This window comes from Neovison vison, chromosome 3 (genome assembly GCF_020171115.1).
Source record: "Neovison vison isolate M4711 chromosome 3, ASM_NN_V1, whole genome shotgun sequence".
Lineage (NCBI taxonomy): Eukaryota > Metazoa > Chordata > Mammalia > Carnivora > Mustelidae > Neogale > Neogale vison.
The window spans coordinates 77,415,502-77,524,900 of NC_058093.1; the positions used below are offsets into that span (position 1 = coordinate 77,415,502).

The 109,399-nt window shown below is 37.5% G+C and overlaps 1 long non-coding RNA gene across 3 annotated transcripts; it reads right to left on the reverse strand.

Annotated features, from left to right (window-relative positions):
* Nucleotides 1-10,167: 10,167 nt before the first annotated feature.
* LOC122901855 lies at nucleotides 10,168-69,116 on the reverse strand. 3 transcript variants are annotated; one of them, XR_006383691.1, is made up of 3 exons: nucleotides 69,021-69,116; nucleotides 65,371-65,522; nucleotides 10,168-10,440 (listed from the first exon to the last, which is right to left on the reverse strand). It is a non-coding gene; the product is annotated as an uncharacterized LOC122901855 (long non-coding RNA). The 3 variants fall into 3 exon arrangements; XR_006383693.1 differs by lacking the exon at nucleotides 10,168-10,440 and adding an exon at nucleotides 50,715-50,734; XR_006383692.1 differs by lacking the exon at nucleotides 10,168-10,440 and adding an exon at nucleotides 50,723-50,756.
* Nucleotides 69,117-109,399: the final 40,283 nt, after the last annotated feature.

A 109,399-nucleotide genomic window follows, 5' to 3' on the forward strand; every position in this document is an offset into this window, starting at 1 on the left:
AGAATTTAGCATCTCATATTAGAATGGAAGCAACCATAAGAGAGAATCTATACAAAAAAACTGAGACCCAAAAAAGCAAAATTACTTATCAGATAGCTCTCAGCTAGACGGTAGCAAAGGAAAACTGCATACAAGCCTTTTGGAGTTCATCCCATTATACAGCTTCCCAAAGACCTCTTAAACCTTCCTTTTTGTATACTCAAAAGAGTACTTTTAATCCCCCAAACCTACAATAAGTGTGTGCTGAGATTGATTTTTTTTATATCAGAGAGGTAACATAATAGAATGTTATAGTGATTTAAGTTTGCATTAACGTCCATCTCAATACAAACATATAGTGAAGTTTTGGTTTATGATTTAAAGATATGAAAATTGTGCTCCCTTGGTTTTAAGGGGCTTCAGTGATGACTTTAATGCTTTTATAGAGTGAAATTTTTCCCTTTTCAAATACAGAAAAGGAGACAATACATCCTTCTATAAGAATTAATGGCTAAAAATTTGTCCTGTAGTTTCAGATTTATTATCCCTAATAAAATTTCTAAAAAGTGCTTTGGTTGTTGGTGCAGTTATGAAAAATTCTTTGCTCTGGTTATTTAGCATGTTTTAGCCAATAAAAGCTTACAAGTCCTACATTTCTTTCCTTGCTTAAGGTGTTTTTAATAATGGTTTTAACATTTTAAAGTAACTTAAATAATTAAAAATAATTAAAACAATGTATGAAGATGATATGAAAATGGTAGAAAGACAAAATCCAGAATCTGTGCAGCAAAATGGAGGCTCATGATACACAGAGACAGGTACCCAGCTGCCAGTCCATGAAAGCTTATGTGTAATGGTCTGATCACTTATCTGCTTAATTTCCTGCCAGCCAGACATGATCACATCAATTTCCTTTACAAGCAACTATTACACAATTACCATTTTGAAGGAAAGCAAAGCCATTTTACTCTAAACACACGAAGATCCTGAGTTCACTGAATCCTGCTGTGGGGAAGGAAGAATATCACTGACCGTGTTTGGAGAAGTTTAATTTTGAAGAGTTTGGAGCACCCCATGTTGTGAAAGGTATCTCACAAACACCTCAAAAATGTCAGAAATTAAAACACGTTTTTGTTTTGTTTTGGTATTTTATGGAGAGAAATGTTGCCAAGGGAAGAGAATTCAGTAATTTTTTTTTTTTTTTAAATCCCCAAAGAGAAAGAACGTCTTCATAGCTCTACTGCTTTCCTCAGCCAGGGATATAACAATTATATGTTTATTCACTCATTCTTCTTTTAACAATTCTTTGCTTTTCTTGCTCATTTTGCTCCATCTCTAAAGAAATTATTGCTTACATTTGCTTGGATCTGAACATTACATAAATGGATTCACGGTTTCTCTTCCGCGATTTGCTTCCTTCACTCAGCATTATGTTTCTAGGTTCATTCATGCTGACCCGTGAAGTGTGGGTCTTCCCTTTGCATTGTGGTATAATTTTCCCTTGCATAACTCCGGTAGAATTCACTTTCCACTCTATGAGGAATGCATGTTTAAGTTGCTTTCAGCATTTTGTTTTTGTGGACAAAACTTCTATAGAGCATTCTTACACATATTTCCAGATGTACATGTGCAATGGTTTTTCTAGGTTATAAGAATGAAATTGCTGGGTCAGAAGGTATTTTTTCCAAAGTAGTAACAATTACCAACCCTCAAGCAAATGTGTAAGAGCTCTGCTTCTCCAACCTTATCAAAACTTGATATTTTCCAATTTTCAAAAATTTGGCCAAAGAGTTAAAAAAAGTGGGTATTTCCTTGTGGTTTTAATTTGCATGTCTTTGATTTCTAACAAAGTTACCCATTTTTTTGCCCAGTTTCCTATTACATTATTCATCTTTTTCTATTGATTGTAGATTTTCTTTAAACAGTCTAGATTCTATTCCTCTGTGGCTTATGTGTTTATAAATATTTTCTGCTGCTTTGTGACTTGTATTTTTCCTTTTTTAAATGGAATACATTATGAATATTTGCTGTTAATTTTAATGTAGTCAGAATTATCAATCAGATACTTTGTAACTTGTATTTTTTCTGTCATCCTTAGGAAATTTTTCCTTAACTGGAACTTTAAAATAAATTCTATTTTTTTTTAATTCTAAAGTTTTCACTTTCACTTTTAAGTAATTAATCCTTTGGAACTGATTTTTTTTTTAAGATTTTATTTATTTATTTGACAGAGAGAGTGAGAGAATAGACGCAGGGTGAGCAGCAGAAGGAGAGAGAAAAGCAGGCTCCCTGCTCAGCAGGGGGCCTGATGTGGGACTTGATCCCAGGACCCTGGGATTATGACCTGACCCAAAGACAGACACTTCACTGACAGAGCCACCCAGGTGCCCCTGGAATTGATTTTTAAGTATGATGAAAGAAAGGGATCAATTTTTAAATCTCTACGGAGACCTCTAACTAATTGTTCCACTTTGTTCTAGAACTTTATATCTTTTTGATATTATAAGGAAAGATATTATAGGGTTAGAATCCAAAAGAAATATTATAGCGTTAGATATGATATTATAGGGTTAGAAACCAAAAGAAATCTGATTTATAGGAATTCAGCTCTTTCAATGCTAGGGAAATTTTGGAATAAGAGAAGCTGGGTAAAGGAAATAAAATGTCTTTATTGAATCCTTTCCCCACTTACCTGTATTGCCAACTTGTTCATAAATCAGCTGTCTTTATATGTATCAGTCTGTTTCTGGGTATTCTAAAATCTTGTACCCATTTACATTAAAAAAATATATCGACCACTAATTGTATAATATGTAGTGTTCTATACTCTGATGACACAGCAGTGAACAGCAGTAAGAAATCCCTGATTTTGTGTAGTTTATATTACAGTGGGGAGACAGAAGAGAAAGGGATACACAGTAAAATATATAGTATGTCAAAAGGTTCTAGGTTGTGATGGATAACTCTTTACTGAAAAAGGGAAATCAGAAGAGTGGTGGGGTGGGGAGAGAAGACCTTGTGATTTCATGTAAGAGTCCTCACTACTAAGATAGCATTTGAACAGAAACCTAAAGGAGGTGAGGTAGAGGAGTGAGCTCTGTTGATACCCATTATACCAATGATAGGGCATTAGCTGTTGACCTATTTGTCCATTCTTGCGTGAACCTTACGTTGTCTCAATTTCTGTGGCTTTATAAGAAATCTTAATGCTTACCCTGAGTCTTCTGTCTGTGACTGTCTCTGGCACTGAGCTTCATCTGTTCTTGACTAGCCAATAATATGGCATTGTATGTATATACTACATTTTTTGGTCCATTCATCTGCTGATGAGCATTTGGGTTATTTCCACCTTTTGCCCATTGTAAGTAATGCTGCTATGAACATTGGTTCATGAATCTCAGTCCTTGCTTTCAGTTCTCTTGGGTATATACCTAGGAGTAGAATGCTGAGTCATATGGTAATTCTACGTTTAACTTTTTGAGGAACCACCAAACTGTTTCCCAAAGCAGCTCAACTATTTTTCATTATCACTGGCAACACAAGAAGGTTCCAATTTCTCCACATGCTCACCAACACTTGTTATTTTACATTTTTGCTGTTGATGTTGTTTGATAATTGCCTTCTAAATGGATGTGAAGTGGTATTTCACTGTGGTTTTGCTTTGCATTTCCCTAGTGACTAATGATGGTGAGCATCTTTTTTTTTTTTTTTTTTTTTTTAAAGATTTTGTTTATTTGACAGACAGAGATCACAAGTAGACAGAGAGGCAGGCAGAGAGAGAGAGGGAAGCAGGGCCCCCGCTGAGCAGAGAGCCCCATGTGGGACTCGATCCCAGGACCCCGGGATCATGACCTGAGCCGAAGGCAGCGGCCTAACCCCCTGAGCCACCCAGGCGCCCCGGTGAGCATCTTTTTTATGGGCTTATTGCTCATTAGTACATCTTGTTTGGAGAAATGGATGTTGAAGTCTTTTGCTCACTTTTTAAAAATATGGTTGATTTTTTTTGTTATTGTTATTGAACACTGGGTTCCTTATATATTTTGGATATTAATCCCTTATCAGATACATGATTTATAAATATTTTGCCTATTCTGTGGATTGTCTTTTTACTCCTGAAATAGTCTCGTTTGATGCACAGAAGTTTTTAATTTGATGAAGTCTAATTTACAAGCCATATTACTTGATATAATAAATCCAATGCCAAAAAGATTTTCTCCTGTTTTCTTCTAAGAGTTTTATTTTTTTAGTTCTAATGTTTAGATCTTTGATTCATTTTGTGTTCATTTTTGTACCTGGTGTAAGGTATAAATGGTATTTTTTTTTAAAGAAAACATTTTCTAATTCTTGATAGTATATAAGTACAAAACCAACATTTTAAAAATTTTCCCATATTACATATGGAAAGTATAAAATCATAAATATACAGCTCAACAAATTTTTACAAAGTGACCATATCTGCATAATCAACACCCTGATTAAGAAACAGGCCATTTACCAAGCATTCCAGAAGCCCCCACAACCCTGTACTCTCTCACAAACACTACTCCCTCCAAGAGTAACCAATATCCTGATTTTTTTATTTGATACATATATATATAGTGAAAGGATTCCAATATCCTCATTTCTAATATCACACATTATATTTGCTAGTTTGGAAAGTTACAAAAATGAAATCATATTATTGTTTTCTATTTTTATGTTAAAAGGAAGTATACTACTTACATACTAAACAAAAGTTTGATTTTGAAGACATTCAGTTCTTTCAAGGCCAAGCAAATCTATACGGAAGCAAAAGAAGATGGGAAAAGATTTCACGGACAGATAGATTTATGCCTGAGCCTCTCACCTTACTTTTCTTGCAATCTCCTGATGCCCCCTACGCTCTTGCTATTCTGAACTGCTAAGTCTCTCTGCTTCTGTGCCTTTCTATAGATTACTCCACCTCTGCCTGGAATGTCCTGCCCTCTTCCTCCTTCACCTAATTTAAACACATAGTCCAACTCTGGCTGCAGCCTCATCTCATTCAGGAAGCCATTCCTAGGGGAGGTGCCCATCCTTTGTGCTCTATGATCCCATTTTAGTCATTGCTCTGGTCTCTATTGTAAATGCCTGTCAATTTCTGTATCTCCCCGCCTATAAATTAGCAACTTGAGGCAACTTTATCATGGTACTGTGGACATCCAATTTATATTTGTTGGACAGATGAATTTTAAGTCTTCGACTTTTTATACATCCAGGGTCTTACTGTGATGACTGCCCATTGCCAGGTTAAGAGGTGTCTTGAAGCCTGGGGTTCCTATGTACTTAGTGCTCTTGGGAGTTGTCCTCTTTCTGTGCTGGTCTCACTGGTACCTCTGCAGTTGCCATTCTTTGTAGCATTTAGTATTTTCTACCAAATTCTGATTAAATTACCATAGACTGCCCCCACCCTGTGCCTAGAAATCTAAGGGTTAAAATAAGAAGCAATTCTTGAATTCAGAAATGAGTGCTTCTGGCAATGTCCCTGCCTGTCTGAGACTCTGAAACCTATTTCAGGTAGATGTATGAGATGGAAAGCCTGTTCCTTAATTAGGGAAACTTTTCATGAGTTATAGGTGCTCTTATATTTTATTGCTGATAAATTGAGAATGTCCCAAATTTTATTCTTGTGCATTATAGAGTGAGTATGATATGTCCTTTTTTTTTTTTAAGATTTTATTTATTTATTTGACAGAGAGACAGAGATCACAAGTAGGCAGAGAGGCAGGCAGAGAGAGAGGAAGGGAAGCAGGCTCCCTGCTGAGCAGAGAGCCCAATGCGGGGCTTGATCCCAGGACCCTGAGATCATAACCTGAGCCAAAAGCAGAGACTTTAACCCACTGAGCCACCCAGGTGCTCCTAGAGTGAGTATGATATAATAGCTTTCTTTTTCCTGCCATGTTACAGGGTAGACTTTGGAGCCTCATTCTTAGCATTTCTGCCTTATAAAGAGCATAAAAACTATACTCCTTATCCCAAAAGATGCAACTAGTTTTTTGCTTGTCTTGCCAGGCAACTAGCATAGTTTGTATAATTTTTCACCATTTCTGCCTAATCCAAAGCATCTACATGCCTTCTTTTGTCTCCTTATTACTGCTGCAATGCATTATTCCACCAGGATGTTGCAACTCTGATTTTTCTTGCTTCACTAAAGTGTGTGATTTGGTGGAACTGTATCAGCAATGACATCACCACCACATTCATTTTGGTGGTTGGCATCTTAGGTTATCAATGGAAGCATTGTGAAAAACCATGCAGGATCAAGGTCCGTTTTGTTCAGAAAGTTTGTATAGCACTTGGGTGGAGAATTCCCAAAGACCATGCTTCACAGCATGTAAAGAAGCTCAAATATTATGCTCTTAAGTTCAGGACTACTATTAAACACCCAGCCTCATTTCTCTTCAGGGGTTGGGGTTGAGAAGAAATTGACACCAAAACAAAGATAAAGGATAGAATACATTCTCTTTAATGATGTGTTACATCAGATAAAGATATCTGAGAACTAATAGTTCTCAATCTTGGCAGGCCACTGAGTTTCAAATACACCTATTGAAATGATAGGAATGAAACAGCCCTCAAAGCCTTGGTAGGTGATTTGATGCAGTGAAATGCACATGTTTCTCTTACAGATGTGCAAAGATTAAGATGAACATAAAACTTACTGAGGAGATTAGCTTCAGAAATTGACTAGGGATCATAACTCTTTAAAACTTCAGAGGTATCTTTTAGCCTAAACCTGACAAATCCATCCTTTTGTATCTTTATCAAATCTACCAGACAGGGACGCCTGGGTGGCGCAGTTGGTTGGACGACTGCCTTCGGCTCAGGGCGTGATCCTGGAGTCCCGGGATCGAGTCCCACATCAGGCTCCCAGCTCCATGGGGAGTCTGCTTCGCTCTCTGACCTTCTCCTCGCTCATGCTCTCTCTCACTGTCTCTCTCAAATAAATAAATAAAATCTTTAAAAAAAAAAAAAATCTATCAGACAATGGAATGGATTATGGATGGAAAAGGAGTTACCTAAATGTTTACGTATGGAAACTGACACAGGACCCACCTGCTCTGAAATATCTCCTTCATTACCTGCAGAGGAGGGCCTGGAACTTCCAGCCTTTGAAACTAAGATTCCTCCAAGGAACCAAAGGGTTCCTCCAAGCGGTTTCCACTAGAGCGTTAATAGAAAAAACAAGAGGGCGTCAGGTCTAGCTCTCTCATATCAAAATTTTAATAATCAGCATATCAATGTATTGGCTTTGGTTTGGGATGGTTTTAGTTTTTAGTCTAATTCATTGGCATCACTTGTCATTTTGGAAACCAGAGAAAAATACATGTAACAGAACAGTTAAGATTGAGTTCTTTCACTGCTTAGAAATTTGTTCCACTTCTCCTTGGGATAGCACTGACACTGAGAGCAGTCTTGTAGGAGAAAGAAATGCGGCACCCCAGATGCACCCATGGCACAGAGCAGGTGAGGACATTGTTGCTGGGAAGGAAATGTAGAAGGCAACGGAAATCAACACTGTAATAATTTGGAGAGAAGAATCTGAAGAGAGAGCACAATCCTTGGACTGAGCTGTGGGACCTCAGGCATAATGCTAACCTTGGCTTTTTCACTAAAATGGCTTCTATGCCCCATCAACTTTAAGGTGAAATCCTTTCTTTCTTTCTTTCTTTCTTTCTTTCTTTCTTTCTTTCTTTCTTCCTTTCTTCCTTCCTTTCTTTCTCTCTCTCTTTCTCTCTCTCTCTTTCTTTCTTTCTTCTTTCTTTTTTAGAGAGAGTGTGTATATGAGGAGGGGGAGAGGCAGAGGAAGAGGGAGAGAGAATCCTACACAGGCTTTGTGCTCAGTGAGGAGACCAACACTGGGCTGGATCTCACAACCCTGAGATCACGACCTGAGCTGAAATTAAGAGTCAGAGGGTTAACCAACTGAGACATGCAGGTGCCCCTAAGTGAACTCTCATAAGTCCCTTAGTATGCTGAAGGAGTTGTGGGAATAGTGATGTTCATCATTTTTCTGAGGAGGCTTTTTGATGACAATGCCTCAGGCATTTGGAAAACAAATGTTTTAATTTAGGATTTAAGCTTTAATCAAACTTTTGGAATATTTACCAAAATTATAGCTACTTTTAAGATAATTGTCTTTTCCTATCTCTACGTTGACTCAAAGATCTTGATCAAACTTGCAAGCCAGCTACGGAGGTGTGTTGTACTGAATTCCAATGCTGAGTTAAATTGCTAAGTCTACAAAGGGGGTTCTGGAACTCTCTGAAGCCTTAACATATCTCTGGGTGGACTGATCCTTTTGCATAGGCTTCCCAGGCAGGAAAATGTGTGAAGCCAGAAATGGGGTGTTGCCATCTGAGCTCTTTATCTTGCTTTGCCTCCTTTCTAAATATAGTCCTAATCTATTGAGCATAGCATAGCTCATGTTTCGTTTGAAGGGGTTGCTTTTTCCTGAGAGGGAGATCAGTCTTCCCCGGCCCCCAACCCCAACCCCACCCTGCCACCAGCACAAGTTATAAATCCAGTTTTTCTTGTTATACTTTGCAAATTTTATTTTAACCTTTTAAAAATGAATTTCACAGTAGTCTCAATTAAATACGTATAAGGAAAACAACACATCTAAGTCTGTGACTCCTATCTAGGTAACTCATAATCTTCCTTCTTTCAAATAAACATAGTCCCAATTTATTCTAGCTCTTCCGAGAGAAGCTACTAAATAAATCCAAGAAAGCTTAAAGTGCCTTAGCATATCCATTTTATGCGGGGTTTGTAAAGGAGCTTTCAGCACTCCTGATAGTCTTTTTGCTCTGTACTATCAAATCAACCTCCACCTAACAAAAAATCCAAAAAGCTATAGTGAATTCATTCAGGGCAGGTGTGGGTGAGCAGCCAGAAACTCAACACTTGTGGTTCAAAAATACAAGTCAAATTCAACCATTTCAAAGGGGGTAATCGCAATTAATAAATGAAAATTTCTGAAATCTAATAAACATGTATATCACTTAAAATAGCAACTAATGTTAGTAACCTGCTAAATTCCTAATTCAGCTTTTCTGTGTATCCATGACCCTTTTTGTTTAACAAAATGGGGTATGGGGAAGGACAAAGAAGTGAAAAATCAGGACCTCAGTTAACTTCCTAAATACTGACTCTGTGTTTTTCTTTAAACATCTACAGAAGGCTCTATATGCTAGATTTAAAATCGATGATCAAAAAATACAAGGCATCATGAGTTCCTCCTCCAGCCTGAACGCACATGTACATAAGAGAAAAAAGTCATCAGAGGCCACACACGAAGATGTATTTACCTGTTGGGTGTGCCAACTATGAAACTGCTGTCACCTGTGACTCCTGTAATTTAGGGGTCATGCCTTGGATTCACTACATTGCTGTACAGGTCGTTTTGCAATCATCCCTACATGACAGAATGGATACCTTTCTTAAGAGAATGGAGCCCAACAACCCAGCAGACATGACTCTCAGAGGCAGAAGATGAAGCATGTGGCATTCTGGAAGATAAGACAGGTCAGAGGACTTCTACAGAGTGATAATGATGATGACGTCAACTACACACCTCAGCCTTGATGATCTGTCCTTTCACTCTTAAAATCTGAAGTTACATTTTCACTCCATAACTCTGGGCTCACTATAGCTTACATCTCCAGAGAGATGCAGGAAATGAAAAACAGGGTTCCCTGTGTTCTCAGAGCCGATAAGGTGGCTCTGAAAAAAAGGTAACTTATCATTTGAGCCTGAGAACAGCATGGAGGTTGGTCAAAGGAGGTTAATTTAATGTCCCCTACCAGTCATAGCCCATCCAATCCCTTTTTCAGTGATTTTCATTGCCAGTTGGTAAAACCTTACAGGGGAATTTGTTGCCTAAGTTTACAATGTTATGCCTTTTTTAGTTTTATTAAGACTATTCCCTTCAGGCAGCAAGAAAGACTCACAAATTCTCCAATTCTGGGACAGAATAAACAAGCCTATTTCAATCTGTTGTTGTCCCATGTTATTTCAGAGACTTCAACAGTCTCGCCTTTAAGTTCCTATTTTTGTTCCAACCAGCCCCCTTGAAAGTCCCCTACTCCACTGAGAGTTGAATTCACCCCTCTTGGGCTCCTCTTTGGCTGGGTGTCACACCAGTGACAATTTAATCAGTCAAATCATCTCAATGCATGCAAAACATGAAGTACATATAATGCAGCTTTCTTAAAAAGCGCTACAGGTCTCGCTAGTGAGAGGAGGGTGTGGAGAGTGCAACAGGAGGGAAATGGAAAGTAAAACCTGAGAAGGAGAAGTGAAGCAGGAACCTGGAATGGAGACCGGGAACACAGACCTGGCGAGAGCGGCACGCAGGGACAGGTGTGTGGCAGAGGACGGTGCAGGACCTCAAAAACCAGGGAAGTGTGGAGACAGAGGACCAAGCTCTGTTCTTGATGGCTATGGGGGAAAGGAGAGAAAAAAAAACAAATATTTTCAGTTGTATTTCTCTCACTTGCTGAGTGTATGTTGCTTGGTAGTAATTCTGTCCTATTTTAGGGGTGTTCAGATGTATTTGTCACCCAAATATGTCTCAGAACTTCCTGGATCAAGAGGAAAACTACAGCCCTTGCTCTGAACTTCCACTGGAGTTTCAATGAGGGTGGGGGAGGATATGTATATGTGTGTGTATATGCATGAGGGATATCCAATATCCTCCAGTGATATATTTGGCGCACTGGGTCTGGACATTAATAGGTTATATTTGCTGAGCCCAACGGAGCTAGGTTCTAAGTTTCCCTCTTCACAGAGATGATCTTACCCAATCTTCAGATCCTAAGAAAGATATAGACATTTACAGACCTCCATTCCATAGGCCAGGAAACTGAGGCTTGGGAAGTGCCATAATATTTCCCAGCTGGTAAGTTCTGGAGCCAGATTCCTGTATATCGAAATGCAGACTCAATGAAAAGTATGTATTTGACTGATTTCTGTCTCTGCCCTAGTACAGTATCAAGATGTAAGTTAACAAATGTTTGACAATTTTGTAATCAAATTGGCCATCTGTTCATTGTTAGAAAGGGTTTCGGATTCTTTTTAATTACTTAGTGCCCATGTTTCCTGACACTTTAACATCTTAATAAAGCCAGTGATTTCATGACCCTTCTTAAGCAGAGTGTGCACTGTCTTTTAGAAGTCCTTGGAGAATCAAAGAAACAGTGTCATCTCTAACAAGGGCCTCTGTCTAAAAGGGCCAATTGAGATCCATACTTACAAGCCTGGTTTATTGAATCCCTCCATTAATAACATCTCTAATGTCATCATCTAAGGACAATTGAAAACTCCATTCTTCATTGTAGGACAGTCCTTTTTCTCACTCTGGTTCATGTGGCCTGACTGGGCATAGTGCTCCCATTGAATTCAAGAGAGGTTTAATGCTTAGATCATTCTGAAAAGTGCAGAGTAAGATTAAGAGCTGAACATGATTCAATAGGCAGGAAGTGTTTGAATCTGAATTGGAAAAGTCTGCCATATTCTCTCACACTCAAACCTATGCATAGCACTTACATACTGAAAAAAATCCTGTGGGTGTTTTACATCTACGATGGTAATAGTGTGTTTAATCTTTGCAAAGAAAAAAGAGAGAGGGGATTTTTAAATCCCCCAAATTTTGGCCTTAACAGAAGACTTAGATTACAGTGCCACTGAGAGGGCATTATGCTAAGTGAAGTAAGCCAGCCACAGACAACAAACACTGCATGGTATCACTACTTTGTGGAATTTCTGAAAAGTCAAACTCACCGCAACAAAGAGTAAAAACAGCCCCAGTTGCCAGGGGACTGCGGGGAGTGAAGGCAGGGGGTGGGGAAAAGAAGGAAAGATTGATAAAAGAGTAGAAACTTGCAGCTATAAGATGTATAAGTTCTGAGAATCTAATGTGAAACATAGTTACCATAGTTGATAACACGGCATCGTATAACTGAAATTCACTGAGAACTTAAATGTTCTGACACACGCAAAAAAGATAAATATGTGAGGTGACAGATGTGGTCATGAGATGGAGGATCCTTTCACAATGTTTATCACCATGTATCAGATCACCCCGATATGCACTTAACTATCTTACATTTTATTTTTTGATTAAACTGCAATAAAGCTGGGGGGAGAAAAAGCACCACCACTATGCTAAAGTTGAACCTTTTCCATCTGAACTTTTCCCTTTGGTCTGAAAACAGTATGATTTCATGGTATGGACACTGGATTGAGCAACAGCGGATCAGGGTGTTAATCCCCACAAAATAGATTGTGGTCCCAATCTATTGTGAACTTTTCTTCTCTGGACCCAATTCTGTTCATCTGCAGTACCACGGTACTCATTCATTCACTCAATCAACACAAATTTATTAAATGCTTATTATGAACCAAACCCTGGATGTTGGGATATCAAGAACTTAAGAAAGAGTCACTGCCATCCAGAAACATACAGTTTAGTCAGGGGGAGAAAACTTAAGTGATTGTAAGTCTGTAATTCTAGGTGACAAGTGTGGAGATGGAAACATATGCAATGCTCTGTAACAAAACTAGGAAAGAAATCTAGCCTAAGTGTGGGTGGGTGAGAATGTGCAAGCAAAGTGCTCCAGAGGAGATGAGTGAGAACCAACAGAAATCCTGGAAGACTGAGAACAAGTCCTCTAGATAAAGAGAGGTGGGAAGGAACAGGTGGGAAAGAAGGGATAAGGGTATTTCAGGAGGAACAATGTAAAGACTGGGAATGAGAAGGCGGTAGTATCATACAGAACTGCAAGGAGTTCAGAAAGGCTGGAACTTTGTGGGTGTGCAAGTTGTGAAGGTACGGGTTGTGTGTGCATGTGGCCTGGCAGGTGGAGGTGACAGTGGAGTGGATCAAGGGAAAGGGGGAGAGAGGAACTACAGAACAAATTAGGGACCAGTGGATGGAGAATCTTGAACATGAATATCCTGATCCAACAGCAGTGGGGAACAAGGAAAAAGTTTTAAGGAGGGGGCTGACATAATTACATAAAGAACATTCTGGAGACAGTGTGGAGAATAATTTATGGGAAGCAAACCCTTGAGCAGGTTTGATAGGAGGCTATTACACTGATCTAAGCCTGTGGGCAATAGAATCACCCAAAGGGCTTATTAAAATAGGCAATGTGGGGCTCCAGCCCCAGCGTTTCTGAATTAGAATGCACTGAGAATGTGCATTTCTGACAAGTTCCTAAGTGATGTTGATGCTGCTTGTCCAAGGACCACACTTGGAGAACCACTGCCTGAGGCAATATTCATTGCTAATTGTAAAATTCTGGGATTCTTCTTTATTAAAAACCAGTTTTTTTTTTTTTCCATGAGTATAGATTTTTGCAACACACTCATTGTATTCAAAAGCACTTTTCCTGAGATGAATACGGGCCTACTGATAAATCAAATTCATCATCTTTGTCCTAGACCATTCTTATTTGTTTCCATTTTGTTTCTTCTATTTTCTCAAGTTGAATTTTATTTGATACACCAGAGAAAAGTCCCATGGTACATCCAGTAATTTGCAACAGGATTAAAAGGCTGAAATGCCACTGCAGTTGACTAAATCCTTTGTCTATCTGAAATACAATAGACCAATTGAAGGCTATAATATTTGGGCTGAGGTTTTAGAAATGAAACCTTGTAGAAGAAAAACAGTCTTATCTGCATTACATGGTTTGAAAAACCCACTCCTCCTATTTTAAAGCCAGGGAGAGAAAAGGTTATAACTGCAAACTGCATACACACTCATAATCACAAATTCCTTTTCTTATCAAGTATCTAGGAAAAAAACCCTATACCAAAGAGAAACAATGTCTCTTCAGAAAAAAAAAAAAAAAAGGAACTCTGTTATTTCAGAACAAGGCCTGCATGTCCCTAAGTCTCAGTATAATTGAAACAAATAAGTTCTGTGTTAAATTTTTTCATCTGAAGGACAATGAGTTCGTCAAACCACGAGGCCATTTCTGCTTAATGGTGGACTATTCTTTCTGCGGAAATAATTCGGCTGCACACTGAGTCTGTTACTGTTGAAACGCATACCCATCTCATAAGAAAGATACGGTCTAAACAGCCTACAGATGATTTACCAACACCATTCTATGTGAATTCTCTTTCTTTCATCAATATAATACCTGAGATGCAATATCACTAATTCTTTTATTTCTCAGTATCAGCTGTTTTTTTTTTCCCCAGAAAGTCTCGTCTCATTATGTTTGTCCAGATTGTCCCACTTTCAGTTGATTCATATCACAGTTCCGTTGAAAATGCAAGGATGACTTTATATTACTGAAAAATGGTAATCACCTGAATCTTAATAGAAGGCTTAACGCAGCCAGAATAAGCAATGAAAGGGACTAATGATGCTGGTTCGATCAATCCAAGCATTCTCTCTTCGCTAAGTAACTCTGGTGGTGAACTCACAATTGGTTTCACTAGAAAGGATTACAGCACCCCAAGCACTAGGCCATAATTATAATTACAGGTGTGGCGCAGACTGCAGGAGCAGATGAGCTCATAAGGAACAAAGATTTGCTCTGCTGGATAGTTTATCTTCAGGAAAGAACAAAGAACAGCAGCATAAATGAGTTACCATGTAAACAAATTGAGCAATCACTAACAGACAACAGAGTGTGTGTTCCTCAGCCAACACATACACCACTCTGCTACGGTGAACCTCTCTCCCCTGCCTCCATCCATTCCCTGGTGGAGGTGAGTTTTGCTTCTCTGTACTCTCTTGACCTCCAGTTGGTGGGCACGGGCCCACTAGGAAACAGTAATGAAGCTTTGTTCCCCTCATCTTTCACCACCTGCCCCGACTCCAGTCTATTTTGTAACTCCCGCAAGAGGACAACACAGCCATGACCTTGAAAGAGAATGTTAAGGCTTCCTTCTGAATCAACTGGGAGGACAGTAAACCAAACTTTTCTTTAGGAATCGGATATTAAAGTGATAGGCGCACATTTTATTTGTCTTTACAAAGTCCTCTTTTGGTCCAACAGGAATTAAGTTGAGTTTTAGGCTAAAGGCTTTCCCTCTTGACTTCCAGATTTATATGAAAACAATTTACAGGGCTAGTAGCCAAGTCTGGACTGGCAAAGTGAATCAGAAGAGTACTGCAATTACGCAAAGGATCAAGAAGAAGAAAAAAAAAAAAGAAGAAGAAGCGCTACCACAATACCTTGTTTGCCTAATGTGGGTAAGGCAGGTTTCCCCTCTTTCCCCCTGTTTGGCTGTGCACTCAAAGATTGGTGTCTGGAGTGAAGAACAATGTTGAGGGCCCTCAGGGATTAGGGTCTCAGTATGTCCTTTCAGAAGATCATGAAGTGGATTAGAAGCTTTTTTCAGGCAAGCAAGGATTTAACCTGGTATTTATAAGCTGACATACTGGCAAGTTTGCAGGGAGAAAGACTATAAAGGAAACTGAAAGAATGACACTTTCTCATACTATGCATCAAAATAAAAAATTTGAACAATTAAAAAAATGACAGTTTCCTAAGATTCTTCTTTTCTCAACTATTATTATTGCCTATGAATCAAAATCGTAAATCAAACAACTTCAAGTCAGAAATTTGGCTTCGGACAAGTAGCTTCCTAACCTGGAGAGTGACAGCTGATAAAAGGGTGGGGTTGGGAGGTAGGGGGTGTCGTTTGTTAAAGTAATGGAAGAGCTTAAGAAAATGATGGGCGGCTCTCCCTTAGGAAGCAGGGTCTGGGGGTGGGGTGTCCGGAAAATTGGCATAGAGGTAGGCATATGAAAGTCTCTTTCCAGGTCTCCGGTGGCTAAAACTGCATCCCCTGTACTACTTCGCGGACATCGCTTTGGCAACTTGAGACTTGGAGGGCAGAGGAGAAAGTTCAGTGTGTACCGACTGTGGCTGATCAAAAGGGGAAAGCCAGCAAAGCACGGCCTTGCCATTGTAAGGAAAAGAATCACAGCATTATCCCCTCCAGCCAGAGGGACAAAGGCGAATTAGAAAGCCAGACCCCCTGAAAGCTATTAAAGCTCAGCGTCCCTGACAGGCAAGCTCCCCTCAGTAGTGACCTCTGCCGTTTCCCAGCACCAGCCGCCCGGCTTGCCGGTTCGGGCGTGCTCAGGGCGGTGCAGCAGAAGGGCCCGAGGAGGCGGGGCTCGGCCGGGAAAGCCGCCCCAGGCCGGGGCTGACGTGCGGGTCACGTGGGGGCGGCGAGCCCGGCGACCGCAGGCCACGCGCGTCGCGTCTCCGGGGAAAGCCAGACGCCAGGTTCGGTTTCCCAGCCCCCGACCGCGTGGGAGGACAGGCCTGGGACAGGCTCCGGCACTTTGAAACCTTGATCCGTCCTCGTTGTTTACTTGACTCCAAGTTTCTGTGAAGAGGAGGCGTCGTGGGGACTGCCCTGCAGGGGCGCCACCCGGGGTGCGGGGCCGAGCGGGTGCCAGGGTGGAGAGGCGCAGGGGCTGGGGGGTGGGGCCCTGCAGCGGAGCCGGCAGCCCTCGGTGTGGGTCCCCCCGGGAACGCCGGGGCCGCCGCGTGGCGCACGGAGTCTTGATGCAGGGTAGGAAGTCAGATGGGGGGCCTGGCGTTCGGGTAGGGCAGCAAATGGTTCATGAAAATACTCCGCAAGAAGTCATGCCTGAGTGGGGCTTTTGCCTGGCAGACGCTGATTGGAAATGAATGAACAGCAATGAACAGGAAGTGCTTCTGAAAGGCTTAGGACCGACGATACTGCCCAGCATAAGGGCGGCCTTTAATTTATCCGCTAGCACTAAAGGCCACAGCGAGGGCGATTTCTCGTGCTGTGTGCATTTCAAGTGCTTTGTGGACAGTGAGCCACGGAGGCCAAGGTGGGTGAGAATCGTTGTGGTTTTTCCAGAGAAGTGCGCTCTCACAAGTATGCGAGTGAGGAGAGCAGCCATTTGAGAGGCGGAGGCCTAGCATTCTCCTCGCTCTCTAGGTGAGGGCAGGCTACCTTTTAGCATCAGGGTGAAAGGAAGAGTTCATTTACAAGGCTGTTAAGGTCCGGCCCTCTTCTGGGATTCCCCTGAGGTTCAGGATTTATCTAGACCTTTCGTGAGGACTTATTTCTTAGCATTTTTAATCTTACTTTTCCTTTTGTTCTTTTACTTCCTCTTCACTGGCTTCTGCCCCCTATCCCTTCACATCCAAGGTGAGACTAAAATAACAGTTAAGGAAGTTACAAAACACAGTACAGTACTTCTAAAAAACCACATTGGTCCTCTCATCTACAATAATGAAGGAGCACTTGCTATGTGCTCATTAAACACGGCACCATAAACATAAAATGAAATCTCATCTGTTAAGTGACTTTAGTTACTGCTATGGTTAAACTGCCAAGTGTTCTCTCAATTCTTACAACTCTGAGGTCGGGTACTATTATTATCCCATTTTAGAGAGGAGGAAATGGAAGTAGGAAGAATTAAGGCCATAGATAATAAGGGGGGGGAGAAGGGAGTTAATATTTGAATCTAGCCAGATGTATGTATTTGAGTGTTATGACTTAAAGTGTTGTACCTTCCAAAGGGTTTCATAGGTTATAATTCTGTTCATTTTTTTCTCAAACTCAACCCATTTTTCATCTCTTTCCCTTAATTTAAAAAAAAAAAAGCTAAGATTTACCACAAAATATTTTAAAAACAGAGTTAGTCATAGTCTTCCAATCATAGCTAATACTACTATCAGAGCTTGTGTGAATAATTTTACGCACATAAAATGTGTCATAATTATACTATTTATATAATCATGTTGTCCAAGATACTGGATCTGCTACCTAAGGGAACAGTCTGCATCTGACACTAAACTTTCAGAGGAAGCAACAATATCACACTTGGCGAATGAGTCACAATTTAATGGGGAAGGTCAAGAATGAAAGTGTTTTTATGTTGCCTTTATAACTAATTCCTCTCCTGCTATTTCAGATGAAGCCAGGCCCACCCAGAAGAAGGAAGAAGAGAAGGCTCTTAGAAATGGGCCGTATGTTTTATGTCCATAAAGATCTATCATGACACCTTTTCAAATGGCTATTCTAGTTGATCTCTAGGTGGTTTAGCAGAGGAAAAAGACATAAATATCTGTAATCAGGAGATAAAATTAAGAACTAATAAAGTTGATAACTTGAGTTAAGTTCTATGAGAAGGCAAAAAACAGAATGTCATTATCATACTCTACAGCTTCCCCTCTACTATTCATTTCTAGGCAGCAACATAAAAAATACCTTCCTAACTGGTTTTTCAAACCAGTAGGTTTTCTTACCCCTCTAAATAGAGTGAAGTTTTTGTGCTCAAAATCAAAGTCTCTTATTTCAAACAGACAATTAGAAGGTTGGTGCAGGCATCCTATTTCTTCAAGCCATCAACAGGCCTCTTGTATTAAAAACCGCTTTTACACAAGTATTAAATAGAGTGTTGAAGGGAACAACTGAAAATCTCAGCTTTTATTCTCGCAGCTCCTTTTATGTTTCAATATGGAAGAATATAGTAATATTTCTCAAATAATACATTCTTTAAAAAGAAATCTACAGTGTTGTATCTATGCTGGTCTCTACTAATAGGCATAGGTGGTTGACAGCCAAAGGCCACCATGAGACAGACACATCCAAACAAGTGCTCAGACTTTTGCTGCTCCCTAATCCCATAGCGTCTGTCATGTTTTATTGGCTCCTCATTGGTTAGTCATTACATGGTTTGGCACCATAGTGAAATTTCACATATTTAGAAATAATAGTGTGAACAGAGACCAGAAGTTTCTTTCTTTTGTGTTATTCAGTTTGCTCTGAGTGCTAAAGAAAAGCAACAGCCATATATTCAGTCAATTACATATTCTCTCCTATACTTGTTGAATCTTTCGATATTATATAATGACTTAGATTTGAGGGCTTTGGGGTAGGAGGAGAGATGTCACTGAAATAATAGAATACGGATGGGCTAGTAGCTTGGAGAAGAGAAAGGACATGGGTGTTCACCAGAGTGGGAGCAGATAACGGATTAGAATGATTTGGCAAGTCTTTAACATGCCATAGCTATGTGTGTGTGTGTGTGTATCTGTGTGCGCGCGTGCGCGCGCATGCACATGTGCCATATGGCCTATTAATTTTTAACACATAGGCTGTAGGCCCTGGTACATTTGTATAGGCAATGCATTTAGTACAATATAGTTTCTTAATAAAAGTTAGGAATCCCGGGGCGCCTGGGTGGCTCAGTGGGTTAAAGCCTCTACCTTCAGCTCAGGTCATGATCTCACGGTTGGGCTCTCTGCTCCGCGGGGGACCTGCTTCTGCCTCTCTGCCTACTTGTGATCTCTGTCTGTCAAATAAATAAGTAAAATCTTAAAAAAAAAAAGTTAGGAATCCCAAATTCAGATTTTTTTTTTTAAATATGAAGTTGTTTTTTTCCAGGTAATCAGTTGAAGATTTATTCTTTCCTCCACTTCAAAGAAAGGACCATCAAGAAAATATTCTCACCTTCCCAAAGAAAACCTCTAAGAAGAATGGTCCTTTGTTTTCTAATTCTCTCTGACTTTAGGCAAGAGTGTATCTATTTCAATTTTATAATTTAAAAATGTTTTACTTTAACATCCACTATGTACCAAACAATGTAATTAGATTCTGGAAACCGAGAAAAATGTCTCCTGATTTCCAAAAACTTACTATTTCAGTATTGGAGAAGGTAGTTTGTTTCTAACATTCTTGATCATATGTAAAACTTAATCTTCAGTGTTATAAATGTTAGTTAAATCTTTTATCTTGGACATATTTTATAGTTTTCTAGGAAAGGGATATGTGAGGTCTGAAGAAACCAATGTTTCTGTTTCTTATTTTGTCAATATTTAGACAAATACAGTTTTTGTTTAATTACCTCTTCTTAGTTATTGTTTATTGATTTTTTTTCCCCTGGGCTATGAACAAAAACAAATGTGACTCCTTATGAAACTCAGTGTTTTAATAGCTGTGGTTTTTAACAAAGTAGCTCCAAAACTAAGCACAAGAAACTAGAGCATCCTCCCAGAATTTTGAAACAGTGAAGATTAAATCCCCAGGAATGAATGAGCTTTTGAAACCTTTAACAAGTGCCCAATATTTCATTGCACTCTTCTGGACCTCCGCTACCACTGTCAGCTATGAAAGTAGTGGCTCAGAACAGCAAGAAGATGTAGCTTCCATCTCAACTTAGTCATATTACCAGAGTTTAGGAAGCAACTCGAATGTTTTCCAGGGGGTTCACCTGGAGGTTTTTCTCAGTCACCTTGACAGCTTTGAGTAAAGAGAATTTGTTGATTTATATGTAGATTGTGATTTCCTAGAAATCCTGGTTAATTTCAGGTTATGTAGGACATCTGGACAGTAGTCGAGAGGACTTAGCGGGGGTCATGTTAGGAAGGAGGCCAGGCCAAACAGTGAAATTCCCTCTTAAACCTGGATAGTTTGGACAGGTAACGGAACTACAAGGAGGTCCCTTGGTGATATGTTGATACTCACAAGTATGCATTTCGTGTGTGTCTTCCTTGATTTAAATTCATCTTCACCACTCTGCCTAGAATCCTTAAATTTTAGAACTACTTTTCAAAAACAAAGCAGAGATCTGAGTGCTACCACTTATTTCTAGAAACCACTAGGACAGCAACACTTCCAGCCTTATGTTATAGATTCTCTTGAGAATTATACTCTTTGCATTTTGTCACTGAATTTGTTATGGAATGATTTCTGAAGCCACAGCTGAGCATTATTGAGATTTTTCAAGTTTATGGATATTTTACTTTTTCCCCAAAAGAATTTAAGGCAGCTTATAAAAATATACCCAGTAAAGATTTTCTACTTCAAGGCTATGTCCCAAAGCAGCAAAACTACATTTTATTTTCTGGGCTGATTTTGCATTGGTATTCTCTTCATGGTTAATAATCAAAAGGAGTGTGCCACCTGAAACTGGGCAGAGCTACGGGTCTAGCCAAAGTCAGTACAACACACCCAGGGGTGTTGTCACAATGCCCTGGATTTCACCACCCCTGGGTGTTCACAGAGAAGGGATGACATTCAAAGGTATGCAGCCAAACAGTAATTGTTAGATGTCATCTTCTGCTGGGAAATAAGACAATTAAATAAGCTTTCAGGCTACCACTTACAGAGACTATGGCCTCTCTCTGGATAATAATAACCCTTTAAGTGGACCAAGCCCATACTTTATGGCATGACTTTTTAGGATCCTGCAGTGTTTAGCATTTGAGATTGTAGTTTGGATATATTTCAAAGAAGCACAGCCAACTTGGCCTTACTCAGGGTCTGACCAGCCAACCAGGACCCCTTCAGAAGGTGATTTTCCAGTCTGAATTTTTCAGGGCCTTGTTATCCCCCCTTCCATTTCCTTCTCCATTATGTTGCTTGCATTCATTGCTTATTAGTGGTGCCAGCCAAAATATTGGCTGAAAAAGTCAGGAAAAGCATAATCAGTCCAAATTGAAGGCCACTAGGCATATAGATGAAAGATTTAGGGAGAAAGGAATTATGGTTTTAAATGAGTTTTTAAAATGCTTTCAGATTTTTTAAATCTATAATGTCTTTGAATCTTACCTGTGAAAGAAAATAGATCTTTCCATGTTCCTCTCGACCTCTGAGTGTGCTCCAGTGAATCCCAGTTTTTATAACCGGGAGGCAAACAGACACTTTCCCCAAGTTTTCCTAGACTACCATCACTGATTTACCCTTCTCCAAAGAAGATTTTCTCTACTTGCTTCCTTCCCATGGATTTCTCAGCTTTCCTCATGGTCACCAAATCTTACCAACTGCTAAATCCAATGGAAGCTTTCAGTCTTACCATGCTATGCCTTTGCCACATTTGATGCTGTGGCTCATTCTTTACTTCTTGAAGCTCTCCTTTTCTATAAAAGCCATCAAACTATATCCATCTAGCTGCTTGTGTCATTATGGCTATCCTCTTCCTGGCACTTCCTCTTCCACTCACACCAGTGTTGCCATAGTCCTGAGTTATGTCCTCCATATTCTGCGCTTCTCATACTAGATGTTTCGCCTGAGTCAAACTGCCCATCTGATTGAACTGATAGCTATTTGCTAATGACCCCCACATAGATATCCAGTCTCAGCTCTCAAGTTGTAGATTTCCATATCCAGTTTCCTCTTGGTCACTGTCACCTACACCGTTTACTGGCCTCTCAAACAGAATTTTTGTCTTTCCTTTTCCATTGGCCCCTTCCTTTATTCTCCTTCTTTTAGTGTCTGTACTAAAATGCCAAAAACCCAAATTAAAAATCCAGAAGTTTACTTTGCACCCCTTACCTATTAGTTGTCCAGACTGGCTAGATTGGTCTCCAAGTGCTTCTTAAATAACTTCCCTTTCTTCATTCCTACTATCATGATCTAGTTCTAGTCTTTATCATCTCTTATTTGAACCGATTCAACAGCTTTCTAATTGTTTCCTCTTCCTCTCTAATCCATTCACTACAATACAATCTGGAGGATCTATCTGATGGTTACCAGAGGGGAAGGGGTAGGGGAGGGATGGGTAAAATAGGTGATAGGGATTAAGGAGTAACTTGTAATGAGCACTGGGTGATGTATGACATTGTGGAATCACTATATTGTACACTTGAAACTAATATAATACTGTATGTTAATTATATGGGAATTAAAATAAAAACCCAATATAAAAAAATAAAATGAAAATGTGACTCTCATTGTTCTCTGCATAAATCTCTTCAACTCTTCATCACACGATACATTTAAAATCCTTCTTTTTTAAAATTCTTTTTTATTTATTTGACTGAGAGAGTCTGTGGCTATCTCCTAATCAAACTTTAAAGCTCAGATCTCATGTTATATCTGCCAAGAATTCTCCTCTGATACTTCCCAAGAAAGATTATGTACCCTTCCTTAGTGGTGCTATAATCTGATGCCCAACAAAGTTACTGCACGTTGCAATATTATAAAATAAAATTATTCATTTTTAAAATGTTTGTCTCCACCACTAAACTATAGACACTACAGACTACTTCATATTAGTGTATGTCATAGGGCTTCCATAGTACCTTGTAAATAATAGCCACTTAGCAAATGTTTTTTGGCTGCATGAAGGTCAAGTGTTGACTGAATATTGAAGTATGCCTTACCTGAGACTCTTGGATACCAATATCTTTTGATTTATCATTGCTACATCTTTATGATTTCTTCCCATGTGCTATTTAAGATTCCTTAACAATTACAGCTCTTAAAAAGAAACTTTATACTAATAGGTCTTATAGTAATTTTAAGTTTTCCTTCTCACATAGTTAGTTCTTTCAAGGTCTTTTAAGTAAACCCATGGTTTATTTAAAAAAAAAAAAAAAAGAAGGAAAAGCAAGCTCAACACATATACAGGTTCTGGTTCATGGACATGCCAAGTTTCTTCTGGGATGATAAGTTGCCAACCCCCAAAGTACTTAACTCATCATCCCCAGTGAATGAGAGGAAGAGGTGGTGTGGAAAGAACATCCTGTTTTGCAGAACCTCAGTGACCAAAGTGCTGTCATCTCACGTTATCCTTTTTCTTCTTTGTGCATCTGTCTCATCTTATGTTACCCCCGATGCTACATGGTTGACATAGGTCAGTAAAGTCCATTTTAGGCAAAGAAGCCAGAGCATAAGAAAAGCAGAGCACTTTAAGTGAATAGCTTGTTTCACAACCTGAGAGGTAACAGCAGCCAAAAAAGGTCTCGGTCTCACAAGCACCATCTTCGGGTTCCTGGAGATCTTTGAAGGGTGTGATGCCACTCCTGCTGACTTTTCATTAGCTCTCCTATCTGAATGACTGTATTATCAGGGGGCAATTTATTTCTATTTTTAGAAAGATACTTTGTTTGAAAACATCAACCAGTATAACCAGGTAGTACCTCATTAACAATAATACTAACATTCTACAAAGAGTAAATTCTACTAGCAATTTAAATGTCTACCATGTGTCAAGATGTAGTAATTGTTTTATAAATGTTCTCTTACTTTAACTGCAAAGTAATCTTCCAAAGTAAGTTTCATTATCCCATTTTTAATATGTGAAAACTAGGGCATAAATAACTTGCTTAAGGTTATGTGGTTGGTAAGTACCCAAACTTAGATGAAACACAAGTCTATTTTTGTCTAAGCTTAAGTACTCTAAAATTCCTTATTCATTTTTGCTAAAATAAAGGTGGTTTAATTTGACTCTTATAGGCATTTTGAACATTTTTAGCTTTAACAAGCTATACATTGAAAGTATTGGATACATCATTTCAAGTTCTTGAATGAACGGTACATTTATTACTATCAGAGTCTTGAAAGAAAGAGCTTGACAAGTGTCAGCAATAATTAAATGTTAATATTTGATATTTGTTTTACGATAATAAGCAACAACAGTATTTTTATTTACAACTAGGGGTAAGAAATGCCTTTGGCTTTCATGGATCATAAAACCTGTTTGGGTAGGGCACCTGGGTGGCTCAGTGGGTTAAGCCGCTGCCTTCGGCTCAGGTCATGATCTCAGGGTCCTGGGATCGAGTCCCACATCGGGCTCTCTGCTTGGCGGGGAGCCTGCTTCCTCCTCTCTCTCTCTCTCTGCCTGCCTCTCTGCCTGCTTATGATCTCTCTCTCTGTCAAATAAATAAATAAAATCTTTAAAAAAAAAAAAAACCTGTTTGGGTAAGTTAGTCCTTGTGTTTGTGACAACAGCTTACCAAGTTGACAGCACTTATCTTTATGGCTCTTCAGTTGAACTTGATATTGATCTACGAAATGAAAGGATTGGAGGAGTACTAACTTCATATTGCTTGTTCACTCTTGAAACATGATTTTATCAAACACATGAGGAATATTACTTAATGAGAAGATGACACTGATCTTTAAGATCATTTGAAATTTCTGTTTGATTTCAAATCTGCGGGATCCTTACATCTTCATAGACTCACTCAGAGGAAGCAAGTCTTGAATTAGGAGACAATTATTGTTAACTGGGAACTCCAAACGGAAGGGTTCAAATCCTTTAACCATTCTAATAGAAGACACACTCTTAATATGAAATTGATTATTTTTTTCCTTTTCTAATAAGGGTGGGGATGATTTTACCTTGTTTGAGAAAGTTTTGGGTTTTAGTCTTTTTATTTTAATAAAACATCTGGCTAAATCCCATCTTTGCCATTTCCTCAAGTCTGTCTCTGTATAGAAATTATTATCTATAATATTAGATTCAAATGCAATTAATTATACTTTCCTACACATTATATAATCTTGAAAAAGTTCAGTCAGAGAAGATGAGAAATGAGTTTTCCTTTTTTTTAAAGATTTTATTTATTTATTTGACAGACAGAGATCACAAGTAGGCAGAGGGGCAGGCAGAGAGAGAGGAGGAAGCAGGCTCCCTGCTGAGCAGAGAGCCCGATGTAGGGCTCGATCCCAGGACCCTGAGATCATGACCGGAGTGGAAGGCAGAGGCATTAACCACTGAGCCACCCAGGCACCCCCCTTTTTCCTTTTAAAAAAACAAAACATGTCCCATAAGTCAGCTACTGAAGGAAGAAATATATAGGTTAACAAAAATAATACATTTATTCAAATTCATTGTTTGTTAACCTATTAAAAAAAACATGTTTTCTGTGGGTTGCTGGGGGGAGGGGGGTTGGAAGAAGGGGGGTAGGGATATGGACATTGGGGAGGGTATGTGCTTTTGGGTAAATTGGAAGGGGTGGTGAACCATGAGAGACTATGGACTCTGAAAAACAATCTGAGGGGAGTGAAGTGGTGGAGGGGTGGGAGGTTGGGGTACCAGGTGGTGGGTATTATAGAGGGCATGGCTTGCATGGAGCACTGGGTGTGGTGAAAAAATAATGAATACTGTTTTTCTGAAAATAAATAAATTGGAAAAAAAAACAACATGTTTTTCTTATGGAGCCATAGCATAGTCCTAACTTTGCAAAATTATGTCAAGATTATATTTCAGAATTGCAAAGAGAATATTATGCAGGCATAAAAGAACCAATCAAGAAAGAAGATAAAATTTTATGGGATATATCTAATAACAAGCTGGATAATTCAAGAACAACTTCTGAATTTCCTTAAACCTAGTTGTGCTATATAAGAAGACAAAGGAGGCACTGAGAACTTAGCTGGGTTTCAAACCCATAAAGCTGGCTCTCAATAGCATGAGTCACTCAGAGATAAAGGCATCCAGTGATTTACTTGAATCATTCATTGCCAGCCTGGAAAAGATTTGGGAAATTAGCAGTGTCCTCACTTTTCTGATGGCATGGCAAAAGAAAGGCTAATTCATGAAAAGGAGAAACCCCTTTCATTTGACATTGGATTTCCTCCTAGCTCAAACACAAATGGCATTACTAATAACAAAGCAACATGCTAGGAGGCTAGATGGAGATTGTGTGCCTTTAAGAATAGGCTACCATCTTTTGAGCATAGTAACGAAAGGGTGACCTGGGTAACTTTGGGACTATAAATGATCTCATTTGACAGACTATCCCTTCTTGTCTTAAGGGCGGGGGGAGAACATCAATAAGACTTTATTAACTTCCAAGACAGCTGTGCTTTGTTGAACTTGACAGTTTCCATTTTACCCTGTGAATGATTTCTTGTCCTGGTCAGAATGCATGATTCAGGTACAAGCAGATTCTAGATTCTTTGTGGAGTTTTAGGATGATGAAGTGACTTATATTATCCACCATCCCTTTTCTCTGAAGATGTTGACATCTGGCTACCCTCCAGCATAACTGAGAAAATGGGCCATGCTAAATTAAGCACAAAGTCACCATCAGGACACTAGATGGTATTTGCCTCTTCTCCCCAGTGCTGTCACTGCCTCTTGTGAATTCAGGAGAGGGGTCAAGGCTCACGAGAATGGCAACCCACAGTTCAGTCCGGCCCATCCAGGGTGACTTCTCTGGGAAAGCATCCTTACACGCTGTATGCGGGGACCTCCTCGGAGATGGAATAAAAGAAACAGACAACAGGTTCTTAATTTCAAGAAATTGTTAAGCACCGACTTGAGGAAAGACCAGAAGTGATCATTTTTCTCTAATCTGAATGTGTGTATTTATCAGGTATATCTGTAACAGCGGAGCTGCAGCCCAGCTTTTTGGCCTCCTTCTTTGGTTCCTTATTCTGAAAGCACTAACCTGGCTCTGGCAGCTGTTGCTGCATGGCTGGAATGTGAATGTGCTTTACTGTGTAAGGAAGAGCAACTCTTCCTTTCTGTCTCCTGGTTGCCAGCCTTCGCAACCTGGGAGGCACTTGTTATTTCTCCTCCTCCATGTTCCTGCTCGAGGAGCTGGTTTGCAGGGAGGATGATTCCAATTCCAGCCTTGGTTTCCTTCCCACCTGAGGTCTCTCTCTCTTTCTCTAACTGGCACAGTCTCCTGATACTTGGATTGGTGGTAAACTCATTTTACAACTGGTTTCTGCTAGTCTGCTCATATAGTTCCTAGTTTAATAATAAACCTTTTTTTGTTGTTGTTGCTCTTAGTATAATTTGTAAATGACTTCCCAGAGCCGCCCTTACTAAATGTCTGTGACCTTATTGTCAAGAAAGTCTTGACAAGCAGAAGCTGCTGCCTGGGGGCTGGAATGTACTACTTCCTGTTCTTTCTGTCCAAGCTGAAGCATTCTATCCAAACAAAAACTGAACTTGGTGCACATGTGACCCAAAGTTAGCTTGAAATGAAACTCTCCAGACATGAAAAACCTTACACATTAACTCCTGGTTCCACTCCATCTACTTACAGTGCCTAAGATCACAAAGAGGGCCTTTTAAAAAGAAGCAAAATAAACAAAGGGATGGCTCAAACTATGAACTAAGACAAACAAGCAACCAATAGCCACGGATAGCATCAGATTCATTGCTGCTGATTTCTGACAAAATGTAAAAAGCTAAGACAGCAGCATAGTACTTTTTAAGTCAACCATCCCCACAGCCCTGCTAGGTCACTACTTCAACTTAGGATATTTCAGGGGAAAGGAAATCAGTACTTGGGCCCAACCCAGGGTGTTTATGACCAGAGGGAGCAGAAGAATCTTACATCCTCACTACAAAAATACCATGACAACAGAATGGGCCCTCTGTTATAAAAGCCTGGGACTCTTCTTGATGTTTTCCTTGTAGCCATGCTTCCAGTTTTTCTATCAGTAATTTGGTTAAGATACAATGTGAGCCCTAGGAAAAAGGGCACATAGCCAGATAGTAAGCTGAAGGCTTGCTTTCTTTTCTTTAGGAAATGAATTAACAATAAATCATAACATAAATGGAGACAGGAAATCACCAGCCAATCACTAAGGTGGCTTCCCTTAAAAGGGCAAATATAAGGGAAGACACCTCATTTTTCAAAGGGGAGATGCCACCCAGGAGAATAATGACATGGGGAAGACAGAAGGAGTTAGAAAGATGGTGACTCTTTGGGCCCCTGGGTGGCTCAGTTAGATGTCTGACTCTTGATTTTGGTTCAGGTCATGATCCCAGTGTTGTGGGATAGAGCCTGTGTAGGGCTCCATGCTCAGCGGGGAGTCTGCCTGAGATTGTCTCTCTCCCTCTCCCTCTTCCCCCATTCAAATAAATAAATCTTGGAGGGAAGGAAGGAAGGAAGAGGAGTAAGATGGTGACTCTGGCTCTATGAAACAATAGTAAGTACCCAATAGATGGCTGTAGGTGTGAACTTAGGAGACTGAGCCCCAGAGCTATTGATCTTTTAGTCTTTGACCAGGAAGGACATGAAAACCCAAGACAGTTTTGTGGAAGGGCTGCCTCTTCCCTATGAATCCCCATGTCAGGCCTCTGCTCTGGTTCTAGTGGTGGTCACTGGAAGGGTAGACCTTGCCTCTATCCTGTTCTGGGCCAAATTTTAAGGATGGTGATTCTATAGCTTGGGAAACACCTCCATGTTCTTAAGCCCATGTTCCTCCTGGGGAGATGCCTGGCATGTAGCATTCATAAGACATCTCATGGCTAGTAGGCAGCAAAGCAGTGCCCAGCAGAACAAGTGCAATACAATCTTAATTTGCATGGCTTAACACCTATGGAGGGACCGAGACTTGAAACAGCTGTAGGCCTGGCTTACTCAACTATAGGAATCTATATGTGTGGGGACGTCCTCACACATCACTAGGGGTGTGAAAGTACTTCCTATTCCTCATCCTGAATACCTGCTTCCACTGAGCAGGATACAATGTTGGTCCCTGTGGCTGCTGCAGGATGGGGTTTGCTCTCATCTACCTTTACTCACAGCTCTCCAAGGCCAGAATCCTCAGCCACTGGCATTCTTCCTCATTATCAGGACTTAGGGAGAGACCAAACCAGGCAATATTCCCCTTCCCCTGACTCCACAATTCCCATAAACTTTAGGGGATCCCTGGATATGCAATTAGGATGAAGTGGGAACCTTAGATGAGGCACAGAAAAAACTTCTCTTTTTTTTTTTTTTTAAATATTTTATTTATTTGTTTGTCAGAGACAGAGGGAGAGAAAGCGAGCGAGCACAGGCAAAGAGGCAGGCAGAGGCAGAGGGAGAAGCAGGCTCCCTGCCGAGCAAGGAGCCCTATGTGGGACTCGATCCCAGGACCCTGGGATCATGACCTGAGCCGAAGGCAGCGGCTTAACCCACTGAGCCACCCAGGTGTCCCAGAAAAAACTTCTCTTGCAGGTGGAAGGCACATTGAGGATATCAGTTATACACAGGGGTGATTAACTAAGGAAGTAAATAAGTTTCTATTTATACTTTTTTAGTTTTGAAATGCATTCCTCTCCTTTCCCCCTGTGGTAAGTTAAGTAACACTCCCAAAGACACATTTCTACCAAGAACTTCAGAATTCAACCTTATCTGGAAACAGGGTCTTGGCAGATATATTAATTAAGGATCTGGAGATAGAATCATTGTGGATTTAACATGGATTTTAATCCAGTGGTTGCTTTTCTTATATGAAGAATAGAAACTACGGGGACAAAGGGGAAGAGCACGTGAAGACAGAGGCAGAGATTCATTACCCAGCCACAAACCAAAGAATGCCTGGGGCCTTCATAAACTAGAAGCAAGAAAGGTTTCTACCTAGAGTCTTCAAAGGGAGCATGGTTCAGCTGACACCTTGATTTCAGATGTCTAAACCTCTAGAATCTTAAGTGAATAAGTTTCTGTTGTTTTAAATCACCATGTTTGTGGTCATTTGTTATGGCAGCCGTAGGAAACTAGCACACCCACTAAACAAATGTTGAACAAATGGTTTGCTGTTGTCTGTGTTTTGGTCCAACCCTGTTCTCTGGTTTCTGGCAGAAGCAACAAAGAGTATGGGATACACTTTTCAGCAGGAAACACTGATAAAGAGAAGATTTGGATAGGAAAATGAATTCTGACTTAGTCATGATCAGTTTCAGATGTCTGTGCCTTATCCAAATAGAGATGTTAAACTGTCAATTGGGACTGCACACCTTGGTCCAGGGGGGGCTATATATGCCAGGAGTGGTCTTCGCACAAGTAGTACATGACCCATAGGGTGATTCTGGTGCCTCGAGAGGAAGTGTTGTGAAAGAGAAAGGGGGAACACGGCAAACAGTTCTGCGAGGAGGTCTATCATTAAACATAGAAGATGAAGAGATGCTCAGGAGACTGGGAGGGAGCAGTAGAGAAGTTAGAGAATAGTTAAGAGAGGACAGTGGCACTTCAGCAGGGGAGGAGCCAACTGGCTGGTATTGAAAGCTGAGATGTCAAATATGACACAGATTGAACATGGCTACTGGCATTAGCAACATGAAGGTCCCTGGGGGCCTCAGCAAAGAGTGATTCCAGCAGAGTGGGAGTCAGATTGGAGTAGCTTGAGAAATATATACATATTTGAAATATTTGAATCCAATTTCTAAAAGGAAGAAAGTGAATGGGAAATGAGAAAACAAAGGAAGAAGGTTTCACAAAGCTTGGTTGTTAAGGAGAGTAGGATAAGAGAATGGGGTGTGTGTGTGTGTGTGTGTGTGTGTGAGTGAAGCTGTAAAAGACTTGGGCATGTTTAAATCCTGTTGAAAAGAAAATCTGAGGGAAATAATTGCTTGAATGAAACAAGTTTGAGGATACAGTGGTAGGCAGAGAGATTAAATAATCAATAGTGCAAAGTTCCACAAAGGTGATTGGAGGTGGGAGTCACAGGACATAAGGAGGAAGGAGGCCTCAGGAGGAGAGCCCTTTCCTCCAATGTGACTGTAGGAAAATGATGACAGTTGGGAGTAGCTGTGGGATGTCAGGTAGAGATTTTGTGAAGGGAAGTTCGGGCTATGAGCTCCCGTTGAATGTATGTCTTTTTCAAGAAAGTTAAAAGGCCATGCCTTACTTTTTCTCTAGTTCATTCTCTATACAACTTCACTCTGAGATCCTCTTCAATGCCTACAATTAACCTAAATAGGGGATATTTTAAGATTGTGGTTTTTCTGAAACTTCAGACCACATAGCTCTCTATTTGACTGAAGTGACAGTACACTGTACTGTTCTTGTAAAATAAAAAGTCTTATAATTATTTTTGGTTGTTAATATCTCCAGAAAATAGTACACATATCCATAGAAATTTATTTTGCTAGTTTCTTGAGAGAGATAAATTATAATACTTTCCAAAAGAAAAAAAATATGGCATATTCATGAAAAAAAATTGCTTTGGGGACATCCTAATGGCTTCAACTGAACTTTTAGAAATGTAAACAGTCATAACTGCTATTTGTGATTATCCTCAAAGTAAACTGAATAAATCCTGGAAGATGGGTTGCTGATAAAATTATACAACGTACAGCCAATAGATAGGTGTGAAGTGATTTGGTAGGAAGTTAGGTAGTGAGACAACTTAATATCTTTTCTATGGTTCCTGTTACCAGGCACATGATAAGCTGAATTTAGCAGCTGGCTACCAACTTATCCTTTGGGTTTTCTGGCCCCTGGCATGTGAGAATTCTGATATCATGCCTGAGCAACACTGAATAGTAAACCACATACTACTTAAAAATGTGTGTGGTCTGTACATGTCCTTCCTTCTTTTCTTTTATCTTTTCTTTCTTTCTTTCTTTCTTTCTTTCTTTCATTCTTCCTTTCTTTCTTTCTTTCTTTCCCTCTTTCTTTCATTCTTTCTGTCTTCTTTAATGAGCCATTTTTCTTCCAACCTAATCCTTTTAGTCCCTTATTACATTCCTTATGGCATATTCACCCTCAGGAATGGCAAAAAGTACAGAGCATATCCCGCCCATTTTCTTTGACACAGCAATTATTGCCTGATAATGATGTGGTAGAAATAGCAGCATACTTGGAAATCAAGACTGAACTACTAATGAATGCTCATTCCTTATTTAATCTAGTGCATTTGTTTTGTTGCTATACATGTTAGCCTTCTGATCTATGGTTAATTAGCCATTCTATTTGAGCTTATTACTGCCGGAGATAGGGGAATGGGTTATATCACTGAAGCTAAGTAAATTTTGCCACACTTTATCTCTTGCTTTATAAATCACAGCAAATAGCATAATTCATTTCAGTAATGTATTCATAGGGCAACTGTACGGCTCTACATGTAATAGTAATAAAGATTTTCTGGTAAAACTCAAGTACTATTCACTTAAAAATATTCTAGACTTCACTAATCTTCTGATGATAACAAAATTACTTTCATTTACCTTTTGAAAAGTGATACTCCTTCTGTATGTAGATTTTGTCCACCTCCTGAATTTTTAACTATGGACTTATAATTCAGATTTTACATTGTCATTTAGAGAATGTTGGGTTTCATTCTTGAAATACGGAGGTTAAAAGATGGTGATGCAGAGAACCTAGCAAATTTTGAGGATTGCCAAATTGGGTTCTTTTAGGCCCCTAAAATAGTTGTGGAAGCAAACAAACAAAACCCCCAAAAACAAAAATAAGAATTTAGAAAATAAAGACTTAGGGTTCTATACAGCTCACTGGAAGACCTTCAGCCAGTCACTGAATGCCTCTGAGCTTCTGTCCTCCCGACTATACAGTGACAATAGCAGACTAGATGCTCCTTCTAGTGTTCTCGCTAGCTCTGATGTTCCCAGGACAACCACACCCTATGGGTCAGAGATTAATAACTATAAATAATGATTATTTCTTTTAGAAAAAAAAGAATGCCCGCTAAATTAATATATTACAAAGTAAGGGATGAGGCCAGTACAATGAAAAGGACATGGAGTGAATCAGACTGGTGTTCAGATCTTAGCTTCACTCTTAATGGCTTTAGGCACTTCATGTAATGTTCTCGGAGAAGTTTCCTCACTTATAAAATGGGAGTGATCATTCCTCCTTGATGTGGTGGTGACAGCAAATATCCAAATAGATGTACAGAGCTTAGCATAGTGATAGGCCCAGGAAGTACTGAACAGAGCCTAGTCATTATTTGTGTTGTTTTGTCACAGAGGACTGCTGTGAGTAAAAAGGCATCCAGTACAATCTAGGTGCTCAATATATAATACCCATTCTAGAATATATGAAGTAGGAGTCTAGAGGTATAAGACTAGTCACATGTTATGTGAAAAGAAGCATTAAAAATGGCCAGAAAGGGGCGCCCAGGTGGCTCAGTGGTTTAAGCCTCTGCCTTCAGCTCAGGTCAAGATCTCAGGGTCCTGGGATCGAGCCCCGCATCAGGCTCTCTGCTCAGTATGGAGCCTGCTTCCCCCTCTCTCTCTGCCCGCCTCGCTGCCTACTTGTGATCTCTCTCTCTGTCAAATAAATAAATAAAATCTTAAAAAAAAAAATGGCCAGAAAAATTCCCAAATCATGAGAGTGAGGCAAGGAGTTTCTTGATAGGGTCAGTAATCCCACACTGGGGAAGTAGGCGAATGTTGACTCAAAGGAGAAATCCACTGTGGATGTGACCTGCTCCTGTATCATCTAACTCAAAGAATACATCACTTTATTTCTAAATTATAATTTTACAGTTGAACCTTCCAATGGCAGATTTGCTTGAAGTAAGCCCCTCTCATGGTCCACCCCAGCTACATCTAAGATCATCTTATGATCTCTGGCAGATGATATGATCTTATATATATAATTTTTTTTCCCAGTCCAGTGTTGATTTTGCTGCTACTTACTCTTAGGAGGTAGTCATTTGGGAAAACTGTCCTCTACTGGTATTCCTGCTCTAGAACTAGGTAAGGGCTCTGCTCTGACTCTCCTTCACCCATGTTCCACTCTAGGTGATAAGGCATTCACTGGGGCCTCCTGCTCCTTCTAGGTTATGCTCTGGATACCCAGGACTCCAAATTCACCTGCTCAGAGAGACTTCAGCTTTAAACCTAGACCCTTCATTCTGCAGCTATAGCACGTGAATATGGCTCAAGGGGTAGTTAAGGTAGCCATTTGCTGTGATAATGTGTATGAAATCGGAAGTGTGGCCTGGGATATCCATGCGTGGGTGAACAAGATCCCTTCTCTTATGGGACAGAGCCGGGGTAAGAAGAAAAAGGGAAGGATTGTGGGCAAAAGATAGAGAAGGGGGAAGATAATTTTAAATTTGAACTGGCCCTCTAGGCTATTAAGAAGATATATTTGGCAAGGTAGGAGGATGGGACATACTCTAGACCATTAGGTAGTTTGATCCATAATGTTTAAATATATGGTCATGCATGTACATGTCTCCTTTGTGCTCCTACCCAGGCCTGTGGATGCTGGGGTAGGCCCCAATGAGGAGATCACCCCTGATACCTCCTCTTCAGCTCTAGGGATGGCTCTGCTCTTGCTAATTCCTCTTAGCAAAAATGATACCAGTCCATGATTTTAGTAAGATTTCACTGAAGACCTGGAAATAACTGAAGTCTTATGCAGAGTAACCAACAGCTGCACTCAGCAATGATTACTTTTAGGACCTGAAAACTCAGTTGGGACTGCAGAGTCCCTGACCAACTGCCACAGTGTCTGGTACTGTAGAGACCAGCTCAATCCCAGCAGTGAGAATCTCTTAATATCTCCAAACTCTCGTCTAAGCTCAGCTATTTATTGTTGTTACTCTTGCTCTTGTTTTAAATGAAGTCAGACCTGTTTTATTGAAACCGGAATGATTGATGGTAATACAATCTGCTTTCTTGAGATAAGATCCCACCTACCCATCTCACACCCACTTGTGTGTAATTTGACCACAGTGGCCTGGAAGAGATCATCACAATTGTTCTCCCTGTTTCTGAAAACTCTGATTGCTCTGTCTTAAATAGCACATGTCTGTGCTATTAACAGATCAGTCTAGGCAGCAGGGCATGAGCTTCAAGTCAATTCCCCATCATAGGATCCTTACCAGCAATAGGAGGGAGAGGGGTTGGAGAAAGTGTGAGACTTGCAAGTCCCTCCTGTCATAGCTTGGCCTCAGCTTCCAGAATCCTATGAATAGCTATCCAGAAAAAAAAGAAAGAAAGAAAGAAAGAAACAAACAAACAAAACACAAATTTCCCAAGAACAAGATATTCTTGATTTTAAGACAGTCTGACTCAAGACTGGGGAGGAGGAGGTTTCTCTACCCTCCAGAGACAAAGTTCTGCTGATATTCCCAATTGTAGAATTTTTAAAAATTCAATATATCTGTTTGAAGTAGCAACACTTGGATCAACTTTTTATAATCCAGGGTTTTCTGAAAACATGGGTCTTCATCTATACCTATATCTTACATTTAAAAGACTCACCAAAGTGAATTCTCTCAGAACAAAATGAGATATGAGGTGCCAACTACTTGCTACCTCTCCCTGCTTAGTTTTCAACTTTCCAAATTATTAGAAGCAAATCTCTGCCACACATTATTAAATGTGTTTACTACTAAACATATTGGTGTTTATCACTAAGTAGAATAATAAGATTGACCTATCTATATCATGGGCTTTGGGGATGATTGAAAGAAAAAACTGTTGTATGTTAGGGTAACACAGTACCTTCTCTAAACACCAGGAAGTAAGAGCAGCTCAGTGACATCACTGTTAGCTACTTTACAAGCTGTATGTGCTGATTTCAAAAGCAGATTGCAAACCATAAAATGGTAATCCAAAAGTTAGGTAATTCTATTATATTTCCTTTCATATGGAGGCTAGCTATTCTGGGGAACATACCTGAATTCAATTCAATGTTTTATTGGGTGTCTTCTATGCACAAGCCAGTATGATAGGCATTGAAATTCAGACTACACTACCTTGGCTCAAAGCAACATTTTTAGTTCAACTGGATGGCTGTGTTTATATCCACCCTAGCAAACCTGTAAGATCTCTGTGGCTTCTGCTGAAGACCAAGGATTTCTTTTGTTCTTCCCCATTTTCCTCTATCATTATTTTACATGACCAGGAAGAATGTTAGGATCTGCCTTCATCTAACAAGTGAATCGCTTTGTTTTCTTAGCATGAACACTAGGTATAAGACACAACTATACTGTAAAAACCAGATTACAGTATCAGCGGATCTGCTTTCAAACTCTTAACAGTTGAGTCCTTTAACATTACCAAATCAGACTTTGATCATATGTCAAATTGGACTAAGACCAATATTCATCTCATGGGGGTGCTATGGGGATTAATGGGAATAATGAATATAAAACCCTCAGCATAGTAGACTCAAGTGTTAATCATTTAAAAATAGTAATTATATTCTCTCTGAACTAAAGAGGATATAGATTATAAATTGAGATCCCTAATGCCAAGTATAGAATCCTTCTAAAAGGAGTAAACTCTCCTATGTGGTTTATAGTAAGGGACAGAAGGAACTCTGTTATCCAGAATCCCATCTATGTAGAATATATCTAGGAGACGAGAAGTGAAAAAGGAATCAGTGTGGCTAAATTAGGTATCACAAAGTACATATATTGCCTGTACCAATAATGAGCACAAAATAGATCACGAGCAATTAACAATAGACCATTATAAAATATTCTGTAATAGTAATCATGATTTTTCTCATGTAGCTCTATTATTGATCTTTCACAGGGAGGGTTGTATAATCCATGTTCACATGCAATGGGAAAACCTACTCCAATATAGTCCTCTTTTAAAAGTTACATTCTAGAAGTTCATTCCTTCAGTCAGCATGTAGGACACACACAGAGAGACTTACAGATTTCAAGGCCACACAGGCAGAGCAGCCATTCCCAGACAATCACTAACTCCCCACCCACGTCAGAGAACACTAAAGGAAACTCCTTCCTGATAAGACAGCTTTTAAAGTCTAAAATTGAGCAGTTGTAGACTCATGAGAAAGTCCTGGAAAACAGAAATAGAGGTCCTGATAGATGAAAGAAATGTGAGCTCAGACACATAAGGAGTTTAGAACGATTCTGCAAATATGGTAGGTCTTTAATGAAAATTTTCTTTTGTTATTTATTTATTATTACTCCAGGAAAAGAACTTGGACACACAAAAGAATATCAGTGGAAACTAGACAATTTGAATTCCACTGTGTGGAACAATTTAGAAACCTAGAAATTTAGATCCAAGGAGCATATAAGGAGGTTTTGTTTATTTAAAAGAATTAAGTCCTTAGTAGATAAAGGAACTATTGAAGACCTTTTGTAGTTTTGTTCTTGTTTTTGTTTTTTGAAGACCTTTTTTAGTTGATCTTATGTTTAAGTAAACTCGGTGGTAATCTGCATATATAGTTATTCCTTAGTTATAAATTTGTTATTTCATAAAGTTTGAATATAAAACCCTTCCAGGTGTTATTACACCTGATAATATCTTGACATACTCTAGCTGTTCGAGTTCTAGGGCCCACCCAGAGTGGGCAGATTGGATAAGCATGCTACCTCATGTAAACCTGCCTTAAGATGCTTGTTGGGGCAGGCTTATAGGACAGTCATACATTTCACTCAAAGATGAGATCTTCTAAGCCCTTATTCAAAGACCATCTATCTAGTTTCCCTTCTTCTAATTTAACAATAAATACTTGCTCAACTTCGAACACCGACAAGGCCAAGAATATGTGTCTGCCCAGATGGAGTAACTTTATAGTCATAAATGAAATGGCAAATGTGTTGTGGGGGGCAGTGAATGCCATCAGGCCCCTGAACCTAGACCTCTGCTTCAAGATCTGGGTGGGACTGAAAAATCATTAGAGTTGCCCATTAGAGACAGTTTTAATTTTTGGATTTTGGATATATAACCCTTAGCTTTGTAGTTATTCCCTGTAAGAAGGAAATGGTGCTTTCCTGTTAGCTATCACCTGGCTTACCTGAAGTTCTGAAAGCTTTCATATGCATTCTCTGCTATTACACTGATTTTGAAGACGTTTTATAAAAGTTAATGACTCATAGGGCAATCTGTGTGACTGAAACACAATGGTAACCTGTGTAGGTGGTTACCATGTGTCACATACTGTGCCTGTTGTGTATATTTTTTCTAATTAGTCATACATCCTGAAGCAGTTAAGGATGTCTGTGGGAAGAAAAATGAATTACATTAGGACTGTTCTTTGCTTGACCTGTGGTGAACTTGAATGAGTAAAATACTCCTTGGAGAGAAAATTGCTCACTGTATAAGGTAGGTATATTTAGTTCTTTCAAGGGAACAAGATACATTTAGTAGCAAAGAAAAGAGTTTATCAAATATATCCTGACACCCTTTGGTGGTTTGTTGTTTTTCAGGCTCAATTTCTTAGCATCCAAGATCTGTCCCTTAGAAAGAAAGTAGTCTAAAAGTTGAAATTGATCAAGACCCTAAATTCTGTTCATGAAGACTTCCTCATGAAGGGATGGAAAAGAATTTAGTTTAGATTTTAGCAAGTGGTCTTCAATAATTTTTAGGTAAACTATAAGGCCACTGACTTGAATTTAATTTGACCTGATAAAATTTAATTACTCTTAAACAAAGCAAATTCTTTCTAATTAGATTTGATGTGAAAAAATGAAAACACAGCAAGTTAACAAAGGAAAATGATGTGTAGATAATAAAAGCCAGGAAAATTACATGTTGTACTTAAAGGAGTGGTCTGGAAAGAGTACTAACAACTAAACAAAGGAAATTTGGTGTGGTAATGGTAGGAGGAAAGGTGGCCAAAGAAAAGAATACTGTGTTAATGAGCCTCTGGGTCAGTGTCTGAGACTGTAAAAGGAAGCAAAGAATAAAACCTGAGTGTTAAGAGAAACTCTCAGTTATCTACAATCATGCCATTAAGTGCAGATGAGGAAATAGGCCTCACATATTAAAGTGACTTGTCCAAAGACATGAAACATGACAATGTACTGCTGTTGAGGATGTAGAAAAACAGGCTCTTATTGACCACTGGTAGAAATGCAGAAAGTTTTGGCCATTTCAGAAGGCAGATTCTTACAAAGCTAAACATAGTCTTACCATATGATCCAGCAATTTTGGTCCTATTTTCCCAACTGATTAAAAAATGCATGTCCAACAAAAAATATGCACATGACTATCTAGAATAGCTTTACTCATAACCACCCCCAAAATGGAAGAAAACAAGGAAGAAACCAATAGGTGAATGCATAAACGAACAGTGATAACATCCATACAATGGAATGCTATCCAATGATAAAAAGAAATTATCAAGCAACAAAAAAACAGGGATGAATTTTAAATACATATTGTTATGTCAAAGAAGTGAGTGTGAAAGGCTAAATACTTAAAAGATTTCAATTATGAAATTCTAAAAAAGGCAGAATTATAGAGACAACTAAAAAGATCAGTCGTTGCCAGAGGATAAGGGAGAGAAGGAGAGCCCCGAACAGGCGATATGCAAGGGATATTTTAGGGCAATGAAACTCTTCTGTAGGATACTATAATAGATTCATGTCACTATACAATTGTCAAAAATCCATCAATATTTACAGTATAGAGAGTGAACCATAATGTATCCCAATGAAAGACATTTAGGGGGTCTGAGGATCTCAGGATAGAATGTGCAATGTGGCAAAAGAATGTAACTGTATTACAAATGTGTAACAACACAACCAATGTGTATTGCAAACAACCTCACTGCATGGGGTGAGAGGAAATGCTACTGACTTATGTACTTTGAAAATGAGTGGGGACTATAAGACTCCAAAAAAGCAAAGGAAACTATACATAAGCCCTGTACTCTAGTTGATGAAGTTATTGCTCACAGGGGTACAAGTGAAAAATTTTAATACCATTATATATGTATACTGAAATTGAACAATGAAGTAAATGGATAATGGCCCATCAAACTCGGATTTCTCACTGTTGAAATGAGAGGTTACAGACAAGCAAGAGGAAGGGGCTAGAATAATCTGTGTAGTAATAGATTAGAGTCGGAGATGTCAGTATGAACTCATGTTTAGTGTAATATAACTACAGATGGTTACATATACAAATATTTATAGAGATGTGTACATACATGGCCTGTTATTTACAAAGAGATGTCTCCTTGCTCAGTCAGCTGAGAGGGCCCAAAACAAGGACACTCCAGGCTGGAGACCAAATACCCAGACCTTGGTTTCTCATACCATTCACCAATAAAAGGAATGAGAGCTTGGGGTAATGTCTGATTCTAGGACTAGAAATATATAAGATAAGGCTAGAGCACCTTGCAGTGCCAGGAAGTAAGGAAGGGCTGAGAAAACAAAACAATGCACAATGATAGAGGTGTGTCAAAGGGACACAGGACCCAACTGAAAGAATTCCCAGTGATTAAAAACTAGAACAATTTGAGCAAAAAAAAAAAAAATTAGGTTTGGATTATAATCCGAAATGTAAGATAAATTTCCACAAGTCTATACTGATACAAAGAAATGAATGAATAAATGAACAAATGAGGGAGAAAAGACCAGTCTCTCTTGCAGAGAAACTCCAAATAATTTTGGTCGTTACTCTGCCCTTAAGAAGGTAGAGCAAAACTCCCTACCTGTGGGCTATGCAGAGGGACATCTTTCCAGCGAACAAGATAGAAAGGTGGGGCAGGAGAGAGTAGTGTCACAGTGGAGAAACCTGACAAATGCCATCTCAGCTGGGTGATGAGTGTTAACTACAACAGTGATTTCAACCTACTGTCATGTTGATAGCATATACTCTTTATTTTTTTAAGACGTGTTTATTTATTTGAGAGAGAGAAAGAGAGAGAGAGGGATCAAGGGGCAGGGGTAGAAGGAAAGAATCTCAAGCAGACTCCCTGTGGAGCTCAGAGTCCTTTGTGGGCTTTGATCTCAAGACCCTGAGATCATGATCTGAGCCAAAACCAAGAATCGGACACAACTGAATGTACCACCCAGGGAACCCAATCGCATACACCCTTGATATGATGTGATGAAAACAGCACTTTTACCTCAGCAGTCTTCCTTCCAAAAAAACATATAAACACAGTTTAATCATAAGAAAAACATCAATCAATTCCCAACTGAGGGACATTCTACAAAATTTCTGACCAGTACTCCTCAAAACTATACATGTTATCAAAAACAAGTCTGAGACACTATCACGGTCAAGATGGGTCTAAGGAGATAGAATGACTGAAATACAGTATCTTGTATGAGTTCCTGAAACAGAAAGAAAAAGGACGTTAGGTAAAAACTAAAGAAATCTGAATAAAAATGTATAAACTTCAGTTAATAAAGATGTGTTAATATTGGTTCATTAATTGTAACAAATGAGCCATACTAATGTGAGATGTTACTAGCAGGGAAAAGTGGCTGTGGGGTATGTGTAACTCCCTGTACTATCTTTGCAATTTTTCTTTAAAGTTGTTGTAAAATAAATTCAAAAGTTTATTTTAAAAATGTGTTGAGTGGAGTTTCAGAATGGAGTGTGTTATTTTCAGTAGAAATAATGGGATATGTGTTCCACAATGGCCAGAATCATAGGACTGACCATCTTGATCTTGCCAAAGGCTTTTAAGTAATTTTTAGAGGTGGAAGGGTAGACATTGTTTCAATAGGAACACACTATTTTTTTTAAAAAGTGGAACTGGGAAACACTATTTTACTTTAATTTTTGGAAGATATTTATATTATTAAAAAGTATTATATTTTGTAATGCATACTTTAAATTGTTTCAGGTTTCTACTTCACACTGATAACTAACTCAAAACCAGGAAGTAGTTTAAAGCAGAGAAATCTTGATGCTCTCTAAAATGCTAAATACTAATGTTATTCTTCCAAACAAAAGCTTTCTGAAATGCTTACTTTTTCAATACATTCAGTTGTTCAGGGTCAGGTCATCCAGTTTTTAAATTCTTTATGTTTCTCTTCCCCTCATCCTCTGCCCATCTCTCAATAGATGGAAAGGATTATTTTTACAGGGAGAAAAGAAAATAATACAGACTCCCATAACATTGTCCGAATATGCTTTTTAGATTATCTGTAGACTTGATTTCTGTATGTTATGGTGTCTTTCACTTAACGCAGTATCACTCAGCCGTCTTCTGTATTTCCAGATGTCCAGAATGGAGAAAAATAAAGATCAAGGCAGAAAGCAGTCCTAGCAAGTAGACAGCATGACCAGAGCTTTCTCATTCCGAGTCAAAGGTATGTTTGAGGCCTTGGGTTTGAAGGCATTCCCAAAGATCTGCCTTCACTATGTGCTCAGAACAGAGGCTGACTTCCACTGTGACCTGGTCATCAGATTGCTGGTACCTAATAAAATACTTTATCACCTTAGAAGAGGATGAATCACCAGTACATTTCCTCCCAAACCTAGAATCTTGCACAGAGGTTTTGGCCCCAAACACTCCACTTATCAAATCTTACAAGAGAGTGAGAATCAGTGGCAAAGCCTTGGGCCATTTAATGAATTTACAATGCGTTTGAGAGCAATAGAAACAAAGAGGTTTTTACAAAAGTTGGCCAATTGGCAGTAGCAGTTCTGGTCAAAGTTCTGAGACCTCAACTAGAGGGCACACATACTGAGTGTCGCCAAGTTTCAATATTCTCCACCAACAAGCAACAGAATTCCTTTTGAAGATACAACACAATTATCTTTTACTTTCTGGTTTTTTCCCCTGTACTTATGTAGAGCTTTCCATGTATCTGTCTTTCAAACACACTATTCTTCAGAAACTTGTGCTAGCCTAGTCACACATCACTTTTTCAACATCCTGTCAGAGCACTAATCACACTCTGATGCCACTGGCCATTTTGCTTGTGTGTGTGTGTGTCTGTGTGTGTGCATGCGCGCTGAGAGAGAACAGTTTATTTCATGTGTAAAGAGAAAAGATTCTTATTTTGTTGAGAGAATTTCAGACCTTTTGGTAAAGGTGGGGGCAGTTGCTTGGGGAAGTGGCCTATTTCCTTCTGAAATGACTGACCTAATAAGACAGAAAAAGTTACGATGAAAGGGGTGCTTATTATAGCCAGATACCCAGTGGGGCCCACAGAGAAGACTGACTGCTTTCTTTCCCTGTGTAGAAAGCCTGGGCTGAGAAAGGCAGCAAGCAGTTTCACTTGTGGAAATCATCTCCATTACGGCTAAAGATCTGGATATGCTGGAGGGTGAGAGGGTGAAGGAAGTGGAATGAATGCACAGTCTGCATAGCCATGCCTCTGCTTTATGATTCTTTACTTGACTTGACACCTTTGTGTTATTTGAAAGGGAAAGAAAAATTCAGAAGAGTAAGGAAAAAATGTGATACTTACCTTAGTTGGCTGGAGCTGTCCTAACAAACAAGATGGCTTCGAATAAAAGAAACTTATTTCTCATCTTAAAGCTAAAATCAAAGTGTCAACAGGGCCATCATCCTCTGAAGACCCTAGGGAAGGAACTGTTCTAGGCCTCCCTCCTAGCTTCTGGTAGTTCCTTGGCTGGTGGTAGTGTAACTCCAAACTTCACTTGCTGTTCTTTTGTCTGTGTGTCCAAATTCCCCTTCTTTATAAGGGCACCAGTCATATTTGATTAAGGACCCACCCTAGTCCTGTATGACTTCATTTTAATGAATTAATCTGCAACAACCCTATTTCCAAATAAGGTCACATTCCAGGTACTAGAGATTGGGATTCCAATATATGAATTGGAAGGGGGCATAATTCAATTCATAACAACATGAAACTGTACGCAGGGACTTGACAATTGAAAAATGGTTGTTCTTAGAGTTGATGTGTCTCTGTGCGAAGAGCCTTCCCTCTTTGATTTGTGATCTCCTGGCCCAGGACATGCTGAAATCCTAACAATGGCATGGATTTGGACTGTGTTAATTGTAAATTTATTTATTTATTTATTTAAAAAAAATTTTTTTGGTAAATATTTTTAAAAGTAAATTGCCTTTTTAGAAGTAACTTACTTATCAAAATGTTCATCTTCTTACTTCGGTGTATGTGCCTTTTTTTCATGTACTTCCAAAATTCTTCCTTAATAATTCTCCTTTGTGATTTTTCCCCTCTAACCTGGTGAATCTTTGAGGAGGATTCAATGGAAGAGATTAGGTGTATAGTAATTTTATAATCAGTAAATGTATTTAGAATTTATTTATCTTATTTTTCTTTGATGCTTTAATCATGGCCAAATCCCTGCATTTCTCAAAACTTGCATAAAAATAATTTTAGCTCTTTGGTGTAAGAACATTTCAGAATTAATCCTGCATTGAATTAGAGGTTTAAGAGTTCCTAGCACATCTAACAGACTCCAAATCTCTGATTATATACAAGTTTTAATAGTACCAAGTTATTTTTATTCTGAAAAATGAATTCATCAAATGTTTCCCCAGTGAACATTCTTATGGCTAATTAACAATAGCATGTAGCACACAATAAAGGAAAAGTAAGGGCCGGGCAAAGGCAACTGTTAAATTTTTTTTAAGAAAATAGAACCTGAATAGGAAGTGAATATACTTTTTCTTTTTTTAAACCTCACAAGAAACCCAGAATTTTACATTTTTATCACACTGACAAAAAGAATCTGAGAACCTTGATATTCTCCAGATCACAGAACAGATGGAGTGATAATTCATAGTCTTAGACATTTGGTATAGTTTAGGTTTTATGGCAAAGTATTCTGACAGGTGAAAGAAGACCCTAATTAGTAAAGTATCCTGGTTAACCTTTAAAGTACTGTCCTTTGTATCCCAAGAGATTTTTTAATAGATGCACGTCATTTGTTTACACCCTTTCAGTTCTATGACTTAATGTATTTCCAACACTGGCTTCACAGCGTTACTTACTTACCCTTCAAATGAGCCTAGTGAAGAAGGAACATAATGACATTGTGGAAAGTAATTTGTTTTCTGAAAATCTCTTCTGTCTCCTTTTTCATAAGAAACGACTTAGTTTTGGGGCACCTGGGTGGCTCAGTAGGTTAAAGCCTCTCCCTTCATCTCAGGTCATGATCTCAGGGTTCTAGATCAAGCCACATCAGGCTCTCTGCTCAGCAGGGAGCCTGCTTCCTCCCCTCTCTCTGCCTGTCTCTCTCTCTCTGCCTACTTATGATCTGTTAAATAAATAAATAAAATCTTAAAAAAAAAAAAAAGAAATGACTTAGTTTTTAAGGTTTCTCTTTCAATAATATACACTACATTATCGCCCATCAATGTTACACTTTCCTTTGGAGGTTCTGAATATAGGAAATAAGATGGTATCTGACAATGAGGCCTAGACTTCCCCTTTACTAGGTTTTGCACAGTTGAGAGGCTAAGGGTCAGAAAAAGGAAAGAGAGAAATGAGGTACAATAAGGTCCAGAGAGGACGTATGATGTCTGGTCTGACCCTAGCTGCCCAAAGCTTGTAGGGACCTTAGGTGACTTGCTCCTTTTGCGGTCCAAGGGGACACTGACATTGACCTGCTTTAGATACAGACTTCAAGGATGGAGAGAGGAGAACCTGAACTTGGCCAGAGCACTTGCCCAGGGTGTTCCCTTTACATTTTGAGTTGAGATAACTGGAGCTCCAAGTCAACTTGAATCCTGTGTGTCAGAGGGAAAGCAAGGATTTGGTAGCTCCTAGGAGTTTCACTATTACACTGGGGGGGCTGCCGAGCACTGTGCCCTCACATCTGGCAATCAGTCAAAGTATTCTTTCCTTGTGGTGCCAGTTTGCCCACAGAAGGCCTGAGCGGTAGGCCACCAGAAAACAGTTTGCCAAATACACTGATTTCCTTTCAGCTCTTTGTCCTGTTGGAATGCAGAATTTCTGAAATCACTAAAATCTCACAATCTGAAAACTATTATACACATTTTTATTTTTGTTTCTCTTTACATTATGGGAATAAGAAAGCACATATTTTTGGAAGGTTTTACCTCAATAGCATTTGCTGCTTAGATCCATATATTGTAATAGCAAGGAAAACAGAGGAAAAGATCAAGAGGGAGAACAATCGATATTATTAGGTATTAGGTATAGGCTTTACTGACTCTTTCCTCTGCAGTACCTATTGAGTTAAGCACTGTGTGTGCATTATTTCAGTTTGCCCTTATAACAGCCTGAGGAGGTAATTTTGAGAGGTTTAGGTATCTACCAGCTCACAGTTCTTTAGTGGTAGAATGGGATTTGGACCTAGAACTCTCTGATTATAGAGTCCAGTTCATAACAGCTCTGCTGTGTTGGCTGCCATGCTTTGCCTCCCCTGTTCAGTCTGAGACAGAGACAGAAGCTTGGGAGGAAAATGAATGGTTACAAATTCAATGATAATAAAAAGTGATTAGAATGTGTGTTCCATTACTTTAGGTGTAAATTGCTTTTTTCTAGAGTCCTAGTTGACAGCTTTGTACCATGGTTGACTTAGCAACACTGCTAAATCAAGCCAGGAGAATTTGCTTTTGATGAATCAAAGTGTGACACAAAGACTTTAAGCTGGTTTCTGGCTCAAAATTCACCTTGAGGTATGTAACCTTAATTCTTTGGTCGAGTGCCTTACTGTGTATTTCCCATCTGATGGCCCCAGGACTCTTATACAGAAAAGACTAGTTGGTTAACATCTGCACCCTGGCTGTAGGTTTGGTACTTATTTCCTGCCCTAAAGTATCCGCGGCTGATTTTCTACCCTGAAGCCTGAGATCATGAAGACATGAGTTGGTACTGAATTCAGGAAAAAAAAAAAAAAATCCACAATTAGGGAACAAAATGCTGATTGGCCATTATATCACAAGCACTCTGAGACTGGACCTCTGTATTCACTTAAGAGTGATTTTTTTGAAGATTCTTATTTTTTTAAAGGGTGGGTGAGGGGGAAATAGAGGGAAAGAGAGAATCTTAAGCAGGCTCCATACCCAGTGCAGAGCCTGACTTGGGGCTTGATCCCACGGCTCTGAGATCATGACCCAAGCTGAAATCAAGAGTTGGATGCTAAACTGAGCCACCCAGGCAACCCAAAAGTAATTTTTATATGTGCGTTTAGGCAGTGTTTTTCATCTTCCATTAAATAATAACACAAGTATATTTTTAATAGAAGATGAAGGAAAAGAAAAATATAAACAATATTCCATTACCCAAAGACAAACACTGCAACGGGTTTATTATCCTCTAATTTTTTTCTAGCTTTACAAGAGAGGGGTATGTATGTGTATTTCACATAACAAAATATTAACCATTGTGCTGTTAATATTTGGTGAATAAATTAGAAATAACATTCAATTAAATTCTGAGAGTTATTTTTAAGAGGAATTTTTGATGAACAATAACAGTGTTATCCCCATGAGATATAAATTTCATAATAAAATTATTGATTTTGAATCCAAATGCCAACATAAGAGCAATCTGGTACCAATTCCCTATTACTGGAAGAATATTGATGTGGTCAGTTTAGTCAGGTACAGTTTGTTTCTTAGCCTTTCTCTGATGTGGTATTTTGCCTGTTGATGGTGAGAACAATACTAGCTGCTGACATTTACTGAGTGCTTAGTTTGTTAGGAAAAAGTTCTAATTGCTCTTTATTAATTCATTTAACACTCAAAAGAATGGTACAATTCTCTGTATGTTACAGAGGAAGAAATTAGAGTAGTTTTCTCTTGGTCAAACAGTTAATAAATACTGGAACCAGGATATAGATCCAGCCAGTCTGGGTCCAAAGCCTTTTGAGTTTAACTATTAGCTTCAAAGAAGGCAATCTTCCATTTCTATTATACCATGACTTCCTTTTTTGAACTTTTCTTTTTAATTCATGATTAATCAACTCAAGTATATTTCCAAGCAATCTTTTTCAATATGCATATGACTGGTATATATTTACAAGTCTAAATGTTAGATTTAATAAATTTTTGACTCCAAGTAACAGAACATGTCACTCACACTGGCTCAAACCAGTACTCTGGAGCTCTAGCCTGCATTGGAAATCACCTGAGGGCTTCTTAAAACACGGATTGCTGAGCCCCACTTCACGTTTCTGATTCCAGGGGTCTGACATTGGGCTCTAGAATTTGCATTTCTAGTAAGTTTCCAGGTGAGACTGCTGCTTCTGGGCTGAACACACTTTAAGAAAAGTCACTGACTGTAGAAGTCAATATTCAGGTCTTAGGTTGGCTTAACCCAATTTCTCCAACTCAATTTTTCTGCATCTTTCTTAGGTGTTATCTCTGTGTCTCTACCTTATCTTCCAACAGTAGCAAGATGACTGCGGCCATTTTACTCCTTTAGTCTGTGTGAAAAATATCCAAGAAAAAAGAACTCTACTGTTTCAGCATTTTTTGTAAGAACGAAGAAATTCCTTTTGCAAAGCCTACAGAAAATTTCATTGGGTCTTGACCTAAATTAGATCACCTCTTTGTTTTTGAACAAATTCTACTGGGGAGTGAGCACTGTTTGCTGATTGGCTTAGGCCTGTGTTCCTGAACCAATCACAATCAAGAAGCATGGCCTGCCTCTAAGATCACTCAAGAACTACCCTGGAACAGCAAGAATTGTAGTCTTTAGACGGAGGGAGAGAACTTGCTACTTTACCTTCTTTTCTACTGTTTTGGTTCAAAGAACATTAAAAAAAAAGACAAAGAAAAGTTTTCTTTCAAGAAAAATCAGAATCTCTCTTTGGAAAATCATAGACTACAAAATTTGCCTTCCCAGGTCAACTTTAAAGATAATATTTTAAGTTTAAATATTAATAACTATATAACAATATTTACAATAGAACTGGTGTATATATTTCTAAACAGTGCCTTTAATACATGATACTGAATGAGATTTTTCCCTAAATAAAATAGGTAGTTACCTATATCTAAAGACTCATTGTAGTGTGTCTTTGTAGTGAGTATGAAGTGGGAGTCCTTAATCTATAGGGAATATGAAATATGCCAAAAACTGTATTTCACATGCATTATCTAATTTTATTTGTTTGGCAGCCCTAATAATTAGGTAACATTATTATCCATGTTTTGCAGATAAGGATTACATAATATTTATACTACAGTGTTATATAATAATACATACTGTCTACTCTAATTTCAGTGAATATAATGATGCATTTTTCCTGATAATTATATAATACATATTACTAATTTGTTTTAAAAATTACCTCTCTGAAGTGCATATCAAAAGCAATAACTAGTTAAGAGAGATATGCTGATGTATATGAAATTTGTTTAATTAAATTTAATTGTATATTTAAGTGTTTATTATGCATAAGACATGCATAAAAATACACATACTATATCTATGAAAAAGAGAGAGAGTGAGGGAGGGAGAGAGAAGAGATAATATCCATAAAGCTCTTAATATAATGCCTGGCTTGTGTTCATTTTAAATACCCTCATAATAATGTTAGCCATCATTGGTATTTTAATTTAATTCAATATAACAGATATTTATTAGGAACTATAATCTGTGAAGCACTGTTCATGAAAATGAATACGTATTCATAATTATAAGCATTAAAAACCATATATTAAACACTAGCCCCTTTAGCAGAGGCTGTTCTTAATATACTCATTACAGAGGCAATTTCTCAAGCAAATTAGTCGTGTAACTTGTTTCTTGATAACAGCACCGGGAGTTAAGACTGCCAAAATCAACAGTGTATTTCAAAGGCTTCCAGGTTCTCTGTAACAAAGGCTGAGTAAGCCATGACTCACAATCAGGAAACTTCTATTTGAGGCCTTATTATCTTTCTTCATATCTGGGGTGTGGGAAAGACTGGTAGCAGTGGGCAGCACAGAGGGGAGGGGTTCCGTTCTGTTTCCAGAGCCACAAAGCAAGCGAGAAGCACATAGTGAAAGTTCCGTTGTAGTTTTTTCTTATTCAAGGGAGCCCCCAGGATGTATATACAGTGGTCTGAAAACATATCCAGGACAATGGAGCTGTGCTAGAATTTATAATCTATCCAAGTCTGTGGTTAAGTCAGTCACACCTCATTACCCAGAAGTAAATTAGATTGTCTTGCATCTAGTCACTTTGGAGTGCTTGCTGCTTCTGTCTGTGAGTTTTATTTATTTATGGGGGTAAGGAAGGAGTGTGTTTTTAGGCTCAACTTTGAACCTGCACATAATGTAAATGAAAGAGAAGAGTTTCCCAGTTGCCCAGAAAGTGTTTAAATCGTAGCTGTCATGTATTTGTTGTGTGGCCTAGGGCAACACCTTAGTGTTTCTACACAATAAATTTCCTGTCTTTTAAAAGACTGATATTGTCTACCTATCAGGTTTTATTATTGTAATAAATAAATTTTTTACTTAGTGTAAAAAATAAATTACATTTCAGATGAAAAAGAGAGTCATCACAGCTGGCAGATAGTAGTCTCTCAAAAAAAAAAAAGAAGAAGAAGAAGAAGAAAGGGACACCTGGGTGGCTCAGACAGTTAAGTGTCTGCTTTCAGCTGAAGTCATGATCCCAGGGTTCTGGGATCCAGTCCCATATCAGGCTCCTTGCTTGGTAGGGAGCCTGGTTCTCCCTCTGCTTGTGCTCTCCCTCTCTGAAAAATAAATAAATAAAATCTTAAAAAAAAAAAAAAAAAAGAAAAAACCTATTTAGTTGGTGTTATGTTAACTATTATATTTAAAATAATCGTATAATATAGTATATACCCCAAAGACACTTTTTCAGAGTGAAGAGGTCACTGTTAATAATTAGCTCAGGATAGCCGGCCAAATGAAGATTATCCTGAGCAAATCTGGATGTAAGCTCACTCTAATTATAATCATGTTGCTTTGTTGACAGGGTAAAGGGAGGAGTCAGAACTCCTTATCTCTTAATGTAACTTTGCAATCATTTACGTATTTTATTGTTGTTGGCATGAAGGGCCCAAGGTTCCTCAGACATTTCATAGTTACTTATCATTGGCTCACAAAAACAACATAGTTTGTGGTAAGTGGTATAGAAGAAAAAAGAAAGCATATGACCCAGTTTTCTTCTTCCCCTATTTTACCCACTTTCCCCCTCAGCTGAAGAAAACCTAGATCTACTACTTGCCCCAGTAGTCACTGAAATACTTAGGACCTCCAAGAATAGCACCTAACCCCGCCCCCCAACCAAACACTGAAATATCTTTAGAATTGGTGGGTTAAGAGTAGAAAGGAGACCTCTCGTAAATTTTGCTTTGGAATCCTATAATTTAAATTTGTCATGATCTGGAAAACATCACTTCCTTTCTGTCTCTAGTTAATCCAAAATATACTTTGATGATATACTTGATGGCATTTAAGACACTGACTAAATTTGATGGCAAGGGAATGTGGTTATACATCCTGCTTTAAATTCCTATTTGATGGGGAAAAAATAATCTTGCTATTCACCTAAGACTTTTTAACCTGAGAATAAAAAGGAGAATTGTGACAATTTTTAAAATACTTTTACATTTTATAAAATCTCAATTCTTAAACATAGAAGAAGACAGAGTATGTAAAGTACGTGCATGAAAAATCTGGGGGCACCCTACTGGGTGTAGCTCAGTGGATTAAGTCTCTGCCTTTGGCTCAGGTCATGATCCCAGGGTCCTGGGATCGAGCTCTGCACAGGGCTCTCTGCTCAGCGGGGAGCCAGGGTCCTGGGATCGAGCTCTGCACAGGGCTCTCTGCTCAGCAGGGAGCCTGCTTCCCCCCCCAACCTCTGCCTGCCTCTCTGCCTACTTGTGATCTCTGCCAAATAAATAAGATCTTTAAAAAAAGAAAAAGAAAAAGAAAAATCTGACAATGGCTATTTTTTTTAAATTATTTTGAAGACTAATTCTGAACTATCTTAACTTAGCTATTAAATCTTGATTTTTCTAATAAACCAAGGGCAGGTAATTTGAGATCTAATTGAAAAAATTGTCTAGGCTCTACAATCCACATATTAGGAAAGAGGTATAGAAGAACTTAACGCCAGACCTTTAATGCCAGTAGGCTGAGTGCTGCTTCATGGACACCTGGCAAAATTCCTGTTCACAAAAACGCACCTGGGAAGATCTTTTATTTTTTCATTCATTCATTCATAAGAATTTATTGGGTTCCTACTAAGTACCATGTTCAAGGCCAGATTTGGAGATTCAAGCATGGTCACTGTTCATTACTATAAAATGAAATCTGGTATTAATGATAAAAGGAAGCTCCAGGCACTGTCGAACACTATAGCATTCTGGGGAACAGAGAAGAGTCTCTAAGTATGTTATTTGGTATGCTGAATAGGGTAAGTACGATTAATCATTTTATAATGGAAATGATGTCCAATGCAAGGAGGACAATTTGTGAGAGCTGGGAAAAGAGAGCTTGGTGTAAGGATCTAATAATAGACTAGTATGTCTAGAATAAAGATACTCAGACAATATGCTGAAGAGGTGAGGGGAGGCCAAAATATGGAGACTTTGTATATTATATTAGGAATTCAAACTTTATCTAGTAGACAGTTGGGAAGCCATTGAGTGGTTTTATGCAGGAGGCTAACATGGTCAGACATACATTTTATATAGGTAATTCAAGCTTCAAGAGACCGATTCGAGAATTATACAGTGGTCAAGATAAAAATTAATAGCAATTTCTACAAAGATGTTTTCAGTGGAAATGGAGAAATCTAGGAAGGAGTATTAACAGGATTTGATGATTAACTGGACATGGGCAGTGAAGTAAAAGATGCCTAGGTTTTGGCTTAGAAACCTGACTGGATAGTGATGCCCTTAAATGTATGTATAGAGACTATTTAAGGAGAAGAAGTGGCTTTGCAGAGTGGTGATAGTGCATTCATTCCATTTTTGACAAGGTGAATTTGAAATATCCTTGATATAGTCAAGCAGAGATGTCAAACACAAAGTTGACTGTGTGAGTCAGGAGCTCAGAGAGCATTTTAAACCATATTTAGAGATTTGGGGTTCATTAGCATACAAATGGCCTTTGCCGCTCTGAGAGTAGATGAGACACCCTGGAGAAAGTGGGCAGAATGAAAGAAGAGGAGGCTCCAAAAGAGACTCCTTTCATCACAACAACTTGTGAAAGAGGAGGAGGGCTGCTCTTGTATTTCTCTGGCAAGAAAACGAGGCTTCAAAAGGCTCCAGGCAGCATATGACCCACAAGTGATGAGAAGAGAAAGTGTCTGATAGTATGTTCTGGGTCAGATTGTCAGTCCCTGTCTAAATATAGTTTTAAAGCCAGATTCCAACGCAAGAAAACATCTTTTGAGCTCCTCTGGATGTGAAGAAGACTCACAGCCTGACTATCTCACTAATGTTATTACAGTTTCTTTGCTTTTCCTTCCCTTCTTTGGTAATGCTCTATCCAGGACATGCTTCCCTGGTAACATGCCAGGCCTGAGCAGCTTGAAGACGGCCCTCATTTTATCCTTAGATAATATTCCCACTCGTATTATAGAAAAAGGAAGTTTTATGATAGGGGTAGTTGGAAAATAAAGTATCTGCTTACTCTAGCCATGAACTATAATTAGAAAGGCCCAAAATACCATAAGTAGTAATGTAACACTTGTTTTTCCCAAGAATCTCATAAAACTTAATTAAGGAATGTAAGGTCCGTTAAAAAATTTTTTAAAATGTACGCTTACAATGAAATAGATGCTCTTATTTTCCTCTCAGTGTTTCTAGTCTGCATCACATTCACACCTGCTGTTCCTTCAGGGTAAGAGGTAAATCTTAGAATCATAACATATTAGATTTGCAAGGAACGCCGAGAGTGCCTTTCACTCAGCCCTCTCTGCCCTGGCCCTGTGGCCACTTATAGATGAGGAAGCTGAGCTGCAGGGACGATGGCACCTAGAACTTATATTTACATGTTGTTATGTATTTGAAAAATAATGTTGGCATTCAAGAGAATACTAGTGATGACGCTAGTGAAGATCCCAGGCTCTTAAAATCAGTTGTCTGGGTTTGACAATCATACAAGCCTTAGGAACATTACTTAGCCTCTTAGATCTTTTGTTTCTGCATCTGTGAAATCAGTTTTTATAGTATCTACTCACAGGTATTGGTAGGTTTCTTGTGATTCTGCCTATCTTTTAAGCGGACATATTGAGTACCTTTGTTCTGGATTACTGTTTCAAAAACGTTTATACAGACGACAGCCTTGAAGGTTCTAGTGTCCGGCTCTCTCTGCTTATAATCCAGCAAAATAAAGAAGTGTCCCTCAGCAGGTATACTTCCTTCCCACCATACAAGATTTGCGTTCCCTTATTTCAGGATTCTTCTCCTGCACTATGACCCTCTAATGTGTGTAGGCATTGCTTGGACCTCAGAGAACTGAAGCAAATACTGATATTCTGGCTATTAATATTTATGTGGGCAGTAAAGACCTTCATCTGTGACTCAGGAGTCTCGCGTCTTCTGCCAACATCCATGTAATTGTGGCAGGCTAACATATTAACGTCCAAGTAGAGTAAAATCTCAGGCCCTTCACAGATCTTGACAACAGATTTCTGTAAGAACTGAGTAAAGCAAATAAACATAAAGAGCCTAGAAGTGTATCTGGCACATAAAGACTAAAGACTGAATAAAGTTTGGTTGTTAATACCATTATATAATTAAATATGCCAAATGCACACAATTTATTCATGGGCAAAGCCAAGGCTATAATCCAGAACTGTAAAAATTCAGACTAGGGGCACCTGGGTGGCTTAGCTGGTTAAGTGTCTGATTCTTGATCTCAGCTCAGGTCCTTATCTCAGGGTTATGAGTTTAAGCCCCAAGTTGAGCTCCACACCGGGCATGGAGCCTATGTAAAAAACAAAAACAAAAACAAAAAAACTCAGTCTAATGTTCTTTTATCTCTTCATTCTACCAACCCCTTCTTCCCCAACATTATATTTTATGCATATTTAACTTTTAATTAATGTTGAAAATAATGTCATTTAAGAGGAAGAATTAAGAATTTTATACAACTTATTTGGTGAATATGTTAAAATTAGTATGAAAAAACAATAGATCTGGTGATGAAAGACATCAGATCATTAGAGTATTATGTTAAGAGAAAAGTGGCCAAAACCATGGTAAGCTCTGAGACATATAAAAAAAAAACTAATTTGCCCAGAAATACACTATAAGCAAAATATTATAAAGCTTGAAAATTCCCTAGTGAAAATCAACATTTTAATATGTACATTTTTATCTATGAAAATCCACTACTGCATTTTGTTAAGGATCAAATTTTTTCTTTCTTTTTTTTTTTCTTTTTTGATGACCTTGAGAGGTCTGATTCTTTTTTTTATTAATTATTTTTATTAACATATAATGTATTATTTTCCCCAGGGGTACAGGTCTGTGAATTGTCAGGCTTACACATTTCACAGCACTCACCATAGCACAAACCCTCCCCAATGTCCATAACCCAAGGCTCAAATTTCTAAGATGTATATGTTATAGACAGAACCTCTGAAAGTAATGGCTCCCTAGTACTAAGTACTGGATTTTGAAATTTTCCCCAAGACATTTTCTGTAAGTCATGGCTTAAGATTAGGTACCATATTACCACTGGAATAAAAATAATATCAATCAAATACTTGCTTTACAGTTGATCCATACTTAGTACTTTGCATGTTTTCTTTTATTGAATCCTTACAACAATCCTACAGGATACAAACTATTAGTAACTTAATTTACTGATGAGAAAATTATGCACAGGAAAGTAATTTACTCAAGTTTATGCAGCTAGTAAGATCTAATGGACCATAGTGAACTAAAGTTCACTATGATGACTAGTGATCCTGTATTATGAAATCCTAATTATACTGGCATAAATCTTTGAATTTACCAAGGAAACACATATGGTGAGATCAAATGTTAAAATTAAGAAACTTGATTTTTCACAAAACCTGAAGAATTCTATAGGCTAATAATTGCGAATCATAAATCAGTCCTACCACTTCCATAAGCTATTCACAGTCTGGATTCAAACTCTATTCTCTTGGATGGAACGTAAAAAAAAAAAAAAAAAGTTTTTTAAAGATTTTATTTATTTCTTTGACAGAGAGAGAGAGATCACAAGTAGACAGAGGCAGGCAGAGAGAGAGGGGGAAGCAGGCTCCCTGCTGAGCAGAGAGCCTGATGTAGGACTTGATCCTAGGACCCTGAGATCATGACCTGAGCCAAAGGCAGACGCTTAACCCTCTGAGCTACCCAGGCACCCCAGAATGTAAAAATTTTAAAGAAATACACTTATCTAATTCAATATTAAAAGAAAAAAATTTTAAAGATCAGTCTTCTTCCAGAGACCCTTAAATATTGTGCTTTCACTGAAAATACAAATATTACAAAAGATGATCAACTTTTACAATTTATTTCCCTCATTCTAACTTGCTCTGCTTTGCTACTCACACACTTGACATCATGTTTTCGATCATGAGGTTAAGATCAATTCATAGTCTGACTGATGTTTGAGATACGATATTTCTAAAAAATTCAAGTTTTCGCCATTATTGTCAACTCATTTCTAGTTATTACTCTTTTTGATTTGCTTAGTTCATCAGCTCTTTAAAAAGACTGGGGACCTTTTCCCTTATGTCTCCTATGCTATTTCCAGAGTTCTGTTTTCTATCTGTAGGTCTGTCAAACATAGTAGCTCCATTTTTTAAAACAACATTTCACCTGGTCTTTTTCTTTTCTACAGTATATTTTGTACTTTTGAAGATCAGCATGACCTTTTTCATTTGTGATCAACATTTGCCATAACAGCTTCCTCTGAAGCCGAAAGGAAATAACTACAAGAAGAAATGTGCTGAATGATCATGATGAGGGGACTAACCCTATCCTGATGCCCAGTTGGAGTACTTGGCCACCTACTTTATGTAATTTTAGGAGTTTCAAAACTCCACATGTCTCCAGATTTTTGAATACTGATTTGCCATAATCCTTGTTCATCATCAGTTTAAAGAAGCAGAGTCTTATCTTTAGTTGTCTGCTGATAAAAACAAAAAACAAAAAACATAATCACAAAGAATTACTGTTCAAAAAACTACATATCAACCTGGAGTCTGAGGACAGGGTATTTCACCAGGTAGCAAGGAAACAGAAATAAAAAAAGAACATCTCAGGGATGAGATCTCTACAGTGGCAGAACACAGGACGACATCATGCTGGAGAGGTCTGGAGTTCTGTAGGATTTGGGAAACTTGGCAGACATTATTTGTTTTCCTGGGTGTCCAACAATGCGGCAAGCACTCTGGGGATGATAAAATGATAAGACATAGGCTCTGCCTTTAAAGCACTTCCCATCTAGTTGTGGAGATCAAGTCTACACAGCCCAGGTAGAACACTGTAAGTAATTACAATGTTGTATGGGCAAGACTATTAAGAGTTCCAAAACACTGAATACATTAGCATTACTAACAGCATTCTCTAAACACGATAATTAATTAAAGAGAAAAGAGAGAATGGTCAAAGAAGAAGATAGCAGTGGGATGGCAGCACACTCCACTGATACAGGGGTAAAAATATTTTTCAGCACACATGGCTTTAAGATGGGGGCATCTTAGAATGGGAGACTTGGAGTCTGTGTGAGGTCATGCCTCATCCAAAACTCTGGAATTCAGTATTTACTTATGTAAAAAAAGAAACAACAAATCCAAATGGAATTTGCTTGTTACTCTCCTAATTTATGATGTTTGGCTCCATTGAGTTATAGAAAGTATGACCTACAAGCATCTGTTAAGTGCCATTGTTGGCATGGTACTGGGGACTGAATTAATAGAATCCTATAAATCCTGTTCTTGCCCCATAAATCATTATAGTATTGTAACCTAAGGAAATATTAATAGTAGAAATATCATTAGCACATTCTTTGCAAAATGACAGAAAAGAACTGGCCTATGCTGAAACACCTGTGTTTTCAGTGACTTTTTCTTTGTTCCTCACCCTTTTCTCTAACTTCTTGAAGTTAGAGAAATCTTGGCAAAAAGTTTAGTGAGCCAAATCTAAGAGGTGGTAAAACAGTGGCATTTAAGGATGTAGGAAATCTTGAGTTTGGCTTTTTGGAATAATGAAGAGAGTCTGATTTAAGGAGTAAAGACCAACTCGATTCTTCAAAACATTTCACAGATAATAGCCAATGGCATTTATGTTACAACAGATCTGAGTTTTCAATGAGAAATAACTCCATTCATTAAAAGCACTGTTTCAAAAGAATAAGAACTAAAGGATTAGAGAACTTAGACCCATTCCCAATACATCAAACAGCTTTATTTTTCTTTTGGAGAAGTCATTACCAACATTGTCATTAGAAGAATCTACTCTTACTTAATTAAAAACAAAATTCGCCTGAAAAAATGGAGTGAGAATTACAAGAACCAAACTCAGCTTTTCTCAATTTTGGCTTTTATTTTACTGTTTGATGTGGAGTTTTGGAAAATGTCTAGATTCAGTGCAGTGAAGAATCATTGGGTATAATGAAGTCTATAAGAACAGACATGACTTGGAAATAAATTACTGGCTCATGGGGAGTCATCTACAATTTTAACTTTGGAGGTAAATGAGGCATGATGCTACTGCTTATTCTATTTACTGTCTGGGTTTTTTCCTTAGTGCAAACATGTTGAATAAGATTTTTATTATAAATGCTTTGGTATTATTAACATAATTTTCTGGGACTTGGACTTTCTTATAAAACAAATATCCTTGTACCAGTTCTTACTTTGAATATGTATTCATTTAATGTTTAGTTGAGAATTTGAGATCTTATTCATTACTGTTCTTCATGATACTTTGAAGAAAACATTGTTGTATAAATCCATAAAAGGTATCAGCATAGTTAATAGCTTGGGTATTTTATAAATACTTATATTTTGTGAAAATGTAAGCCTGCTTTAAATGAATTTTTTTCCATTTTTTTCTTAGGTAGATATTTCTGTATTTCAAAGTAGAAGACTACAAAAATCAGAGCACTATTATCAAGGGAGAAGGATATCTAAGTGTTAAAGTATAGGAAGAGATTCAGTAGATGTTTTCTCTAGACATAAAGAGATGATGTGCTAGACAGTTCCTGGAACATGAGTAGAGCTTTGATGTATTGTTTTTGGTTGATTGATAAACCAAGGACACGGCTGCCTTCACAGTCAGAAGTGAACATAGGATGTGAAAAGTAAAATCTGAGAGAGCACTTGTGCTAGAGTATTTACTATTCTTTCTCTGTCAGCACCACTCCCAACCCAGCCTGTTTTATAACTGCCTGTAGTATGGTGAAGCATCAGGAGGAGGAAGTAATGGGACATCTGAACATGGAAAAAAAAAAGAAAGATGAGATCTGAAAAGGGGATAGGTTCAGAGTTAGAAGCAAAAGTGCACTTTATCAGTTAACTACTTGGGTAAAGTGGTATAATCCATGGGGCACCCCCCCCCAAATAAGATATCAGAAAAGTAGAACTGGAATCCAGGGCTATGGACCTAAATTGTACACATCAATGGCTTCTCCAATATCAGCTCTGTGTTCCTAGTTCACGGATTGGAAGAGGGTCCTGAGGGCATCCAGTCATTACTCACGGTGGAGTGGCTAGAAGTCTGAGGATGTGAAGCAGTGACTGTCTCCTGATACTGTGTAGTTCTAAACTCTCCTCACTCTGGGTTTTGTTGTTGTTGTGGTTGTTGTTTGTTGTTTGTTTTTTTATGATTATTGAAAGAGTTGAGAAGGGCCACTTCTGTAGTAAGGTTAGCTATTCTGGGATAACTGGGGATTGATAATTATTATTATAAACTATCAATAAACCCAATAAAGAATTTCTTTGGGCAGAGCTTTTGGAAAACCAGCTTCTAATGCCAGCCTCATAATTAATGGGATATGTGAAATATTGGATAACAGCCTGTGTACATCTCAGCAGACTCTTTTAATAAATCAATCTCTACTGATGCCCTGCTGTTAAGATTAAATGACACCAAATATATGCAACACTTGGAGAAAAATGAGGCACAAGATTTGTATTTGAGCTGTAGAATTTATTTTATGCTTAGTATGGAAAACCCCTCAGCCAAGGTAGCTGTGTGTAAATTCTGAAGCTTATACTATGAGGAAAGAACATCTTAAGCGTCTGTGCCTGTATTCATTTGTGGGAGGTGCTGGGAGTGACGAGAAGTATGGTACATGGGAAAGCAACCCAGTGAAATGACAATGAAGTCCAAGGATTCTTCTTATGTGAAGATTATACTTCTATTTTCTACATTAAAATAAAATTAATCTTTCTTCCTTATGATATAATTAATCATATAAATGTCTCTTCTCCCTTATTTACTTATAAAATCCTTGAGGAAGTCATGTCTCATATTTTCTACCTATATGAGACACAGTACAGAGCTTTGCACACACATATTCAAAAAACTGGTGAAGGAATACTATCTGTTGATTTTCCAGCTGTTTCTATAGAGATGAAGCTCCTCTCACATGTTATTAATGATAGCTGTGGCAGCAAATAATAGAATAAGTTTGATAGGTGGTTCCAAGGGGGGGGCGGTGGCTTCCTTTTCCAAAGAACTGCCTTGAAAGGCAAACATTTTAATAACTGCCTAAAAATTCATCAGTTATATCTGGCCATCGGCCAAGTTTCTGTGATTTTTTTTTAAATCATTCACAAAGTATATGTTCCTCAAAAACAGAGCCTGAGTTTCATCATCTGCAGGACACAGAATGCCAGTTTTTAAAAGTGTTTTTGAAATAGAGTTTGCTATGTAATTATAGATGTAAAATTGTATCTCCTAGCTCAAAGAGAACTGTTGAAAGAAAAAGGAGATGCTTTGTTTGTCAAGAATGTCAGGGTCATTATTTTTATGGGATGTTTTTGAGAAACACTAATCTGTGGAAGAAAAGCATCCCAGAAGGCAAATTTGACAGTTGAAATTCTTGTGCCCAAATTGTTCCAAGGATCATAATTAATTGAAACATAATGAAAAGCTGAATACAGCTTTGTTTCGCTTCTTCACAGAGCCAGTGAAGTGATTCTAAGTTAAATCTTCAAGATCTAAGAGATGAAAATATATTCTGTTTTAGACAGAAAAACACAGGGTGATTGAGAGATGGTGAAATGCTGATAGACATCCCAACAACATTCTAGTGTAGTTTCAACTGGTTCTAGACTCTCAGAATAAGCAAAATCCCTTCCCACACTGATAAACACATACTTGTATATAGCATTCCATTTTTGAAGCAGACTTAAATAGCATGTGAGTTTATTATTGTCTGGAAAGTGATGCCAATGAAAAACTGCCAATTTGGCCCTTTTAAAGAAATCAAAACCTAATCTTGTCTCAAAGTCAATAATTTTTGGTAAATTTAACAACTAATTTTAACAACTAAAACCAACTTGTGGGCAAACTTTATGAAATGGAATCTGTCATTTATATAGCAGAGGAGTTTCAAGAACACAAATGTAGTTTTAGTTAAAATCAGGGAAAAACTGTAAGCTTCGGGACCTTGATTGCTTTACACTACAAGTATAATTGATTTCTGAGGTTTGGGGGGAGGGAATATTTTGAGTTGTAATCTCTTCTTATTATTGGCTCACGCCTCATACCCCATTGCTGCTAATAAAAAAGATACAGCATTTTCTCTTGGGACATTTAACTTTGGAGAGAAATTGAAACTGAACTATCTTATGTAGATCAAGATGGAGGTAGGGAGAAAGTAAGTAGTAATAAAAATATTGTTGGTAGAAAACAAATAGGGTCAATGAGCCTGAATCTGAGAAATAACCCTGAGCTAATAGGTCTTGCTAAAGTCATGGAACTATCTCTAATGGTGGAGGTAAGGCGGTCCTGACACGTTAGAGGATGAACCCTGTGCAGGAGAATGTCATGGTCTCACTCACAGAGCTTCTGTGCAAGAGGATTTCATAACTCAGAGTCTATTTGCTGAGGAAAATTAACACTAATACACATCTAGCAAAACAAAGGTGCTGCAAATTGTTCATTCAGTGAATGAGTAAGTGAATAAACACAGACCGTTCCTTCTCCTACAGGAGTTCAGTTCCTTCTACAGGACAGTTTTATATAGTTAATCCAGGTGTACGATATAATTTATTTGTATATTTTGATTTTTCACCATGCTATTTCATATAGTCTGGGAATTAATCCAGTATGGATGACATTGTAAAAGGAAACTACTGCAAATTTTAAATAACTTATTTAAAAATGGGATTTTACAAATATTAATGATTATAATTGCCATTCGAATACTAAGCTTTATATACACTGCTAAGCCTTGTGTATGGATTATCTTTTTTTGTGCACACAAAGAACAAACCAACTCAGTATTAGCATCCCCATTTTATACAGGAAACAGGCTCAGAATGGTAAGTCATATGCTCAAATTGCACAACTAGTAAGGAGCAGAGCCAGGAATCACACTCAGGGAGTCTGATTCCAAGGCACACATTCTTAACCTCTAAATTGCCTTATAAACACAATCAATGAATATTTCAAACTTTTTAAAAACCGAAACATGAACGGAGATCCCCCTGTAACTAATTATACACATACATTGAAATGTAATTTCCTGGGCATGTGGACATACACACAGCCAAACCCGGTCCACTTTATGAACCCGATGTTTACTCACAAAAACATCACACTTAAAAACCAAAAAAAAAATACAATCTCTTGTAGAGAAGTGGGAAGAAATATGAAAATTGCCGTAAGTGGATTTCTAAAGGGCTTACCACAGAAATAAACAAGTATTAAGAGGGAAAAAAGGTTCATACTTTATGGCTCACTTGTGAATAAAATTTACTTGGTTTAAAAAAAAAAAGCAAGAGAGAGAAAAGTTTTAGCACTGAATATTTTAGAGTAGGTATATGTTCCATAACAAGTAATTTGGAGTAGTTTACCAAAACTTCAAACATAAAATCTATATTTAAATATTAGCAAAATGAAATTATAAAAGATTTATTATCCCCCTTGACTTTTTTTCATCTTTCTCCCCTATTCCCCGTCCCTGTGTCCTTCCTCCCCTTAATCCCTCAAATTATTTACTTAGTGCATTTTTATATGCCAGTATAAAAATCACTGTCCTCAAGGAGTTTATCTCCTAGTGCGGCACAGATGATAAAAATAAGCCAAAACAGGAAAGAAACATAGTATGCTAGAAAGTGATAAATGCTATGGGGGAAAAAAAAACAGGGCAGGATTGGTGCTACAGGAATGACAGAGGCAGGCTACAGTTTAGAACAGGATGATTAAGAGAGTCCTCATTAAGAAGAACATACTTAAGAAAAGAACTGAAGGAAGTGAAGGAGTTAACCATGTGGTTTGTGGAGGAAGACTGTTCTAGACAGAGCACAAAGAGTGCATAGGCCCAAGACAGAAGTGTGCCTGATATGCTTGAGATAAGCAAGGAAGTTATGGGGCTGAATGGAGTTAAGTAAGGTTGGCTTTGGCGAGGTCGGGGAGGAGAACCAATAATGAGGTCAGAGAGGTAAAGGGGCCAAAACATATAACGTCAAGTTAGCTTCATATAGTCTTTCATGTTTACACTGAGAAAAATGAATAGCTAGTGTAGGATTAGGAGTGACATGATCTGACATGGGATTTAAACAGCAGCTTTGGCTGCTGCATTGAGAGCAGACTGTAGTGGGCAAGAGCAGAAGTAAGGAAATCAGTTAGGTGCTTTGCAATAATCCGAGGGAAGAAGAGTGATGGATCATAAGTAGAACTGAGCAGGATTTAAATTCTGATTGCATTTTTACTATACGCATCAAATGATACAAGTATCTCTCTCTAAGCACTGCTTCAGTGCTATCCCACAAATTGATGCACTGGGTCTTATTTTCATTCAGCACAAAATATTTTCTAACCTCTCTTCTGATTTCCTTTTTTGACCCATAGGTTATTTAGAAGTAACTAGTTTTATTCTCAAATATTTGGGGACTTTGTATACACCTTCCTGTTGTTGATTTCTAGATTAACTATTAAAGTCTGAAGCACACTTTATATTACTTTAATTCACTTAAGTAAATTAATGTATTAAGGATTGTTGTATGACCTAGAAGATGGTCTATATTAATGAATGTTCCATTTGAACTTGGAAAAAATGTGCATTCTGCGGTTGAGTGGAGTGTTCTATAAATATTAATTAGCTCAACTTTTCAATAATGTTCAAGTGTTTTATATACTTACTAATTTTCTATTTAATTATCAATGACTCAGGGGAGTACTGACATCTCCAACCATAACTGTGGATTTCTCTTTTCTTACCATAATTTTTTTTTGTTCTATGTATTTTGAAATTCTGTTGTTAGATGCATACACATGTAGGATTATAATGTTTTCTTGGAGAACTGACCTCTTTAACATTATATAATGTCCCTCTTTGTTCCTGGTAATATTCCTTAAAGTCTATTTTGTCCACTATAATATAGCTACTCTAGCTTTTTGTTGTTGTTATTAGGTGTTTTCATGGTATGTCTTTTTCTTTTATTTATTTATTTATTTATTTGACAGAGAGAAATCACAAGTAGACAGAGAGGCAGGCAGAGAGAGAGAGAGGGAAGCAGGCTCCCTGCTGAGCAGAGAGCCCGATGCGGGACTCGATCCCAGGACCCTGAGATCATGACCTGAGCCGAAGGCAGCGGCTTAACCCACTGAGCCACCCAGGCGCCCCGGTATGTCTTTTTCCATTTCTACTTTTAACTTACCTATGTCCTACATTTAAAATGGTTTTCTTGTAGAAGCATATAGTTTCATCTTGTTTTCTTATCTAGTTTGACAATCTGAGACTGTAGTGTGTTTATTCTATTTATATTTAATGATATTAATCTGTGGTTAGGTCAAACTCTATCATCTTGCTAACTGTTCTCTAACGTTCTATCTGTCCTTTGCTTCTTTTGTCCTCTTTTTTCCCCTACTTTTGAATCATGGAGTGTTGTTTTTTTTTTTTAATTTTAGTTTACCTCTACTATAGGAGTATATGTCTTTTTATATAATTTTTAATGGTTGCTGTAGGTTTTTAAATATGCACTTTAATTAGGATCGGCCTTAAAATAAGGTATCACTTTGTATATAGTATAGGAACTTTAAAATACTATATACACGTTTCCTCTCTTCCATATGCTGTTGTTGTCATACATTTAATATTTACATTTGTGATAAATGTATAATACATTACTATTTTTGCCGTAGGCAGTTATCTTTTGAAGTAATTAAAATAAGAGAAATTAATTTGACATTACCTTGCTTGATTCCAGTTCTAATGTTCTTCATTTCTTGATGTATATCAAAGTTAATGGTTGGTCTCATATTCCTTTTGTCTGAAGAACTTTCTGAATTCTGAAGATATTTTAAATGTAGAACCAGTGAAATTTCCAGATGTATTTGATGTAGCCTTTGAGAGAAAGCAAAGTCAAAGATTACCCCTATAATTTATAATAGAACTGCTGATAAATCACAATGAACAGCAAATAATTAAATAGAAAAGAATACATTTAGGAAGGAAGAGATACTAGTGTAAGAAAAAAAATCAACCCTAAAAGAAAAATATTACTTGCTACATCAAATGTATTTTGAGTTTTGGGGGGATGTTTTATTTGTTTTGTTTGCTTTTAAAGATTTTATTTATTTGAGAGAGAGAGAGAGAGAGTGTGCAAGCTGGGGGAGAGGCAGAGGGACAAGTAGACTTCCCACTGAGCAGGGAGCCTGTCACAGGCCCATCCCAGGACCCTGAGATCATAACCTGAGTTGAAGACAGCTGCTAAACCAACTGAGCCACCCAGGCATCCCCCTCAAATGTATTTTGTAATTACTTATCTGTCATGGATTTTTCTGCCCATCAAAGTCCTGATTTTGAAGATCCGTACAAGTCCCCAGGTTGGCAGAGGAGGCAAAGATCCTATGTCTACATGTGCCTACCTCTTCCCATTAATCTGGATGCAAAACTCAGTCCCTTCACTGGTTTCAACAAGAAGTCTTTACCTTGCTTTCACTCTCATGTTCATCAGGTTTCCTCTTTTTATTTTTTTTTTTTACTCCTTCATTTTTGTTCCCTTCTTATGAAATCGCCTCCTGTGAATTCTGAATTCTTATTTTATGTGGAGTTCAACTATCTTCTACAATCAGCATCATATAAACAAAATCTCTTAAGGAGGTTATCGGAATAAAGATGGTCTCAGGATCTCCCTTTCCTAGCAACTTAGGTTTATGAATTTACCCCACTCTTGCAGGTAAAGTTCCTCCTGGATTTGCATATAAGACATTTACTGGGATTGTTCTTAGAATCAATATCTGTGAAGGAGCAAGGGAGATGAGACCAGGCAGAGGGAGAAGTTAAAATGAAATAGAGTTGAAATAGTAGCTACAGTCAATGCCACAGTGATCTCTCAATGATCACTGAGATGATCCTACAAAGATGTCCCACATTGGGGAACACAGGCCACAATAATCAATCATTGGATATAGCTGCAGCCAGGAACAGGTGCATAGACTTGGGCAAGGCAGCTTGAGGTCAATTCCCAGAGTTGCATGCAACTGTAAGTCATTAGCAAACACTACCAGCATCTGAGATCATGAAGACTTGACTTTGCAGGGGAATCTACAAAGTGTCCAAATGCATTCACTATAATCCATTCCTGTACGACTCAGTTCCACTTGCTTCACATAGTATATTGCCTCCACAAGGGAATGACTCCAGGACTGTAACTGGCAGCCTTTCCTAGGAAAGCTTTATGAGGAGTTTAGTAGGACAAGTTACAGTGTCCCCTGCAGCTCTTCCCCAGGATGCATCTGATATGTAGAGTCTCCCTCATCTATTAACCCAACTACTAAATTCTGCTCACCTTCGACTATCATATCAGCTGGTCTTCCTCACTTAGTTGGCAGAAGGATCCAGGCTCCCCTCAGAGATGAGGACGTCTGGGCTCCTAGTTGCTGTGACTTTATCAGGATGTGGCTTTCGCTCATGTCTATTTACCATAAAAATTGTGTGGAGAATGCCAAGAGCTCCCTTCCACCTTCCACTTTCCCCAGCAGATCACCTGGGTAACAAGTGTATTTTTGTCTACTTGTATTATTAACAGCAGCCCTACCTTCTCCTGATGATCAGGGACAATTACTCCTGCCAGGATGTGGATTTTTTTTTTTTTTTTTTTTGGCCTACTGGATTCCCGGCACGAAGAACCTAAAGTAACCATGGGGCAGTCCAGCTAAAGCTTAGTGGAGCTCCTGTAAAAGCATCCCTTCTCTGAGAATCACAACCATTAGAACCACAGAACCTAGAGTTGTGGGGATAGGAAGTATAGATTTCCCAAGTGGTCACTGGGAGTGATAAAGCAGAGTCTCTCATTCTTGCAACCCTTACTTGCCAGATGCATGTAGTCTTCCCTCTAGGGAACACAACATTATATAATGGTTGATGATATAAGGAGTATTCTTCATCCTGGAGGATGAAGATGTGTACCATATCCTCATAGAGTATAACTTCCAAGTTGCCACCTTAGTTGTACCTTCAAAAAGCTATTCCATCGGGGTGCCTGGGTGGCTCAGTTGGCTAAGCCTCTGCCTTCGGCTCGGGTTGTGATCTCGGGGTCCTGGGATCAAGCCCTGCGTCGGGCTCTCTGCTCCACGGGGAGGCTGCTTTCTCCTCTCTCTCTCTCTGCCTGCCTCTCTCCCTACTTGTGATCTCTGTCTGTCAAATAAATAAATAAAATCTTAAAAAAAAAAAAAAGCCATTCCATCAGACTAGCAGAATCCAGTGATAGGATATATGATAGGACCAGTGAACCTCATTGTCAGGTGCCTATTGTCACATCTCATTTGCTGAAAAGTGCTTTGTTTGGTCCAGTGCAATTTATGTAGGGTCACATGTTGGCAGATTAAATATTCTGTTTGCCCTTGAATAATGGTGCTGTCAATGTGCCTAGCGGGCAGGAAAGGCAATCACATAGAGAACTCTACTCGAAATAAATTTCTGCATTCCAAGATGGAATGGACACGACGTAATCAACTTTGGCTGGTTGGTCCCCTCATGGGATGGTGCCTTATTAGAAGATCAGCACTAGTGTTACTGCTATCAGTTTAGATAATTAGCAGCAGTACTAGGTCTACCTGGTGACTGATAACCATGTTTTTGGGCCCATATAGACTACATCCTTGCCTCCATAGCTTCTCCTGTATAAGCCCTTTGTACAACATTGAGGTGGATTTTGACCCACACTGGCTATTGTCAACTAAGTTACTCTATAAGATTTTTTGGGGCCCTTTCACTAGTAGACTCTCTCTGGTCCACTGATTATGTGAACCAAAGTTTTTCACACGTCACACCCACGTTAACATGCCAGCTCACAGGTTTCTTCTCCAGGCTTCTCTGTCTCATTTTTCTAACTTTTCTCCTTTCAAGCTCCTGGCCAACAAATCCAAACATATGTCTCTGCTAGTGAATCTACATATAATCTTAAGCAACATATTTGTCTTTCAACCCAAAATAGATGACAATGCACACCACCCAAACTCTGCCAATGGGGAAGACCGCCCCTGCTGTGCTCTTTCCAGGCCACACCTGAGTGAGGCTGTTGTGCCTGAATCCAAAGGCCCTATCAGTGGTCTACTCTTGTGTATCACCTTCCCCCAAAGCTAGGTGGTTTAAAACACCATATTGTTTCTTAAAGAGAGATGACAAACATGGCCAAGGATGAAGACGAATAGAAGTGAATGAAAGTGAAATTCATAAAACGACGATATGAAAAATAGGGACTGTGATATCACTATCAACAAACAATGAAAGGATGTGAGACAGAGACTGTGAGATAGACAATGATGTTATAAATAAGTATAGGAGATAAACTAGAAAAAATATTTATGCTTCATACTAAACAAAGCCATAATTCCTTACCTTTGTCTTCAGGCCTCTGCCAACTTCGGATTCCATTTGTCAGGTAAGCATTCTTTGAACTGCTATCCTCTGAAGGCCCTATCAGAAACCACTGTGAGAAAATGGTCTCCTATTTACTGCCTTCATGTTAGTACTTCAACCTGGAATTTCCCTCCCACTCCATCACACCCCAACCTTTCATGAAATACTTAATTACTTTTTATGATCCAACTCAAATTCTTTTTGGACGTTAGTGGAGACTTAAACAAACAAACAAACAAATGGAGCCTCAGTGAAGAAACTCCTGTCAAGAATAGATTTTCCCCTCCCCCAGCACACTGAATTCCTTAATAGTGGGGCCTATTTTATCTGTCACCATACTGCTACACAAAACACAGAGTAGGCGCTGACACTTTGGTGAATGAATGCCTTAGCACCTTATACTCAGGCCATGCAGCCTTGTATTATATTTTATCGTCATTTATCATTTCTATACATTAAAATCTCCCTCAAGGCAGAGACCACATCATAATTTTGATTTTTATAGAATCTAGTAAAGTGTTTTAACATCAAACTAGGACTCAAATATTTAAATTAATTTGTTAGGGATTAGTACTGATCCAAGACACATGAGAAGAGGAGCTGACCTGTGATGTAGTAATTACAAAAACAGCCCCACAGCCTCAGGGAATCTCATGAGGATCTCTGAAGGTGGAATGGCTCTTTAGATATGTCCTGAATCAAGGCCAGGGGGACGAGCCCTTGCATCCTGCATTGCCCAGACGTTGGATTTGTGCTGTGTCACAGGAAGAAGGCATAACCTTGGGTGAGGCAGCTTCCTTGAGCCAAGGACAATGCCTAAAGGAGGACACAGCTGTGAGCCATCAGCATCCAGATTCCACCCAACAAGGGCATCTAGGTAGTGCCTGGCAGCACCGTATAGGGCATCCCTGAGAGGGAAAAGGCAGTCTCTTACTCACCTTCCATAAAAACCTTCGTAAGGTGTGGGAAAGCAAACAAGACTGAATTTACTTGTAGCATCCAAGCCTTCAACTCCTCCTTTGAGTCCAAACAACTTCTTTTCCTCTTTGAGGACTTGAACCAGCACTTGGGGCATTTATTTCTGGCTCTGCCCTGTCACTAGGATACTGGGTAAGTTTCTCACACTCACCTCCACAATGCTACTCACCCACGACAGTACTGCCACCAGCCCTAACTGAGCTGGGTCTCCCTGCATCAGCAGACATCTCTGTGACATGTGGCTTTCTGGGGGTTATACAGTTGTCCCTAGCTAGAAGATGGTAGCATTATAAAATATGGGCCTAAAAGATACAAAATTCTCACCAGTGTCTTCTATCATCTTTTCCACTCAGGTTCAAGGCTTACTTTTAGGTTAATGACTCTTACACAAAGGGAGAAGCTTCTGTTCTTTTCAGCCCCTGCATGCATGATCCATGCCTCCTACAAGAAGGGGCCAGAATTATCTATTGGGCAATTTTGCTTGCAGGGACGACTCATCTCCTTGGTTCCTCCTTGTTTTCTGATCTTAATTTCTATATGGCTAAGAAAAGTTTACCATGGTAACTGTTGTTTGCTAAAAAATTACCCACCTTTTCTATAACCAATTTTTTTTTTTCCAAAAATGGAGAGGAAGATACTTTCCTTTCTGGCAGACTTATGCATCGAACAAGTACCATATAAATGGGTAGCTTCTACATTAAAGGTGTTTTGTACTTGGATGGTCCCAGCTATTCTCTCTGAACTCAGATGTCCTACACTAAAATTAAATTAATGGACATAGTCTCTTATCAGGCTTCCCATTGTTTCCCCTGAGTTTCCCAGGGCTGGAGGTTAGAAACCATTCTGTGGCACCTTACTTGCAGGGCAGCTGATTTACTAGGACAACTGGTAAACCAGCACCATCAACTGCAACTCCCCAAGTCTCAACTAAGGCCTCCAGCTCAACTCAGCCATTTGGTTGGGTTCTGTAACAATAGGCTCTGTTACCTCTTTTTCTTCTCTTCTTGAATAAAGCTTTGCTAACAAGGAGAATTTAGATCTCCCATGGATTCTAAAGCTTCTCTAATAATGCCTTGCTGTATGTTGCTCTTGTAAAAACATGTTTTAACTGAATGCGATTTTCCAAACTGTTCAATAACACCTTGTCATATGGCTCATTGCAAAAGACTCTATTATTAACACATTTCCAGAGAACTCTTCTCCTTCCTGTTGGTGCATGGTGGGGAAGCGCATGTACGAGTCCCAGCAACTCTCCCCATTATCAAGTGTACTATTTGATGCTGTCAAGTATTTCGTCACAGATGTGAAGCTCTGGCAGGACTGAGATCACGTGTACCTCCTAATGCCAAGTCCATAAACTTCCTTTTAATCTTCACATCTCCACCTCTGAAACCTGCCACCACTGCAACCCAGCATGCTAGCTTCAAACTCAAAATCCTTCTTTCTGTTCCCTGAAATTAGACTGCCTGAGAATGTATCTAGTGTATGGTTAAGAGGTTAGCCACCTTTAGTAGGGAATTCCAACGTATGCCTGATGCCTGCTTCAAAAGTAGATGTCCTCATCTGAGGGATTCAATAAATAGAGCTCAGTAAAATGCAAAAGCACAATGGCCACATACACACTTCCCATTAGGAAAAAAAAAAAAAAGTTCTATTTTAGAGTCTATTGAAGTAAATCTCTAAGAAAATACCTCTCATCTGTAACTTGGCATGATTTTGGCTTATATAATGATTTGATACCTTGATTTTTGCTTAAAATATTCAATCTTGAACACTGTGTCCCTATACAAAAACTGGAACATTGACCTCAGAGTAGATCTCTACCTCGAATTTCTTATGGGGCTATTGGGGACCTATTCCTTTAAGATTCTTAGAAAAGTTATCGTTAATTGAACATAGAGGGTCTGGGAGACATATCCTGAAAATCTGTAAAGACTTTCTGAAAAGGTCTATGAAAAATCCCCTTAAATATTTCAATTCTTAAGAAAGGGTTTAACAACCACACATTTTATTTCATGTTTACTGTAAGACCATATTTCTTGACAGCACTCTGGAATTGATCTTTGCCCGGAGGTTCTTTCTTATTTTTGAGAGTCTTCTTCAGGGAGAAATTAGGGAAGAGAAATATTTTATTTTTGAAACTAGCAAATTAAGGGCCATTTTTAGTCATCTTATATTGGGCTTAAAAATGAGGTAATTTCTTCTTTAGCTCATATCTCTTTATTTTATGATATATAGTGAAAGAGATTCATTGTCACTTTCAATATTTAGCATAGAAATATCCTTAGCCAGATCAATTAGTTCACTAGATACATTTTGTAAGTGACAGTTTTCCCAAACTTTCTATCACTATATATCAAAGATCTCCTATCTTCTAGCCCCAATACCATTCCATTCACCCTCCTTTAGGTCTTCACTGACTGCCACTTTGAGGCTCACTGATCCTGGTAACACCCATGTCCAGGTAACAAAATCTGTTCCTCTTGCTAAATAGCAAATCCATGTAAAACATACATTCATTTCCTTTTGCTCTTGATTTTGTCTGACAATAATTTTCAGGAATGCTCAGCTCGGCAGATCCTACCTGGAGCCACCCTTGTAGTCATTGTCAAATATGGCCCAGAACTATATTGGTCATATGAAGACTCAACGGGGCTAAATGTCCAAGAAAGCTCATTCTCATGTCGGGAGACAGTTGAAGCCAGCTGTTAGCTGGTAGCTCAGCTTTATTGTCACCTGCGGCATGTACATATAGCTTGGCTTGCTCACACCTTGGTACCTTTCGGTAGTTGGACTTCTTTAAATGACTACTCAGGACCAAAAGTATAAATGTTCTCATGAGCAAGGTAAAAGATGTATCACCTTTTACGACCTGGTCTCAGAAATCACATAACATCAATTCTCCTTATTCTGTAGTCAAAGTAGTTACAAACCCACCCACATTCAAAGTGAGAGAATGTATACTCATCTCTCAGTGTGAAGAGTATGTAAGAATTTTGCAGCCATTTTTTAAAACCCACCAAAGGGCCTTGCTGTCTTGCTTTCTCTTGTATCACCAGTCTTTATGCTAATAACAGACACACAGGGGATACTCCTTGAGGGTTTGCTGAGATAATGAATTTTTGTAGGAAAAGAAAAGAAGTTCTGTGGTTTATGCTAACACTAGTGAAACACCATGTGAGGGCTCTACCCCTGAGATTTTCAAGAAAAGAAGACAACACTACTGGTACCTTGGGTGATATAAGCAGTCACTTGTCTAAAAGCAAAAGGTTGACCCTTATGTTCTCTTGGCCCTATTCATTTTTTGATTTTCTAGGCATAGGGAAGATTCCTACATTATCAGAATTTTCATTTGCATTTTTGAATGATAATCAAGTTCCCTTACTCCAAGAATACGTGGCATTATGATAACCTGTAGCCGCCTCAAGTAACACATGGAAAAGAAGTAAACTTCTCCAACCTAAAGAACTATGGATGCTCTTCAGGTACTCAGTTGCAGGGAGCAACTATGGCCAGAAGAACAGCTGAATGTTCTTCTCTGTTCCCTGTTAGTTTAGGTATATAGTAGAATGTTTCCATATATTGTGTCACAGGACACAGAGAAATCCTATGTGTGGATGAGGGGAGCTATAGGAATATTACATACCAAGACCAAATACCTAGACTCTGAGTTAGGATGCGTTTCAGCAAATTCACTTTCTATACATCACACAAAACTATAAGCAGGGCACAAGCCTTAAAAACCTTTGTTATTGTCCATCAACACCACCACCTAACAAGTTACCCCATTTACAAGTGGAAATAGCTCCTTAGAAATGTCAGACATCTTGTTTAAATCCTCTGAAACAAAACAATTTCTGTGATGCATGTCTAGTGATGCCAAGAAATCCATCTGCAAGCCAGAATTTCATCCTTTAAATACCTTGTTATGGTAGCACAAAAGAACACAATGAGTTTTATTTAGTGTCAGTCTGCTATCTCTGGGCTAAAAGGATTAGGTCTAAATTGCACATCATTACATAAGACTGCATGAAAATGTCTGATTATTTTGTCTTTAAATGTACTTCATGGTGTTTTATAAATAGCAAAAAAATTAATTACACTAAAGAAATCCATTCTGAGGGCCACAAGCAGTAGATCTGCCAGGCATTCCATTTTATGTTATTATTTATTCAACACACAAAGGTCAGAGGCTTTTCAAGTACACTCACTTGCTGGACATAGCAGGCGTCTGAGGAGAGGCCATAGAATGTGTTGGTTAAATCCATAGAGTTTGGTGTCAGTCAGCTTTGGTTTTAGCTTCTCTGACTAATAAATGTGACTAAGAAATTTACTTACCCTATCTGTTGCTCATTTTCTGTATCTGTAACATTGAAGATAAAAGACTCACCTCCTAGGGTTGGTTTAATGATTAAATGAGGTAACATATGTAATTTAATCACCAGTGCTTGGCACAGAGTAGATGCACCATTAACAAGTCATATAAGAGTAAACACATAATTTCAATAGGTATCGTGTGTGTGTGTGTGTGTGTGTGTGTGTGTGTATGAGAGAGCAGGGAAGGAGGTGGAGAGTGATGGGGGAAAGAAGGAAAGAGGGAGAGGGAGAGATATAGATGGAGAGACTACTTTGAAAGGGGCATATAGAGAACACTATTGGGGACACAGTATGGACATGATGGTTACTTGCTAATGTTAACTTCTCCAATGAAGTTTTTAAATATTGAAGATATGGGAATGGGACAGGAATGAAATGTCAGGAAACATATGGAGATTTATGTTACTTTGAGAGTCACTAGTCTTCTGTACATATGATAAAGCAGAAAGTCAAAAACATTTCCCCCTCCTCTTCCCCCATATATTTCCATTTCAACTATACTTCTGCACCTAACCTAGCACTTCCATGTACCCAATGTCAGAAGTCTGTCCTTTGAATAGGACTCAGCTGTCCACTAGGTAAAGTAGTTGAAAAGCCATCAGGCCATTACAGTGTCACTGCAAACTGAGAAGTATTTTCATGTTATTAATGGGAGGAGAGTCCAGTGTGATACACAAATAAAAGTAGACTTTTCTATGGAACTAGAGTTGGGGAGGGAGTGAAGGAAAGATTTTAGGTGGACAAGGTCTTTTCTCCCTTTTCAGATGAATTGGTGAGGTGATTCCTATCCTCAATCTTTATATGTCAGATCATTCAGAAGAAACACATTCTGCAATAAAGTGCTGTAATCCTGCCATTATTAATTAGAATAACAATTTCCATTGCTTAAGCTTATTTCTGTGATGGTTTTGTTAAAAAAAAATATTCAGGTTTAGCCATGTATGTTAAGAGACAGAGTATCAATGACCAATTTCTAGTTCTGTTAATGCCTTTTCAAAAATATATTTTACCTTAACACACTTCTGTTCAAAAACAACCTTCAGATAACCTTTTAAAATATTACTTATGAATCTATGCACCTCGGTAAAGTGTTTCCTGTTTTTCATTTCCCCAAGGCCGAAGTGACACAATTATTAGCTTTTGATAGAGTTAAACAGTAACTATCCATGCTTATTTTTGTGAAAGAATGGAAAACAAATATACCTTAAAGCAGTGAAACATTTGAAAAGATTCCCACACTTCGGTTCTTTCTTGTTTCTTCTTTTACCTAGAAGAACATAGAGCAATTTTTTAAAAAATCAAATATTAAAAAAAAACTTTTTCTCTACTTCTAGCAGTGAATATATCCTTTTTCTTTTACTAGGGAACTTCTTTAATCTCTACTTCTAGCGGTGAATATATCCTTTTTCTTTTACTAGGGAATTTCTTTAATCCTGTATGGTAGTACTTATAACTTTCCAGGTACCATTCTAGTGCTGGGCATATACCAGTACACAAAACAGGTAAAAATCCCTGCCATAATAGAGCATATAGTTTAATGGGGGCGGGGGAGGTAGAGACAGAAAATAAACAATATGAGCACAGTAATAAATAATAAAGGGAAAATTAGGCCAGGAAGAGAAAAGGGAATATCAGTGAGATTGGTCAGTGAGTGTGGTTTTAGGTAGCATGGTCAGAGAAGGACTCTTGAGAAGATGACATTTAGGAAAAGATATGAAAGAAGTATAAGACACCATGTTTTAAGGAATAGTTGGCAGACCAAGTGGAGTCACTAAGGGAATAGTAAGAAATGAGATGTAAGAGGAGCCAGTCTGACAACCTATTTTTAAGGATGCTGGCTTTTATGCCATTACATTAAATGGCATTACAAGTATGAAAGAGGATATCATTAAAGGTATATCCACACCTCTTTGTCTTTCAAGATTCACTCCCCACCCTTCTCCATCCTTTTCTCTGGCCCCAGGAAGCTGAGCTCTCTCTACTTTTCCTCATGACCAATCACATTTCTTCCTTTGGGCCACCTTACTCCTCTTTCAGTCATCCAAATGTTCCCTGTGTCAGAGAAGCAGAGACCCAGCCAACCGGTGTTTCTCTGGATGGGTAGTTGTCAGCAATGGCCTTAAACTCACCAGCTTCAGTGTGGGCAGAAGGGCAGGGAGGGGGACACACACTTACTGAAATACAGATTCCTTGACTTTACCAAAGACATTCTATCGGTATCTCTGAGAATCTCTGGCTTTGGGACCAAAGAATCTGCATGTTTAATAACTTTCCCAATGTCAGTTGTTTCTTACTGTGAGGCTTGCATATTAGAATTCTAGATTATAGAAACAGCACTCTCCTGATAGACACCCAAGCAATATCTTTCTTTTTTTTTTTTTTTAAGATTTTACTTATTTATTTGACAGACAGAGATCACAAGTAGGCAGAGAGGCAGGCAGAGAGAGAGAGGAAAGCAGGCTCCCTGCTGAGCAGAGAGCCCAATGTGCTGCTGATCCCTGGGATCATGACCTGAGCTGAAGGCAGAGGCTTTAACCCACTGAGCCACCCAGGTGCCCCACCCAAGCAATTTCTTACAACCGATTTTTGCCCCTTGCTCCAAAAATGTGAAATATAATGTTTGGCTCTGTTATATTAGGACAGACTGTAATCTGCTGAAATTTTATTCCTATTTTTAGTTAATGCTTACAAAATATTTTATTTTGTAAAATATTTCATCATTAAATACCATCCATAAGAATTGTTTTGCACAGTCCTCTTCAATTTGTGTGAATGAGCCTTGATGTCTTGTTTGTAAACTGATAATTTGTGTTAGGATTATCTATGACTTCTACATATTTTTGTGGAGCAGTATTGAATATTTTTATTTAAATACTAATATTTCTCATGCAAATCATTTTTCAACATTATACTTGAATTAGAAATAGGGATACCCAAAAGTTACTAATAAATGCCATATATCATGCTATGTTTTTGTACTGTTCAAGCTGGTAGCACTGAACTTTGGGGACTTTCTCAGTTATTGAAGGAAATTACTCTGTGACTTAGACCATCATAGAATTTGTGATGAGGAATTCACATTTCCTGCTAGAGAATGGAGCATTGCTTTCATATTATACGTAATCTTATGTGAAGAGACACCAGATTGATATTTTTATTGAGTATTGGTGTTACAATCTCCAAAGTTCATTCAAACAAAAACTGTCCTTTTAGGTTGTTTTTTTTTTTTTTGTCTTATTTATTTATTTATTTTTGCAGATTTCATAGGCTAATTTCTCCCATTCCAAAATTTGCTATTTTAAGATATTGAGACAAACAAGACTGTGAGAAATAAGGAACAAGGGATGCACTGTCATGAACAGAGCCGATAAGAGTAAATACCTACCTGAGTAGCTGAATCTAATCTCTCTGAGGAAAACTGGTTCATTCGGCCTCTTACTAATTTTGAATTTTTTCCCAGCAGAGACAGGGCACAGTATTTTGATTGAGGGAGCTGCATAACAGATTTACTTCAGGTTAGACTTGCCTTTCAAACTGGAGAGGACCAGGTGGAGTCTTTATGGCCCACTCAAACAGGACTGTGTTTACAGCAAATACTCAAAAGCATACATTTCCTCTCAAATATTAGTATTTGCAGCTTCTGGTTAAAAACACACCCAAAGGAATGCCAAATGCTGAAGAAAATGGTCCATACATTTTAGGAATGTAAGAAGAAAGGCTTGTGAATCTTTTATTTGATTTTTTTTTTTTAATTTATTTGACAGAGAGAAATCACAAGTAGGAAGAGAGGCAGGCAGAGAGAGAGGGGAGAAAGCAGGTTCCCTGCGGAGCAGAGAGCCCGACGTGGGGCTCGATCCCAGAACCCTGGGATCATGACCTGAGCCGAAGGCAGAGGCTTTAACCCACTGAGCCACCCAAGCGTCCCGGCTTGTGAATCTTTTAATAATTGTATTGCATGTAATAAAAGGTCTTGAAAAATTCTTGCAAAATTTCTGTTTCTCTATGCCTTTGGCTAAACTAAGTCAATGTATTTAATATGACTGCATTTTTCATAAAGATAAACATCCCACTTTTTAAATAAATGTGTGTTTTATTTTATTAGTGAAAGGGCATACAACAGTTCTAAATATTAGACATATTACATAGTAAATGAGGATTGATCTATTAAAAAATGGCTTTATTTAAATGCCTCAAGAACCTTTTTATACATTACTTCAAATTTTTACATAAGAATTATATAGGATTTTTGAACTCTTAACTTTGAAAAGAAACTTGGAAATTATTTAGTTCATGAATACTAATAACAACAACAAGGATGTTAATAACATAATAAACTTTGAGCACTTACCATCTTCTGGCCACTGTTTTAAGAAGCTTTACCTATGTAAATTTGGTCAATCCTCAGCACAACCCTACAATGTAAATGTTATTAAGTTCATTTGACAGGTAAGAGAACTGAGACACAAGATGTCTAACAAATCTGAGCTAGCAAGGGGAAGAGTTAGTACTAAAGCTGAAGAAACACTTGTAAAATTATCCCAACCCATTCTGTCCAAGGAAAGTGTACACAGCCATCAAGACTATGATTTAAAGGTGCCAGAAGGTCTGCCTAAATACATCACCTTCAACTGTATACAACACTGACTCAAATTCCCATCAGCAGAGAAAGAGCTTTATTGAACGATAACACCTGCAAAAGGATATAGTTTAAAAGAATTGCCTGTTAATGATAGCAAGATCAGGTAGACATGTTTTAAAGAGATTTGGATGATAAAAGGAGAAAAAAGAAAATAAAAGAGCTTTTGAAGTTAAACACTATAATATACATTCTTAGTCAATCCTGGCAAAGTGAAGGGGGGATAAAAAAATTCAAGCAATTTCGCTTTGGTTGGGCATGGAAATTATCCATCTTTAGCTACCTTCTCATTTGGGAAATATAATCATACAGATAGTTAAGCCTTTGTTACTTGTAATGGTAAAGTTTAACAGCAAAAATTCTCTGTGTATAACTTGTGTTTTCCTCACCACTTGCCTTTTTTTTTTTTTTTTTTTTTAGGAGGGGAGGGGCGGAGGGCAAGGGAGAGAGAGACTCTTAAGCAGATTCCATGCCCAGTATAGAGCCCAACAGGGAGCTCAATCTCATGACCCTGAGATAATAACCTGAGTGGAAATCAAGAGTTGGACACTTAATCAACTGATCCACTTAAGCACCCAACCACTTGCTCTTTTGTACAGACATTCTTACATAGGGGTCCCATATATGGATTCCTTTTGATACATGAAATTTCCAATACATATGTAAGAATGCACAGTGCCTTAAGAATATTGTTCAAATTCTCATAAGTTAAATAAGCCCCTTCAAAATGGTTACTGTATCACAAAATCAATCTAGCCCAGCTGCACTTCTTATATATCACCTAACATTTATGCCCGCTGGAGGTGGTCTTTAACAGCTAAGAGATTACAAACATACAGCTGTTTTGAATTATGTATCCTAATGAGCATCCGGGGCCTTGCTGAAGCTGGCATTTTAGAAAGTAAAATATGGTATACAAAATGAACAGGAGTAGGACAACATTACATGCCACCCCTTTGCTGGAACTCTCTCTCCGGTTTTCACTATGTTTCTACAACAGCAGATGCAACTATTCAGGATTGGGGTTTTAATTAAGTAATATGCAACAAAGAAGTGAGACAGGTATGTCAATGAAAGGCCTTAGGAAAGGGTTAGGCAACTGGAATGGACAGTCAATTCATTAAAAATGCTTTTCAAAATGAACAAACTGATTTGACTTTCTTGGTGAGCCATTAGCAAGTTCTTTTGAGTTCTTAAAACATTTTCTTTACTCTGTGTTTAACAACAAATGGGGCCAATTGCTGTGAGTTAATTGAAAAGGATTGTTTTCTAGTTGCCAAGAAACGGTGCTTTCTTACATTATGCAGGCCATTATGCGCACAGATCAAGCTTCCTGATTTTTCTTTGAGGGTTTAAGAATATAGGCTGCCGTGATTTAGTTGTCCCTTGAGGAAAGGAGCACAAATCAAGAAGGCTTTCAGGGGTGTTGTTCCGTTTCAATTGACCAGGTAAGATTTGGATTTGAAAGTGCTACCTTCTTCCTAATGCTTCACTTTTCCCTAAATCATTTAAATGCTTTTGTGTTGAGTGAATAAGTGGATCTAAAATGATGATTTTTTGATACTTGGGATAGTTTCATATAAAATTATGTTGATTTTCTTCCAGCTGAATTTCTGAGAAAAAAAAAAGAGGTAGAGATAATAATAGCCAGCTGTGAGACTGGCTCTTGAGTTGGTTTCTTCTTGATTTCAGAGTAGGAAATCCACGTAAACCAAAAAGTTGTTGGTGTGTTTAGGGTTGAAGTATTAAAATCATTGCTATGGCAGCGAATATCATTATTTCTGTTCAGAGAAAATATTTCAAATCTTGTTTGAGTTTGTTTCAACTGAGAAATGGGCTTTATATTTGTTAACTTAAAAGGAAGCCTTGTTGAGTTTATTTAAAACTAGGTTACTTGTGGGGTGCCTGGGTGGCTCAGTGGGTTAAGCTGCTGCCTTTGGCTCAGGTCATGATCTCAGGGTCCTGGGATTGAGTCCCGCATCGGGCTTTCTGCTCGGCAGGGAGCCTGCTTCCTCTTCTCTCTCTCTGCCTACTTATAATCTTTCTCTGTCAAATAAATAAATAAAATCTTTAAAAAAAAAAAAAAACTAGGTTACTTGTTTCTTAAAACCACATATATTTTCATTATCTCTTTTCTCTTGGCATTTTATTCACAATTTTGTCTTAAAGATGAAGATAAAATTAGAGTCCTTGTATTTAATGCTACTACTAATAGGTTTGATACAAACAAAAAAGTTACCCTTCTTCCTGAGGAAGGAAAATCACATTTCTTGATTCAAAGGCTCACCAATATAGTGCTCATAGTGGTAATAATGTGGGACAAGTGCTGGAAAAGGGTTCCAGGAATTGAATGTTTTGGGTCAAATCATCCTTCCATTCTTGAAGAATTTACACTTTCATAGAATTAAGTTGAACTCTGCAATCTCATGAACTTAAACTTAAAACTTCAGAGTTCTTGTGGACTATACATTGAAAACAAGTTCATTGGTGCCTTTGCAAAGTTGAGTGCGGTTATTCATCCTTTCTTTCATCTCTCTCATGGTTCTGGGTTTCCTGGGAATATATTTCCTTTAAAAAGAAGATCATCAAAATGGATACAAGTCAGGTCAAATATCTGTTGTCTCATTAAGTAAGTTTCCATTTGTTCAGAGTTTGAAGACACCGGAGTATAAATGCGACCTGTGTAATATGAACCTAGTTGATGCTGGAAAGAAATCATTGCAGCATGCCTTTACCTGGTAATATGATTTGGGTTTTCCACAAGTAAACCAATACTCTGGCAATGAAACTATTATGTATAATAATGTCGATGAAGTGATCCTTAAATATGACATGCAATCCATCCACTTATTATTAACTTGCCAAAACGGAGTCTCCTTTCTTGAATTCCTATACATTTTTAATTAATAAAAGTAAAAAGTCACAGTATTATCAGTTATCATACATTTTCATTACACTCTATTTTTTAATTTATATAGTAGTGAAATTGAAGCAGCCCTTTAAATAAATGTATGGTTTGCAGTTAACGTATACTTGGTGTGATTTATTACCATTTTTTGGTCAGAACTGCATTTGTTTTCAGGCAAGATGTAATTAAACAATTCTGTTCTAGTTTATATTGCTTTATTGGCCTTGTCAATTAGTGTTCTGTGCCCTGAAAATATACTTTTGATATTACTGGTATCACGATGCTTAAAAATCTATACTGGTAAAGTTTTTGCTCAGTCTTTTTTGCAATTATTAAAGCAAGGTGACAGGTGAATATGTGGGATGGCTGGAGTGGAGCAAAAGTCTGACTGATAGAGTATTTGATAGGCAGATTTCTTTCCACCTCTAGTACACCATTTGTCAGTATAAGAGAGTGATTGTGATATTAATAAAGTAACAGTAAAGAAAACATTTAACAGTATAACAAAAAATCTTGACTATATTTCTGAACGGTATTTTTTAAATTAAGCAAATATTAACTGGTGCTGATTTACTTCCCTGTGGATGAAGAGTTTTGCAAAAAAAAAAAAAAGATATTTATCTGGGTTGGGATGGAAATCAGTCTATAAGGTTTTGTTCAATTGAACAAAGTTGAGAAGACACTGAATTCAGTGGTAGTTTGTAGCTCACAGTGACTGAAACACCACAAAATGAGAGGCATTTAAAGACATTTACTGATCAGTGACTCTAATGGCTTTGAAACTTTATTTTGTGGACTCCTAGAGTTCCCCAAAAGCATTAGGCGAAGGTGTGAGGGTGGGGAGAATGGCTAGCTGAAGATATAGGGAAAATAAACTGTATTAGCAACCAGCCATGCTCTTCCAGTTAGTCCATTAGAATATAAACAGCCTGAGACTATTTGACAAAGTTCATGACAGTCAAGATACACTGTATTTCCAGTATTACTCTAATGTGCAATTCAAGAAACCTAGTTAAGTATAAAATTGATTTACATATCTCATTTGTAGTGAACTCAAGAGGTTTTTGGCAGTCATTTCTTCTACCACAAGCACTTAGCATTTCTTTCATTTTCTAGAAATATTTTAGGGATCTTTATTAATCAGCTTATCAATTTTTTAACACCATTAAAAATTTTTTTTGAAAACTGGCATTATTTATTTCACGGTACTACTGTTAAACATCATTTCAAGAATTCCTAAGCACATTGTGCTTTTGATTACTAATTTTCCCATACACTTTGATATGAAATTTGCCTAATTTAGAAATTCAGAACAATATATAAAGTAGTGAATTGCTTTCTTATTCTTTTCTTACCTAAAAATGGTCTCTTTATAATATTAGAAAGTTGTTTTCAAAGTGGAGAAGACACATGCAAAATATTTTAGTAATTTTAATTGTCCCATTGTTTATACATAATCAGCACCAAACTTCACCTTGCTCTGATAAGGCACTAGGAATATATTTTTTTTTGTCCTTAAAGTTTTTGTTAAAACTGAGATTTTTAACTCAACTGTAATGATCTGATTTTTAACAACTCTTACAAGTTCCTTTTTTTGCTTTGAAGTATTTCTAAAACCTGAGAATGCTGCCTCTCTTTTCCTTCCTTTTGAGCCGTTCTTAATTTGGCAATATCTGAAGATATTTTTTGGTCTCTGCAACAAAGGGGGTGAGGTACTCAGCATCTGGCGGATAGAGGACAAGGATGCTGCTTAAACATCCTACAATGCACAGGACACTCCCTGTATCAAAGAAGTATGGGTTCCAAATGTCAGTAATGCTGAGATTGAGAAACCCTACTTTATAAGCCTCACCTACTGTATTGTGGCTAAATGCATGGTTACAGATTAGAATATTTGTTTTCAGAACATCCTGAAATCCCCTGTGCCTTCTTTTTTTTTTTTTTGTTTTTCTAGAATTTCTTTTATTATTACTTTTCTTCTGTCCATTTGATTCTTAAATCTATTCCAAACTCTTTTTTATATTCTAAGTCCTTATTCTTTTTTTTTTCCAATTTATTTATTTTCAGAAAAACAGTATTCATTATTTTCTCACCACACCCAGTGCTCCATGCAAGCCGTGCCCTCTATGATACCCACCACCTGGTACCCCAACCTCCCACCCCTCCGCCACTTCAAACCCCTCAGATTGTTTTTCAGAGTCCATAGTCTCTCATGGTTCAAAAATAAAGATGGAAAATTGTGAGAGAAAAGAGGCCAGTCACGCCGAAGTTTATTCTATTTGCTATGCCAAGAAAAATGGTTAAAAAAAAGAGAAGAAAAGAAGAAGAAAAACAGGAGAAAAGAAAAAGAGCAGAAGCGTACCTTTCTAGTGTAAGTGTGACTTGGAATAATTTTTTTCTTTTGGTGAATCCTTTAGAATTCCTTACCTGTTTTACAGTTTATTCCTCAGTGGTCATTGATGAGATTATTGGTTTCTTCTTTAGATTGAGAATGAGAAACATAAACGAAGCAATGTAATACAATGTTAATATTCTGATCTCAGTATTTCTTGTGATTTTACTTTATAGTTTCTTTCTCACCTTAATGCTTATTTGTGCAAAGTATGTACAAAATTATTTTCTTAGGATATGCAGGACTTAAAATAATTATATTAATATGTGAAAGTGTGAGGAAAAGGATTTGATGCTCTTAAATTCTCAGACTTTGTAAACTTATCAGTTTTTAAGTAATCATTTATTTTATTAAGATATTTACTGGGGTGCCTGGGTGGCTCAGTCCTTAAAGTGTTTGACTCTTTATTTTGGCTCAGATCATGATTCCAGGATCCTCAGATCCCCCCAGAGTTCAGAGGGAAGTCTGCTTGAGGATTCTTTCTCTCTCCCTCTGCTACTCCTCCTGCCACACTCTCTTTCTCTCTCTCAAATAAATAAATCTTTAAAAAATTATGTTTATCAAAAGCTGTGATTTCTCTTTCCTCTTCTCTTTCATTTAAATATAAATTGAGATCTTACCCAACTAAGGAGCTATTTGTGTAAGAAATTCTGAAGAAACAATGCAGATGTGGCTACAAAAAGTGTTTAAATTATGTAAGTGTATTTTTTGGAGTTTATTGAAAAATGAGAGAAATTCTAATACTATGGCTTATAACTGGTTTTCTAGCAATGAATTTGAAGAAAAAATTGAATTTCTTCCTAAAAGTCTTAGTGGTACTGACAGATGGCAGTGAAATTGCCTTTGTTGTGTGAACAAAACAAAGAGGGAACTTTTCTTCTTTGTTCAAGGACATGCTTTGCCATCTATCAGTGGTATGAGGAAGACAATTTACTTAGTCTCCAAAAAACCTAGATTGCCTCAACTGTGAATTGAATAAAAATACTTATCTCACAGTATCATTATGGAAACTAAATGAGATAACACAGTTTAGTACTTGTCACAGAGCGACTACAGAGCAGTAAGTGGTCCCCTTTATCACTTCACTGAGTGCTAGACTATCCTAATTCATTTCATAGAAAAGATTCTAAAGGAACTTTAAATACCATCTAGCATGCTACCCATCTGATGCTTGTTTATATAATATTCCCCTGGTCACTTGCCTATGCTTTCATAATGCTAATATAAATAAGAGTTACTTCTGGAGCGCCTGGGTGGCTCAGTGGGTTAAAGCCTCTGCCTTCGGTTCAGGTCATGATCCCAGGGTCCTGGGATCTAGCCCTGCATCAGGCTTTCTGCTCCACGGGGAGCCTGCTTCCTCCTCTCTCTCTCTCTGCCTACTTGTGAGCTCTGTCTGTCAAATAAATAAATAAAATCTTAAAAAAAAAAAAAGTGTTACTTCTGACAGCAGTAAGAAGTTATAAATGTAATGTTGAAACACATGAAATTGCCACTTTTTATGTCAAACAATTAAATAGTGGCAAATTTCATATGATTCTTTATATATTTATTTCATATAAAATACAAATATAAATAATACAAAAAACTTATTTCCCAAGAAATAATTTTTTATGATAAAAGTCTGCCACAATTTGATAATGCTAGAATTTAAATACAGCTCCATTAGCTGTTAAAAAATTATTAAAAAACACTATTAAAAAAGTAGTATAATCAGTAAGGGCCTTGAACAGGGGTTGACAAACTAATCTGTGGGCCAAATCCACCATCCTATATGTTTTTACACATCCCTTGCAGTAAGAACTGTCTTAACACTTTTAAACATTAATAAAAATCAAAAGTAGATAATATTTTGTGACACATGAAAATTACATGAAATTCAAATTTCAGTGACCATAAATACAATTTTGGGGGAGGGGTGGGGAACAGACCATGGTCACTCATTTACACATTGTCTTAGACTTCCCTTGTCCTGCAAAGACAAAGTTGAATGGTTGCAATGGCTTTTATGGCTTGTAAAGCCTAAAATATTTATTTATTACCTGGCCCTTTAGAGAAAAGATTTGATGACCCCTGTCCCAGAGTCAAACTGCCTATATTTGCATGTGAATGCCACCACTTCTTATAACTTAGCTAAGATACCTAAACTTTGTAAGCCTTAGTTTACACATTTTAAAATAGGCACACTAATAGTATTTTACCCCATAGGATAAATATGAATGCCTGGTACATCACTCTATAAATGTTATATAAATATTAATATTCTCCCAGGTGCACTATAAATGGGAATATCAACTTACAGAAGCTTGAAAAGCACAGATGGGTGGTAATCGCTGCACCACCGTATCATGACCTAAGGGCAGTCCTCCACATTCTGTAGATCTTCATGTTAGAAAGTAACCATCTACTCATATAAATAATTTTAATATTTATATCCCACTCATACCACATGGACCATTTCAAGTTAAAAATATTTAAGTTTCTAAATTTGCAAGTGCTAAGCTGCAAAATAGAGACTGCTTTCTCCCTGGGACAATGAACATCTGCTGAAACAATTTGTCCAACAGAGCCATTTGCCTCTGCTGGCTTTTCTTCTTCTTCTTTTTTTTTTTAGAAATGGAAAAAAAGATCATTGTTTAACTTCAACTCTTCTCATCTTCTAAACCAAGAAACAGTTTCTCTTGGGACTAGATATTTCTAAGATTTGGAAAAGCGGCCTCAGCTTTTTATTTACTTTTTCGTATTTTCAAGTAAGGGTTAAGTCGAATTTTACTTAGAGGGCCATATTCTTTTTTCCTTCTTATTTAAATATTGTTTGAAAGACCCCCGGTTTTCTAAATGATTTAAGACTTCTGAAGTGAATTGTGCTCTGCAGCCCTTTCTGAGAGAGATTGGGAGGTGGGGTAATGGTTATCCCTCAGCAGAGAAAGGGTCAAGTTTTAAATTAGAAAGACTTTAAAGAAGTAGCTCAGATCTATTACTTTTTGTATACAAAGTCAGAAGGATCTGGAGGGAAGATGATCCAAAATCTTGGAAGTAAAATAAAATGCTCCCAAAGCTAAAATCCAATAGCATCCTAGAGAGAATGGATGGTTTTAGTAGAACTGCTGATAAACTTCAAGTCTAAGACTTATCAGTCAGGTTACCCCTCCAGCTTTTCTACAGCGGTTTCCCCAGGGACCAATGAAGAGAGGACACTTCAAACAGTCAGCTTTATAATGCTGTACTTAAGAAGTCAGTGAATAATAACTATTAGAGTTCTCTGGATAAACCAGCTTGAATCAAAGGTGCTTCTTTTGTTTCCTTACTTTAAAGTAGAGCTTCTCTAGTCCATGGGGATTACACCAAGAGCAATGAGTCATATCTGAAATGAGGAAGGTAAAGTGTTGTCAAATTTCATGTTGATTCATAAGAATATGCATGAAGCGTTGTTCATGTATTTCAGTGGGGCAGGGAGACATAGGGAAGACCAGAGAATCAAATGTTTGAGGAGAGAAGAGTTTCTATTTGCTGTGAAAGATTGAAGAACCTTGCTGTTTTCAAATAGAATGGATTCTATCATATATAAATTATTCCTGATTTTTTTGTTTTCTGATTACTATTTTTGCTTATAATATAGTCAAGTATGAGGGAGGGAGGGAGGCAGGGAGAGAAAGAAAGACTGTTCAGCTACAAGTCAAAAATATTTTGCCACCTGCTATGTATTTTGCCAGCCAGTTAAAATCTTTAGCATTCTTTGGTACAAAGCTTTAAGATGTTTGTGGGGTGGAGGGAAATTTTCCTCCATTGGAATCTTTTGGATGATAGTCAAATACTTCTGTAATTTCCTTCACCATTTTTAGCTACTGTTAGCAACATTTATTTCAAGTATGCCTCTGGAATGTCAAGAAGATGCCAGATATTATTTTGAATGTTGTATTTTAATATAATATGAAGCTAAAGTTGTTCCTTTAGTTGTTCCTAGAGACTTCAGAAATAAATGTAGGGTGCTTCTTTCTTATCTTTTAGCAAAATGGAAAACTTTAATTAAAGACCAAGTAGAATTTTTGTCCATCTCCTAACTGTGAAAGTAGATTAGAAAGGAGTTTTTATCCTTTGGCCACAGGCAGTAACAGATTTACCTGTCGGGAGTGGGGGAAGGAATTGAATTGAATGAAAACCAGAAGCTAGACTTACCACTTAAGTTATCAAATGGTCAAAATACTTGGTCCAAAGCCAATGATTTCAGTCGAGTTGTTTTGTCTTAGATATGAGCATTTGAGTGCTCCTCATATAAACCTTTCAGAATAATGATTCTAGCAATACTCTGAAATAAACATTCTATAGTTATTTCCCTAGCTGAATAAGTCTATAATTAGAAAGCCTATCATTGCTAGTCAAATTCCTTGAAATAAGCAAATGAGGTTGGTTTTCCTGGCACCAATAGGGAAAGAATGATAGAGCAGGGAGAGATTTCATGAGATCATCTAATCCATACTAAAATCATTCAAATACATGGTTCTTTAGTCAAAGTTTTCCCAGGAGTTTGTTACACCAGCAGCAAGAGTATGACTAGGCCTCTAACAATAAAAGAGGCTTGCTTGCCTTTCTGATCAAGAATCATTGCAATATCAAACAAAGGATAAATTCTTTTCTTAAGAAGCTTATGACTAACTCAGGTCTCTACAAGCATTCCAGGAACAAGATTCTTTTTGGTTACCAAGATCATAAGTGTGATTTTGGCCCAGAGGCTTAAAAACCAAAGCACATATGCTGTGTCTCGCTTGTTCTGTGGGCCATTTCTCTTTTTCATTCCTATGCATTCATTCTTGTGATTTCCCCTCTCCCCCCTTGTTATACTGAGAAATAATTAAAAATATTTTTAGCTGGCTTACCTAAATTAATCTCTTATCAGGTTAACTTATTTGAACTAACACCACAAAAAACAATTAACAGAGAAAACTCTTTTCTCTTTCATACTTTTCAGCTCCTATCCCATTATTTTTAGCTTTGTATCCTTGGGCAATTTGTTTAAGTTCTCTGGGCCTCAGTTTCTTCTTCAGTATTAAAAAGAACATGAATCTAGATTACTGAAAGAGTCTCTTTTAGCTCCAATACTCTATAATGCAATGTATCATAAAGCAAAATTGTGACCTTTAGCATGAAGAAAGACAGTAGGAGGGAAACATGTTAGGAATTTTTTTTCTCATTTCTCCCACTCCACAAATGCTGCAAAATGGCGAAGTCAGTAACTCAGAACTCTAATAGGTATATTGATTTGGGTAAAGTTTCACCTAAAGCTTATGTAATTAAAGCTGAAGGGGAGAGAAATTCTAAGCTATGATCTTTTATTTCCCCAATTTTAACCAGCTTTAAGACTTGAAACCTGTTCTATTTTAAAATAGAATACTGAATAACATATCCTGTGTTAGTTTCTTAGGAAATAACAGCTAGCTGAAGTTAATAGATAACATTAGTATCAACTTCTTCTTTCTAATTTCAATAAAATATAACTTTTTATTTTCCCCATATTTTTGTGGTAAATTGTGTTTAATGTGTGTAAATATTTTTTTTAACAGTACTTTGTTTAAATCCTCCCCCCTCCTGCTCAAATTTCAAAGTACATTCCAGGAAGAAAATATTGCTAAAAATTGACTTTTACTGATTTCCTCCCATACATACAAATGGAATCTTTTTCTATTAGAGCTCAAATTTTATCAATGGCTTTGATTGTAAGGAAAAGAAGAGAATATTTTATTGATAAACCTCCTACTGCTATTTTTGAGATTTCCTTAAATGGCAGACAGAACTATGGCTATGAGAAAACTATTGGAAAATTCTGATAATAATAAAATACCCAATTTTGGTTAGACAGTGTAATTAACAGACTGGAAAAAGGAGCTAATATAAAAGAACTAGTAATGTTTCATTTCCTGAATTTTTGTCTATAAACATTTTGTCTACTTCCCATTTTATGAAGCTATTGCAGAAATTTCCTGCCCTCACAAATCTTACAGATAGTTTTACTTAAAAGTTGTATGTGCAAAGCTTACTACATTTATACTAATGTAGACTTGGTTTCATGTGAATGACCTAGGAACACATCTTTTCTATTAGATGATGCTAGGAATCAGCCTTAGTGACACATCACATCTCTCAAAGATAACACTTTATTTTAACTGTTATCTACATAGCAATCAAGCTGATAAATTTTAGGTTAGCTCAGTGACACCACTGAGCATTTATTAACTATTGCAAATAATTGTACATGGACAGATAATGGCTCCAAGAATAGGTGGTAACCAATTACAGTGCTCATGTTTGTATTTTTCTATCACTGCTGAAAAGATAAATAAATTAAAAATTTTCTACAGAATCTGTAAAACCTGATTATGCAAAGTTAAAATTGTATCCATATTACAGAACCAATATAATATAATTTTATACCTTTTGTGGATAGAATATACAAATTCAGAGGACATTCCAAAACAACATCTATAGCTTTCATCTTTAAAAACCCCTCAATCTTTCAGTTTGTTTTCATGGTATATTCTATTAGCTCTTATTTGAAAATTAAGAATATTACTTCAGATTATATTGAACTCATTAGGAAGAGAAAATCTATTTTTCATTACAATTCCAATGGTAACGACAGTAAGAGCCAGTAACTTAGTAAATACAATAAAGTCTGTGGAAATCATCAATGAAGAACATATTTTTAACAAGATTAACCATGATGATAATTTCCAGGAACGTTATTTATTTTCTAAATTGTCCTGCTTCAAGAAAGCCTCTCTGGAAAATAATTCAAGCAATAAGACTTTAAAATATTAAGACATAAGACATTCAATATATTTTCTTTAAACTATATTTCACTGAATTAGTATATATTCCAAGTAAGAAGGCATTAGTTTTACACATAGAATTAAGACATTTTCATTGGTTCAATAGTCCCAATTAAGAAAAACCTATACCTTGCTGAAGTACTAAGAAGAGTTATAAGATTGAAAATTGTCCAGTATTATTTTCTACTCCAGACAATAGTATTTTGTGTGTTTCAACACTCAGCTCCTGCAGCTAATTGGTATATGATACAGATAATAGTTCTCTTAGTACTTTGAACCATTGGATGTGTATCCAGTGTAACTTACGTTCACAAATAGAGGAATACTTTCAGTTTTGCATAGAAATGAAGGATGAGGAAATTTAGAAGTTAGATTTCTGAAAAGACAATTTAAAAGATTCTCATTTAGATATTTACCCATGTGTTAGCTCCTTGGTAGCCCTAGTCATCCAGTTTGCTCAGAGTTGCCTTGTCCTGTAATAGTTGACTGGAAATGGCCCCACCTTTACCCTTACCTTGGGTCTCACATATAATTTTCTTGTTTCCCCTGATGCCACTCCCACCTCCCAACCCACTTCCCAGTAGATGTGGTGAAGATCAGGGGGTACATTTTCCCTACTTTACTTCTTGTTCTCAGTTCCTACTATTGCTAAAGTATGTCTTTTACATCCTTCCTCTTCTAACCATCCTTTAAAAAAACAAAAAAAAATTATTAAATTAAGAGAAAGAGAGAAAGCATGTGAGCATGGAACTGGGAGAGGGTAGAGGGAGAGAGAGAATCTTAAGCAGACTCTCCACTGAGCACGTTGCCCAACATGAGGCTTGATCCCATGACTCCTAGACCATGATCTGAGCCAAAATCAAGAGTTGGATGCCTAACCAACCAAGTCACCCTGGCATTCCCTGGCTATCCTTTTCTATCCATTCTGCATAGACCCAAATGTGAAACACATGTGTTTTTATACCAGGAAGTGAAGTTAAAGATTTGGGTTGTATCTTAAGATACAAAGACATCATAGCACAGCAAATGATATCACATTGAACAGGAGACCTCCCTGTTCACTGGCAGTACTCACCACTAGCTAATACTTTTGCTCAGGACCTAGCTTCTGATGACTTCCTGGGCCATCTTCCCTACTTGCTGTTATCCCCCACTGCTTTTCCTGGTCTTCAACATTTGATTCATCCATTTATTGCTGAAGCAAAACATTCTTTATACTTTATTATGCAGGCACCATTTTCTTTGTCCAATTTTAAGCTCATTTTAGACAAGCTCCAAATGCAGAGACAATGATGACTTACCAAGATGTTTTTGCTTAACAAAGCAGTTGTTCCATGAGGAATTGTCACCTGCTTTTGAGTTACCTGCCCACCCAACCACATACAGGTTTTATAGCATATTCTAAATTTTGAAGGCTATTCAGCCAGAAGAGAATTAAGTTTTGAAGAGCCTTAGAAAGACACCTGGCATTTATTCCCATATTCTTCCTATTCCCTCCTGACCATATCTAAATCCCAAAACTTATTGATTCTTTTTAAAATACCTCTCTTCCTTCTGCTGCTACCCTAACTCAAACTAGCATTATTTTTCCTTTTTACCAGGTTAGTATAATAGCTTCCTAACCTATAGTTGGGAGGAAATATTATCCCCTATCAATTTAGGTCCTGTGATTGGGGGCCTATGAATTAATTGGTAATAGAGTAACAGGAGAAGAATTTATTTTCACATTCATGTGGGAGCACCCCACAAGAAGTGATTCCCTTCTTACTAGGAGTAAGAGTTTCTTACTCTTACAACTCTACAAGGAGTAAGAGTTTCTCTACCAGCTCAACAGAGGAGGGTGAATTTAGGGCTTCAAAAGTTGGAAGGTTCTGATGAGACTTGCTTACACAATTTTTTGGAATGTCCCAGTGCCCAAGGCCAGTTGTCTGGCCTCCCTGACTCAAGACTTCCCTAGAGAGGAGGTTTGTGGTAACTGACTCTCATAAAGCCCTGCCTTTAGTCATAGAAGAGTCGCGCAGATAAGATTTCTTTCTGCAGATGTTTTCACTTTGAAATAATCTTCATACCATCTTGCTGGGTTTTTGGTCCCTATACCATGCCCCTACATTCAGTCTTGTTTCTGCAAATCTGTTCTCCACATTGCAGCTGGAATGATATTTCTAAAACACCTGATCATGACACTCCCTTTCTTCAAAATCTTTACGATACTTTTCAATGCCAAGGATTATGACTTATAATCCTAGATTTACCACTTGCCTACTAAAGCTTAAAGAACAAAGGAATAAAATAGTCTAAGTCTAGCCTATGTGGCCAGAGTTTATTTACATGGTAGGAAAGGTAAAACAAGGTGGGTAAATGATATAAAAAAATATTAATCTTTAGTGCCATCCCACATTTGGGATCTATGTTTCTCAGATTTTATTTCTAAAACCAGTGCTTTAGGCAGTGTGCCAGGTACCAAATCTTTTTCTCTTCCCTTCAGTTTTAATTAACATTTCATTCCTTTAGGGCCTTACTGAAATGCTTGGCTAAGTAAGTTCATAAGCTTATTCTTATGAGTGTTAATAAGTTAATGTACTATGCATTTCCACATACAGTGTTTCTATTTTAATAAGTTCCTTCACGACTTATTCCACAAGATGACCTATAAAAGGCATTTCAGACCCTGAAGCAACAAGCTGGGGGAGAAAACTTGAGCAAATGGGTTTTTGAGCACCTCTTAACTCCAGGTTCTTGTTCGCCTATGAACAGAAGGGGCCCTGAAGGGAAGAATTCCATTGCCTTTGTATGATCTGCACCTCGCAGGCATGGGTTTCCTGCTGCTCTGTGTGACCCTATTGTGTAGCACAACTTAAGGTGATTTGCTATATACCTATGCTTCATACTTATGTTGTTGGGTTTGGTTTTTTTTTGTTTTTGTTTTTTGCTTTATTTGAATCTAATTTACATGCCATAAAATTCACTCAATTGAAGTGTACGGTTGAGTAATTTTTAGCTATTCTTTGTTGTGTAACCATTAACACTATCTAATTTTCAAGCATTCTCATCATCCCAAAACAAACCCTGTACATAAATGGTCATTTCCCATTCCCACTACCCCAATATAGCATAAGGTAATACATAATCTATTCTCTGGCCTTATAGATTTGTGTATTCTGGATTTTTCATATACATGGATCATATACTATGTGACCTTTTGTAACTGGCTTCTTTCACCTAGCATCACATTTTCAAGATTTATGCAGGTTGTAGTATGAACCTTGAAGTACTTCATTCTTTTTTATTTCTGACTAGTATTCATTATGTGGATGTACCACCACTGTTTACCTTTTCATCAGTTGATGCACATTTGGGGTAGTTCTACTTTTTGTCTATCATGAATAATGCTGCTATAAATACAGGCACACAAGTTTTTGTGTGGATATATGTTTTTGGTTTTCTTGGGTATATATCTTGCTATGGAATTGCTGAATAATATAGTTATTCTATGCTTACCATTTTGGGGAACTGCCAAACTGTTTCAAAAGTGGCTATACCAGTTTATATACCCATCAGTAAGTATGAGGATACCAATTTCTCCACATCTTCACCAACCCTTGTTATTGCCATACTAGTAGCTGTGAAGTAGTCTCTCATTATGGGTTTGATTCCACTTTCCCTAATAACTAATGCTGTTGATCACCTTTTCTTATGGTTATCTATTCATAAGAAATATCTATTCTTTGCCCATTTTTAATTGTGTTACTTGTCTTCAGTTGTAAGAGTTCTTTATATATTTTGTATATAAGTTTTTTGTAAGATATATGATTTATAAATATTTTCTCCCATTCTACTGGTTGTTTATTTATTTATTTGTTGGCTTCTTGTGAAGCTCAAAAATTCTTAAGTTTGAGGAAGTCCAATTTGCTTGTTTTGAAATTGTATCTAAGATAATATTGCCAAATCCAAGGTGACAAAGGTCTACTTTTATGTTTTCTTCTAAGAGTTTTATAATTTTAGGTTTTAACTGTAGGTCTAGAACCCATTTTGAGTTAATATTTTGCAGGTGCTATGCAGTAGGTATCTAACCTTATTATTTTTCATGTAGTTATCCAGTTATCCTCACAGCATTTGTTGAAATTACATATGCTTTTATTTTTTATTTATTTTTTTAAAAAGATTTTTATTTATTTATTTATTTGACAGAGAGAGAGATCACAAGTAGGCAGAGCAGCAGGCAGAGAGAGAGGGGAAGCAGGCTCCCTGCTGAGCAGAGAGCCCGATGCGGGGCTCAATCCCAGGGCCCTGAGATCATGATCTGAGCCAAAGGCTGAGGCTTAACCTACTGAGCCACTCTGGCGCCCTTACATATGCTTTTAAACCATACCTAGGAGGTTTTTAAGTTAGCAGTTATATTAACTATCTGTCACTGGGTATCTAGTAAGCAAATTCAACCCTGAGAAGCTTCAGGTACCAGTATTGGTTTTATAGATTTGTATACACTATACATCTCTTCTTCCTTCTGAATAATTTGTGATTTTATTCTGTTGAATATTTCAGGTGCCTAGATTTATTTCTTTCCCAAAGTAACTATATCATTTACTGTATTTAAGGTTAGAGTAAGTGAGAACTGTTACTAAATAATTAAACTTGACCTACAAAGAGCTATCAATTATCCATTCATTTCTTCAAGAAAAATTTATTGAGTATCTACTATACTCTGTGCCTTAGACATAATGCTGGGAATATAGAGTAATGAACAAAACATAGTCCTTGTTCTCAAGGAACATATTTTAGGGAGAAGAAGCCAAAAAATAACAAAGGTACACAGGTAGTATATAACATGTGAACTGTTGATACATGTTTAGGAGAATATTAAATTAAAAGCATTTAAAAAATTAAATGTATAAGCAGAGAAAGGGAGAGAGTGACACCTAAAGAGGTTGCTAGTATATAAAGAGTAGTCAGAAGTCTCTTTGATTAAAACAACTTTTGATCAGAACCTGGAAGGTTTCAAGGAGCTATCCATGCAGATTACAAAGCAAGAGTGTTCCACTCAGTGGGGATAGCCAAGTGCAAGTGACCTGAGGGGGAACATGCTTGGCTGAGCTCAAATTCTCCCTGTGCCTCTGTATTTCTAGTGTAAACAGCATTATTTCTGTACATATCCAACTTTCACCACACTTTCTTTTCTAAAAATAATTTGCCACCATGAACTGTACATTATACCATACCTAAGAAGATTCAGTTTGGATAATGTTTCAAAATTAGATAAATTTAAGAGTAAGGCAAAAACAACAAAGGAAACAAAACATTTTCCTACATTACATATTGCAGCCTGCCAAAGCATACTTCTGGTGTTGCAACTTCGTTTCAATTCACAAACTTAACTGAATGCCTGTGGTGATGTTTCCCAAATCATAATTTGTTGGCCCATATTTGTGGTTCAGAGCTTTCACTAGGGATCTGACAATGGTTCAAGCAGTTGAACATGGTTAGTCAGGCTTTAGAAATTTATGATAACATGTTTGCATTTTGACAATCCAGAATGTAATGAATACCACTGGGATGACTCAAGTCCAAGGACCTGTATGTTGAGGAATCTGTATGGCTTATGAACAGCCCACCTTGAGTGTCATCGTCTGTGACACACTGGGTGTGTATCATGGATCAGTCCATCACTTATGCCACACATATAACTAGGTAATTCAATGACTCATTGGAGTTAATGTTAGAAAATCAGTTGTAGTTGTCTATGTTCCCACTAAATATCAATATCCAAAGAAGATATATTTGCCATGAAAATTTCAAAACATTTTATAGCCATTAGTTTTCTTAAAAAGCCATCACTTTTCAGGAGTAATGTCCTGAAAATCAATGCCCCAACCTTACTCTATTCCTCCTTGCCCATTTTTGTGATCTCCGTTTCAGATCACCTGAGGCAGTTTGCAAATCTTAAACAGACTGAATATATGAAAGCAAGATGCTTTAACACCTTCAATATTTAAACTTGGAATATTCTAGAAGGCTCTAAATTAAATTAAAAAGCAATCATGGCATGCCCTTTTGTCTTTCGTAAATTATATTTAATTCCTACCCACTGCCTAAGGTAAAATAATCCTTCTTGTCCCTGAACTTACATTAAAACCTTTTTCTCTTGCCTAGCATTTCTTATGCCTCATTTTGCATGTTGTATCATACATAATACATTGCTAGACTGCCATTACCTAGGAGCATATCCTAGGGTTGTAGAGAATTCTTAATAAATATTTACTAATGTATTATTGGTTATTATGACTTAGAAGTATTAGGAATATAAATATTCAGAATGATCCCATGGTATTCAACTTTGTTTCTATTTTTTTTTTTTAACCTTGTTTGTTTAGTTTGTGTGGCTTTGGTTTAAAAAAAAAAAAACTAGGAGAGGAAGAGTGGGAAGAAAAGTTTAGAGTGTATTATTCCTTTAGAGATATTTTTTCTTTGGTGTTACCTGCCCTGTGGTCAGAAATAGATTACAACATAAAAAAAAAAGTTATATTGAGTTCTAAAGGCTATTTCTTTTAAATGTGGCTGAAATGATGGTCCTTAAAGGGTGTCACCAGATTAAACCTGCCAGGTAAGGAAGGTGGAGCTGTGTGGGAAAGAGGCTTTGTTTAATCAGGTTGTATAAAGTTTTGCTGAGACATGTTGGGAAAAGAAATCCAAGGTAATGTGGACTTAGCATGAAATCACAGACTGAAGCACACCTTAAAAAAGTTAGGGCTCTTTTTCCATCCTCTTAGAAATTCATATACCATAAAATTAACTCTATTTAATATTTACATACAGTCTCTTCCCTAATATTCATGGGATTTGAAAAAGAGTATGAGTAGAAGCCCATGTACAACATATCAAGTTATAAATTGTGGTTCTATCCTCTCACCTTAAAAAATATACGTTAGGCAAAGTTCAAATTTAAAATGGTTTGAAACTTTGGAGTTTCATGTTTAAAAAAGTAGAAATTCTGAGAGAGTCGACTTGAATGCCTGCAGCCCAGCTTCCTTTCTTTTCCCATTCTCAGCTCCATCCCACAAGATGAGAGGTCTGAAGACAAGGCAAGAGATCTCAAAATTATGCTCATGGCGAGATCAGCACACATATCCATATCTGATCTGCTACAAACAGTTGCTGGTTGGGCATCTTTCAAGCCTTGGGGTGTTTCATATAAATGGAAGAATCCATGCAATGGAAACAGTCCTGGGGTTAGAAGCTGAAGCAGGCTCATGTCCATTTGGGTGGGAAATTCTGGGATACTGTGTAACCAGAGAAGGCATAGAAGGAGGCATGTCTCTAGTTCTGGATGGGCACAATCCTTCAGTTCCTGAATTCTTAAGTCTTGTGCAAAGGTCTGTAGTTAGAAGTTGTGCAGAGAGAGTCTCTGGAGCCCCAGGTCCAGAAAACAGAAGCCCCTCTTGTGTGTGTGTGTGTGTGTGTGCGCGCGCACACGCACGTGTGTGCGTGCGTGTATAGATGTGTGTGCTAACCACTGTTGCCTATATATTTTTTAAAGATATATAAAATTTAACATATAATCATGTATCCATTATCTAAGAGAGAGGTGTAACCCTCTGGATGATCTAAAAGGATGAGCAATATATCACATTTGTCACTGGGTGCACTGCAGTGATTGGTAAACTGTGGATATCTATATACTTCAAATAAATCATTCCAATTAGAAGTTAATGAGATTTCAGTCCCTCTCAAAAGGGCCTGGAAAGCTGTAAAGTTTCCTTTATCTATGTACTGAAGGATCAACTTCATTTCACTCCTTATAACACTGCTCTGCACTGTGGGAAGATGAAGAACATTATCTCCTGCTGAGCAGAGTCTAGCAGCGGACTGACAAGGGGATGCCTCCTTCATTTAGATGTTTCCTACCCTCACTGGTGGTTTCACATCTTTTCCCTTGAATGTCCTCGTTCTTCGTGCATTTTGGAAGTTTTTCTTAAAACTTTATAACCCTTTAACCTATGAGATGCCAATTATCTTTGGCAATGAGAAAGTTGAAGCTTAATCTTTAGCCTTTTGAACAAAAGTATTGAAGCCCTAACTATATTTACTTTTGTGATTCAGTGATATTTGAAAGGAGATAATCAAGAAAATGTAGCATAGAAATAAGAAAAAATTACTTTTTATGTGGAATTGTGGATTTTAATTTTTTAAAATTAAAGTTTTAATTTTCCAGCTGGCGTCTGTATTTTGGAAGTAGAGAAGTCAAAGACTTGAGGGTAGGTAAGAGTAGAAGCCATCAAAGAATGCAAGATGCACTTCAGTATTTCTTAGTAAAATGAATCAGGTGTTTGAGCAGATATTACAAATACATGTATGTGAACTAGTCAGGTTTTAGACTACATTTAATAGTCTTGGATAACTTGAAGTGGTAAATATAATTTGTTGTGACCTCATTTGCTGGAATCTGTGATGAGTCAAGATAGTTTACTGATATTTTAAGTGATTCACACCCTGGATCATGATCATTGTAACATTGTAACTGTTTGTAGGTTTCCTTATTACCCAACCATGTTCTCCAACATTTTTTTACTTTGTGAAGAAGAAAGTGGGTAATTGGCATATGTAAACAAACAAAGGAAACAAGAAGGAGTTCCACGTCCTTGGGGACAAGAACATCTCATTCGCTCACCACCTTGTTTCCAGAACATAAAATCCAGAATGGCCCATAGCAGTGTCCTCAGTAACTTTTTGTTGGCTGACAAAAGAATAAATGAATTAATGGAAGCAATTTATATCAAGCTCAGGGATTCGTGTTTTGTATACTGTATGGCATTAAATCTACTGCTACAGGCAAATAAAATGTGAATAAATGAGGTCATACGACCTACAAGAGATAACACAGCTTGTGAAATGATAGACTCACCAACCAACAGCTGAAGTTTTATTATTTCTATTCCCTCATAATATTTCTGTGTATCACAAATTCAAATCTTGTTAGCTTTAATACATACAGAGATATGGTAGGTAGTATATAATTAGTAGCCTCCTTTCAAGATTACCAGCATAGTTTGAAATAGAGAAGTCAGTCATCTATGACTGAAAATGGCCAAAATCTGCACCAAGTGATCCTGGATCCTCTGCTTCAGTGAGAAACAGAATTCCCAGGCTGACTTCTGACCTCTCCCTGGTAACAATCAGCAACAGGGACCTGTCATGGCCACACAGAGCAGAAAGAACAAAGTGTTACCTGTTCTCCAGAATCTTTCTTTCCAATTTGCTCTGACTTCCTGGACTCTGGGCCTTGGTTACCTAGAACGATGGCCTTTGCCAGCTGTTCTTGGCCTTACCTGACTTCCCTGGACTGCAGCCTAAAATAGAACAACTTTATGTCCCTCCCAACCTTGTGCCTACCTCCCATGGCCTTCCTGAAGCTCTCAAACTATGGTATCTGCCAAAATCTACCTGGCTAGTTAGACTTCCTCTGCGTGTTCTCCTGGCTTGCATAACCTCATGACCACCCAAGTAGAGAACTGCAGAAAACCTTAGGAGTCCTAAAAAATAATTAGAAAATAAATTAGCTCTTATTCTAAATGGTCCTCTCTCTTATTGTATTATAATACTTATGTGGGTCTTCCCTGTGTTTGGGTAGGCCTGAGAGATGAACCTTCAAGAAGCCTATCAGGTGACCATCTTCTTTTATCTACAGGTATCTGACATTTGCAAAAGGACTAGAGTGTGTACGTGTGTGCATGTGTAATGTATATCGGATCAACTTTGCATTGTTTTGCTAAGGTGCTGTTAAATGTTAGTTTGAAGTAATACCAAATGGGCTTGTAAAAAACAAAATGAAATTTGAACTGTAGTACTGATGAAAACCAAACACACATCAGATACTGTTCCTGCTATTAGCAACAAGCATCTTTACATAGGGTGAGATAGTGATGGCCACAATTTAAGGAGCACAGTTTTGTTTTTGTTTTTGTTTTTTTAAAGTCACCTTTGTAATGTCTTTAAAGACCTCTTTTACTTGTCAAGGACAGAGACAGAGAGGGAGAAAATATTAACAGGCTTTCCCTAACAAGAACTCTTGAGCCAATGTTACCTAGACTGTCTCACTGTAATAGAATGCATACTTGAAAAAAAATTCATTCTAAAATTGAATTGTATTAATCACTGAAATTATGTCAAAGTTCTTACAGGAAAGATAAAATATTTTCTAGTTTTTAACCTGTGAGACTGAGCATCAGCCAGATACAATCAGAAGTTGTTCAACTAATTTGTTTTAAACACTGGTTATTAAATACTTGGTTAAAATTTTGCTTACCAAGACTCAGTTTGGAATAGTTAAAAATGTTAATTTCAGAATGTCTTAGATTCAGGGCACCTGGGTGGCTCAGTGGGTTAAACATTTGCCTTTGGCTCAGGTCATGATCTCTGGGTCCTGGGATTGAGCCTCATGTTGGGCTCCCTCCCTGTGTGGAGTCTGCTTCTCCCTCTCCCCTGTTCCCCCCCAACTTGTACTCTCTCTCTCAAATAGATAAATAAAATATTTTTAAAAATTTTTAAAAAGGGGGGCACCTGGGTGGCTCAGTGTGTTAAGCCTGACCTTCGGCTCAGGTCATGATCTCAGGGTCCTAAGATTGAGCCCTGCATCAGGCTCTCTGCTCAGTGGGAAGCCGCTTCCCTCTCTTTCTCTGCCTGCCTCTCTGCCTACTTGTGATCTCTCATTCTCTGTCAAATAAATTTTAAAAATCTTTAAAAATAATAATAAAAAGACTGTCGTGGATACTTCTTGCATATTATAGCCAGATTGGTTTACATTAAAAAAAAAAACAACACATTGTTTTAGAACACATCACAGCTAAAATGGCATTTGGGAGTCTTGTGAATTCAGGTGAAGGCAGTATGGCTTTTAAAATGAGCAGGGCACTGGGAACAAGAATGACAGTTGACTTCTGGTTCTAGCTTTGCCAATAATTAGTTTGGTGAGCTTGGGCAGGTCATTTGACTTCTTTTGGCCTTAAGTGTTTTTCACTGTAAATGAGGAGCTGGGCTCTGATTCCTAAGGTTAATTAAAACTATGAAATCATGTGATTTTTTTTCCCTAGGAGTTTCTATCAAAATACACATTGCATTTTTTACTTATTTCTGGGCCCATCCTAAAAGTATTATTGGACCTTATCCAGTCACAACTTTGGCAAACAGTACAGCTACAGAAAAGCTACTTGCGTCACTTGATTTTATTTTTTAATGTTCAAACAATACCTGGCAAATAAAGAAATGTTCTTGAATTGTGGCTGGCACAACGGTACATGGCTAGCTGCACAGAGAATTTAAGCAAACTATACATATGGTCAGGGTGCAGGATAATCTGCAATTACCTGCATTTGTGAACCAAACCAATGTTGTAAATTGTGGGTGTGGGATATATGCCAAAAGCCCAAATGTATAACACAGTTTCTTTATGCATATATTCAGTTTTGTTATTTTAGCAGTTTCCACTCTCCTACTCATTGGCTTTTCCACTAGAATGCACACATACTCAGCAATTTTTTCTAGCCCTACCCCTCCTAGTCTTCTATTGCATTTACCACCATGGTCTACCCTTTATTCATACACTCTTTCATTTCTGTGGCATTACTCAACGTTGTACATTGGCTTTCACTCTTCTCTCCACACATTAAATGTAGGTGTAATATGAGATATATTCCCAGACCCTCTACTCTTCTGTATTGAGTCTTGCTCCTAATTGTCACTAATGTGTGGACAGCTCCAAAATTAACATCTTTTCTTTTTATCACTTTTGTACAGTTTAAAACTAACTGCCCACTGACTATATTCTCATTCTTTCATTCACTAGACAGAGTACATACAATGAGAAGCCCATTTTAGGGCCTTTGGAGTATTTGAGAAATCATTTTTTAAATATATCCTTTCTAGGAAGATGTGTTATGTGATATGGCTCAATACTTGTTGGATATTTTTAAAGGCATTCTCAATTTTTTATAGGACTAAATTAGAAGTCCTATTTTTAAGGAGTTAATGACTTATGTTTTTGATGATTTAGTAATTACTTAGGGAAAAAAGAATTTTAATAAGTGGTTTTTAGATTGTATTAATTTTCAACTCAATCTTATGTTTGCCTGAAAAATCAAAGATACAGATATAGTGCCATTATTTGAAACACGTCTGTAGTCAGATTACTCGCTTTTCTCTTCTTTTCTTGTCTAGCGCTCTGAACCACCTTCCATGCCAAATCAGCTCTCTCCATCTCTGTTTATATCATCTTTTGTCACTCAGCCTTAAAGCAGAGAAAACATGGCTTTTCCCTTTCCCTCTTGCCTGGACTCCTGTATCCTGTCAGGTAGTACATGGATTCTTGCTTCATCCTATTTTTCAAAAGCACCCCTCTGCACTCCCTCTGCCCCTCCTCAAGTGAGAACACTTGCAGCTGCCATGTGGCAAGGGTCATGAGTTCAGTGTCAATTCCTAAGTCCCTTCCAAGTCCCTCTTGACCCCTGCCCGCTGAATCCTTGTGAAGTATTTTATACCATACTGTCCTATCATCAGTAGCTCTCCAGTGACTACAGGGTGAGCTCTCCAATGACCTTCGCATTCAAGACTACCAAAACTATCTGATTTGTTCAAGAAAAGTTAAACTCCTGTTTTAAAAGGAAGAGGGGTTGTTTAGAACTCAGAAATTTAATGTAAGGGGAGTTATGATTCTTAGCACAGTTTGCATGTTTGTTTAATCTCCTATCTGCAGGTCTATTGGGAGATAATCTCCGTAAACAGAAATAAGAATCAACAACTGTGGAAATAGATTTTTAGAACAAACACACTGACAAGAGGAATAATAAGAGCAAAAAGTAGAGGGATTTGGCTTCCTGCCTGAGTGAACCTGGGGCCTCCTAGACATAGGATTATCCTAGGATAATTTGGGAGCCTAAGGATGTAATAATTTAAATGAGAGCATTTAGTATCAAGGTCCAACTAGAAGGGAAGCAAGAATTTAATGCATTTGTGTGTTAAGGCCTATGATAAAGACTAATGCGTTAAGATAAGAAAACTTCAATTATTCTAAATATTTGATATTGTTCTTCAAATTAGAATAAAATACACAGTTTAAGAAGGAATTGTTCTAATCACAATCCTTTCTGAATTTATGCAATTTTCTTTAAATATAAAGCAAAAGTACTGCTTTGTGAAACTTGCTGAAAGATGAAAATACATGAAGATGAAGATCATCAAACTATAATACCCTTATATGTAGTAGAACTGTAAACAAAGTGACATGCAGTTTAGAATGAATTAGTGTTCTGGAGCCAGACTGCTCAGGTTCAAATTCTGATTATACTCTTATTCTGAGTATTGGGAGGCAAGTTACTTAATCTTTCTGTTTCAGTTTCTTTAATTATAAAATATGAATAAAATATGAACTATAAAATATGAATTATAACATCAGTTGCCTCATAGGGCTGTACAGAGGTATAAGTGATAATAATGTAAAGCACTTTAAAAAGGTACCAATTACATTTTTGAGTACTTATTAACGACCTGCAAAGTATGACACGTATTTTATAGATGATGAAACTGAACCATAGAGAGACCGATACCTGCTGAAAGTAACAATGCTACCAAGCCCTACAGCCTTAGCAAGTCCAAGATCTTCACTCTTATCTCCAGACTGCCTTCTTGCTTTTGTATTGGTGGAGATATGATAATGGATACTGGCCCTGTCTTCAAGGTAACACTTTAAATAGAAAAACAAGAAGTGAATGGACAATTCTGCAAAGGTGATCTGGAAGCATGGTTTAAAAGGGTGCTTAACTGAGCCTGGAAGGGCTGGGGATGACTTTCATAGAAGTTTACTGGCTAAACCAGGTCTTGAAGTATGGGCAGGAATTAGATCCGGGCTTGGGTGTGGTAGAGAGTATCCTAAGCAAAGGAAATAGCAGGCAAAAGAGTGGAGAGGATGCAAATGATACAGAACGTTCCTTATTTACAAGAGGTCAGCTAGGCAGGAATGTAGAACTCAGGCTAGAACAGGGGCCTGATTTTAAGGGAACAAAGTTGAAGCAGTTTTCTTCTACTAGTCATGAAAATATAAGAAAAGGCAGTACAAATGCTTGTACACAATAATGTACACACTGGCCCCAAACAATCAGTACCCTTAGATGTACAAGCTGATACTCATTAACTGCCAGGCATAGGACCAAATCCTCTTAAATATAATGTATGCCCCCTGCCTGAGGAGGTCAGATGTGCCTATAGGTAGTATATACTTTTAAGGAAAATCACCTCATTAACAATTGAGAGAAATCACCCCTACTTCCTTCTTCCAGGTATTCTTTCTTAAGGAAACTTATGTATATTAGAATTATATGTTCAATTTCCTCTGTTTCTAATGGGAAATCATCTCCCCAACACCCTGTTTAAAAAATAACATTTTTGGTGTTTTAATCTAACCATTTTCATGTCAGTAGATCATCTGTAGGTTACATTCAATGCTCTGTGGGTAAGCTACAGAGAAATATTGGTTTAACGGCCTCCTTACACTCTATTCCTAAAAATTGATTTCAAGATAATAGTGAGTTTAATAGTGTAAGCTTATTACTTAAAACCACTTATTAAGAAGTAATTAAAATATAAGCTAGTTGAGAAAATTTTAGTATAGGAAAATTTAGCATAGTACCTTCCTTATGCTGAAAGACAACTTTGTCCTTCTCATGCCTCCCTGGATAGGTTCTGGAAAAGTTATTTGTATGGTGCCACCATGTTGAGAAACCTCATATCTTAACAAGGTTAGTATCAGTGACAGTGGAACTCCTTACAATGTAGTCTTTAATAATTCAATTTAACCAATAAAGTATAAGGAAATGCCAGGTACTGAGTTAAGCACTAGGAATACTTTGAGTAAGACACAGCTCTGTCCTTAAATAACTCATTTTATGTGTATAAAAATATAAAGTTTCCATGATGTAATATTATAAGTACTAATTTTGAAGTATGGATCACATCCATATCAGACTTGAGAATCAAGAGGGAATATCCCCAGACCTGGAGAAAAAAATGAACCAGTTCGGTAATTTTTTTTTTTTTTTTTGCTAGAACCTGGATGTGGGAGGGTTGAATCATTTTATATAGGTCAGAAAAACATCTGATTAGCACTAACTTGTCTAGTGTTCATAATTCAAATGAATGATAATGTTACTGGAATTGCTCCTTCTTTTATCTTTGAGAACACCCGGTCTCCCTTGTAAGTGTTCTAAAAATGAAATTATGTAAAATGTACCTGCTTAACTAGAATTATTTCCCTATATTATGTAATATATCATAAAATATTTTTAAAGTCAAGTCACTACCTAAAGGTGATAGTATTTCTAAGAACATTTAATGTGGTTATCACGATTTATATAAAGATACTTTTGAGACTCTGAAAGCTATGAAAAATATTTCTCTAAAACTGATGCAAATTTTTATCTATGGACCAGAGAAGTTTTAATGTGAATCTGTGAACTATTTGTCACTGTAATTTGAATTCTTTATTATGGATAATTTATTATGGATAAATCACAATTTTTAATCTGAACAGTCTTCACATTAAAATAATTTAAAGGAATGTCCTTTGTCTAGCCTGTGTTAGAACTCACATTTTCTAAATTACATGGAGAGTTTCAGGTTCAGTATTTTCTCAACTTTTCCATCTGAAGGTAACATCAACTTCCACAGTCAGCCATATTGTTACTGTCACTTCTTTTTTTTTTTTTTTTAAAGATTTTATTTATTCATCAGAGAGAGAGAGTGAGAGCGAGCACAGGCAGACAGAATGGCAGGCAGAGTTAGAGGGAGGAGCAGGCTCCCTGCCGAGCAAGGAGCCAGACGTGGGACTCGATCCCAGGACGCTGGGATCATGACCTGAGCCGAAGGCAGCTGCTTAACCAACTGAGCCACCTTCTTTGACTCCTTGCATTCTTTCCTAACATCTTCAGTCCCAATGATCACATGGCAATGACACTGATTTTATAAATATGGTAAATTAGAGATTATATAGTAAATAAAAAAAGATTATTGGATATTAAAAAAATTAGCACCTTCCAATCATTTCATGTAGAGGAAAAGAAATGATACTGGTTCTATGTATTTTTAACATTTTACAATGTTAAAACATAGCAAGTTAGTTTCAAACAAATTTCTTTTTTTTTAAATATTTTATTTATTTGACAGAGAGAGAGAGAGAGATCACAAGCAGGCAGAGAGAGGGGAGGAAGTGGGCTCCCTGCTGAGCAGAGAGCCCGATGTGGGGCTCGATCCCAGGACCCTGGGATCATGACCTGAGCCGAAGGCAGAGGCTTAACCAACTGAGCCACCCAGGTGCCCCTCAAACAAATTTCTTATTTATGATAGAATAAACTATACAGAGGGTCATAAATAATATTAAATATTATATTTTTATATTATTATATATTTATTACATTTATTATACAATTATAACATTGAGATATTTCCAAATCTCCTCACATTAGAAACATGAAATAATTTTTACCCATTATCATATTAGAAAGGCATCCTGATATATTTGAAGGTAGATAATACTCTTTTTACCTATGAACAGTTAAAAATCTCATTTTTTAGTCCTACTGCCTTTCACTTACAGATGGAAATACTTCTCGTTTTTCCCCCAGCTTTACTGAGATATAATTGGCATATAACATGTATTAGTTTAAGGTGTAAGACATGTTGAGTTGAAACATTTATACATTGCAAAATGATTACCACTAGTAGTGCTCGCTAATACCTCTAACACATCACATAATTGTGGTGAGAACATATAAGATATACTCATTTAGCAGTTTGTAGGTATAATACAGAATTATATGCTGTAATCACCATGTCATAAAATAATATCCAGAACTTACCCATCTTTAATTGGAAGTTTGTACCCTTTAATCAATACTTCTAGTTTTTAAACTGCTTTCCCATGTATTTGATCCTCAAAAATCTCAATATATAAAAAGATGTCATATGCAACATATAACATATATGATATATTAATAACAACCATATATACAATTATGTTACATATATAATATCTAGAGAGAGTGGGAAATGTGATTCAAAATCATCTTTATTAAACCAAGAAAATGAAAAAAATGTTCATATGTTCTACAACTAGTCAGCAAACTACGGCCCAGAGGCCAAATCTGACCTACCACCTGTTTTTGAAAATGAAGTTTTATTAAAAGATAGAACTACTCATTCATTTACATATTGTTATGACTGCTTTTATGATACATGGCAGAATTGAGTAGTGACCATTAGGCTCAAAAAGTCTGACCTTGTTATGCACAATTTATCCTTAAAAATGATATTTAAAGAACTAATTTAAAACTATTTTTCTCATTTTATGATCTCAAATTTAATAGTATGTAATATATCATATGCACATTTTCCATGAGAAATCTGAATACCATGGAAGGTGAAATAGAGAATTTCATAGCATTTAGGGTTAATATCTTATTTTACAATACAGGAAGGAGCATATCAAAATATTTATGCTTATAATAAAATAATTAGGGAAGCTCTGATTATTGATAATGATATAACTAGCATGAAATCAGAGAAGTAAAAAAAAAGTGTCCTCTTAAGGTAGAACTAATAGAGTTTTAATTTAGTATAGCACGCAATTCCCTTTCTACCAACATTTAAGATTAGCTTGTACTTAGTTAGCTAGCTCTTAACGGAAGCAAATACTGAATAATTCTTTCAGACTTAAAATACACACTAAGGCTTATTGAACCCTACATTTGAACAGAATTTCCTATTAGGGAATTTTCCACTTGCATACAAATATTTGGCTCTATTTTCTTTAAAAACATCCTCTGCAGAAAAGATGTGCTATAATTCTATTATATCTAATATAAAATTGTACCAAAGATAATAGATTCTAACCAGCTGGACATACAGATGAATTAAATATAGATTTGCTGGAAGACATACATAACTTTAAACTATTGCCTGCCCCTTGATTTTCTACTCTTAAGATATTTAACTTTTGAGAAACTGAAAGTTTCTTTTTATTATTGCTAGACCCACCCCTTTATTATTGCTAGAAATTTCAGGGAAATTTAATTTGGAGAATAAAATAAAGAACTGATATAGATAAATGAAACACAAATATATAGTAAAGTTAGAGATTTTTTAAAAAATGAAACTACATTTTAACTGTCAGAATATTTTGCTTTTAGTTTTTATTTTGGTGAATTTGAACTA